Genomic DNA, 109461 nt, shown 5'->3' with positions numbered 1-109461 from the left:
TTATTTTCCTTGTCGGGGCATAACTTTTCTTTTTTAAACAAACTGGTGGAATTCAAACAACTTTATACAATTGTCAAACACAATAAGGGGGGAAAGTGCAGTGCACAAAAACCCATAGCTCTATCTAAAGTTTACAAGTTATTTGCCCTTTGTTACTTTTCCATTGATTTTTTTGCCGGACCATAATTAAAGACTAAATGGTTTGGAATTCAATATAACTACATACATATGGTCAAGCACATTGAGAGCAAAGTGCATGCATAAGAACCATAACTCTATCTTGAACTAATTAAGAGTTATGCCTTTGTTAACTTTTCCTTGTCCGGGGCATAACTTGAAAACACTACTGGTTGGAAATTCAAAAACAACTTATACAATTGTCAAACACAATAAGGGAAAGTTGCAGTGCACAAGAACCATAACTCTATCTAAAAGTAATTACAAGTTATTCCCTTTGTTACTTTTCCATTGCTTTTTTGTCCGGACCATAATTGAAATAATGGTTGGAATTTTCAATTAACTTCATACAATGGTAAAGCACATTGAGAGGAAGTGCAGTGCACAAGAACCATAACTCCATTTGACTAATTACTGAGGTTTTTTCCTTTGTTAACTTTTCCTTGTCCAAGCATAACTTGAAAAACTACTGTTTGGAATTCAATACCACTTCATACAGTTGCAAGGACATTAGAAGGAAGTGCATGTGCCAATAGCCATAACTCCATTTTGACAAAATACAGATTTACTGCCCTTTGATACTTTTCCTTGTCAGGATCATAACTTAACACGTACTGGTTGGAATTCAAAACAACTTCATACAATTGTCAAGCACAATAAGAGGAAATGCAGTGCACAAGAACTATAACTCTATCTTCAGTATTTATAGAGTTATTGCCCTTTGTTCCTTTTCTTTGTCTTTCTGGACTTATTACAGAGTAATTCAATTAAACTTCATCAATGGCCAACCACATTGAAAGGAAATGCAACATACAAGAACCACAACTATCTTTAATTGCCCACAACCATAACTCTATATTTCAATTCTTTTACAAGGTATTCTGTTACTAGTAACATCCTCATTTCTGAAGCAGTCTTGTGGGGGTATTAATCACATTTAGTGATAGTTTTAGTTCTACTTGGTGGAATTACATTTGTTCAGTCAGCTGGTAATGAATTATTTGTATGCAGGAAATGATAGATATCTGAGACAAATGTTAATACATTCAGAAATAAATAATTGAACAAAGCTGTCCCACCGGGAATGAATATCTTTCTAGCTGGTGTCATAATATATATTTGTTGTTAATATACTAACCTTTATCTACCAATTAAAATACACATGTATAGTTTTGTATTAAATGCAGAATGGAAATAAAGCCTCCACTTTCAGGAAATATTTGTGTATTGTTGTCTTCACATTATGTTAACTGTGTTTATTCAATCTGGTCGCTCATTGAAAGAAAAAACATAACAGTGAATAATGAATGAGTGTAGGTTCTGTATTGAATATATTGAATAATTTAAAATAATTTTATGCGTAAAAGTTCAAATAATTTAGTAAATAAGAAATTTCCTATTTATTTGAGGGAAGGTTAATATTGAAACGCTACCATTTAACGTGACGTTGAGCCACTTTGTCGCCAGATCTTTGCACGACCTATAGCCATACAGTTTTTTTTATACATTTTAAATGAAAGGAACGTCATAATTTGATCAAAACAATTACATGCAATTCATGAATTTGCCTTTCATACTCTGGCGTTTTTTTCCACAAATGCTCCGACAAAAACAATCAATTTCTTTAAAAAAAGTATTGTAGGTATCAGCAATAAAAGAGTGACATTGAAATTTGCTTATTAATTTCTAGTGGTTAACATTTTACCGACTATGAAATATAAAGTTTCAAATCGAAATTGGATTTCGATGTTTTTATTCATGCCGGAAAACCCGTCTGAAACCAGCTCATGCGCTCAGATGACGTCATTATCTTTATATAAAAACGGTTATAAAATTACTACGCTACTACGAAAATAGTATTAACAAAGCATATGCAAGTGTTCATCCGTGCTGTTCTATAGAAATTAGACACTTAGACTTTTTCCTACATTAGTAATAAAAATATATGAATTGACATTTTTTCTTAGTGTCCAGCTTTATTTGTCATCCAATGAAAACGCTGCATTTCTTCAAAATTCTGTGCGTTAATTTTCATAGAAGAACAAAAACCGATACTATATCGAATTTCGTTCATAGTCGACTTCTATTTTTCATAGTACTTCATAAAACCGCATAGTGACGTAATAAAGTAAATAATAATGAGGCCAAATAAAGCTTGACACTAAGTATGTTAGTATTCATCCTTAGCTGTTCTACAGAAATTAGAAACATTCTCCTGTCGCTATCGCTCCCGTCGAAGTTTCTAATTTCTGTAGAACAGCTCGGATGAACACTAACATATACTTAGTTTTTACTTTAACACGTGCAGTATCTTTTTCGCCAACACGTTTTGTCTTAGTTTTTACTTTAACACGTGCAGTATCTTTTTCGCCAACACGTAGATTTACATATATCCTTTATCCATAAATACAAAATTAATATAGGTTGGCCTTTTGACGTCATTTTTTACTTAATTAATATTCAAAAACGCCCACGAAAGCGCATTTGCAAATTTATGAAAATGACTATTATTACAAACGCGGTTCTATGAAGCACTATAACAAATAGAGGACAACTATAAACGGAATTTGATATAGTATCGACTTTTGTTCTTCTTAGTCCGTTCATAGTAGCCTTCTATTTTTCATAGTGCTTCATAGAGCCGCGCTCGTTAAAATAGGTATAGCGACGTCATAAAGTAAATATTTATGAAGCCAAATAAAGCTTGACACTAAGTATGTAAGTATTCATCCGTAGCTGTTCTACAGAAATTAGAAACATTCTCCGATCGCTATCGCTCCTGTCGAAGTTTCTAATTTCTGTAGAACAGCACGGATGAACACTAACACATACATAGATATTTGAAACTTGGTAATTTGACCACAAAAAGTGGGATGGCTGCTTTAAATCGAGTATGATATGCAAGAAAACATATCAATCGTGATGACGCATCGGATTTATTTAGATATTTCTATCCGGACAGATATTATTATGCAAACACTAAATAATATTCAGTTTCTTTTTTATGCCCCGACAAAGTGGGGGGCATGTAGCGTTGCACTTGTCCGTCCGTCCGTACGTCCGTCCGTCCGAGCAAACATTTTGGGTTTAGGGGCTATATAACAGAAAAGAGAACAAAAGAGAACAATAGGTTCATTCCGTGATCAAAGGGTTTAGGGGCTAGTAGCCCTTAAGAAAACAAAGAAAATAACAAAGAAAATAGCCCCTAAAGCCAAACTATTGGAACGTCCGTCCGTCCGTCCCGAAATCTTGTGAACGCAACGCCTCTTAAACCGGATGGCAGATTTTGCTTAAACTTCCAGGGATGAACAACCTTAATGTGTAGATGGTAGTAAAGGAAGGAATTTTTGCTGCGACCAAATTTAACAGAATTATGGCCCTTTGTTGATTTTTTCACTATATACCATATAGAAATTTTGTGAACGCAACTCCTCTTAAACCGGATGGCAGATTTTGCTTAAACTTCCAGGGATGAACAACCTTAATGTGTAGATGGTAGTTAAGGAAGGAATTTTCGCTGCGACCAAATTTAACAGAATTATGGCCCTTTGTTGATTTTTTCACTATATACCATATAGAAATTTTGTGAACGCAACTCCTCTTAAACCGGATGGCAGATTTTGCTTAAACTTCCAGGGATGAACAACCTTAATGTGTAGATGGTAGTTAAGGAAGGAATTTTTGCTGCGACCAAATTTAACAGAATTATGGCCCTTTGTTGATTTTTTCACTATATACCATTTAGAAATTTTGTGAACGCAACTCCTCTTAAACCGGATGGCAGATTTTGCTTAAACTTCCAGGGATGAACAACCTTAATGTGTGATGGTAGTAAAGGAAGGAATTTTCGCTGCGACCAAATTTAACAGAATTATGGCCCTTTGTTGATTTTTCACTTTATACCATATATATGTTGTCAGTGGGGGCATCCGTGTCCTTTGGACACATTTCTAGTTTGGTTCTACACATCCTCTTATGCCTGGAAAGACCCGAGCAAGAAACATTACTTTTTATTCAAAACTAACTGATATAACCGTTATCATTGATATTTGTGCGCAATACGTTATCATTTCCAGAATATTTCCAGTTAATCTAGTCAGAATGGGCATGAATGCTTAGATGACGACATATTACAACTTTTTAAAGTCAGTGGTTTCAGTTAATCTACACATATGTAAACAAAACAGTGAATTTTAGAGAAGAAGCCGTACGTTACCACGATCAAATCGGTGGAAAATTCTCTCGCTTCGAATCTAGTGACGCGCATTTCAGATGAAGTACGGGACGAACATTATGAAATAAAATCCTGTGTGCCCGGAAAATTGTGGAGAATTTGCTATTTGTACCTTTACACTAGAACATTACGAATTTCAGAGCAAAAAGGGAAAAACTTACTTTTCGGCTGCATCCGCCATCTTGTTTGTTTGGGTAACGAACGGCGTGATTCTCCACCGTGTGTGAGGCATTCTAGTGTAAAGATATACTATGATTAGAAAATATTTAGAATTGCTACACAGTCTATTTGTAAATCTAAAATAAACATGTTTTGACTTCACACAAAGAAGATATGTTTATGTATAAAATTATTCTTCACACTAAAGGTGGTTACAATATCAATATATGGTGTCATTAAAAAAAACTGGTAGTTTTGTTAAGAAAGGACCAACTTAACTTGTTCCCATACATTGTTTATTCATCCTTTTATTGGAATTGAGACATGATTATTTCATAAATTATAATGAGTTTAATTATTTATTTGTTTAAAATATTTTACTCAAGGATGAGCATGGTATATCTTTAAACTAGTTTATTTCAGTTGATTAAGTGATAGTTACGCAAAATATAGAATATTAATAGAATTATTATAAATATTAAAGCATAATATGTACATTGTACATATTAACTTTGATATTGTAAATATTTCGATTATATAATCGCTGATTGATCGAAAAGGGCTGTTCGATTATTTTCGATGATCGATTATGATTTTTGTTCGATTAAGAAACCCTATATGTATGTATCATATTTTGCACCAGATGTTACTTAAGAGTCAAATTTCAAACATATCCAGGTGAAAAGGAATGCTTTCTGCGTTATCTCTCAATTCATGTATTACTCGGTGATGCAATATTGTTACATTGTCACAGACATGCATCCGATTTCCATAAAGCTGAGAAATATTTGACTTGTCGAGAAATTAAAATGAAAAAAAAATCGTCATCACCTTTTCATTTACAGAAAAATCGATCCTAAAACTACTGACCAGAATTGTTTAAGAAATTGTGGACTGATCTAAATTAATTATCTGGTTACAAATCCAAGGTTCAAGCAACTTTTATTGATGATGATGATAGCTGTGGCAACCAAGCAGATACTGACACCTTTATCACTGCAAATTTATTCAACTCTTAATTGGCAAAAAGTACATGAATACCATCATGCCATTAATTAGAATGGTTATAAAACCTAAGCTTGTTGAATTACATGCATCTAAGCTTCAGTATGTACCCCCTTTCAAAATACATAACCAATTAAAATCGCTAGATATTACAAAGTCATGTGGCTCAGATGGCCTCAGTGCCAGGTTTCTAAGATATCAGCCCCACAGGTTTGCTCCCGTACTTACCAATATATTTAACAATAACATTCTTAACAATTCATTTTCAAATATTTTACATAAAAGGGATTCTTAAAGTGACCAAAAAGTTTATAGTCCGATTTCCATACTACCCATAATATCAATTATTATTGAACGTCTTAACATAAAATGCAATACCTTGAGAGAAATCAAACTCTATATCAACGCCAGTCATTCATGTCAAACTGCACTGATATAAATTGTTGATAATTAGATTACAGCTATTGACAAACATGAAATATTTGGTTCAATTTCCATCGATCTCTCTAAAGCTTTTGATTATGTGGATCACTTCATTATTATTGAAAGGCCAAGAGTGTATAATTTTGATCCTTCATGAAATCTCCTATTTAGATAGCAGAACCCAATAAAATTACATATTCTGTTTATATGAAGACTACTGGTGTTCGTCAGGGTTCAGTGCCAGATCCTATACTATTTTTAATCTATATCAATGACCTATTTTTGTCTTTTGAAAAAACACCAAAAAACAACAGACATTGGATTTTTTTGCTGATGATACACAATGTACCACCCTTTCAACTTCTGGTGTATCTCTTAAACAGAGTAGTTGAATCTCTCTCCCTGATCTTTTAAATGGTAACAATTGGTGTGATTTGAATCGCATGTCTATTAATACAACCGGTTATTATTCTTGGTTGGAGGCCTCATGGAAGATTAATTAATGTAATGTTCAAATGAGTTCTCTCGTTTAATAAAAGTCGTATTATTATTATAATTATTATTATTATTATTATTTTTATTATTATTATTATTATTATTATTATTATGAAAAGTATTTTAAGCCTGTTGCAAGACGGTAATTCGGTTAAATTTCTTTAGTTCAATTTAATTGATTGATAGAATAAGCCTTTTTATTTTTCGAAATTATTAGTTTTTCTAAAACTAAAATAAGCAATTATTGCACGTTATGTTTTAGATTAAATCTATATTTTGTATTTTCTGACGTGTTTGACAATGGAAAATTTACCGATACGGCTATAAGCACGCTGCCAGGTTGTCATGAATTCGTTACGAGAATCAAGAGAAGGATCGGAAAACAAATTGTAAAAATGTGAAGAAAAAAACATAAACATGAGGAAAAAGTGAATTATTTTCGGAAATGCATCCAAACGTAAAGTAGTAAAAATCTCCGATAACTTTGCTATATTAAAACAAGATGGCGGAATTCGATCAACAACAAGCGCCAATAAATCTCTCGCTAGAGGTGGGTCTGGACGGATTGTTTTCACTTTTCAGAGCTGCTTATACCTTTGTTACGTACTTTATCCCATTTCAGATAAAAGTGAAGGCAGTCGTAAAGTATGAAGTCGTCCAGTTGTCTTTTTGCAGCAATGCTGTTCAGCGTGGTCGGTAAGTAATGCGCCGGTTTTGTTTGTTTGTTTGTTTGTTTTTTGTTGTTTTTTTTGTTATATACGTATAATCATTAATGAGCTAAATCGTATTTTAATTATCAAATCATAGAACCGGAAGCAGTTCATAACCGTATATAGGCTAAATCCCATAATTTCCGTTGAGTGATATCACAGCATTTGTACATTCATCTGCAGTCTTTTAAAAGAAATGGGTCTTGTTGCATTACTGAATGCATTTCTTACAAAACCAATTAGTTCGGGGATGGGGAGGGGGACTGATAAAAGCATCTTGTATTTTTTAATCAAATTTTCTTGTACATTTTGTAATTGACGAAGCATTGGCACAGAATTTGACTTTGCAATACAATAACCCCTCGCATTTGCAACGAGAAGGTCCAAATTCAAATCCAGTTTAATTATGTAACATGGTAATGGTGATTCATTCGCTTTTTACATATGGACCTCGTGCAAACAGCAATACTTGAAATATGTTAACTTTCATATTACAGTATTTGGAAGATAAAAACAACCTATATTATGATTTTTTTATTTGCTTGGTCATTGTATGTCTTACTAAAATATTTTTTTTCTTACCTCATAGCGATATCAGTCACCAAAGCAGATTGCGGGGATCCACCAAGTATTCCGAATGCTACTAACAACGTTACTGGTACCTCGCCTTACCCACAAGATACCACTATACGCTATGATTGTGAACTCGGATATAATCCAGTGGGAACCAGTCGCTTTTACACTTGCACCGGAAAAACATGGACAGACGGAAACTTCCGGTGTGAACAAATTTATTGTTCGCATGTTGAAACACCGGAAAACGGACGAGTAGAGAACACCCCAACATACGAAGTTGGTACAATTATTCAATTTGCTTGCAACGAAGGCTATGCGATGTCCGGGCAAAACAAAATGTTATGTCGCATAGATGGCGAGTGGTTGCCTTCAACGCCTCCGATATGTACCGCAAAGGATTGTGGGGAATTCGGGTCAATACAAGACGCAGATTTATTCCAGGATAACTCTTATATTGAAAGAAATCACTATGGTAGTGTCGTAGAGGTCACGTGCCTTGATGGGACGACTCCCATTGGACCATCACAGGTTAAATGTCAAGCTAATGGTGAATGGGGATTGAGACCAACATGTGAAGACGTGCCGTGTCCACCATACCCAAATACAGACTCGCCGTGTATTTCAGAGTTACAAACTTTTGGTGTTTATCTCTTTATTAATTGTAAAGAAAATGTAGCTACACATTTTGGACCAAATGCTGCGGAGTGTATATCAGGTCAGTGGGATACCACGGAAATGGGATGCTTATGCGATTGTATATTACCAGAGTATAACTCTAGTAGCTTGACTCTAAATGGCCTCAACGGTCATGGTAATCTTCCACATGCAACGATGCTGGATTGGACTTGTCATGACACTAGCGACAAATCGTCTTTAAAGCTCGTCATGTGTTTGGATGGAAAATTTAACATACAAGATGATCAAGATAATGATATAATATATTCAAATCCATCTGATTTTACTCGCATTATTTTGCCTCAGTTATGTAATTTACCACCATTAGTGTCATTATCATCATTATCATCTCAACCATCAACAACGACATCAACAACATCAAACATCTGGTCAAAACCAGAAACAAAATCATCACAATCAAAAACACTACATTCTTCCATGTCGTCACAAGTAACAGTCTCACCACAATCGATAATGCTGTCATCTACCATGTCAACACCTGTTACAGCCTCATCACAATCAATAACGCCATCATCTACCATTTCTTCACCTGTAACAGCTTCATCACAATCAATAATGCCATTATCTACCATTTCATCACCTGTAACAGCCTCATCAAAATCAATAACGCCATCATCTACCATGTCAACAACCTTAACAGTCTCATCACAATCAATAACGCAATCATCTACCATGTCAACATCTGTAACGGCCTCGTCACAATCAATAACGCCATCACAATCAACAATGCCATCATCTACCATGTCAACACCTGTAACAGTCTCATCACAATCAATAACGCCATCATCTACCATGTCAACACCTGAAACGGCCTCGTCACAATCAATAACGCCATCACAATCAACAACACCATCATCTACCATGTCAACACCTGTAACAGTCTCATCACAATCAATAACGCCATCATCTACCATGTCAACACATGTAACGGCCTCGTCACAATCAATAACGCCATCACAATCAACAATGCCATCATCTACCATGTCAACACCTGTAACAGTCTCATCACAATCAATAACGCCATCATCTACCCTGTCAACATCTTGAAACGGCCTCGTCACAATCAATAACGCCATCATCTACCATGTCAACATCTGAAACGGCCTCGTCACAATCAATAACGCCATCATCTACCATGTCAACACCTGTAACGGCCTCGTCACGATCAATAACGCCACCAGCTACCATGCCAACACCTGTAACTGTCTCATCACAATCAATAACGACATCGTCAGCCATGTTCACATCAGTAACAGTAACATCAGTTACTATATCGACACAATCAACAACACTTCCATCTACCATGTCAACACAAGTAACAGTCTCGTCACTTTCAACCAACCCTTTTACAATATCATCTTTATTTACATTACCATCAAAATCAATTTCAACGATGCCATCATTAAAGGAAATATCGTCAGGGTCAATATCACCGTCATCGTCAATCTCAATACAAGACACAAAAATGTTAAAAGAAATTACATCCTCTTGTTCAATGCCATCGACAGTTACAGTATTGTCAAAATCAGTTACATTCTCGTCTATAATATCACCACAAGTTCCACTAGTATCAAAGATAATATCATCCTCTTCTACATCTCTTTTGAGCACGATGACGTCAAAGTTAACCACCGTTCCGGTATATTCTGCTTCTTCGTCAATGCCAACCCCGCTTACTGATGAAACAACAACAGGTACTTATGGTGTACAAAACAGTACGCTGTACAATGCGAAAGATACCGATTCTACGTCACGTGGCCAAATTTACGTAACTGCCTCAACAGACAATGTGTCAAAAGAAGATTCCATTAATTCAGGCACAATCCATTTTGACTTTTTCCTCGGCTCAAGTATCTGTTGCATTTTCCAGATGTTTCATATCCTTTGGCTGAAACTTTGAGTACCTCTAAGTATATGCTCGAATCTCCCATGGACAATTAAAGAGACTCCAAAATCTAGCTTGGGTCACATACAGACAAATCAAACAACTTGTCCCTAACCGCACTGTATTCAAATTCAGTTAATGACTTTGGATACTTTCTTTTAGCTTACGGAAGGTCAGATGTTATTCTCAGGTGCCTGCTCATGTCTGACTCATAAGTCACAATATGCCACCTGACGTCATCATCCACCAGATAAGCTAGAAGGTCGCCATATCAGACCATATGTCGGAATGACAACACCATACAAAAAATCATATAGCCCCGATACTTTCATGTACATGGCAACAAATGTATATTCTTTTAACATGATTTTAGCAGTACATGTATTGAGTCTGAAATACTCGACAAAACATATCACATATTTAGTTAATAACGCATTATCTTTGAGTTTACTATCATTACCATTTCTTTCTATCTTTCATTTGTTCTTTCTTTCTACTCGTCTATTTATTTTTATACTGTTAAACTAAGATTTCATTTTACATGATATATTTTTATACAAAGGGCGTTGCAGTTAATACATAAACAAATCATTTGTCCATCTTAAATTTCTACTTAAGTAAAGCATGCGGAGTTGTACTTATTCGCACAGCAAAAGGTAATTAAACTGTTGCTAAATAATGATCTTAATTTTCGATTTTGTTTTTAACTGTTACTATGATTAAGCAATAGCTCAAGCTAACTATGAAAACTGGTCAATGATATGCATGGCGTTTACATTTTGGGTTGTTAACACTTAAGGTGTCATGGTTTCACGGGGTTTTCATTAAACTTTGTCAGGATGTTCATACCAATTTTATAATTTATCTTTGATGAGAATTTTTAAATATGGATCAACTTGGGACCAGATCGAATAGAATAATAACATTTAATTTACACTCACCGAATTTTATCAGAATGTCTCAATGATATACCAGCATGTTTGAATAAGAATTATTTTAGCTCAAAAACTAAGTCACCAGATCATATAGAAACAAATACAAAAAACTTGCTAACATACTAAAAATCACAATTTTAATTTGATCTCCAAAAAATTTTGGCGAATTATTTATTTTGATTATATATCATGTGGTATTGAATATGAGTCATCTTGGATCATATTTGGTAAAAATGTATATCGCCAGGCCACAATGTTGATTGAGTTTCACGAAAACAAGTCCGATTGGAATCAAAAACATGATTGCCAGGTCAAAGTCGAGAAAACCTTGTTAACACAATAGAGGTCACGATTTTGTTACAATGTTTGTTTCAATGATATACAAGTTATGCTTAAAAAATGGGAATCTACGGTCAAAACAAGCTCTCAAGATTAAATCAAAAAAGAAAAATGTCCCTATTCTAAAGTTTGCAATTTTTACTAGGCCTGCATCGATTTTGGCAGAATGTTCCTCTCAGTGATATGCATAAGTGGGGTTTAAATTTGACATAATTTTGATCATCTTGGGTCAAAAAGTAGGTCATAAGATCAAATCAAAGGAAAGCCATGCAAAACCATGCTATCCCATCGAAAAATCATTGTTTTCTTAGGAATTGATCATACTTTTCTTCCAGGATGTCTATAGTAAACTTGAATTAGATTCACGTGAGCAAATGAGAGTCACCATAGCCCGGCCTCTTGTTTTGTAATGGTTTGCAGAACTGATAAGTATATCCATAATTAACTGATGATATGTTGATGATGTGTTCATTAAAAAATAAACGTTACATTATTTTCATTCTTATCCGATAATACATTTGTATAAACGGTATAAAGGTATAAAGCACGTTGAAATGGCATTCGTTTCGATGTCATTCTTTGCAACTTCGGATAATCATAAAGAAGAAGCGAGCGAAAATAAAATAAAAGTTTTTGTAAATATTACATATAACTTGAACTTTTGTCTTATAATAGTGCATTTATTTTTTCATTGTTTAAAAGAGTCATAAAAATGTACATATATCTCTTTAATAAAACGCATACACATGTACTCATGACAAATAAACCAGTATCTAATTAAAGATATCTTTACGTGTCTTCTTCATTCATTGGTCTTCAACGAATTGTTCTCCAACCAGAAAATGTTGATGTTGTAGAATCAGTACCAAAGGGTTATATTCTGATTCACTCTGGTTATTTCTCAGCATTTTCAGTTGGAAATATATTTTGGAAATAAACGGCGAGATAGAGAAGAAAATATTACAGAAATAAACTCATTTTCCCAATAGCTTCCATTCAAACATAAGATTCTAGTGTCGGAAGGTGTTTATCTCCAAGATACGATGATCAATATTGAAGGTTTATATTTGGATCACAATGGAATATAAAACGGGTAGTTTCCTACGCAAGAGGTTTCGCTAAACCAAAGAATGCTCTGAATAAATATTGGAAATTGATACTATCAGAAACAGATACATACTGTATGTATACTTGTCACACATTTACCATCAGAAGGAATTTTAGACTTATAGTGGAGCGGAAAATAAGGTATCTCCTGTCAAAATAGTGCAAATTGTGATACAAGCATGAAACTTTCAGGAAATCATCTTTAGACTAATATAAAGAGATTCCAAAAAATATATCTGCTCATCAAAGATAGACGCCATTTTCAAATTGGCTGCCTTATAAATTTGACGTACATAATAGCTCATTCAGTTAATTTTTGAACAGACCTGAAACTTTCACTAAATTATGTATTAAGTTTCTCCTTTACAAAAATTTTAATTTTGAACAAAATCTGCGTTCATACCTCTTCAGAATTCAAGATGGCGTCCAATATGGCCGTCGATTTTGTGCAAAACTGATATATATCTCTTTTGTCAAATAATTTGTATCACAAATTATGCATATTTCGATAAAAAGTATTTAAACATATCAAAAATAATCAAATTATATGTAAACCACAATGTAAGTCAAGCTTTTTAAGCTATTTATCCAAAAAGTATCTTTCAAAATATTAAAGAAAAAGAGCCAATACATGTATTTGCATATTTGTCTAACATGGGTTTCTAATAGGTCTTTGCACAAAACTCAAAAGAGTTACTTACTTTTTTTATAGTGTATTTGATGTTTAATTTTCTTAAAGTGTATTTGATATTTAATTACCACTATGTGTTTATTGTAAACATAAAATCTGTAGGTTTTATATTTTGTCAAAGTGGGTGGGGTAAATTTATCTGAAAATTGAAAAACAAAACAACGAAGTTTGTAAGTTAATTTTATTTCTTTGCTTTTTGTTAAACTTTCTATGAATTCTTAGGAAAATATTCACTGTTAAAAAGTTTTTTATGGATTTTTTTTTTCGTTCAGGTCTAGATGGTGTGCTAAAATATCAGTAAATGCACATACATTCATGGGTATACAGTCAGTAATAAAATGTGTTTGCAAAATATAACTTGTTTCAATATTCTTAGTATTGTCAGTTAATTGTAACGATAGAAGACTGAATATAAATCAACAAAACATGCGTTTCTTTACAAAAAGATAAAAATTGCTTTAAAGTCAACACAATGAGAAAAATGATTTTTGCATTAGATATCATAGTCTTACTGAAGGCTTGTTATCGTACGATTCAAAGTTATCTCTTTCATGTCATTGTAATTAAGTATAATTGAATTAGCACTGTTTATAGAATAACGTATCTACACATATGGTATTTACAAAAGATACAAAGTAAAATTAAGGTGACTGATACATCATTTAATCTATGTGGAGTGAAATAAGTATATCAATAGTATCGCTTGTCCCACATATACTTGCTGATGATTTGAATTATAAAGTATGAACTGTCTGTCAAAGATTATTCAAATTTCATGTTCCCCATTACACAACCCTAGACCACTCACCTAAGATCCACTGCAGAAAAATTGCCATAACTCTTTAATACAGAAGTAAGATAAGATCATGTTAGGAATATCAATTTTTTCACCACATACAGTTATGATTTATGAACTATTTGTAAAGGTTCGCTTCAAAGGAAACATGCCCAATGTCTAGGTACTCAGAACTGTTTCACACAAGAAGACTCATATTGTTATATTCCTATATGAGTCCATATAAACTAAGTGACTTGGTCTTATGCCAATAATTCATAATCTTTATAGAGTATCAAGTGATGTGTCATGATAATTTTTCTGTTCTGGGAACTTAAGTTCATCATCATCATCTTCAGTAATCGCCTCACTCTTCATAGAGCATAATCGCGATGAAACTAAAACTATGTACATGCGCACCAATTGCTTTCCTCTTTACAGTTAAAAATTGTCTATTTACATCTTTTTAAAATCTGGTAAAAACTGGTAATGTGTCTAGTTGGTGGTTGTGTGTTTTATCAGCGCCGACTTGAACCCCTCCAAGGTTGGTTTCTCAACAACTTGTATGGGTAGGCGATTCCAGAGGATGATGGTGGCCGGAAAGAAGCTGTTCTGGTACACAGATTTCTTACAAGTGAGCTGGCTGAGTTGTTGTTGTGGCTGTCAGCAGCAGGTGACCATACAGAGGAGGCATACTCAACGCTTGGCCGTATGTAGGTGTTGTAGGCTTTGGCTTTGGCATCTGGTGGGCTTGACCGGATGTTTCGGCGCAAGAAAGCTAGTGTTGAGTTGGCTTTTTTCGTTATGTTGTCGATGTGGCATTTCCAAGATAGGTCTGGTGTGATGGTAACTCCAAGATACTTGGCCTGGTTGGTTACGTTGAGGGTTGTCTGGTGTGTTTTGTATGGGAAGATATTGGGGTTCCTCTTGGTGGTAATTCGGATGACCTCACATTTGGCAGCATTGAACTCCATTTGCCATTCCTTCTCCCAGACTTGGAGGCTGTCAATGTCATCATGTAAGGCACGGGCATCATCCTGGCTCTTGATCGTCCTATCGAGGAGACAGTCATCAGCAAACAGTCCTCGACTTTACCCTAGATGGTAGGTCGTTGATGAAAGCGAGGAAGAGCAGAGGACCTAAGACGCTGCCCTGGGGCACTCCGGAGGTGACAGGGGATGTGTGAGAGTGTGATTTTTAAGACAGATTTAATTCAATGCAAACCTAAGTAACATACCAGGGAAAGCCATTTTTGACTGCACAAGCATGATTAAAAGGCCTGCCTGCCACGAGGGGCACTTAGTTTTGAAAGACTTATGAGGAAATCACATGTAAGTCCTCTTTTGGAGAACTACAATGCCTTGAACTTAGATATTCAACATTTTCAAGTAGAGAAGACCTCTTTAAAAGTTACATAAAACTCTCTTTTCATCACTTAGAGCAGATTTTACATAGTAAAAATGTTTAAAAAGTCTTCTCAAAAAGCAGAATGCACAGAGCAATGAGCATAAATACTAAGCATGTACCATCATCTTGTGTATTTAACATATTGAATGAATCTTGCTCATAGCGCCACCTGGGTTTATAGACTTGTATAGGAAAACACAATTAAAACACAAATATTTCACAATCATATATGGTATGACAAAATTGATACACCCAATTACCTACGTTTATAAAGAATTGTGACCTTTCGTGATCTACGGTCATCATTGCCCTGTTATTGAAATAAAAAATAGATATAAATTAATTATGACTTACAGTTATTTTATTTTGAATCATCAAAAACTGAATGTATGTCAGGTGATATAATTGATATACCTGTTTCACAACACATAGATGAGATGATGTGACAGTAGCCTTATATTTACTATATGCAAAAATTATTATCTCATTGAGTTAGCTTTAAAGCCAGTTTTATATTTTCAATATGAAATTGTGAAGGAGTTAATAATATGCGTTAATGGACAACCTTATTCATGTGCATGTTTGCTATTTAAAGAGTTTGTTGAATTAATAAATAATATCAAGATATTGAAACAAGTAATATCAACCGAATTTAATAACTGAGTGTATACTAACGAATGTATGTGCATTTATTGAAATTTTAGCTCACCTACTTGACCCAAAGAAAGACATATTTTTTATAGCTTCCTACACAATAAAACCAAAATAAATTCTGTATAAACCAAAGAAAGACAAAAATAACTTTGTCCAATAAAGAATATCATTTAATAGGAACATTTGCATAAGTTTTAACAGAAAAAACACAGAAATAGAAATAACTTGTGTAAATTTTGTTGGTTTTCTTTTAATTATCGGATAAATTTACCCCAACCACTTTGACAAAATCTAAAACCTACAGTTTTTATGGTTTTCTTACATGTTAACAGCAAACGCCTATTTTTAATTGAATGACAAATAAGGAATAAAGTAACTTTTTTAATTTTGCATGTAGATAAAGCCACATATCTCCAGTTGTTGTGTTAGTAATAACCAGTACTCGGTGGGGATATACATTCAACGAATTTGCGTGTTTTTTAGGTTGGAGTGGAACGGGGTTGGTGGAAAAAGGAATAAGAAAAAAAAAAGAAAAAAAATATTAAAAATTTTAAGTTTCTCTTTATATACTTTTAATAACCGTCTGGCAGCTTGCAACAGCATCCGGTTATAATGACAATACTTTTCAAGTAACGGATATACTAACTTATTTTTCCATGCAATCTTTGCATCAACGACACTTTATCATAAGTGCGTAGAATTCAAACATTAGTGACGAAATTGTCAAACTGCTACACATAGATAGCGTCCTCTTAACTTACTAACTTTGTTTACTGAATTTGCCCAGGTTTGAATTTTGTACAGTGCGCTCGAATTTTAAGCCTTACAGAGCTGGGAAAAAAGTAGTTAGCCTTTGGCACTAGTATAGAGGATATATATTTTAAAACACAACGTGCTGATTTTTTCAGTAAGTATATTTTTCTTAAATTATTTTCTCTGGAATTTTCACCCTTTACATACTTCTATTTCTTTAAACGGACTGATTATTTAATATCAGAAAGTTTTCCAGCTATAAATTACGGGAGATCGGTTTTCAACTCGTGTACTTGTTCTTGAAAAAAAATCGCCCCTGGGATTTAAGAAATACAACGGCGGGTCGCAGAGCGAAAACATGCTAATTAGCGGGGGCGCGGGGCGAAGTTTAATAAATAAATTTTATAAATAAGCGTGTTTTCGCTCCGCGCCCCGCCATTTTATCTGGTTAATTCTCGACTTTTTGCTTGGCGGGTGCGTTGCTAATTAGCGGGGAGCCGAAGATGTCGCCCCGCAAGTTTAATAAATAAAACGTCGCCCCGCACCCTCCGCTAATTAGCGTGATTTCGTCCCGCTACCCCGTCAAGCGAAAAGTTGAGAGTTAACTAGATGTTACTAAATAATAATAATAAACATTTTTGAGGAACAATCGAAAATGTTTGCTTATTTGTAAATGTTAATATACATGTATTTATTTTGTTCTCTGCTCTTACCAATAAACTAAAGTCAAAATAGTTATCATACATTCCTAGCTGAGATTTTCATACCCGAGGTTTGCAAATATCGCGTATATCAGATGGTATCTATTCGGCCAATGTCTATAAATTATTTACAGGTTAAGAAAGAACGTAAACAGACAGAAGACAAAAGAAGATGACATTGCTTGATGTTTGTAAAGTCATGCTGGCATCTTTGTTAGGTGAGAAATAAACTAAACTCATGTTAATATTATCAAAAGGATATTATACATGTGTTGAAAAAAAATGAAACTATATCATATCTCTCATCAGGAATTTCTTCTGACGTATCAATTGATTTCCAGTATAGCTCTGCGAAATGTGTATCAAATACACATACAAAAAATGTATAAAAACTAAAAGAGGCAGTACGGCCAGTTTTAGATCGTATATGTTTAATAATGTTAAAAGACAATAGCCATTTGGTTAAATAATTACAGACTCTTATTACGTTTCTATTAGGTATGTGTATATGTTGGATAAACGAAAGACTGGACAAAATATATTTCTTGACTTTCAACAGAATTAGAGAGAAAAAAACATGAAAAGTTCAAACGGAAACCGGTAACTCAGTTTGTATATTAATATAACATTTTCAGGAGCGGTCTGCATCAAAGGAGAGTGTGAAAGTCCACCAGTTATCCAAAATGCTTATAACAACTTAACAGATACACCGCCTTACACCCAAAACACGCCAACATACAATGTAGGTACAATTATTCAATTTGCTTGTAATGAAGGCTATGCGATGTCCGGTCAAAACACAATGCAATGTCGTATAGATGGTGAGTGGTTACCTTCAACGCCACCGACATGTACCGTGATGGACTGTGGGGAATTTGGGTCAATACAAAACGCAGATTTATTCCAGGATAGCGCTTCTACTGAAAGAAATCACTATAGTAGTGTCGTACAGGTCACGTGCCTTAATGGGACGGGACCTCTCAGTAGGACCATCACAAGTTAAATGTCAAGCTAATGCTGTGAATGGAGATTGAGACCAAACATGTGAAAGGCATGCAGTTGTCCGCCATACCCCAAACCAGGATCTCGCCGTGTATTTCAGAGTTTACCAAATTTAGTATGGTCATCTTGTTTATCTCTTTATTAATGTTTGTGTAAAAAATGTATCTACACATTTTGGACCAAATGCCTGCGGAGTTGTAAATCAGTGTCAGTGGGTGTGGATACCACGGAAAATGGGAATGCTTATGTGATTGAATTACCAGAGTAGTAACTCTAGTAGCTTGACTCTTAAATGGCCTCAACAGTCCATGGTAATCTTCCACATGCAACAGTGCCCTGGATCTGGAATTTTTTTCATTGACAGCTAGCGACAAATCGTCTTTAAAGCTCGTCATGTGTTTGGATGGAAAATTTAATATACAAGATAATCAAGATAATGATATGATATATTCAAATCCATCTGATTTTACTCGCATTATTTTGCCTCAGTTATGTAATTTACCAACATCTCCACCATCAACAACTACATCAACAACATTATCATCATCTTCTTCTTCTACTAAAACGTCTTTAATATCACTACTTACCACTGGCCTTAGAATGACACAAACTACTGCAATGACAATGGTTTCTGTGTCATTCCCAACAACACTATCGTCCTCTGAAATGTCACTCCGAACATCATTGTCAAATTCTACAACAGCATATTCCACAATGTCAACACGGGTAACTGTATCATCACAATCAGTAACACGATCTTCTTCCATATCAACATCAGTGACAGTTTCGCAGAAGCCAATAAGATCATCTTCAACCTTATCATCATTAGAAACAATATCTTTTCAATCAATGACATCATCATCAATAACGCCACCATCTACCATGTCAACACCTGTAACACTCTCGTCACAATTAATTACTCCATCATCTACCATGTCAACATCTTTAACAGTCTCGTCAAAATCAATAACGCCATTACAATCAATAACGCCATCATCTACCATGTCAACATCGAATACTCTAATACCAGTTACAATATCGACACAATCAACAACACTTCCATCTACCATGTCAACACAAGTAACAGTCTCGTCACTTTCCACCAAACCTTTTACAATATCATCTTCATTTACATTACCATCACAATCATTAACGCCACCATCTATCATGTCAACACCTGTAACGGCCTCATCACAATCAATAACGCCATCATCTACCATGTCAACACCTGTAATGGCCTCATCACAATCAATAACGCCATCATCTACCATGTCAACACCTGTAACGGCCTCATCATCAATCAATAACGCCACCATCTACCATGTCAACACCGTGTAACAGCCTCATTCCACAATCATTAACGCCACCATCTATCATGTCAACACCTGTAACGGTCTCATCACAATCAATAACGCCATCATCTACCATGTCAACACCTGTAACGGCCTCGTCACAATCAATAACGCCATCATCTACCATGTCAACACCTGTAACAGCCTCATCAACAATCATTAACACGCCACCATCTACCATGTCAACTACCTGTAACGGTTTTCATCACAATCAATAACGCCACCATCTACCATGTCAACACCTTTAACAGTCGCATCACAATCAATAACGCCATCATCTACCATGTCAACACCTGCAACGACCTCGTCACAATCAATAACGCCATCATCTACCATGTCAACATCGAATACTCTAATACCAGTTACAATATTGACACAATCAACAACACTTCCATCTACCATGTCAACACAAGAAACAGCATCATCACTTTCAACCACACCTTTTACAATATCATCTTCATTTACATTACCATCACAATCAATTTCATTGTCTTCAACGATGCAATCCTTAAATGAAATATCGTTACGATCAATAACACTGTCTTCGTCCATCTCAATACAAGACACAAAAATGTTAAAAGAAATTACATCCTCTTGTACAATGCCATCGTCAGTTACAGTATTGTCAAAATCAGTTACATCATCGTTTTTAATATCACCACAAGCTCCACTAATGTCAAAGATAATATCATCCTCTTCTAAAACTCTACCGAGCACGATGACGTCAAAGATAACCACCGTTCCGGTATATTCTGCTGCATCGTCAATATCAACACCGCTTACTGATACAGCAACAACAACAGGTACTTACGTTGAACAAAACAATACGCTGTTCAATGCGAAAGTTACCAATGCTATGTCACGTGGCCAAATTAATGTAACTGCCTCAACAGACAATGAGTCAAAAGATTACATCAATTCAGGCACGATCCATTTTGACATTTTCGTCGGCTCAAATATCTGTTGCATTTTCCTGATATTTAATATTCTCTGAATGAAACTTTGATTTTGGAAGCCATAATAACTGTTCATGGTTACATCTTGAGTCGCCACTCACCTCAAGTTTATGCTCCCGTGGACACTTTAAGAGACTCCAAAATTTAGCTTGAGTGACATACGGACAAATCAAACAACTGGCCCCTAATCGCTGTGTATTTGAATCCAGTTAGGGACCTGGATACTTTCTTCTAGCTTAGAGAAGGTCGGGTGTTCTACTCCTGAGCCCGCTCATGTCAGACTCACGATAGGCACCTGACGTCATCATCGACCAGTTAAGCTAGAAATTCGCCATATGCGACAATTTGTCGGAGTGGCTTGAATCACACACACGCGCGCGCACCAAAGCACGCACACATTAACACACACACGCACACACACGCAATCATATTACCCGGATACTTTCTTAACATGATTTTAGCAGTATTCAGTCTAAAATACACGAGAAGACGTAAATATCACATATATTTAGTTAATAATGCATTATCTTAGAGTTTGTTATTATGATGCATTTTTTCTTTCATGTGTTCTTCTTTCTCTATACTGTTAAACAAAGATTTCATTTTACATGATGTAGCTCAGATATTTTTATATAAAGGGCGTTGCGGTATTCTATCAGATCCTTGTATTAAGCACTTTATACGAACAAAATCATTTGTACATCTTAAATTTCTACTTATGTAAAGCATGTGGAGTTGTACATATTCGCACTGCAAAAAGTAATTAAACTGTTGCTAAATAACGATCTTAATATTCGTGTTTTTTTTCTTGTTTTTTTTGTGTTTTTTTTTTTTTTTTTTTTTTTTTTTTTTTTTTTTTTGCTTCTTTTTTTTAATGTTACTTTAATTTCACCTGTGCGTGAACAATTAACATTTGTTTTGTCAATGTATTGGCGTTTACATTTTGAGTTGTTAAAATTTTAGAGGTTTATGGTTTTCATGGGATTTTCATTAATTTGTCACAATGTTCATATTTATAATATATTTGATGAGTTTAAATATGGATAAAAGAAAAACATCAAATTTACACTCAAGAGGTCACAGTCATCGAACCCCGAATTATTGTGGGTCAAAAACTAGGTCACTAGATCAAATGAGCGGGGGAAAAACTTGCTAGTTAACTAGAAGTCACAATTTTGATTAACAATGTTTGTCAAAATATTTAAATTTATTATACATCAAGTGACATTGAATATAGGTCATTTTGGCAAAAATGTGTGTCACCAGGTCAAATCAAAGAAAATATTTGTTTACACATTACAGGCTACACTTTTGATTGAGTTTTATTTTGTCAGAATATCTATCTTAATGATACATAGGTCATATTTGAATAAAAAAATATGGTCGCCTGTTCAAATCAGAGAAAATCTTATTAACACAACAGAGAATGTTTGTTTCAATGATATACAGGTCATGTTTATTATTATAGGAAATATTTAGTCAAAACAAGTTCGCAAGATTAAATCAACAAGTTGAAGAAATGTCTCCATTCTAGAGTTTACAATTTTTACTAGGCCTACATCGATTTTGGCAGAATGTTTGTCTCAGCGAGGTTTAAATTTTGCTTTATTTGGGTCATCTTGGGTCGTAAAGTAGGTCATAATATCAAATCAAAGGAAAGCCATGCAAACCATGCATTCCTATCGAAAAGTCACTGTTTTGTTAGGAATTGATTTTTTTTCTCAGAATGTTAATAGTAAACTTGAATTACACTCAAGTGAGCGATTGAGCGTCACCATATCCCTTTTGTTTTATAATGGTTTGCAGAATTGATAAAAATATTCATAATATCAACTGATGATGCTAATGATGATAATGACGAAGAAGAAGATGATGACGGTGACGACGAGGACGACAACAAAGACGGAGATGATGATGATAATGATGATGACGACGACGACGACGAAGAGTTGTTGTTAAGCTTGTTATTTCGTTTTTTACCATCTGTATCATTGTTTCATCTGATAAAATCCCTGTTATCTTGGCAGTAATATCTGCTTTATATGGTAATATATATTCTATCATCAAGATTGTTTACCTCGTAAATTACCTCCTGAATGTCGCTTAATCCTTGCCATACTTAATATCTTAAATGGACTTGTCAACCCATTATTTTGGACACATACATAAGCCTACGTCATTGTTAGAGAAATTAACAAAATAAGTACTGACTGAATAGCGAACAGTTCAGACCATGATCAGTTTGTATGGAAGTGCCCACTGGTCTTGATCTGCACTGGTCGCACAGGACTGGTGGTAATAGATGTCGCCAGGAGACTAAAGGTTTGTATAAAGCTATGTAAATTATAATAACTGTAATGTTTATTTTGTATCAATGTAGATGTCAGTGAATATAAATGAAGTTTTATGTTCATTCTTTTATTTTCATTCAATAGACATTCAATTTCATCAGCCTTTGCAGCCTTTGTGACAAATCAGAATATGAAAATTCAATGGGAGAGTTTCGAGATGTTTTGTATTTACAATGTACTTTAAGTTGCGTTCTTTACGAGCCTTTACCTTAACATATATCAGGACTTTTGTTTCAGTAGATAGTATTTGTAATTGTATTACAGGAGTTAAAACTCATCATTTGATGCTAGGTTATAATATCAATCCTTAAATTTTTTATTCATTAAATTTGTCTTTGAGGTTGAACAACGTGCAGCACCCATCACTTGAAAATTGGTTTATCACTCTTGTATTATACGTGATTGACTGGCCTATTTCAGGAGTAATTTTTAAAGAAACACTAATTAAAACATGTGATAAGTGCATACAAATTAATCTAAAACTGTGAGGGTGTACGTTTATTTTATTTTATTGATTTTCTTTTTATTTCGCGATTGGATGGTCACTTTCCGTTTCAAAAAGGACTTAGTACTACCAAATATAATTACACGCCGTTCTTACGAAGCACCAAGCACGTTGTGAATGTAAATAAAGAAATGTCAAAATATTGATAAATTCACTGTCTCGTTTCTATCTATGTACATTTTACAACAGGTTCCTTTACTGAACAATTTTGTATGGCTTATGTTTGCGTGGTTATTTAAAATAATATTGATTTCTTCTGAAGATGAAGATGTACGCGACCGATCAAGCACAGTAGGCCTACATGTAGATCTACTTCCGTGTTTCATTTATAACGTCATAAGTCATAGTTATATTTATCAAAAATCGTTTTCGCTTTTCTATAAAAACTTGAAACTTATATTTGTAACTTTTAGTGTAATGTCAAGCTTTGCTCAGTATACATATTATATTACTCTTAAGTACATGTAGGTGTAATTTGTAAAAGGGAAGTTGGAATAATTAGAGAAATGAAAGTACATAAAGTTGGTAAAGTTGAATCAAATGATGGAAAAGTTTTGAGGATAGTTCATATATCAGATACACACATGAGACATGACCAGTATTTAGAATCAATACCAAAGGGTGATATACTGATTCACTCGGGTGACTTCTCAGCATTTTCAGTTGGAAGATATTTTGGAAATAAAAGTCGAGATAGGGAAGAAATGATTAGAGAGATAAACTCATTTTTCCAGAAGCTTCCATTCAAACATAGGATTCTAGTTGCTGGTAATCATGAAATGAGTTTTGATCGTGAACATAGACAATTTATAGAAGAACAATTGACTGAAGTTGTTTACCTCCAAGATAAGATGGTCACTATTGAAGGTTTAAACATATATGGAACACCATGGAATATAAAACGGGTGGTGTCCTACGCAAGAGGTTTTGCTAAACCAAAGAATGCTCTGGATAAATATTGGAAATTGATACCATCAGAAACAGATATACTCGTCACACATTTACCACCAGAGGGAATTTTAGACTTAGGCAAAAAAAGCTTTGCTGGAATCAGAAATTTGTTTTCATCCAATGACCCATGCAATGTATGTGGAGATGTACATGAAACGAAAGAACATTGGGGATGTAGGGGATTAAAAAGAACTGTCTTCAAAAGAGTAAGGTAAGTGATAGAGCACCTGGATAAGAAACAGAGAAGTATACTAACTACCTTCTTATAATTAATAATAAAAGCCTGCCTACTAGGTCAGCTCAAATACATGTAAACAGACTATTTTAGATTACCTGATATTTTTCCTTATATGTCTGGTTTATGTTTGATTTTGTGATTTTTTTATGTGGTGTTGATATCTCTTAAACACAAAAGTTTAGAATGAGTGATTTAAAACATTGCATTATGTTGAAAATAAACATGGAGCTTAGTTTGGAAAAAAAGTTTATGAAATAAGGAAGTAAGTTTGAATTTGTGATGCTTATAATTTCTTTGATATACATGTATATGCCAGGTAAAACTGTTGTCTGTCATATATAAAACCAGTAGTGCAGGGAGATTTTATGTATATGTATTTCTTAAGTTGTGAGACTTCTTATCTTTATTTCAAGCAAACTTATAAAAATACATTTTAAGACTTCTTATTTATATTTCCAGGCAACTTACACATTTAAAGACTTCTTATTTATATTTCAGGCCAACCTTACATCTATTTGGTCATGTACATGAAGAAAATGGTGTAACGACTGCTGACGGCATAACATTTTCAAATGCAGCAATGAAACTTATAGACAACATTAATGTTTTTGATTATTACTTGTGATAATGGCTTTATAATAGTTTAAGTTGATAAATGTTAGGAAATACTAGATGCAACCATGTTAAATTATCAAAGAAGATCATATATGTTTGTAATGATATATGCACTGAACATTTAACTACCTCACAAGACAGACTTATTTTACAGTGCTGTTAATCAACCCTCAACAAGTTCAGGAATTTATTTTACCATCTATTATCTATTGTGTTAGACATAGATACAGAAAATCTTTGTGAAATCTTTGTGACATGGGAAAGTTTAATAGTGTTAAAAAGAGAATTTTACACTCTTCTTAACCAACCTTGAACAAATTTAAGAACCCATATTTCCTCCTGGACCAAATCATTTTTAGGGAAAATTTATTATATGTACTGACTGAAAAGCGTTAAATGTAGACCATGATCTTGTGCAGCACTGGTCACATTTGTAGATTCAGTGAGACTAAAAAAAGGATTGAGTACCACACTAAATACCATATTCAGGTATATACCGACAACAGGGCTTGAATGATATAATGCTTAAATCATGCCTTTTTACCCAATGGAATAACTTTAAAAGGTCTAATTCATCTTTTCACACCAATTTTTGTATGTAAATTAATGCATGAAAAATGTAATAATTGGTGAAAAAACGATATTTGTCTATTTTGTTATCATGATTGTTTGCAAGCCTCTAGAGGTACCGCTCCAATCCTGTATTGAGTTAAATCCTTGTAGATTCAGTTGCCACAAGCAAGCATATTGTTATAAAATGGATGAAAGAACATTGATATGGGTATATGAGATTAAAGATACATGTACAAGAGAAAAATATATTTTCACATTTATAGAATTATATGGGCAAAAAGTATGTATTCAATAAAAACTCCTACATACATTCTACCATTCATAATGAGTCAGACAAAAAGATGGATTTTTTTCCGACCATATATTTACAATATATTTTTGGAAACAGGTTTGGCATTCAGGGACTTGGGTTTTAAGTTACGTCAATGTAAAGGTACATTATATTTATATTGTGACCCTCCAACTTCACTGTCAAAGGAAGATTCTAGGTGCATTCTCCATGCATTATGAAATCAGAGTGAATTGCCAAATTGATACATATATTTATAATATCTTTATTTTCTAGTAATGACGACTGTAGCAGGAACATTGATATATTCGAATTATTAATCCATAGTTTATGCAGGTTTTATGTCATTCATTAGTTTACATTTTTAGATTTTCTTTTTGAACAACAGATCCTCAGTATAAACTATTTGCTATTTTAGACATGCATGTATGTATTATCTCCCTTTTTCCAACTTTTTTAATGAAACACATTTTTATAATGATAAATTCAGCTCTTACTTACCATATAATTTTACTGATAAATAAAAATTTTCTAATATAAAATGTAAAAAAAAATTGAGTACATTGTTAATTTGTTGGTGTTCTACATAATTTGTTACCAATCATTTTTTAGCTCACCAGAGCCAAAGGCTCAGGGTGAGCTATTAATTAGTATCAAAGGGGGATGCTCCGTCGTCCGTCGTCATGTGTCAACAATCGTCTTCTTCTCTGAAACTACTGGACAGATTTACTTCAAATTTGGTCTGTAGCATCCTTGTGACAGTCACACTTGAATTTGCTCATGTCATTCCAATTGGCCCCTTTTAGGGGTCAGGAGAGCTAAAAATAGAAAAACCTTTAAACATCTTCTTCTACAGAACTAATGAATGGATGATCACCAAACTTTGTCTGTAGCATTCTTAAGTAGTCTTTTATCAAGTTTGCTCATATTAATTTGATTGGCCCCTTTTAGGGGCCGCAAAAGCTAAAAATAGAAATACCTTTAAATCCTTTAAATGTCTATTTCTAGAGAATATTTGATGGAAGATCACCAAACTTTGTCTGTAGCATTCTTGGATAGTCTTTTATCAAGTTTGCTCATATTCATTTGATTAGCCCCTTTTAGGGGTCTCTATAGCTAAAAATAGAAATACCGTTAAATGTCTATTTCTAGAGAACTAATTGATGGATGATCACCAATCTTTGTCTGCAGCATTCTTGGGTAGTCTTTTATCAAGTTTGCTCATATGAATTTGGTTGGCCCCTTTTAGGGGCCGCTTAAACTAAAAATAGAAATACCTTTAAATGTCTATTTCTACAGAACTTATTGATGGATGAGCATCAAACTTTGTCTGAAGCATTGTTTGGTAGTCTTTTTATTATTTTGATTGGCCCCTTTTAGGGGCCGCTATAATTAAAAATAGAAATACGTTTAAACATCTTTTCCTACAGAACTTATTAATAGATGATCACCAAATTTTGTCTGTAGCATTTTTGGGTAATCTTTTATCAAATTTGCTCATATTAATTTGATTGGCCCCTTTTAGGGGCCGCTAAAACTAAAAATAGAAAAACCTTTAAACATCTTCTACTTCAGAACCAATTGATGGATGATCACCAAACTTTGTCTGTAGCATTCTTGGGTACCCTTTTATCAAGTTTGCTCATATTAATTTGATTAGCCCATTTTAGGGGCCACTTAAGCTAAAAATAGAAAAAAACTTTGAATATCATTTCCTACTGAAATAATTGATAAATGATCACCAAACTTTGAAGCATTCTTAAGTAGTCTTTTATGAAGTTTGCTCATATTAATTTGATTAGCCCCGTTTAAGCTAAAGCTTAAATACCCCAGGTCATGGCAATTCTTCAAATTATTGTTTAAACATATTCTATGCTCAAATTTAATATAGAATGTATTGACATTTCAACACTGAAAAGCAGTTGTTTCTGGTGAGCGACTCAGGGCCATCATGGCCCTCTTGTTTAGGTATTTATTTTTTGTTTGTTTTTTTATTACTCCTCCTGACCAGAATGCTCACTGATATGTTGATACAATAAATAATTAACCCAAAGTTTTCTTCTTGCCTTTAGTTACCAGTATAGAACCAGGCTAGCCTGTACATCTGTGCAGGTCTGACCAGGCTCTTAAAGGTCAATTTTAAATTTGTGTTTTGTTATTGAAATCCTTTAAAGATAGAATGGACTGTTCCTAATTCAAAGGAAATCAAGTTCATTGAATTTATTGACATGCCCTGTGTGATATTGGGTAAGTAAAAAAGCGTGGCTAAGTACATTTCGCTTTGATGTCCAAACTTGGCAAAGTTCAGAAACTTTGACTAAGTCGCCCAAATCGCCCAGTTGCAAGAGAGCCCTTAGACCTTAGGTGCCCTGCTGTGCATTATTTCAGAACCACCGACATTCTGTACTCTACCTGGATAGCTTACTCATATGAAAGAATATAAAGTCTTCGTCGAGATTCGAACCTACATCGATGAGAGGCAAGTGGTTTGAAGTCAACAACTTCAACCACAGCATTTCAACAAGATCAAACACCAGTATACTTTCAAAATTGTTTGATGTTACCAGACATAAGTAGTATATCTTGTCCTTGGCATATGATCATAAATATATGAAGTTGCGCGAGAATTGAAAAACGCTGCAGACCAAATCATTGTTTTGACAATAGGAATAAAATTTAAGTAACTACATGTATTTTGTATTATAGTTTATAAATATCTGAGAAAAACTACATGATGTGCTACAAACTTAGTCATCTGAGCAGTTTGATTGAACTACAAGTTTGTTTTATTTAGTGTTATTTTTTTATTATTCATAGACGTGTGTGGCAGCTATCTAGCCTAAGTTTAATACGGAAGTGGATGGTGCTGCTCGGGTGCCGGCTTGTGCCTGAAATAATGCACAAGAGGTGTTCCTCCACCATAAAATTTGAAAGAAGCCGTATGACCTTAATGGACTATACATGTACTGTATGTGTGATTTATAATCCAACAATTTAATCAAACAGGACAATTAACATCATATTGCCACTTTCTATCAATACTCAACAGATGCATGCATTATAATAATATAAGCCTTGGGGAGCAAGGCACCTTGAGGTAGAATAACTGACCTCCTGACGGCAAAGTAGCTAGATTATGATTTTATGAAACTGAATTAAACGCCATGTGTGCAATGCTGTCAACTTGATAAGGTTAATTGCAATACATGGCAACTCGGGTAATGTTCTTGTCGACACTCAGTATCTCAGTTCTGGATATTTCAACATAATGCCACCCGTCTCATGGTCATACCCTTTTCACTATCTCAACAACATGATTCTCTTTTTACAATATGGCTAGCATGAGCTATGGCCTGTTTAAGGCCATTAAATTAACCTCAATGTTCATTGTCTTGATACATTGGCATGACAGAAACCGGACATTTTTTAATGGCTTGTGAAGATAGAATGTTTACCTTCAGAATCCTTCAATGTTCTTGGCAATATCTGGATATTTTATCATCTATAACCTTGACCTTGCAAATATTAATCAAAATTACATGTGTCACACTTTTAGTCATGATAGTTATTATTTGTGTTACAATCCATTAATAAATGATGACTAAATGGTCCCTGTACACATCTGTTTTTATCTTAACTTTGACCTCTCTATGTGGCCTTGACTTTGGTAGCAGTGACCTTGATAATACATGCAATACTTAACCTCACAATGGTGAACATTTGTGCCAAGTTACATTAAAATTCCCTGAATGTCGAAGTTTTGCTCCGAACAAGCATTTTTCAATGACCTCAGTGTGACCTTAACCTTTAACCTAGGTAAACTTGCTCCTCACTGCTGTGGGTTCGAACCCCGTCAATGTAGACCAGACTCTATAATGCTGGCTGACCAACTTTAAATTTTCAACTTGATATCCCTAAAGTTGATAACGAACAGTTCCAAAACAGGGAAGACAGACATGTCCATTTTGTTAATTGACCTTTAGACAAAACAATAACACAAACTGTTTCTTATCATTTTAATATTTGAAGTAAAAGAGACTACAATGTAATTTATACATCATTTACAGATAAATGTTTGATTTTTATTTTATGCATGGTTTCTCATACAATACACATGAAATACATGTAGATACAAAATAATACAGAGAAAAAATATAAGCAGTGAAAAATGAAATAAAACTTGTTATTATTTGTTACAAAGAAGGCACTATATATCTAAAGTTGATGATATACTTGAACCTGATTTTTGCCTGCTAATTTCAAATCACATTTTACGTAAAATATACAAATAAATGGCATCTGGAAATTAGCAGCTGGGGTAAAATTGAAGTTCTAAATTCTTGAATGTCTGAATAATTTTTTCTTAAAAATAAATCTTGAGAAATGGAAGACAACAACAAGATGGCACAGTCCAGAAAAAAGAAAGTTTCAAAAAAAACTTTTCATAAATATTATTAATATTATTTATGTGAAAAAAGACAAACATTGTGAAAATGTAAAAAAATAAAAAGCAGTCTACTTGAAAACTGATATCTAATGTTTCTATTTCAGGTTTTGGAAACCGGTCTAAAAGCTAGCATTTCATTGGTTTATTAATATTCAATACTGACCAATGATAGTAAACCTTCATCGAGAGGTTTTAAAAGATTGGATACAATTTATAGCAATATCACTCGCAAATTGATAATTATACAACTGATAATTATATAAATTTATTTAACGCATTTTTTTATCTATTAGTTTAATATACAGTCCGTTGCTCAAAGTTTAACAACATTTCATCAGTTATGCCCCTTGTATTGACAATGGGTTATTCCAATTCCAAAGGGCAAGTCCATTCTAAAAATTCAGGAAGGGGACAAGGAAAATAATTACTATACACTGATTAATTATAACATACAAAGTTAGAAGTTGAAAGAATTCATAACAGATAATATTGCACAAACTTTATATGCCTCATTTACCAAGTTGATCCTTAAGAAACTGTACATATAAACATAAAAAAAACATCACACCATATGAAATATGAGAATCAGTTACATTTACTATAAAAAAATCCTACATATACACATAATGACCTAAAAATAGTATCAAATTTTCCAACTTAACAGCCCTTATTGCTTAGGTTTTTCTACTATTTTTGGGTTTTTTTCTTGGAAAAACTATCTACAATTACTTGCTAAGTACAAACTTGTCGAATTGCTCTAAAAATAACTGCCTACAGCTAGTCAAACACGATACACCATCATTGTCCTAAAATTTCATTTTATGGCCATGAGGGGAGGTAACTCATGTCCCATTTTATGAGCATTCACTGAGCCTATTCTGAGCATAATGGAAGAAGCAAACAAGAAACTTCAATCTTTTTTTTATAAAATAATGGAAAAAACGGAGATCAGCAAATTTCTACCTTAAAATAATGTAACTTTTTTGGCTTTTTTTTTGAGAAAAATACAAAAATCTAGGGAAAGGTAACAAAATTATACATGTATATAATCTAATTTCTGATACACAATGCAAAATGTAAATAAAATACTTTTGAACAGTCAGATTTAGGATTGGATATGTTTGTAAATAATACAAGAGAGCTTAATTCTGGCTTTAAAATAATACAGGGTAACCAACCAAAGGTTTTAACATTTTGCACTATTCTTTTAACGCAAAAAAATATTTTTGCGTTCAAACTTGAGAAAAGTTATTTGAATTTTCAGATTTTTTAATAAAAATTTACCAACAATTTTTCAAAGTTGGCCTTTATACAACATAAACATAACGCCCTCAAAGCAATGACTAATATATGTAAACGGTGGGACCAATACCAATTATGAATACATGGCACATGTACAGTTACTAGGCAACATACATGTTTGTTTTTGGGTTTTACGTCACATCAACACAGTATAGGTCATATCGCGACGTTCCAGCTTTACTGGTGAAGGAAGACCTCAGGTGCCATTCTGTGCATTAATCTAGCACGAACAGCCACCTGAGTAGGACCACCAACGTTCCGTAAGCTAGCTAGATAGCTTCCTCACTTGAAAGAATCCAAAGTCCCTGTCGGGATTCGAACCCACAGCGGTGAGGGGCAAGTGGTTTGAAGTCAACGACCTTAACCACTCGGCCACGGACGCCTCTAACATACATGTACATGGTTGTAGAAAACAAACAATATAAATGAAAACATAGTAAGAGATTCAAACTTATTTCTAAGACAAAATATCTTGTCATCAATCTATTTTACAGAGATCTGGCTTTGATATTATGAAAACATTTTTCTGAGCTCTGTCTCAGATCTTAGGATTTTCATTGGTCAGTGCAAGTTCTGTGGCAGTTTTCGACCAATCAAATATCCGAGTTACCAGTCTGAGCTGAGAAAAATTCTTTATAACCTCGGACCAAGGCTTAGTATACAATTTATTACATGCTTTTTGGTGGTTTATAGAAATATATCAGTGAAATACATAATATTTTACTGTTTGAAACAGTGAAATTATCAATTTGATATTTTTCACTGTTTTGAGGTTATTTCAGTGAAATACCAGCCTGCACATTACTGGAAAACAACTTAATGATGTGACATAGTAAATGACATCACATAACTATTATTTGGCGCACTTTTTATTTAGTATTAGGTTAAATGTTTTTTTTACACATTTCTTTGCATATAATAAAAAGAAAATTTGTTTAGTGTAAGATCTGGATATATTTCACCTCGTGAACACCAAAAGTTAATATTTCACTCGTGGCTGTGCCACTCGTGAAATATACCTTTTGGTGCTCATTCGGTGAAATATATCCAGATCTTACACTGACCTAAACAAATATCCTCTATATAATATAATCTTCTAAACAAGAACAATCTATCCATCTCTAAGTCATTCAAGAACAAAATAAAAATGGTGCCCAAATACTAGTATTTGGCAATGAGATGGAATAATAACCAGAACATGGCAAGAAACAAAAATCTATATGTTCAAACACATTTCCAAAGCAACACTGTTGAATTATAATATACATGAAAAACATAAACAGTGGACCCTGTAAAGGCAACGGACATGTAATACCTTGTAAAAATGTTAAAGAACCTGATGTTTGGACCACTTATCTCTATGACATTGTCTTTAACATAAAGTATGATGAATAAAAAAAAAATTCTAAAAAAATGGCATGTCACATCAACATATAAAATACAGTATAATATTATTATTCCAAATTAACGCATCAAAAACTTCAGGCCAACACCTTCCAAACTTTTACCAATGTCCTTCAAAAAAGAAAAAATTATAAAATCATTCACTAAAATTTATTATTTTTCGCCTGACACCCCTAAAACTTAATAATGAACTATTCTGAATTAAAAGCTGGACCAAGTCCATTACATTATGTAGTAACAGGTGTACGAGTTAAACTTTGAAAATCTTGCAAAATAAGAAAATCCGTCAAAAATTAAACACAATAATTGAAAAATTCATTTAAATGAAAAAAAAAATTCTGCAAACTTTACAATCTATTAATTCAAAACATCTTTTCCAAACATCTGTGAATAGCCGAATATTTTCTTCTTGTTTTCCCTTTTTTTTTGACCAGTAAAATGGCTGAACAACTATGGTAGCACTATCATTTACGAATGTCATATACATGTACATGTAAACTAGAAAGCAAATGGCATATTTGTTTTAATCTATCAGCAGTCCATTTGTTCATTATGCGGTAGTTGAAAAACATCGACAATCTGAAATATACAACAAACAGATTTGCACGTTTTGATTTTTATTCACATTAACAATGTCAAGGTCAAGACTCGTTAGCGATACAATGAGGTTAGCGTTATCAAACAGCGTGGTTAAACAGAGAAGAATGCTAATAAAATTTTGAAAATTTGTAAAATTACAGTAAAAGCCACTTATAAAGATATAGCTTTCAACGATATACCACTTTTAAAGATGCAGTTGTCGCGGTCCCAACTCTTGTTTTCATATTGGCTGCCTCTAGGATATTTAATGATATAAATTCGCCGGTCCCCTGAATATCATTGTAAGCTGGGTTTACTGTATATTTGTTCATTTACCAATATACTTGTGAAATGTTGTGATTTGTACAATTGTGTGATTGTATAAAGCGATGTTGTACCATAAATTTGTTTGACACCCAGCATTGTCACACATAATGTTCTTTGTTTGAGACAAAATGTAAACATCCTTTAATCAATGTTTTAGTTTTGTTATAGAAAATAGGCAACAGTTTTCATCTTTCATTACATACAGTGCAACCTCTTCAAGAGAGACCCTCCATAGAGTAATAACTTTAGTACAAAAGAACTTTCGATTCTTCTCAAAATGATACTTTAGGGATAAATTAAACTTCTGTAGAGCAACATCTCGTCAGTAACAACCAAAGTCTTTGTCTCCCAAATGTGTTGCTATGTAGAGGTTGAACAAAACTGAGCGTACCTTCTATACATTGTGAGACCTGACACCATTTTGTGTGCCCCCTTTCTGAGCATCCATCTCTGCTTGCATTTTGGCCAGCATTTCCTGCATTTTTCTCAACTGAAAAAAGAATAGCATACAGTATACGACACGAAAACAATGCATCTCTGATAAAGTAGGTCCTTTTTGAAATTATTTTTATCTCTTCCTTGTATGATAATAATAATTCACAGTAGGCTGGATTTGAATATATTAATTTTACTTTAATATTCAAATATTAATTTGATATTTTTTTCCTTACAGAATACATCATTCAGTCTTTTTTTGTTTTGTAAGTTTTTACATCGCATCAACACAATAGAAGTCAATTGTAAACTTTCCAGCTTTACTGGTGGATGAAGACTTCTGGTTCCCCTTTCTGCATTATATTAGGCACGAGAAGGGATTCAAACCCAAAGCAGTGAGGGGAAGTGGTTGGAAGTCAACAATCTAAACCAATCGGTCACTGACCCCCCTCCCCCTCTCTTTTTGACAGAGACAACAACAAGCCATCCTATTATGTAATGGTGGAGATTCTATAAATAGAATATCTGATACTTTTGGAATTCAATAATATTCTTACCTCCTTTTCCTTTTCCTGAAGAGCTTGTTCCCTCTGGTCAACTTGATTGTCATTTCTATTTTGAGTGCGACTGTAATATTAAAACAAAATTCAAATAAATTAAAATGTCTGCAATTACAATGGTTTAATCTGTATACAACATACAAACGTAAAGTTGATGCATGTACTTATGCCTTCTTTACCAAATATGTTATACAATGTCAAAACTATAGGTAGTGCATGTATCAATGTCTTATTTACAAATTTTCTTTGATGTAAGCGGCAAAACTGTTATGAATGTATTTATACTTAACTACCGACATATTTATACATAAAGTAAAGTTGGTGCATGTTTAAATGTCTAAATTACAATCAGAAAACATGTTAAATAACTAAAGCAATAATGCATATATTGATATTTTATGTACTGAAGATTCTTTTTCAGAGGTCTTTTGCACTGACTGGTTTCTTTGAAAAGAAAATTCTGAAATGTAAAAAATTTGTTTTACAACTCCCACTGCAAAGCAACCAAAATAATGTCTTTCACAACTTCTTGGTAATTCTGAGCATGGAAACATCTGTGTTTACGCCATTACACAAGTTAGTTTACATAAAATAGATTAAAAGAATTTACTAGTATAAAAGTCCAAGAAGTATAACCTGTCAACACAGCAAATTCAACACATTCAAACACCTTTATACTTTCACACTAACTTTTATGTTTTTTATATGCATTTATCCAATGGAAAAGCAATATGCACACACATATGCATCAACAATTTTGCATATTTATATATAATGCAATTGGATTGAATGTATGAAAGAATTACAGAATTTCAATATGGAAGGTCAGTATAATTATATAGTAAAAGTGCTTGGAGTCACCATTTTGAGGGTCATTCCAATATATTATATGCATAAGATAAAATAAAAATCTCTCATAATTTTATCTATATCTTCTTCATGAAAGCTGATAAAAATCTGTTACATATTTGTGCTATAATAATATTTTCTTTCATATGTATAAAACAATTTGATAATTCATTTAAATAAGCTGTTTATATTGTTGATTTTTTCATATTTGGTCAATTTTATTATATTATTAATTCTATATGTTATGAAAATTGTTGTCTGGTTATAATAACGGCTGTTTGTATATAACGACTTGGGTTTTATTGGAATTAACTTTTCAGATATGGCCATTTAACCTGTTTAGAATCTTTATAACAAATTCATATATATTGCAAACTTTCTTTATAAGGGAAAAAAAATGAAAATAATTCATAAATCGACTGCATCCATGTAAAATGACCTTACAAGCATGCAATATTTATGATAAAGAATATTGACCCCCAAAATGGTGTCCAACTTTTTGAAAGGGAGGTAAATATTGTAAAACTCTGGAACTATCTGTACAATACTGATTTGTCTAAAAAATGCTGTTACTCAGAAAGAAATATGAAGTGCAGAAAATGTTCTATTTGAGAAAATTACTAAGTACTGTTATAACTGGATTATAAAGCTGTACAGTGATATCATATATATCAATGTACCAGAACAGAATGTAACAATAAAGATACATCATGGGTGTGTCCATTAAAATAAGCTCTATGAAGTGCTTAACTTGTATTCTGGGTTTACAATATTTCAGTTAAGATCTGGGTGTAACTATGTATGTGCACAAATTAAAGGAGTTATTTCATAGAAGAATACATTCATAAAATATCCATCTAAGTATCTTTCAAAACAACATAGTTTCTCATCCATATGTCATCAGATTCATGTCTAACTTTAACCCTGCTATTGGTACGGGTAACTGAATCTATCCATGAGTCAAGTGCAGACGAAGATCAATCTGCAGGTCTTTGCCATCTGATCATGGTCTGCACTATTGGCTAGTCAGTCATTTGTTATATTTTGTAAAAATGATCAATGGTTTTGTCCAGATTAAAAGTTCTGGTGTATTCAATTTCTGCATTTTTTTACCCAATGTATTAACCCTTTGCTGCAGACGACCTCTAATTCTTCCCCATGAAAACAGTGCAGAGAAAAATCAATCTGCAGGTGTATGCAGTCTGACCATGGTCTGCACTGTTGTCCAGGTTAAAAGATGGACAAGTCCATTTTAAGGTATTTAGCAAGATATGGGTCAACTACAGTGGTAAACGGTAGCAAGTACTGGTGTATTCAATTTCTATATTTTACTTTTTTTCCATTTTCCAGCTGGCTGCAGCTAATTATTCCCCCCATGCAACCAGTGCAGACCAAGATCTGCAAGCACATTTTTGCAGTCTTTTCATAGTCTGCACTGTTCAGTCAATACATATTTTAAAATTTTCCCCAAAAAAGATGAATGGTTTTTGTCCAGATTGAAAGAGGGACATGTCCACTTAAAATATTTACAGTGGAAAGGGTTGACCTTACATCACTTAGACATATGGATGAGAAAATATGATTTCACTACAAAACTCATGCATATACAATACAATGCTCCACACAATTAGTGCCTTACCATTCAAATATGTCCACAACACAATTTGTGTAAACACAAGTTGGCATATGGAAAAAATGCAAAAAATACAAATATGTTAGCAAAGACCTTTGTTTCTACAAATTATGCACAGAAGTTTTAGTCAGTATCAATTTTCAAAGCTAATTATACTCTTATATTACATAAAAATAAAATAATATATATATGAGCCGCGTCACGACAAAACCAACATAGTGCGTTTGCGACCAGCATGGATCCAGACCAGCCTGCGCATCTGCGCAGTCTGATTAGGATCTATACTGTTCGCTATCAGTTTCTCTACTTGTAATAGAGTTGGTAAGCGAACAGCATGGATCCTGATCAGACTGCGCGGATGCGCAGGCTGGTCTGGATCCATGCTGGTCGCAAACCCATTATGTTGGTTTTGTCATGACGCGGCTCATATATACACCTTATCATGAAAAAGTACTATATAATTTACATAATGCTTGACGACCACATCATCATCTCAGTGCAGTTATGGGTTAACTTCTATCAAATTTAAAAGGAGTTTACTATCTACAGCACTAAGGTGGCCATATATTGCCATTAAAGAATTCAATATTAGTGTAATATATACATGTAAATAATAATTAGACATTGCTTTCAGAATAATCAAACATTGCTGTTTATATGATGTAGAATTGCATATTGCCTTGTATATAATTAGATATTACCCAATCAAATTGTCCTAAAGAAAAATAAATATTGCCCTAAATGAAAGAAAATATTGACCTTAAAAATTCAATATTGCACTAAAAAAAGAAATATTGCCTTCAAAAGAATTTAAAACAGCCATAAAAAAAATTAATATGGCCCTAAAAAAATTGAATACGGCCTTAAAAATAGTTAAATATTTCCCTTATGTTCAAATTACTAAACATAGCTCTAAAAAAAATTCAAACACTGCAACATCTCCCATATGTAACATTCAAGAGGTTTTATATGTTAGTTTATTTTATTCAAAATGGCATCAGCTGAAAATGGTTCCAAAATCTACACTCAACAATAGCAACATTCCATGTTTATGGGACATTCCATGTTTATGGGACAATCCATGTTAACGGGACAATCCACATATTGTTGCATTAAAATAATATCAAACATATATTTCACATAACATGCAATGCTCATGCCATAAATCTTAGTATAGGTCTTGAATTGTCACTTATAATAACGAAGTGACGTTTTCTTTGCAAAATTTGACAATAACATGAACTACCATACTATATTTTAAGAGGGAGCAACCATATATTATGAAACAAACCTCATAAAGTTTAAATTTATACCTAATACTAAAATGTTAACACTTCTATACGAGTCATGACAATCAATTTTGAAAAATTTGCTTCTTTTTTCAAACATTCTACTATGTATATTTGCATTGCAAAGTCTACATTCTGTATGTTACCCATGTTATGCATGCCAATACTACAAATCAAATTTATTACAGGAGTAATACACATTCAATCCATTTTGAAATAATTCTAATTCAAGTATCTCATTCTTTATTACCAATAACACATGCCAGTATGTTCCATACACATAAATGAAACAAAACCATTCTACATAAATCTCCCCCTACACCCCTCCCTCCGATTCTACATAAATCTCCCCCTACACCCCTCCCTCCCTCTGAAAATTCGTCCCACACATGACACATGCCAGCAGTGTGCTGCCTATCTTCAACCTTGCTTCTAACCTAACTATATGCATAAATTATCTTCATTAACCAATCAAAATGCATAAAATTAAATCTATTTATAGACATACTCGACTGGTTCCTCAACAATGCGACGACGGGAATGCAAAAAAAGTTTACTACCCCGGTAAAACCCCCAAAATTTTTTAAAAGATCAAAAATTATAAAAACTTGTAGAAAAAAAAAACTTCATTTAAAAGGGAAAAAAAACCTAATAATTTTTAGTATTCTTATAATTTTTTTTAAATTCATTAAAAAGTTTTAAAGAGAACTTTTTTTTTAACTTAACAATAAAAGACTGTCTGTAGCAAATGCCCCCTTTTTTACAACTGTGTCAAAAGTCAGAATTAAGTTCTTCCAGCTTATCCACACTTGCACCATTACATTTTTTTCATTTAAAAAATTTCCAAGTTTAGTGACGTCCTCCATGACCCCAAAAAGTAGGAGAAAAACATTTTCTTCATTTTGATTTTTTATAAAAATTCCTACCCTTTAATAATGCATATACAAATTTTTAAAAGCTAAAGTAATGCAAAAGAAGCTGCATTGATAATTTTGTCCAAAAAAAATTTTATTAACAGCTATCAAAAACAATATTATTAATGTAATTTAAGCATCCATGCTTTATTTGACTGAAAGCCAAAAGCATTAAACATCAAACGTAGCCTTCTCTTAAATCTGCCATGAATTATCATTTCAAATTCTGTAACACAATTTCAAAGCAAGAAATAGTTAGATATAAACAAATTCAAGCATAAAAAGTTAAATATCAAGATGGAAAGAAAATGTACAAACAACAACAACCTTGCAACTGTTGAAAAGAAATATAAACAAAAATTTATGCTTGCACAGAAAAGTAACTCTGTTGACTTGACATAAATATGCTCTGATCGCATATTAATAGGAAAGCAATCATAAAAGTATAACAATTTCCCCATCCCAAAATCAAAAGAAATGAAATTTTATAAAGATATAACAAAATTTCCTGCAGACATTCCTTAGACCAAATAAGAACAAAAAAAGTTAAATGAAATCAATTGAATTGGTCAAACTCTAGGTTCAGGATAGAAAAAAAGCTGGCACACTGACAAAATTCGGTACCATACTAACCTAGGTTTTTTAGCTGGCATAGGGGCACCGGAGGCAAGTCTTTCTGCACGGAAGTTCTCATAATGTACTTCCTGCGTTACTTCTTGTAAATCTTGCATATGCGTTCTGAAAATAAAACGACAAATAAAGTTAATTCTTCTATCATCCAACAGATCATTGTATTTTTCTTAGGTCATCATGCACTTTTAGTTGAGCTTTAAGTATTGTTGAAAATATTATAGAAACTCCATTGAGGTCCAAAAACATCAAAAATATAAAATTTGAAATGAGAAAAAATTACAGAAGATACTGAAGAAATAAATTATTCTGAATTATATTGTGTACACCATATTTGTGTGGGATTAGCCGGATTACTAGCCCTAGTTGAGCTAAAAAATATTAAAATGCTTTTCATTTTAAGGCCATTTTTCACCATTTAAATAATTCTTCATAATTCTAGAAAACTGGACTGAGCAAATGATCTGTAGTTTTGCACACAAGTAATCTTAAACAAATATTACCAGTCTCATCATGTGAAAACAAACCTCAGTGTAGACTTTTTAAAACCATGACAACTTTTCAATTTTTTTAAAGGAAAGACCACATTGACAAACAAGTGGCAGCATGGCTTAGGGGTTAACACTTCAGGATTGCTAACCGCGTGGGTTCAAACGCTGTCAGGGGCAAGTCGTTGTTTCCTTGAGCAAGAAACTTTACATTCATTGCTTAGTACTGGCTGGTTCCATGAACGGATTCGAGAGTATTTCAATAAGCTATTAGCTTCCAACACAATCAAAACTAAAATAAATTTGTATAAACTAACTAAATGTATAGTCTGAGATAAGGGCAGGCACATGGGTTGAGTATGAGTTGGATAGCTCAGTACTTATTAAATAAGATGTAATAAATTAAATCTACTGAACTTCCATTTTTCACAATCTAATATATCAAAACATTTTGGAGTTGTTCCCCTTTATTAAGAAATACACTGCTTGCCTCTCTAATGAATGATTTTCTGTAATGTAATCTAATGCTGAATATTATGAAAATGACATAAGCATTATTTTGACCCTGTAACTTGTTGGAACAGACAGTAATTAGCCTTTGACACTAGAACAGTGCCAGGCTCTAAACTGCTGGTACATGTAGGCCAATATTTTGATGCTGAAATCCCTAAAACTGTGAACTGACTGTTCCAGATTCAAAACTGGGCAAGTCTAGTACACAAATTCAGCAGGTTACGTGTCAAGCATTCTTCAAGTCCTAAACTGAAAATCTGACCTTTTTACATATTAAATAGCAGTTAAAGTAAAAAATATTTGTACATCTTGGATTGTTACATTCTTTATCTTTATTTTGTTATTTGTTTGTTTTGAAATAAAAACCTACATGAGCATAGTTCTAAGTTTGATGAAATCACAGTGATCTGGGTTCTCCACTTCAACAACGCCCCATGGGTACATTCGACCTCTGACCTTCTTACCCTTCACCTCTATGATAGTGTTTGAACCTACAACAGCGAACGGAACTGCCGCCTGTAAAAAGAATGGAACTTTTATATCCTCTACCACTGTGTGCAGTTTAAACAAATTATCTCCAAAGGCTTTCAGGTTATGCTCAGGACAAGATTGTTTTAAAAGAGGAGATGATTCATAAACAGAGCAAAATAATTATGTCCAAGGGTTTTCAAGTTATGCTTCGGACAAACAACTTACAAACAGATGGACAAGGCAGCAACTATATGCTCTCCCTTTTTTGAGGAGCATAATAAATGCGGTATTACATTTTGACTTGACAACATTTTTGTTATAAATGTATACAAATGTAGCATTTAAGCACACATGTTGGCATTACACTATAGGTGTGTCATCGAAAAATGACTCATTTAACTGTAAACCATTATTATTTTAGATATGCTATAAATAGAACTTTGTATTTTTATGTATATTCAATACTAAATTTATAAAACTCAGTGAATTAAACAATATTATGCTCCAATTCACACACAATATGATTTCATTCAACTTGTTCAATAAATTTAATATTAAATCTCTCTATATCCTCTATATAAGTGTAAAAAAGTACTATATTTACCTTGAGTTGTCGGCACTGTTCTTTATAATCCTCATCTTCATCATCATCACAGTCTGGGAGTGGGTATAGACTGATACCTTGTTGTTCTATTTGTTGCATAACCTGAAATGTAGAAAATAATGGTCACAGTCTAGAAGTGGATATAGACTGATATCTATATTTTCTATTTGTTCCATAACCTGTAATAAAGAAAATATTGTACACAGTCTGAGAGAAGGTATAGCATAGTAGACTGAAGTGATGTCCTTTATTCAACTTGATTGACCTAAGTTAGCCATCAAAATTCAGAAAAACCAAGACAATAAGTAAGTACTAGTTTCATGGATCTACCTGATAAATTTTAATCTCAGGCAATTAATTAAAAAATTTCTAAGCATTCGAAAGGACCCTTACAGATTTCCCAGTCAGGAATTACAGGGATGCCTCCAGATCTTGTTTTCAACCTTGTAGTCTTGAGATCCCATTAATAAAAATTCTTTAAAAGTAGTAAAACACTGCTCATGGTGTGCATTTTGGAATTCAATAAATATTTTCCATCATGAATGCTATTAATAAGTATTTTGTACCTTTTTCTTGAGATTTAGCACTTCTTTTTTAGTTAACAGGTCTGCTTTGGCAAGAACTGGAACTATATTGACTTTATGGTGAACTGCTTTCATAAATGCTATATCTAATGGACGTAAACTGAAATGAAAGTAACAATTGCATGTGTTGAAATTTTCCTACAGTCAACATGTTTTAATGCATTATGTATATACAAAATTTTAACAATAGACACAAGAAAGCTTCTTCTTTTTTTAAATCTATTTTAAAAGTTGATTAAAGATACAAGAAACTTGCTAAAAATATATATGAAGCCATTGGTATAGATATATTGATTTCTTGTATTGTATTGTATCTACTGTATATTAACTTTGTTTTCCTTTACAACCAAAAAATATCTATACAAGAGATGTTTTTCAAATAGCAATTTTTACCACCTCTGGCTGCCATTTTTTGGAGTCATTCCCAATATATCATATGCGTTAAATAGATAAGATAAAAATCTCTCATAATTCTTTGATCTCCATAAAAACTGATAAAAATCTTTTACATATTGGTGCTATAAAGATACCTTGCTGCATGTGTATTAAAGAATTCAATAATTCACGTAAATTGGCTGATAATATGGATTTTTTTCATACTTTGTCAATCATATGATATCATATAGAATATTCATTTTATTGGTCTCCAAACAGGCTACCACTTTTGGCAAGGGAAGTAAATATTGAAAAGAATTGGAAACCTTATACACAACAAGAGCTGTCGGTAGGACAGCAACGCTTGACTATTCTAGTGCTTGATAGTAAAAAATAATGCTTGATACATTTACCTACTCCTGTTTACAGGTTGGGGTCATGATGGTGAACAAGTGTGCAAAGTTTCAAAGCCATATGTCAATGGACTTTGAAAATATTTGAACTATTACAAAAACTTTAACGTAAATTCTAAGTCGAAAAAGGGGCATAATTCTGTCAAAATGCTTGATAGAGTTACCTCCTCCTGTCTACAGGTTGGTGTCATGATGGTGAACAAGTGTGCAAAGTTTCAAAGCCATATGTCAATGGACTTTGAAAATATTTGAACTATTACAAAAACTTTAACGTAAATTCTAAGTCGAAAAAGGGGCATTATTCTGTCAAAATGCTTGATACAGTTACCTCCTCCTGTCTATAGGTTGGGGTCATGATGGTAAACAAGTGTGCAAAGTTTCAAAGCCATAATGGACTTTGAAAATATTTGAGGTATTACAAAAACTTTAACATAAATTCTAAGTTGAACAAGAGCTGCTGGTAGGACAGCAACGCTCAACTATTCTAGTGCTTGATAGTAAAAAAAATGCTTGATACAGTTACCTCCTCCTGTTTACAGGTTGGGTCATGATGGTGAACAAGTGTGCAAAGTTTCAAAGCCATATGTCAATGGACTTTGAAAATATTTGAACTATTACAAAAACTTTAACGTAAATTCTAAGTCAAAAAAGGGGCATAATTATGTCAAAATGCTTGATAGAGTTACCTCCTACTGTTTACAGATTGGGGTCATGATGGTGAACAAATGTGCAAAGTTTCAAAGCCATATGTCAATGGACTTTGAAAATATTTGAACTATTACAAAAACTTTAACGTAAATTCTGAGTAGAAAAAGGGGCATAATTCTGTCAAAATGCTTGATAGAGTTACCTCCTCCTGTCTACAGGTTGGGGTCATGATGGTGAACAAGTGTGCAAAGTTTCAAAGCCATATGTCAATGGACTTTGAAAATATTTGAACTATTACAAAAACTTTAACATAAGTGGTTACGCCGACGCCGACGCCGACGCTCGGGTGACTGCAATAGCTCTACTTATTCTTATCGAATAGTCGAGCTAAAAAGGGGCATAATTCTGTCAAAATGCTTGATACAGTTACCTCCTCCTGTTTACAGGTTGGGGTCATGATGGTGAACAAGTGTGCAAAGTTTCAAAGCCATATGTCAATGGACTTTGAAAATATTTGAGGTATTACAAAAACTTTAACATAAATTCTAAGTTGAACAAGAGGGCCATGATGGCCCTGAGGTCGCTCACCTGTATATAGGCCCCCAACCCCCACCCCCCCCCAACGTTGCAGGGCCAATTTAACCCAAGGGCTTTTATTTGCACAAACTTGGTAGACATCCATAAGATGTTTCACGCTAAACATCTAAGCTCTAGCTCATTGGGCTTTATTGAAAGAAGATTTTTCTAAAGTTTACTATACACATATAGTTAAAAACAATGACACCCCTGGGGCCCGGCCAGTTTTGACCCCAGGGCTTTTATTTGAACAAACTTTGTAGACACTTACTAGAAGATGTTTCATGCTTAATATCTAAACTCTAGCTATTTGGGTTTTTTCAAAGAAGATTTTTAAGTTTTTGCTATACACATATAAAGAAAATCAATGACCCCCAGGGCGGGGCCAATTTTGACCCCAGGTCTTTTATTTGAACAAACTTTGTAGACACTCACTAAAAGATGTTTCATGCTTAATATCTTAACTCTAGCTATTTGGGTTTTTTCAAAGAAGATTTTTTAAGTTTTTGCTATACACATATAAGGAAAATCAATGACCCCCGGGGCGGTGCCAATTTTGACCCCAGGGCTTTTATTTGAACAAACTTGGTAGACACCTATTAGAACATGTTTGATGCTAAATATCTTAGCCATAGCTCTTTGAGTTCTTTAAAAGAAGATTTTTTAAGTTTTTACTATATGCATATAGGGAAAATCAATGATCCCCCGGGGCGGGGCCAATTTTGACCCCAGGGCTTTTATTTGAACAAACTTGGTAGACACTTATTAGAACATGTTTCATGCTAAATATCTTAGCTTTAACTCTTTTGGTTCTTTAAAAGAAGATTTTTAAGTTTTTACTATATGCATATAGGGAAAATCAATGACCCCCCGGGGCGGGGCCAATTTTGACCCCAGGGCTTTTATTTGAACAAACTTGGTAGACACCCATTAGAACATGTTTCATGCTAAATATCTTAGCTCTAGCTCTTTTGGTTCTTTAAAAGAAGATTTCTTAAGTTTTAACTATATGCATATAGGGAAAATCAATGACCCACCGGGGCGGGGCCAATTTTGACCCCAGGGCTTTTATTTGAACAAACTTGGTAGACACCTATTAGAACATGTTTCATGCTGAAAATCTTAGCTCTAGCTCTTTTGGTTCTTTAAAAGAAGATTTTTTAAGTTTTTACTATATGCATATAGGGAAAACAATGACCCCCCCCCCCCCCCTGGGCGGGGCCAATTTTGACCCCAGGACTTTTATTTGAACAAACTTGGTAAACACTTATTAGAACATGTTTCATGATAAATATCTTACCTTTAACTCTTTTTGTTCTTTAAAAGAAGATTTTTTAAGTTTTTACTATATGCATATAGGGAAAATCAATGACCCCCCTGGGGCGGGGCCAATTTTGACCCCAGGGCTTTTATTTGAACAAACTTGGTAGACACCTATTAGAACATGTTTGATGCTCAATATCTTAGCCATAGCTCTTTGAGTTCTTTAAAAGAAGATTTTTTTAAGTTTTTACTATATGCATATAGGGAAAATCAATGACCCCCCGGGGCGGGGCCAATTTTGACCCCAGGGCTTTTATTTGAACAAACTTGGTAGACACCCATTAGAACATGTTTCATGCTAAATATCTTAGCTGTAGCTCTTTTGGTTCTTTAAAAGAAGATTTTTTAAGTTTTTACTATATGTATATAGGGAAAATCAATGACCCCCCCGGGGCGGGGCCAATTTTGACCCCAGGGCTTTTATGTGAACAAACTTGGTTGACACTCACTAGAAGATGTTTCATGCCAAATATTTAAGCTCTAGCTCTTATGGTTTTTTAAAAGAAGATATTTAAAGTTTTTTCTTTCGGTTGCCATGGCAACCAGAGTTCTGCATGGAATTAAATTCTTTGAACAATTTTTAAAGGTGACCACCAAAGGAACATTCCTGTGAAGTTTGGATGAAATTGGCTTAGTGGTTTATGAGGAGATGTCATTTATAGTAAAAGTTTACGGATGGACGGACGGACGCCGGACGAAAAGCGATCACAAAAGCTCACCCTGTCACTTTGTGACAGGTGAGCTAAAAAGGGGCATAATTCTGTCAAAATGCTTGTTAGAGTTACCTCCTCCTGTCTACAGGTTGGAGTCATGATGGTGAACAAGTGTGCAAAGTTTCAAAGCCATATGTCAATGGACTTTGAAAATATTTGAACTATTACAAAAACTTTAACATAAGTGGTTACGCCGACGCCGACGCTCGGGTGACTACAATAGCTCTACTTATTCTTATCGAATAGTCGAGCTAAAAATTAGAAATGAGAGATACTTACCCATGCCCTGATGGATTTATGAAATAGAAGCAACAGTGAACACGATTGTCTATAATATGTCGTCTATTTAGACCACTCTCGTCGTTAAGGTAACGTTCAAACTGATCATCTACATACTGTATAATTGGTTTAAAACTGAAATTGAAAACAAAAATATACACAAGTGTTACACTTTGGTTTGGGTTTAACATCATCAACACAGTGTAGATCATATGGCAACTTTCTAGTCTTACTGGTGAAGAAAGACCTCAGGTGCTCCTCTGTACATTATTTCAGGCACCTGAGTAGAACCACCAATGTTCTGTAAGCTAGCTAGAAAGCTTTCTCACATGAAGAATCCGAAGACGCTAGCATGGCTCGACCTACAGCAGTGTGAGGCAAGTGGTTTGAAGTCAAAGACCTTAACCACTCGGCCATGGAGGCCCATAGGCCTTACACAATCAAGCTAATAAACTACAGCGTTTAATGAACAGTTTTTCTTAAGTGGTAAGACATAAAAGGATGAAGGGATTGGTGGCCTAGTGGTTAAGGAGTCTGCATGCCACTTAAACCAGGGATCATTGGTTTGAGCCCAACAATAGTCTGCCGCATTTGACACAAGAAGAGGTGTCAAGGTTATAAAACTTTTTTTCAGAGTTCTGTCCAGTTTCTGTCTACAACCTCAGGTTTTTCATTGGTCAGGGTACACTCAATCAAATACCTATTAGTTAATTTCTTAATAACCTTGGACCCTTATTATAGAAAATGGTCCAAATAAGCTACTGGTCATTACAGATACATTTGTACTAGGTGACAGGTTCAGTATATACAATAATCTACTCATAAGTAAATAAACTTTCTATGTATTTGAAACAGTACATGGCAGATGATCTTTAAGATATACAAATAAAGAACTTCACATGTACAGGAGAACTTGGGAGGCTTCAGTCTTATTCAAAAAATGTTTCTAAATAATAATTTCTCAACATAATATTCATGATAATATTCATAAATATCAAAAAGAATTACATTTTGCATAACAATTATTATGTATAATTGCTAAATATGGACAATTTACTGCAGTATCATAGACATGCTTTTTAACTATTTATTTTTAGCATAACTGAAATCACCAGACTGTGACCAAATTTTGTTCTTTTATCACATTTCATACAAAAATTTCTGGTCCAGTCTAGTAAATTTGAAATTTTACTCTTACCAGTCTACAGAATTTAATGAGTCGCCGAATCCAGGTGTGTCCACAACAGTCAATCGTAACTTGACCCCTCGTTCTTCTATTTCAACAGTTGAGGCATCTATTTTTACAGTTTGTTGAATCTTCTCTGAAATATAGAAAAATTTAAACTTATTTTATGTCACAAAATATGCTGACAAAATTGAGATATATATTCTAAGGTCATCTACATCAGATAAATATTGGTGTACCATAATGATACTGATATTGCACCTGTAATTTGTGGTCCTGGCCCCAACCTCACCCTCCAGGATAAACTTTGAAGTGTCAGCAAAATTTATTTTTGACTTAACTTTTTTATCTGAAGCATTTCTTAAATAGCCTGTATGATATTTATATATATTTAATACTTTAAAATTAAATTTCCATTTGACTCTACAGGCTGTGGGCAATACCTGGGCAATACAGACAATTGATTTTGCCGACCTTGAAAAAAAAGGCAATTTCTTGCAAACTGTCACTATTTATTTCCCTAACATTCCCAGATGTCATATTTAATGAATCAGTGGCGGGCCTTTCATTGCTTGGTCTCTGTGACAGTTTCATTTTGGCACCTAAATAGTCACGCTTATACATATTTCATAGAACTCAAGCATATCACAGCTATGGGTGAAATATAAATCTGTATTTTCACTGATTTATGGTATTTTTAACACACTCAACCATATCTGTAGCTAACCTTACACAATATTCTTCACTATATTTCCTTAATCAAATATGACAGTATATAAATCTTGTTCCTGTTTTCACTAACAATCTTGATATAGATAAATCTGTATGCATAAACCTTGGCAACCACTCGAGAAATACATCAAGTAAAACTGAACAACATTTTATACACATCAAATCACACTCAGGTTGTAAAACAGTGTCACTGTAAGGAAATATGAGTCATAGTTCAAAACAGAAGATAATAGCAAGTATCTTGATGGGGGTATAGGTAGCAAAGTGTCACAATAATGAAACATTTTAACTCCTCACTCATGTGATAAAGCTGTTGATAATATATTTTAAAAAAATAAACAACTTTTTTTTTTTTCTCTCCGCCCAGACCAGACCAGACCGGCAACAGAACTATTTACTTGTTCTTCCTGATATTTATAACCATTTACATTGCCAAATTATGGAAATCAGCGGCTTGTTTAAAGTATCCAATATAAGTTTGAAGGAATTAAGTCAATAACCAAACGCACAAGTTGAATGGCGACATGGCTGAATGGTTAATGCATCTGACTAGTAATCTAAGGATTTACGTGGGTTCAAACTCCTTCAGGGCCCAACCACCGTTGCTTCTGTGAGCAGGAAACTTCACACTCAATTCCTTAGTACTAATTGGTTCCAGGAACTGATACGAGAGTGTTCATACTAAAATAAATTCGTATAAGCTAATCTAAAAGTTGCAATTATGTTCAGAATAGCTGTAGTTGTGACTATACATGCATTTTGATGAGACTGGCAATTCAAAATTGTCACAATTATTTGACATTAGGTTTGACATTTGTAACGATTAAAACATCTATGCATTTCACTAAACTGCAATTAAACCAACAATATGAAGGGTGTATGATGAATTTCCAGCTTCATTGATGCAAGCTGACCTGAAAAAATCCTCTGTACATTATAATTATGTGGATAAGAAATTACTTTTTATAGGAGCACTGGCTTTCAAAAAGCTCTTTTATAGCTGTCTCACAAGAATAAACATGTTTTCCTATTAAAGAATAAACATGTTTTCCTTTTAAACCGGTGATAATCCCTTAACCTTCTGAATTCATGTAATAGACCTGTCCAGTTTCCATTCTTAGAACTGATCATTATATATTTTGGAGATATCAAGATGAAAATTCGAAGTAGGTCAGCCAACAGCACAGCCTGGTCAGACTGCACAAAATAGCAAGCTGGCATGGTTCTAAGCTGGTGTGGCAAAGGCTTATCACTTTTGGTTAGGATAATATCTCACACACAGGCTGGTTTCTAAACTTAAAGATTCAAAGCCTTGGTACCCAGCTCAATAACTTTATATAAATGTACCTACCACTAGCTGTAGGTACCAGTCTCTCTGGGTAGAGATCTGTCAGGAACAAACTGTTAACTAATGTTGATTTACCCAGCCCAGACTCTCCTGAAAATACATATTAATGCATTGTTAAAATAAACATTCATAATATCCAGTAAATGTTAAAAGTAGCTCTCTTGAAGCCAAAAAGTCTTAAAATATAAAATTTGAATTTTTTACATATATCAAGTGATCCACTTAAAATGGAAATATCTGCATAGTCTAGATAATAACAAAATATACTCTGGGAGAATTAAATTAAAAATCAATAGGTCAATTTTAAAGTCACATCTGAAAGATTGATAAGTAATTTTGGTTAGGCAGCTCGGGAATCAAACTCACAATGTCGAGATTACAAGTCTCGCACTGTAATCGATTGAGGTAAACGTCTGGTTTAAAAAATCTATGTGAGGTGTATTTACTAATTTATATGCATATGTCCATTAACTATTGGCACAGTAGATGAACATTGAAAAGAAAACTGCTCTGCATTAACACTGCTGAATCACCATTAGCTACCTGTGATGGGCAGAATGGGGGGGTTGTGTTGTTTTGTTTTTGTTTGTTTTGTTTTTTTAAAAAACAAACATTTTCATTCAGTAAACCAACAGGATGCCAAAACTCCATTCAAATCATCATTAGTGAACAACAATATTTACATTGTACTCCAACAACCAAATCAAAAACAGATCTTCTGAAATCTCATTAGTTTCTTAAATCTCATTCATTATTGTAAAAAACATATGTAAAGAAAAATAATGTAATTTGTGTAATTTGTCTACAACAAATTTAGACATCAAATTTAGGTTATCAAAATAATGTAAATATTACTTAGATATTACTTAGATATTACTTAGATATCATACACAATAAATCAATGCAGATAAAAGTTATCTGACTTGAGCATCTACATTCAATTATTGCGTGAATTCAAGCAGTTCTTGATACACATCTCCTCCACTACTGAGTGTCTTATCAAGATTTTCCCATCAATTAATGGATGCATTTTTTGACTGCAACAGACAGGGAATTACGTTGATCTTGTTCTTTGTCTATTTCTGTTTTGACTTTTAAGTTGTTGGTGGTATTGGAGGTTTTTAAGTGGGGAAGGGGGATGTGGGAGAGGGTTGAGGGGAGGGGTGCTTTTTTGGTTAATTTTTTAAAGACATTATTACCAAGGGAACAATATAATACAGGGGTGGCAAAATCAAATTTCTGTCTTGCCCAGGTATTGCCCACAGCCTGTTCGGACAAGTGATTTTGTTTCCAGAATCTTCTTTATAAATACCATTCCGAAAAGTAAAGATTATTCTTTAGGTAAAATGAACAAGTATAAAGTCAAAATCATATATTGCCAGCCCTGTAAAAATTATTGGTCTTATGGCCAAATTACTGTTTTTCTGTTGGAGGCAGAGCTTGAAGATGACCCTCTATGCATTATTTTGTTTGTTTGTTTGTTTCATTTTACGCCTTTTTCAACAGTATTTCAGTCATATAGGCGGGTAGTTTCCTAACCATCGTTCCTGGAGAGTTACACCAGTACTAGACTACCTTCCTCCACGCTAAACTACCAAAGCATCTCCCGGGGATCGAAACCACTCCAGAGAGGTAACTGGATTAGAAGTCATCAACTTTACCCCTCGACCACGGAGGTGGTTATGCATTATTTTAGTCTTAAGCATAATGCATGACAAGAACTGGCATTGTCCTACTTTCTGTGGACTATCTGGATAACTTTCCCACTTGAAAAAATACAATGCATGAGTTGGGAATTTGAACCCCAAAAGGTTAGGTGCAAGTCACAAGATGCCTGTGAAATCCGCCACTTTTCAACAATTTTAGGGGCCCCATTCTCTAACAAAGATTATAGCTTCATATTTTAATGAAGCCATTTGACTAGATAATGACTGAGCATGAAAGGCTTAATGATGATTTACACAAGTTGGATGATGACTAATGATTGATAGTAATCAATAGCAGACAGATTGGAAAGTTGACAGACAATTGATTGTGATAGGAAAGTCTCATCTAAATGAACTGAAGTTGACAAAACAGAAATGAGGCATGAAATTAGCGTATAATAGCATATTGCCAGACATATTCCTAAATTCTTATAGAAAAGTACATGGCATATCTTATCCATTTAAAGTTTTTTGAATAAGTCACAAATTGCTTCATAAAACCACATACGAATTATAATTGACAAATGATGGCTTAGACAAATTCATCGAAATCTTAGAAAGCCATACTGTTCTAATTCTAGATAACATTATCAAATGTTTTAATAAAACAGAAACTTAAAAAAAAATTGTAAACAATATTAATCAAGCAAAAAAATGCTGACTTGCAAAATATAAAGTAGGGCAACATAATGCCATGTTGCTGCTTTTTCATTGCCTCAATAAAGTACCTTATTGCTATAATAAAATGTATTTATGGAACAATATAAATCACAACATATTGTTGAAAACAGAAAACAGCACCCTCTACTTGCAACATGCATGAGTGTCTGAGACCTTGCATTTCATGCTCTGTTTGCATAAACTTGTGCTACTTCTTGTGAAACTTGTTAGATCATGTATACCAGGAAATTATGTAAACAAGAGGCTGAAGTGGTAAATGAAAGTGGCTACGCAGAAGCTGAGTAATGTAAAAATGAAACGGTTTTAAAAAAAACAAAATAACTGCATCTCCCCATCTCATTGCACATGACTTATCATGTTTTAGCATCATCAACAAACATTCAATTATACTGTTGAAACAATTTTATCATTGTTCATATATAAATGATACAATCATAATTTTGAAGTTATTTACTTAGTGTGCATTTTTGAATGTGCATTTTTTTGGTCACATTGCAATTAAACAACAAAACAACAAAAGTTCAAACTAAAAGGGCAATTTTGAAGCTTTCACAATACATAGAATAAAATTGAAGCTGCCAGTCTTTGGATTATTTCAAGACAGTAATAGGCCTTCACAATGATCATTTGTCTACTAAATGTCCAGGAAAGCACAAGTCATGTTTCGCCAAAATGTCACAGTTTCAGGTTGGCAATAACATGAAACACTTCTCTTAAGTTCCTAGATCAGCTATTTTTATAGTGGCATCATTCTGTGGAGGGGCTCATTTTGAGATTTAGACCATTATGGCTTCATCACCACTGTGTGTTCAATCCTGTATAGGACTTTATTCTTTATGTGAGGAAGTTTTCCAGCAAGCTTACGGAAAGTAGGTGGTCCTACTTAGGTGCCAGTTTGTTCCTAAAATAATATGCCAAGGGGCACTGAGGTCTTCTTCCGCCAATAATACAGAAAACTAATTAAGTCGCCAATGCCATTTACAGTGATTGTGACTTACAAAATTATATAAGAAGCGAAAATGTTGTGAAATATAAAAGATAGCTTACCAACAACCATGAGTGTGAACTCGAATCCTTTCTTCACAGACTTTCTGTGAACCTGGTTCGGGAGATTGGCAAAACCAACATACCCTGACTGTTCCGGATTCACAAACTGAAAATATAAATAATATTAACGATAAAATTGTGTCAAAATCCTCAATCCATCGCTAGATAAGTTCATTGTATTATGGTGATTTGTGTAGTATTAATCTGACAGTAGCAAGTGCAAATTTCACCTTACCCTTTTGAAGATTTGTTATAGTGGTGCTACCAAGCTACCATACCTGTCTTGCAATCTGCTGGAAACTGGAAAGCTACCCTACTTTTCATAAAATCATGCAGTAAACTTTTCATTAAGATTTTGTATAAAACAATCATTCACAAATTTATTTTTATTGAAAAAAAAAAACAAAAAACTACTACAACATGGCAACACATAAAGATGGCAAAATCCTGAAAACCAAGGAACACTTTTTCATGTATTAAAAGACTTTCTTCAGATGTAAAAATCTCAAACTTGGAATCATTTTGATGTAAGCCTCCTGTTCAATGATTATTTCTAGATAAGATAGGTTTTTTTCTAGAAACTGACTACATATTTTGCAGACTTGAGCCAGTATTTATATTGTAGCCCTCCAAATCTGTCCGCTCAAGATAAACATATTTTCCCCAACTCCACAGTAAACATGGAAGAAAAATTTTCTAGGAATGTTTATCAGTTTTTAACATCTGTCTGCCTATATATTGAATATATGGTGGATTTAATGTATATATTTTATAAACATAATTCTATGATCTGGTGGAGCTGAACATAATGTTCAATGAATATGAACATGGTGCTAAAAGCGTTTTTAAAATTGTCTGTCATCAAAAGATAAAATCACAGGTTCGTTCATTTTCATGGAACATATCTGTGATCCAATGTTTACACATTTCCAATAAACACACTTATACTCTTTCCAATGAGACCTTAAGAACCAAAGTCTCTGTGTATGGATGCTCTGCAATCTGTATATACATAATTGTAAAATAGTCCGACAGGGTCATCCCCGCTGAAACTTGGCAACTTACTGTTACAGTGTAAACCTCATAAATAACAAATAATTCTGCAAGGTTTATGGACAACCACATTCAAAAGTAAACAAATACATTAATATAGATTATTGAATCAAAATATTTGAGCCGCGTCACGACAAAACCAACATAGTGCGTTTGCGACCAGCATGGATCCAGACAAGCCTGATCATCCGCGCAGTCTGATTAGGATCCATGCTGTTCGCTTACAAACCCTATTACAAGTAGAGAAACTGATAGCGAACAGCATGGATCCTGATCAGACTGCGCGGATACGCTGACTTGTCTAGATCCCTCCTGTTCGCAAACCGATTATGTTGGTTTTGTCGTAACGCGGCAAATATATGGTGGCTTTCCTCAGATGTCAGCACGTAAGTGTCAATCCTTGCTTCATTTCTGGTAAATTTGCAAGCCCTAACCATTTTCATGGTAATTGGTGTTTTAATTATGCACAACATACATCCAGGGCACTTATATTGCAGATTATTGTCTGGTTGTCTGTTTTTCTCATTATATAACAAACCAATTAAGAAGTTTTCTGTTAAAACAAATTATGTCCCATCAATCAAAATATTAGCAATAACACTATATTATGGTCTTCATGCTTTTTACACATTATAGTTTCTTTAAGGGCATGTTACAATTGTTATGCATAAAACAAGAATATCATCATACTGAAAGAGTAGCTACATCAATAATCGTGCCTTACCGATACTGTATCAGGCATTACCAAGATAATAATTTTCAAAAACTAGTTAACAAATGTCAGTTATTTTTAAAAATCTTTTAAAGGAGTTTATCATCTACACAAATGATGCCACAGTCCCCAAGTGAAAAATCACAATTTTTGACCCTTGCTTACAGAAGCTTAGTAGAATAATCTACACTGATCAATACACTTGTATATCTTGACCTTTTTCAAGAAATCAACTGTATCAATCATATAACCAAAATATCTCCATGTTTACAAGACAAGATATATCTCGCTACACCTGTACAAATAGTTGGCTCATGTCAGATTCATGCATCATCAGTAACAGATGGTAAATCACATAAATAATAAGACATACAGATATTAATTGTTTATACAAGCATTCCTCAATGTAGCTACAAGTTCCCAGAGTTCCTATACTCTGGTCATTAAATTACACAAACTTGTACCCCCCCCCCCCCCCCGAGTTCTAAAAGAACGTAATTTACTGGTATACCCAAAGTTTAACCAGTAGCATTATGTGACAAGATCATGACTGTATTATATGTCACATTATTGAATAAACCCCATGCCTTAATAGTACGTGTAAGCAGTCAAACAAGATTGTCAAAGACAAAAATATAGTTCTAACAGAGTTCAAATAATCGTCAATAAAAGTGGTGTCATGGTGGTGTTGGGTAAGTTTAGTAAATTACACTCCAGATCATGACAAGGAGCCACATTGAATTTACCAGAGCACAGTTCAACCAGGCTGTCAAACTGTTTACCTGGAGTACTAGTTATTTTCACTCTCACATAAGGAACTGTTAACTCCAGTACATGCCAGCTAGAGCAGAAGTACAGTTCGAATAATAATAGAAGGGATACCATGATTAATCACAATGAAAATGAACTGCATCGTCAGTGAATCAAACCCAGGTCGTCTGATTCACAGTCCAATGCTCTACCTATTTCGTTTACCGGACATCATACAGTCAATAGTTGGTAAGGTCATAAATATATACAGACAGTCTGACATTCAAATTTCCATACAAGCATTTCAAATTCAGTTCTCAATTTCTCATAAAACAATCATAAATTATAAGACTGGTACCAGAGTTTAAGTTCAAGGACACTAAAAGAGCCCGGCTTAAAATCACAACTGTGCAAACATCAATGACACTTCATTCCAAATGCTAACAGTGGCACTGGACCAGCATGCATGCAGATATTCCAGTCCATAAGGCTCAAGTAAAGCATTGCATGTTTAATTTTAATCTAACATACCCCAGTCCAAAAAAAAACTCTGTTTTCTGTGAATCTAAAAATTCATCAATTACTTTCCTCAATGACAGTTCTCTCTTAGCTTCTAGAGATTTTTTCTCACTTAATACTTCTCATTGACGTTAATTATCATCATGAAGAAATAATGGGAGAAAACAATTGGCTGAAAAAAAAATCAGGAGGAAAAATACAGAAACAGGTTCTATCACTCACTATAGCTAATGTCATGTGCACTTGAGTTGCTACACAAGGAGTCATTTTCACTTGTAATTAGATAAGAGATTGAGTTTCAACATGTCAATACTCTGACACTCCATACAGATACACTGAATATTTTGTTTATACAAGAGTTTAGGAAGGAAGTTCACATCCTGTGCAAGAAGACAATTCCACTAATTGGGATCTAATGCTGCCTGAAAGTGGTCAAATTTTGAGAATAATCTTTTTTCATAGATTCTTTGGTTTTTGTTTAACTTTTTTTATTTACCATTTATTGTGCCTTTGTTCAATTACTTAATTACAATTTGCTAGCATAAATTCCCACCTTGGATCAGTTGTTTATGTCAGGATGAAGATTAATCTGTTGCACACCTCATTGCCACTCATGCTACATTGGACAAGACATAATAACACACAACTCAATTGTAACCAGGACTCAGGCATCCTCCAACCATAAAAGGGGAATTAAGCCAGGAGTTGGATCTTCAAATTCCTAGTAATTAAAGATTCATGCAGTGCACGGCAGGAACAGTCCAAAACTTAAAGTTCTTTAAAATACCCCCACCCCCTCCCTACATATTTTTCACTTTTTCTCTAATGCACAGATAAAAAATTGCACATTTTTTATCTCGGCTCACTATGTAGAAAAAATAGAATGGAAAAACTGTCAGAGTACAGTCGGCATCGTACTTGCGTCCACCTTTATTTAGCGACTTTTTTATTAAGCGGCCGCATAAAATCCCTCCCGATGATTTTTACTATATAAGTTAATTCCATTAAACGACGATTTTATATCGCGGCCAGCGGCCACTAAATGTCGGCCCAAATGTACAAAATTCAGTGTTCAAGTATCTATTAAACGGCCGTGACAAACAATTGCCCCTACGGACATTCTCACCTGTGTAATTAGCGAGTAGGTTTGATGTGTACAAACAAACAAACAAACATTTTTCATGGTCATTGGCCGTCAATTAGACCATCACAAGTAATTGCCGTTTAAAAACGAATTGAATAACAATTGCAATCGTTCCAAAAACAGTTTTATTGTGACATATTTTGTCAGAGCAATAACGTTTCACAACACCGCATTGGCACAGTTTTGTCATGTGCTCATAGTGACCTCCCTTCCAGAAAATTAAATCGAAAATGACGTCGGAACGAGCGAAAAAAATGACAGACAACTAATAATACCGGATAAATTGAATGAGGAAATCGTGAATGGAATTGAGTCTGAGTAAATAGCAAATGTCATCGTTTGTAGAGTCGAAATAAAATCATGAAACGTAGTGGACTAAACATTACAGAACCGAGCTTGCTGATGGTGTAGGTGCTCATCGATCTGATGCTTTATAAAATACATGTAGTACCCCATTAAATATGACCCTTCGACAAAAAAATCTAAGATCTCTAAAACCTAAATGTTTTGAAAAAACTAATTGCTGAAAATGCTATTATCTATGACTTGTAAAATAAAAAAGTATCGAATCTTCCAGAATTCTATTGAGAGGCCACTTTATTAAGAGACCACTTTTTGTCAGTCCCTTAAGTGGTCTCTTAATACAATGTCGACTGTATCAAGAATTGTGACTTATAAGGAGAATAACAAACTTTCAAATCTGTTTCAGCTTCTTTCATTTCTTTCTATTTTTTTGTCTCCTTAAATTAAATAAAATCATTACCATAGTTGCTCAAGGGGATTTATCCCTTGACAAACATCTCAACATTCAGGGACCCTGGTGAGAAAATATTGATTCTGCGGTCTGATAACTCAGTAGTGTTTTTATTCACTTAACTTTGATAAAGGATAAGGCAGGTTTAGAGTTTCCGTCTGCAGATGTTTGTATCTGTTGACATTATCTCAACGAAATCTGTTATGATTCATTTTCCTGAGTCGCAAATTCTGCATCTTAAACACATCAAACGTTAGCAAAATACAAAATCATTACACAGCTCATGAATCCCAACTTTTCTCCTTGCACTTTTTTTCAAAGAAAATTAAACGTGTGAAGTTGAAAATGAGCCCACTAGTACTGTACCTGTATGTTACACGTTTCATTGCATAAAATAAACGGAGCAAATGTAATTGAAAATCATTCACTTTGAAGTCATGTAATTTATATAGAAAAGTTGAAAGTTAAAATTTTAAAATTTTGCATAATCATTATATTTTACTATACGCTATATAATCAGGTCAAACATCACAAAAGCAACAACAGACGGCTACCAACAGTTAAATTTGATGTTTTTATTGGAAGTTAATTGACTTAAACAATACCAACCATCGAACATGTTAAGTCATCAACCACTATTTGATCGCTGTGCAAAATATCACCTTATATGAAAACCTGTCATGTTTAAATACCATACAATGATATACAAAATGTACATGTATTAAGGAAAATTATACCTTACATGTTTTATGACACACATTAACTTTCTAAGTCATAAACTTTAACAATCGAAGTATAACATAAAACAATAGAGATGATAAATCATAAAATAATTTCTCACCGGTTCTTCGGACCCTGTGGGAAGCATTATAAATCGCTATTTACAGATAACCGATATAAATATCCAGAAGAAAACACCCTCAGAATCTTTTTATAAAACCTGTCCCACTCTGACACAATCTGTATAAACTACAATAATAGCTGAACAAATATTTTTGGTGTTATCCGATCTGGACAATGAAAGTAAATCAACTAGAAATGTTTAGTATCCATGAATTATGGTTTTTTCTTCAGTAATATCTCGGACAACTTTAACCACCGACACTTCCTCTCAACTGTTTCACGAGTTGAGAAATAATTTCCTATTTCCTATCAGACACTGGGTGCTTTTTCTTGTGTGAGTCATGTGATCAGATTCAGTAGCATTTGCAGAGGGACTTACTCAAAAGCTATTTGTGTTTGTTTTTGTAGTAAGATAAGGGGCCATCTCAAATTGGTTATAAACTCTTACAAAAAGAATGCAAAGTAATTACTTTTTAAACATTTAATGTTTTAAAATGTAATTATAATATGCAAGGTCATGAGTTATGTATTTACTTATAAATAATGTTTCTTTCTCTTTTAGCAACAAAAAACTACAACAACCATAATCTTGCAGAAAAACAATAAGAACACAGCCATCAAAATACCTATCAGCCCCAAACACATTACATGATGTAAAGTGAAGAGGTGCACACTTTTTGTATTGCAGTGCACCAACACAATTTAGGCCATAATTGGCACAAAAACAGGAAAGATGATTTTGGCTAACTTGAGCTAAGATATGCAAAGACTGCAGTATTTCGAAACCATTTAGTCCCCGCATATGATCATGAAGGAATAAACAGTCGCTGCATTTCTTTTAATCACAAAGACGTTTTCCAATCTCAAAAGAATCAGGCCTCTCTACAGATTTTTATATCCAATTAGCTATAATAGGCAAAGTTTTGAAGTTAACTTAATAAATCAGATGAAAACAGAATTTATATGCATATTATTACATTACATCACAGGACTTCCATTGTTTCTCCCCTGTCAGCATAATTATGTATTACTTATAACAGCAAACAATTAATTTAAATCTATATTTCTGCATGAAACATGATATAAACTAACAACAATCAAAAATTGCAAGGGTTTTTTTGTTGTTGCTGTCATTGATAGGGTTTCAAGAGACATAGTCCGATAGTCAACTTTATAGGTGAACTCCAGCTTTACTGTTGAAAGTACACTGTATAGGTCCCCTGCCAAGAAGTACTTCAGGCATAGAAAATAAATTAGCAACCAGTATTAACAAGAGCTGCCTGCAGCACACTCGGCTATTCTCAGTGACTGACAATAAGAAAAGGGGTATAACTCAGTAAAAGGTTACTGAGAGTTATGGGACCTGGGCCCATTATCTAAGATAATTACAAAGAACATGTGTGTGGTGTGTCAACTCATTCGCTTCATTAGTATTAGAAATACAAACTTGCAAACAAAAACATAACAAAAGTGCCACACACCGTCACTGACTCTAACATAAGTATGGTGAGTGTTAAGTTTATACCTTAATTTTCCTAATTGTGAAGCTAATAAAAAAGAAGCTGGACACAATTTCACATAATTATATGGGTTACTATATTTGAAAGATTTTTTTCTATAATATATAAAAAACTATTAAATATCACTTTTATCAATTAATTTTGAATTAAAATTATAATTGGTAGAAAAGTTAAATCAAGTGAATTATTGTGGCTCCTTTCTGTTTAATATGAATGTGGTTATGTACAGACTCAATGCAATTTTCATGTAATTTTGTAGTGATAAATGCTTCAAAGGGATCACATTGTTTCCAGATTTTTCACCTTATTTAAAAAGATCTTGTCAGAATGCTAATTAAATCATAAATATATATGGAATCTGGACATTTCACAAACATCTCAGTACATGTTGATCTTACACAGTATGTGTATGTAAAAATACCAGTGTTTCAAACTTAATGTTTCTTTTTAGAAACAATACCTTTGATAAAATTTTCAATGTCAAGCCCAATTAGAATCGGTATAATAACATTTGACCTTCAAAATTTTAAATGCAACAACTCCACAATTTGTAATGTTTAAGAATACATTACCTTTGGTGATGAAATTTTTCCAGTGTCATTGTTATTTGTCACATTAAGAGTGGGACCAGTCTGAAAGACTGGACTAGCTGGTTCCCCATCTTGACTGCTCACAGAACTTGCAGCGCTTGTGCGTCTGCTTGAAGCTGATGATTGTTCAGAACGGGAACCAGTAGATCCATTTTGATTAGCATGATCACGTGTTTTTGAACTATAAGAATTTCCAATGTCCTTATTCCGATTAACAAGATCTTTCGGTACAGCTGGTCCACGCGGGAGTTTCGATGGAATGTTTTCTTTTGCAGATTCCCTGGACTTGCGCGTAAAACTTGACACCACTGATGACACAGAGGACCCTGAAGTGATGCGGTCCCTTCGATTCATGGTTTCTTATTAGTCCGTTGTTAAAACTATTAAAATATTCCCTACAGAGTATACAAACCTAGCTTATAATACTATGCATAACTTATCTGTCCTAAGTCAGCAGATAATTAGTCCTCCTGAAAAAATGTTTTCTGTATCAGTTATGCAAAGAAAGTTTACCGCAGTGGAACAGTTTTCGGTGGTGATCCAGTCAAAAAAGCACAAGTTATAGTTACAACACTGATATTGGAGTGATTCCAAAAATCTTCCAAGTCCATTAGTTAATCTAATTCATTCATCCCTATACAAAACAAGGCATACAATTACATATATTTTTTAAACTCGAATCCAAATCCGCCAGGTGTATTTCAATTTTCTCCAAAAATCAAAAATCATTAAAAGCACACATTAAAACACTATGAACTGAAAACAATCACTTAAATACCATGGAAACAAAATTTGAAGAAAAAGCATATCCAGATTTTTTGCACAAAATTTTGTTCACCAAATGCGATCACTTCAAATTGAAATCCAATATGAATGTTTATACTGAAATTCAAATCTTAGGACAAGATATTAATGAAAAGTGCAACAAAATCGCATTTTAACCGAAAAGAGCCGTATTACAGCCTCTGATGACATTTTTAGTGCTTACAAGGCTGTTGTATTCATTTACAAAAAGTTTAAAATTTCACCGATGCGAAATACAAGCTGGCCTTGCAAGTGTTTTGTTCATCTTTTATCATGGTAATTTTATGGCCGACTTATCCACGCACACTATAAAATATAATCCCCTTATCTAATTATGCATAAACACAAAACACAGCCCACTGAAATGAGGATGAAGCACTGCCATAAAACAATTTCTAACTCCTAAACATTATATAAGTTCACAATTCATTACTACCTTATCATCTTTTGAAAATCTTGAAAACAAAGGCGATAAAAAACCATCTTCAAAGAATACACCCTAATAAATTTATGGGGAAAAAATATGAAAATTAATCCAACAAGAAAGTTACATTTAATCCATGTTCAACAGACTTAAATAGGTTAGTTTTTGCTCAGATTTGCATGAAGAATATCTTATTATCCAATTTTTAGGTGGTTGGATGAGGGTATCTCAAAGGAGGTAGTTTGACAACTTTCTAACATAAGGGAAGTTTGACAACTTTTTCAAAGAGGATTAGGGTAGTTTGACATTTTCCTCAAGGGATTAGGGTAGTCTGACAACTTTCTCAAAGGATAAGGGTAGCTTGACAACTTTCTCAAAGGATAAGGGTAGTTTGACAACTTTCTCAAAGGGGATTAGGGAAGTTTGACAACTTTCTCAAAGAGGATTAGGGAAGTCTGACAACTTTCTCAAAGAGGATTAGGGTAGTCTGACAACTTTCTCAAAGAGGATTAGGGAAGTCTGACAACTTTCTCAAAGAGCATTAGGGAAGTCTGACAACTTTCTCAAAGAGGATTAGGGAAGTCTGACAACTTTCTCAAAGAGGATTAGGGAAGTCTGACAACTTTCTCAAAGAGCATTAGGGAAGTCTGACAACTTTCTCAAAGAGGATTAGGGAAGTCTGACAACTTTCTCAAAGAGGATTAGGGAAGTCTGACAACTTTCTCAAAGAAAAAAAGGGTAGTCTGACAACTTTCTCAAAGGGGATTAGGGTAGTTTGACAACTTTCTTAAAGAGGATTAGGGTAGTCTGACAACTTTCTTAAAGGGGATTAGGGTAGTTTGGCATTTTCCTAAAGGGATTAGGGTAGTCTGACAACTTTCTCAAAGAGCATTAGGGTTAATATGACAACTTTCTGGCAAAGGGGATTAGGGTAGTCTGATAACTTTTTCAATGAGCATTATAAGCATGATTAGGGAAGTCTGACAACTTTCTAAAAACTACAAAAGGTAGCTTTCAACTCCCTTAATATTTAGCTAGACTTATAAACAAGAGCTGTCCGTAAGACAGCTCGCTCGACTTTTTTATTGCTTGCCAATAAAAAAAAGTTTTGCAGTAATACAAAACATTGACAGTTAAGGGCCATAATTCAAATAAAATCTTTGACAGAATTACCTTCTCCTGGACATGTTTGGGAATCATGATTGTAAACAAGTATTCCAACTTTCAAATTAATATCTCAAACAGTTCAGTCAAAAAGTGGACTGGTACTAAAAACTTAACCAAGATTCTAAGTCGATAAAAGGCCTTAATTTTTAAAACAAATCCTTGACAGAGTTACCTTCTCTTGCGTACAGATGGGGGTAATGATGTGAAATAGCATTAAAAGTTTCAAAGCAATATCTCAAAGGGTTAAGGCAATAAGTGGATTTTACCCATATTCAATGTATTTTCTAAGTCAAAAAGGGGCATAATTCTGTCAAAAACCTTGACAGAGTTATGTCCTCTTGTCTGTTGATGAAGGTCGTGATGGTAAACAAGTATGGTCAGTTTCAAAGCAATACCTCCAATGGTTTTGAAATAAAGTGAGGTGGTACAAAAAACTTAACCAAAGCTCAATACACTTTCTAAGTCAAAAAAGGGCCATAATTCTGTCAAAAACCTTGACAGAGTTATGTACTCTTGTCTGTAGATGGAGGTTATGATGGTGAACAAGTATGGTAAGTTTCAAAGCCATACTTGTAATACTTCTGAAATAAAGTGGGGTGGTACGAAAAACTTAACCAAGGTGTGACGCCAACGCCGACGCCGACGCCGGGGCGAGTAGGATAGCTCCCCTTTTCATAGAAAAGTCGAGCTAAAAAGAAACTGAAAGTAATCATAGCTTTTGATTTGGTAAAAAAAAAACATCAGAGAATTAATAAAATACCAGCATCCAGGAGACTGTATCATTTAAACCTGACCTTTTGTGACCTTGACCCAAAAAGGTCACTTTGTAATTGACTATATCCTGTCTCAACAAAAAAACCTGGCCATAAGCAATTAATCATACACTTAATTCTTATTCAAATGTCTTCAGATCATGTTTCTACTCTACAAGTGCAAGCTGAATATATAGTTTCACAGAAAACAAGTTAACACTAATTAAAAAGACACATTATTCATTGAGGCTACCAGCTTCAAATTTAAAACGTCTGTTTAATTGTTTAAATGCACTTTTCAAAATCTCTGATTTCCATTTCGTTGACATATAAAATACATCTTTATAAGAATGATTTATAACATTTCATTTTTTTTTTGTCTGCTATTTTTGTAAGGTAGTACATCAAAATTCATCATCAACATTTCAAGATTGAAATACACTAAAAACATTTAATAAAATTTATTAAATAACTTAACTTTTAAAAAAATAAACTTCACTTAATTAAAACAAAATATACATCACAATTGTCCAATGCACACTAAAAATCCCGTTCTATTTAAATAAAATCCAATCATATGCCCTTAAGAAGTAAAAGTAACGAAATTTCGATAAATTAAATTAAAATATCTGGAGTGCTTTGGGGATGAACACTTATCACAGAAAATCTAACGAGGTATCCGCCCCACTATAGTGATCGTGGTATTTTAATAAATTTACCATAACTTGACCATTTAAACTTCCCATAAATGTACGATAAAGCAGTCACCCTTTCAGAAATATAACTGTAGCCATTCACTTCACCTTTAAACAAGAGAACCACTGTTTCTGAATTATAAACCAAAAATAATTTTCACATTTTTGGAAAATTCTTTACATCCAAGCAGTTACTGTCTTGATCCCCATTGATACTCTCAAAAATTATTTGTTTACATTATAATTTTGGATCACGAAAAAAAACTTTGCTTGTAAAATAAGAAATGGTTCACAAATAGCAAACACCTTAGATCAGATAGCAATTTTTTTTAGATGGACTGAGATTATACCCTAGTTATTCATGTGTCAACCACGTTGAATACACCATGTCAATACGGAAGGTCCCGCTGCGGTTCACCTCCTGTTTAACGAGTCATTGATGAAGGTAAAAGATAATAGATATTTAATACACTACAACATGGAAAAATAAAAAATATTAACAAACGTTTGCTAAAACTTTTAACCTTAAAGAAACTCTCTTTTTAATATCTTGTATACGAAGATAAAAAAATATTTTTTTGGAAAGAAAGTCACAATATAACAGGAAACATAGATTTGATGAAACAATTTCGATAGCACTCAGATGACAATCTGACGCTGATGTATATATGTTTGTAACGTGTTAAAATAGATAATTTTAATAAAATTCATAGATTATGAAGATACAAAGTATCAACTGTCTACTCTGCTTTTTAAAAATCCCTACAGTATTATATTGATACAAAATAATCTCAAAAACGTGTTCTGAGGGCCCAAAAACAACTTTCTCACAACCCGAGCATCAAAAGGTCAATGCACAATTTTCCACAGATCTTTATGTAACTTTATGAACAAATCACTATAGTGTTGCGCAACCCAGACAGACAGACGCAAAATTGATTTTAACCATGCATCACATATTGTATTACGACCCACGACTGCAATGCGCAATTCAATTTCATCCAAAAAAGTAACACATATAAATTTCACTCTGTCTAAACATTATAAAATATACCACACAAAATGTCACTGTTTTCAAATGGCATGCTGTAAAACATTTAATTTAAACCAAAAAAATTAATGCACAGTCACTAAAAAAGAGTCGTATTTGTCCATGCACAACACTTAAAAAGAGCCTTTTTGTTTGTATTTGTTTTCAAGTCATTCTATTCAACATGCCTACCATATGATGAATCATTCCAAAGAAATTTCATTTTAATTAGTATTTTACACGATGACAGCTCATTCTTTCATTTGTCAGTTATTTATACTGTTTTATAATTTCACTTAGCAAGTTGAAAAAAATCTTACTCATGTACACAATATAAATGCAACTACTGGAATAATTCTTAATGCCTGCAGTGTATAACATGCATATATTTAACATTTATCAAAATCAGCCATTTTAAAAGTATAAATCTCTTACTACTAGAGTAAGACAATAAATTAGATTAAGCTTGCTTAATAAGAGAAACCATTTAGATAACAATGTAGAATTCATTAAATCTTTACAATCAACAACTTCTCCACAATACTTTTTTATATACTGAAACATGTTTCATAATGTTTCAGATTCAATTCAACTAAAATGTCATGAAATTTCAATTCTTTCAGAGATAAATAAAAGATATCTATTATAAAATCACTTAACACCAAAACTTTCCATTAACTTCTGGGATATTTGCTGCATAAATGTCAGTTCACAACTTCTTCTCCAAAACACTTTTATAGAAAAACACAAAACACAATACCTTAACACACCTGCCATGTAAAAAAACAACAACAAAATCCAGAACAATACAGCAGTCACTCTGATCCATTAAGTCACCATCAAGATTAATTAGTACTCATTAAGATCAATAAAAAATCCATTAAGATCAGTACAATCAATTAATATCTCATTAATGGGTCCAACTAATACAAGACAACAGTCCTTCTAAAAGCAATATTAATACCATGAAATATTTAAACAACAGAATGCAACAATACACCATACATATAAATTTTATTGCTTGGTGCTTTATTATCACAAGACTAGGAGTTACATACTTGTCCTCCAATGAAAACAGCTTTATTTTTATATGTATCCAAAAATATATATCACATTAAAATTAAATTAGTATTTAATTATTTCCATCCATTTTTATAAGAGCCTCTTTAGCAAATCTCATCACAATGTTGTTAAAGAAATATATATATAAATAATGATTTAACACCATCACACTTTTACTGCTTTTCCAAAATCATTTAATCAACTTTTTCTCCCCAGTTAAACACATATCCATTTTAAAATTAAAACACACGATGATTTAGGACCAGTATATCATTCGTCGACTGCCAAAAATCACAGCGAGTCCAAAGCGTTTCGTTAGCTTTACGATAAAGGCCAAATTACATTGACATCATTCACGGGGTCGCACCTTTCACGACAAAAACCCGCTTACGCTTGATGTAAAACATATTTATTTGCCAATGTTTACATTTCAATACTAGGGAAGAAAAAACAGCTCTATGCATGAACAATAAGAGCCATTCATTATTCTGAAATAAAAAAAAATCAACAATACAACAATACTTTATATACAAACTGCTGGAAACAACATCATATATATGATTAATATTCATTATTTATTTCCCCTGTTAGTTCCTGTTTATAGATTGCATCGGTATAAAGTTTCATGAAAATCTGCAAAATTTGATTTAAGAACAATACAATCATTCTCAGACCCTGTCTGTAATTATACTAAAAGCCAATGAAAACAAGACTACCCTATCCCCTCCCTATATGTCACATGAGTTATTTTGATTTTGCATCATGTCTGTTTTTATATAAATAAACATTTTGGCAATTATACAAGGGACATAATTATGATTTACAAGCATATTCAGTTTCTAACCTACAAGCTGCTGGAACTGGAACAATGTCATTTGGAAATGAAACAATGACATTTGGAAATGGAACAATGTATTTGGAAATGGAACAATGTCATTTGGAACCGGAACAATGTCATTTGGAAATGGAACAATGTCATTTGGAAATGGAACAATGTATTTGGAAATGGAACAATGTCATTTGGAACCGGAACAATGTCATTTGGAACTGGAACAATGTCATTTGGAACTGGAACAATGTCATTTGGAACCGGAACAATGTCATTTGGAAATAGAACATTTGGAACAAACAATGTCATTTGGAAACAGAACAATGTCATTTGGAACCAGAACAAAGACATTTGGAAATGGAACAATGTCATTTGGAACCAGAACAAAGACATTTGGCACAGGAACAATGTCCTTTGGAACTGCAGGAACAATGTCATTTGGAAACAGAACAATATCATTAGGTCCAGACCATCCTGCAAGACCATGCAGTCTGACCTGAGGCTAGTTCAATTTTTGTATTTCAATTCTGAAATCCCTAAATTTTCAAATGGACTGTTCCAAATTATAAACAGGGCAAAACTATATCAAAATACTTGGCCCTTATCTTTGGAGCAATTACCACCTCTAGATCCAAACAATAAGTTGTAAATCACAATTTAAACAGAAATCTTTCAGGCCGTACACTACAAACACTTCAAGTCTGACTTAATAGTTTGTCAGGTCAACATCCTGCGATTCTTTTCACATAAATTATCCTTCCTTTACAGATCAAACATTAAAATATAAAGACATATTGTGCCTTAAATGTTTTGTTCGAGAATTTTGTAATAAAAAATACTATATTATTCATTTATAACAGGATTGTAAAGCTAACTTCAAGTATGGAAAGTCCAAAGTACCAAAATGCATGGTAGTAACAGCCACTTATAGCAGAATGTTTTAGCAACATAAAATATAGTATTTACATTATTACAACAATTATAAATAAAAGTTATAATGTCAGTTTTAAAATCAAATTTCTGAAATATTCATTTTTTCCCTTTTTCGATAACAGACTTGCCCTGTATGGACTATGGGACTGCCCATTATTGATGGGGGATTTTCATCTAAAAATATTAATAATATAATGAATCTTTTGAAAGTGTAGACTGGTCTATTAAGATTGAAATATTCAGTATATTAGCAGTACCTACATATTACCGACCATGTTGACTGCTCATACAGCTACAATGAACCCCCACTGCATGGCACTAGAATCCATAGAGTCCAACATGATCCAATGGTTGTGTCTGAATTATGATTATCTCTGACACTGTCAATGGTCAGTCCTAAATCTTAAAATAGGACACTTAAAATGCCCTTCACCTATTGACTAACAGCTGATCATACTTTGTACTAATATTCTTAATACATGTTTTACACACATTACTGAATTTGCAATATTGGAATACAAAACATATACCCCAAGGGATGTCACTCTACAAAATTTCAATAGCTTCAGGAGTATTCTCCCATGAGCCCAATTTTATTTGCAACATTTATTGAATGAATGAATGTAAACCATAATTGAAAAGCAATCTGAATCAATTGCAGCATGAGTTTGAGCAGTAAATTTCATACTGATATATGATTGCATTGTTAGAAAATAAAACATGTGCATTTAAGGTTTGGATTCTGGATTATCCATCAAACTTGTCTGTCCTACTAAATACAAAATGTACTCTGAAAATAAATTATATTACCAGTGATTTTCATCTTTATATAACAAAGGCCTATAATACTGGAGACATCTTCCCAATTGAAATTTCTTTAAAGAACCCAAAGTGTTAACTTAGTAGTTACACCTCCCAAATCAACAATTGTAGGAAAGTCAAGAGGTTTTTAGGGCCTCCTCCTGCAATTAAGTGAGAAAAACACTAATTACAGGCAAAATATTAATAAAGGTAGATATAGAGAAAACATTTTCTCCGTATTTCGTATTTCTATCAGAGTAAATTTTACACAGTCAAAACTGAGTCTGAGGTCTTGATCAAAGGTTAAGGGCAGTCTAAGGTAAGAGTTTAACAGACCTTGACCTTAGGTTTATAAGTCACAATGACACATACAAGAGGTTATGGTACAAAATGTAAGAATGGGCAACAAATATGAAACATAGCTCAAACTGATGATCTGTCAGTGCAACATTTTTTTCATTTTTTTCTTTCTTTATACCTACCACATTTATATATCTCAACAGAGTCAAGCACAAGGGGTATGACCCTCGGTGTTACGTTGCAAATTATTATGTCATCCTATATCAGAATGCACTGACGGGGTAAAAAGTGGTAATAAATCATTTAATTAATGCTTGACAAGGGGGCAAAGGTCGAAATTTGCATGAAATATATGCATTAGTCAAAAATAGTTTAAGAGTGGTGAACTGGAAGTAAGAAAAATGATATTAAAAAATGAAATTTTATCATTATAATACTGTTTTACAAAGGACATTTTTTAAATCCATTCCTCTTATTTTAAAAGCCTTCTTGGGAGAAAAAACAAAAGGCCCTTTAGCAAAAAATTTTGTTGTAATGCTTAATTCATTCTCTGGCAGCTGCTTTTTGACAAACCCAGCTCAGAAAAAAATATGGGACTTCAACTCTCCATGAGGGCACCTGCGTAGAACCATCAACATTCCATCAGCTAGCTGGATAGCTTCCTCACATGAAAGAATCCAAAGTTCCCATTGAGATTCAAACCTATAGCTGCAGTGGCGGCAAGAGGTTTGAAGTCATGACCTTAACCACTCCCCCAAAAATGCACCAATACTTCATTAAGTCAAGATTAAAATCTTTTCATTCAAAATTTTAAGACACATTCTTTTATTTCTGAAATCATTTTATCGACACTCATAGTGACCTCTGTTAAAAATTCAATTTAAAGTCAAGCTCTTTAAATGCAACTTTAAATGACCAGAAAGTTAAAAGGTACAGTCAATTTACCCTTTAAAGTACCATTTTACTGTCTCTTACCAATGAAAGATAACTATTTACTAACACATCAATGGCAAAAGTGTTTATTGACAGTTGTTAAGGAGACACAATAAAAGATTTGGTTAACCTGTAATTGTCCATATCAACACATTTCAAATTTCTAAACAACTAATGCAGCCCACCTGTTAATGAAAGGTTCTTTATGTTAAAGAATACATCTCTCCCTTCAAATGAGCACAGAAAAAAAGATGTTTCAGTAAATACTTTGATAGTAAGGCAAGGGAGACAATTCTTCACTATACTTTGAGTGCACAGCAAGGGAGCCAATTCTTCACTATACTTTGAATGCACAGCAAGGGAGACAATTTTTCACTATACTTTGAATGCACAGCAAGGGACACAGGAGCCAATTCTTTGCACAGCAAGGGAGCCAATTCTTTAATATACTTTGAATGCACAACAAGGGAGCCAATTCTTTGCACAGCAATAGAGCCAATTCTTCATTATACTTTGAATGCACAGCAAGGGAGACAATTCTTCAATATACTTTAGGTGCACAGCAAGGTAGGCAACTTTTTACTGTTTATCAATGCTATACTTTTGTTTTTCAAGTTTACAAGTGACCTATTTGACTGAGGCCAATGATTCCAAACAGATTCTTAGAAGGCGCTGATAGTTTGAAAACAGTACATTAAATTAATTTTTTTCAAATAAAAAAGCCATCTTGTAAGTTGGTGATTCTGTCTTTGAATGCAAACTCCACGAGGCAAAGGAACATGGGGACGCAATCTGTTTATTCCGGGCGCCGTTTACATCTGGGTAAAACTTGCCATATGTCAAAATCTGGGACAAAAGCCAAGTTTCAAATGAAAAAAAACGATATACAGGACATTGTATTAAGGTCGACTAAATTCTAAGTGGCTCTTTTATTCCGTTTTATAAACTGTAAAATTGGAAAGATAACTTCTTATTCAATATAGACCTATAAAATTACTTTTTTTTAAAAAGCAAAGAATTATACAAATTAATTTAGGGGTAATTTGCGTTTTAAATAATTACATTTTTTTTGCCCTTTTTTAAAAAAAGTAAATCCATATATTGGTTGTTTTTAAAATTTTATTTTATAGAAAATTGTGTACATGCTGTGACTTTCACGCCCTAATACTGTAAACAAGGTCATTTTGACCATGAATACAAAAGCAATTGTTTTTAACTTTCAAAAAATTGTTCACTACACAATATTACAATGTAATCATACTTTAGAAAGAAAAATTCACAAAAGAATCCAGTTTTTAAAATTTTATTAATGCAAATAGTTTTAATTAAAACCTTGATTATTTAACAATTAGTTTTTCAACTAAACGATTTTCAAAAATTCCAAAAAGGGATTTTTTAAAGAAAAAATCTATTATTTTTTTTTTGCCTTTTTTTGTCAAGGTCATATTTAATGGGACACTACAGGGTTTTTAGTAAAGCAACAGATACACCTTACACAATAAAAGCCAAATGAAAGGCCCGCTCTTTTTAATTAGTCAAACTGGTTTTCATCATTTTATTATTCAATCATGACTTTGCCTATTCTAAAAGACCAAATCCCATGGAAAAATTTCCCTGAAAAAACAATTTACGGTTTCTTATTAAAGTTGCACTTTCATATTTTTGGCTCGATCCGATATATATAATTTGATAACGACGTTAAACTCTCAGGACATGTACCAAAACTATGCAAACTTCGGTGTTTAAAAACGATTGCTATCTAGACAAAAATATGTTAAAACAATTTAAATATTACGATCGGAAAAATCCATTTTTCGAAACATTGCTAATTTGTTTTCTTCCTTTTTCAAACAACAAATTTTCTTTGACACATGACCATTGAAAATTAAATTTAATTTGGTTTGCTATAGTACAAACATATTTTACCTACTGCCTAATTATACACAGTGACAAGCCTGGCAGACATTGCTTAGTAGGCTTTAATAGATTCCCTTTAACACTTAATTTTGTACATTTGGGCCGACATTCAGTGGCCGCTGGCCGCGATATATAAAATAGTCGTTTTAATGGAATTAAATTAAAATAGTAACAAGATACTGTTCCGTAAGACAGCGCGCTCGACTTTTTTATTGCTTGCCAATAAAAAAGTTTTTTGCCAGTAAAAGGCAATACAAGAATCTCTGTATTTTTTAAAGTGAACTAGTTGTTTTGATACCCTTGAATATTACAGCAATGTTTATATGACATAATTTTATGGTAAAGTGAACAAGTGGATAGGAATGAATTTTTTTAGATTTTTTAAGTTTTTTAGTGTGCTTGCCTATAATACAAAACATTGACAGTTAAGGGCCATAATTCAAATAAAATCTTTGACAGAATTACCTTCTCCTGAACATGTTTGGGAATCATGATTGTAAACAAGTATTCCAACTTTTCAAATTAATATCTCAAACAGTTCAGTCAAAAAGTGGACTGGTTACTAAAAACTTAACCAAGATTCTAAGTCGATAAAAGGCCTTAATTTTTTAAAAACAAATCCTTGACAGAGTTACCTTCTCTTGCGTACAGATGGGGGTAATGATGTGAAATAGCATTAAAAGTTTCAAAGCAATATCTCAAAGGGTTAAGGCAATAAGTGGATTTTACCCATATTCAATGTATTTTCTAAGTCAAAAAGGGGGCATAATTCTGTCAAAAACCTTGACAGAGTTTATGTCCCTCTTGTCTGTTGATGAAGGTCGTGATGGTAAACAAGTATGGTCAGTTTCAAAGCAATACCTCCAATGGTTTTTGGAAATAAAGTGAGGTGGTACAAAAAACTTAACCAAGCTCAATACACTTTCTAAGTCAAAAAAGGGCCATAATTCTGTCAAAAACCTTGACAGAGTTATGTACTCTTGTCTGTAGATGGAGGTTATGATGGTGAACAAGTATGGTAAGTTTCAAAGCCATACTTGTAATACTTCTGAAATAAAGTGGGGTGGTACGAAAAACTTAACCAAGGTGTGACGCCAACGCTAACGCCGACGCCGACGCCGGGGCGAGTAGGATAGCTCCCCTTTTCATAGAAAAGTCGAGCTAAAAATCATCGGGAGGGATTTTATGCGACCGCTTAATAAAAAAGTCGCTTAATAAAGGTGGCCGCAAGTACGATGCCGACTGTATTAAAAATCTCAGAACAATATTATTAACTCAAAAAATATTGTTTTGTCTTACAATATAAATGCTACAAACATTGGTGGTATCTTCCAGGAATAAGTTTCTAAATATCATAATTTAGAGAGATACTTGGAAGATCAGTTGCTTTAATATCAATGTAAGGGAGGCAACTGAGATCATTTTCCTTAAAGTGTATTCTAAAATAATATTTTATATATTGCTTTTGATGAAAGGGACACCACTGTGTTAGCAAAATTTATTCATCAGGAGTTAAGAATTAATTGCTATGCAGAGTATAGTCAAAAGTTATCTCCCTTGCATTGGACGAAAGAAGTATAATATACAAATGTATACTCTTTCTCTTGCATTTATTCAAGACCTTAAAACATCATTTTAAGACACATATATTATGTAGGTAATAACTAAATCCAAGAAATAAATATAAAACTCGAACTCAGAAAAAAATGCAGGATGAGAAACAATATAAATATATATTTAATACACCACTTAAGTCAATCAGAAAAATGGCCAAAAAACACAAGTTTTACTATAGATCTATTTTACACAGGGTTAAATAACAGATGCTAAATCCCAACCTACAGCATCATATACTTTAGTATGTTGCAATAACAAACATTATAAATTCATGTTTTATCATGAAAACCAGTCAGAGCACTCCTGGCTACGCAAAAATTCTCACTTTCCGTTTTTTCCTCCTCTTCAACCTTAATCAACAACTCAATATACATTTATGACACGTGTTACCACAGTAAGATGCAAAATGCTCAAAATTTAATTCTGAGGTTTGTATAATGGCAAAAATCATACTTTGATTTGCCTGCATGCCATCAAAATATATCTGCTGACAAGCCTGCACAACATCTGCACAGTTTGACCAGACTCGGTAATCTGCTAAGCTTGATTACAAATAATAAATCACCTCTAATATTCACAATGAACAGTACGATCCTAAATTCAAAGCTGGACAAATCCATTTTAAAATTTCAGTATGTAATATCAAAAGCTACCTATATTCATCCTTCTTGAGTGGAAGTGTATTTTCTATTTCCTAAATGAAAGTTTCCTAACTTCTTGGTCTTTAATGATGAAAAGTTATCAGTAAACAGCCTTAATTGGTGTTCTTAGGGTCCCTTAAGTTCAAGTCCCTTTCAGGCTGCACATTTTTCTCACCATGTGACATACCCTTAAATTGCTTTTTTTGTATAAAGACGTAATACGGTAGGCCAACCATAAGTTATGAATTTTTGACCACTTTTCCAAGTTTTTTCTCACGCCTAATAAACACTTACATAATAGCTTTGCACTAGGCACTTACGCAAAAAAATAATAATAACAAATAAATGCTCAGAAAAATTGTATGTGAACATTTTCACACTGTCACATGCAGTATCATTTTGTTACTAAAAATAGATTGTCAAGATATCATCGCACATTATTGCGGTCTCAAGTTTCTCATCGTAACAGTTAGATTTATTGTCCCCTTTGTATCATAACAACAACTTCTTCACATAAACCACTTACAACAGTACAATATGGATATTATTTGTCATGTAAAGAACCTGCTATATGATTAAATCAAATTTGTGACATATGCAGAGTTAATTTATCAAATCATCTCTTCAACAGCTAAATCATAGAAGAAAAAATAAATATTTTGCAACGCCCTAGCAGTGTAAGAAATTCGGATTTGAATCCACTAGGCCGGTCGGACTACCAGATTGGAATATACACTTCAGGGGCTAACGGACTATTGCTAATATCCAACATAAATTTCAAAAATAAATCAGACCCTACCTTCATTTTTTTAATTAAGAGAATATAATAATATAGACTTTGAGAAAACAAAGCATAATCTCTCATAAATAACCAACCCTACCACTCTCATGGACAATCAAAAATAAATAAAATCCTATCAAAGGAAGCAACTCCTCCTGGTACACCCTCTAACAAAAGATCAGAGTGCCTGACAACTTAAAATATTTCAATTTTTACCAAATAATATAGAATCTTTAGCGCTCTGTCAAGCATTATAGATTCATGAAAGTGGTCAGTAGATGAAGTATCTGAGATATGACATATTGCAATAGTTGCATGAGAGTCCGCAGTTCAATGTCAGCCTCTGTTCAGGTATACATTACTGTAAGGCATCTCCTTGCTTTCATTTTCAAAATACATGCAGTCATGTACTTAATATATATTAAATATGTTTACCAACAAAAAAATATACATTGACTTAAATTTTTGAAACTTACCTTTAGATATCGAGATAGCAATATTTCACCTCCGGTTTTACGAAGTTTCAAGTCTTTAAAAGCTTCTCCCGGAGAGGAAGGTTCAGACGACACATTACTTCCAGCAGACGACACTCGGCTACAGTTCGAGTCCGAACGTTTCACCTCGTTCAAAACTATATCACTCATAATAAATCGCTAGTTTTTATCACAAAAACAACAAACAAAATCTATAAAAAAATATTTTTAGAATCGAACAAACGAAAAATAAAATCCATGTAGTCTTTAGGTAATTATTACTGATAAAATTTAAAATCCTTATCTAAATTACCTCCCCTTTTCATATCGTATTAAATCACTTGTGCACATACTGTAATTGTTCCAAGAATTAAGAGATCATTCCTGTCATTTTTGTAACAGTAAATATATTTATCTTCCTGATCCTGGTCTAATATTCACAACATATCTGTACCATTACGAATGTTTTTCATATATATACGTTCACAGCACAATCCCTGTGACTAATCACATCTTACAAGTCTCAAAGCAACAGTGTATGTGCAGTCACCATCTTTCTTTAGTAATTCACTTAACTACAAGGCCAATAAAATAATTTGTCTTACATGCTGCCTGCCCAACTGGTAATAAAAAATACCCCTCAATTTTCAAGAAGATTTTATTTTTGGACATACAGCATGATAATCTTCACATTTGAGATATCTTTAACGAGCAAATTTGCATGTTCACAACTTTTCTTTTTTTTAAATTTACTTAAATTATTATTAACTATCATAATTAAACTAAGGAGATCTAAGTGATTAAACAATTTTATTAAGAACTTCCTTAAATACTCTATAAAAAAAAAATTAAAAAATTCGAAAGCCTTAAAATTAATTCTCTCTTACTTTTCTTCTCAAATTGCAAGCATTAATTTAACAATCCAATATCTAATTGTGTAACAATTTAAACTCAATTCCAATCCACTTAACTTATCACCTTCTCTGACTAAGCATGCAGTCGGCCAATTAAAGCAGAAATTGAATTGCTAAAAAATAATGCAAGTTGGCTGAATGAAGAAATTTACGTATTGCAGAACAAAAGTTAAGTTATAAAACTTTTTTTTTCTGATATACAGAAACTATCAATTAAAGCATCAATATTATAAGTTAATTCCAAATTTCTAAATTATTTAAATAAATCAGTACATGCACCAAACTGGATGCTGCCCTATGTTCCTTTGACAAATTATAAACCCCCTTTAACCACAAATGAACTTTTTTGTTTCAATCTGGACTAAACCATTGATTGTTTTTAGGGAAAACTTTAAAATAAGTACTGACAAAAAAGCAATCAGTGCGAATCATGATCAGACAACATGGATGAATTTCCGCTGGTTGGCACTGGTCACATGGGTAGATTCGCCACCAGCAGTGACGCAAAAAGGCTGGATGGATTAAGTACCGAAAAAAATACTGGTACCACCAACATAAAAATTAAATATAAGATCATCTTCATAGCAGGATGATAATAAATCCATAAAAATGTTAGACATCCACTTACTTCAATAACATTTTGTCGCGCGTGGCCTGTATGTGGTCTAACATTTCAAATTTCAATTGTAACTAAATACAAAATGGTTGACACTTAAAGTTTAAAGTGCAGCAAAAATGACAAACATTATAAACGTATTATGATGACTACAAAGCAAACTTTAACTTTTACACTTTTTTGAGTTTTAACTCTTAAATATTATAAAATTCTGCTTTAAACAAAATTGATTCATGTTTAAGTAAAAATTTTACAATGCTCCAATCTAAACTTCCACAAAAGTACTGTAATCCCAGGGAAAGGCCTGCATTATTCAAGAAAATAAAAATAATGTTACAAAATAATACACATGTATTTAAATATAAGTCTTCCAAAATTTAAGAAAATTCCTGTACAATCAATGATTTTATCTTAAATTCAATTACTTAAAAATTTAGCTTTACAAATTACCAAACAAGCAGACTTCCCGAAATACGTCGGTCCGACGGACATGTCCGATAAATTTTGATCTGGTCCGACAATTTTTTATTCCGGATCGGTCCGATTGTCCGGCTTTTATCCAAGCCGCATGTATACAAAATGGCGTCGCTAAAGGTGCCAAACCTGGGAAAAACCAAAAATCTACGTCAGAAGAGTGCGCAGAACAGCAATAAAAGGATGAAAAGAAAAGACCTGAGACAAAATTTAATGAAAAATGGAAGCAGAACCATGAATCATTGGTGTATGACAGGGAGGAGATGAAAATGCACTGTACGGATTGTGCCGATTTTTACGGTGAAAAAATAAAAAACAAAAAATGTCTTAGAAATACAAACACAAGTTTTTCTTTGATTTTGATCATTTTTATTTGGTCCGACAGATTTTGTTTCGGTCCGACAGATTTTCATGGTTTGTCAGACCAAATGTCTGACGATTTTTTTTAACTTTCGGGAAGTCTGAACAAGATAACCAATCTGATTGCCTCTTTAAACACACACACATATAATATAAAATATCCCAATAAATTCCTAGCAAAACTTTCTTGTCATCTACAAATCAATCACCTTACATTAAATATCAAATTACAGCAAATAGATGCCTTAGTAACTTAATATAAATCCAGTTTTGATCACTCTTTGAATTGTACTTCAAATAAAACCCACTTTCTTTGCTGAAAAGTTTATAAAAGTCCTTTGACAATGATCATGAAAATAACGGCCCTCTTCACATATTTTTTTTTACATCCTACTGTAGACAGAGTGAAATTCGCAAGCAATAAATTTTGTGCATCATTTGGGACATTAATAATCATTTTTGATACAATTTCCATGTTAGGTTTCTATTTTTAGAATATAAGAAGGGAAATAAATAGTTTTTTTTTTGTTTTTTTTTTTTTTGATGATGAAACATTTAATTTGACCCTGCTGGAATGCCTTTATGCCACCAGTACTGACTACTGACACAAAATCATGCTGTTTGAACAGATGTCTCAAATACTGTAGGTGGCTTAATTTTTGTATTTTGATATTGAAATTCATTAAACTTCCTTTGGACTGTTTTAAATTCTAAGCAGGAGAAATCCAGTACACAAATTTAGTAGTTTATTTAGGAGTGCAAAACACAACAACATTCAGGAAAGACAGTAGTTATATTAAATTTGCTCTTGAAACATATCAGACTGCCTCCGTGGTCTAGGGGTTAGAGTCGATGATTTCTAATACAGTTTCCTCTCTGGCGTGGGTTCAATCCACGGGAGATGCTTTGGTAGTTTAGCACGTAGGAAGGCAGTCTAGTACTGGTGTAACTCTCCAGGAACGATGGTTAGGAAACTACCCGCCTATATGACTGAAATACTGTTGGGAAAAGGCGTAAAATGAAACAAAGAAAGAAACAAACAAACATACAACAACTTGAAAAATATCAACAGCTGTTGTGGTTTATATAATTGGTAAGACTGAATTGGTCTAACTACGGGTCAAGGGTTTGATCCTGTCATTTGATATCCAAATGGAAAACAACAACCTTTAGACACCTTTTTAAAGTCTGAAGTTGTCAAAAAAAAGTGTTTATTTTTCAGATTTTTCAAGACAAATAATTATCACAATATAATCATTAATTATCACCGATTTTCTTCCTCACGAATTGTTACTAACTCTTAGCTTCTTGGAAGTTTATAATACAAATATACGGAAGTTTGCAAAGCGATTGCACTTACACACTTAGGATTAAATCGTGAACATCTTTATGTACAAGTTAAATATTCATGTATAGTAGTCAAGTCCCGGCCAAACTTATATATAATTCGGCCAGTCACAATACTTCAAATTGTAAACAGTATGATTTTCACACTTGTCTTAAGTGCCTCCTAAGTGAGAGATTTCTCTCTTTAACAAAACAAATAGAAAAATGCCTTATCTGCATGTTTTAACTAAAAGTATACAATGTACCTAAAGTACAAATTATCTTCCCTGTGACATCCCTATGAAAGACAATGGATTGTTTCCAATAATTAAAACAGGCAAAGTCCACTTTATAAAGCGATACACATGTATAAACTTACTGATTGCTTATTGTTTTTAAAATAGTTGCAAAGCTCTTAATATATCTTAATGGTTAACATAAATAAATAAAACCTTTGGAAAACTATCAAGTGGTCCAAGACATGACTTTTCTACGTGGAATTGGATATGCCAGCATTTATCTTGCACTTGAGTGCAAACTTGTCTGTTTTTGTTGAAAACACCTGTTTTTAAATGTATGGAAAACGTGTTGTAAACTTATCAGGATTCCTGAGTTCTAAACAAATACAAATGTACAAGACAAATGACTTTATATGTTGAAAGACATTGAAAAGATGCAATAAAACTTATATTATTTTCAAGTGAGGAACAAATAAATGACTGCAGACAGTAAAGAACAAATAATAACAGACAGTTAAAAACAAATAAATCCAGAAATTGACAGTGAAGTACAAATGACACCAGACTGTGAAGAACAAATGACACCAGACTGTGAGGAACAAATGACACCAGACTGTGAGGAACAAACGACGCCAGCCAGTGAAGAACAAATGACACTAGACTGTGAAGAACAAATGACACCAGACTGTGGGGAACAAATGACACCAGACTGTGGGGAACAAACGACACCAGACAGTGATAAAATGACACCCGACAGTGAAGAACAAATGACACCAGACAGTGAAGAACAAATGACACTAGAAAACTTCAGACACTGATAAACAAATGACTTTAGACAGTGAACTTGAACCTGACTCCAGACAATGAAATGAAAATGACTGCACTTAAGACGTTAAGTGAGGAAAAAATAACTCTAGACAGTAAAAAAATAACACCAGACAGTTAAGAACACAATCATACAGTATAGAACAAATGACTCAAGACAGTAACAAGCAAATGACTCCAGATATGTGCAGTTATATAAAAAAAAAACAATTGAGTCAAAATTCCAAAGTGCCAACCATTTCAGAGGGAATCAATAATTGCATCAATATTTGTTCAATAATGTCACATAAGGGTTTTCATTTTTTTTGAGGAAACAGATGTGCCAATGAAAACAACCCATTTGACCAAGGGTCAAGGGGGATATTTTAATCTACAGGCTAAAAATTACAACCTATTTTTCAACCAATGATATGGATCGCAAATCTGTTAACAATGAAAATCCTGCACATATTTTTTGAAAGGGCTCCCAAACTTCTATAGATGGAAGTCAAATATGACAGTAGCCAAGTAGAAACCAGTCAAACTGAATTTGGAAAGGAGAAGAATTTGGTTACTGGCTCAAAGATCTATTTTACAGTATTTACATGCCCAATCCTAAACATCCTTGAAACACAATTATATACATTCTGGCAATAAGATCTGTGGGTAGATCGATGAATTTAATATGGCGAAATGTATCCCCACATCAAATAAATACATCAAAAACCCGTTTTCAAGTGAGCCACAAAACTGAAGTACATGCCATGTTACACAACTAAAATATTGCCAGTCAATTTTTATTGCATTCGCATAACAAAACGGCATAAATTACATTATTCATAAATTAAATCAATATGAATATCAAATTTGTATCAAATTTAATGAATATATTGTACACAACTTTCGCACAGTACCAAAAATGTATATTTTACATGTATTTAGTAGGTCTCTTCAAATTTAAATTAAAAACTTCATAATTAAAATATTTCTGACACTATTACTGCATGCAATAATTTACGAGTATTTTCACCCTATGGTTGTTTGACGCCTGGATTTGCAGTGAGAGGTAACGTTCGAGATTTTAAATTGAGATTATCAGGTTTTCTAATCTCATTTCGCTATCTGAAAATATATGTAAATGTGAAACTAACCATTAAAACTTTTACATTAAATGTAAATCTGCCTCTATTACAGACCAAGTTTTATTTCAATGTATATATCAATTTTTTTTAATGAAATTTTTTTAACTTATCTGATTGAACAACTGCGAGAATGTACGACTGTCAATCGCAACTTAATATGTACATCTGTCTAGAAATTTACTGTAGACAAGAAAGTTAAAAGTGATTAGTCATCAAATTTTATTGAGACTGCAAAGTTGCAAAATCTTACATGGAATTCAATGTTCTAGATTTCAGTCAAGGATAATTAAAATGGGAGAAAATTCCAGTATTAATTAAGTTACATGTACTATATGGGGAGAGATTGATTTTATTGAATAAAGAAATAACAAGAGGTCCATGATGGCCCAACATCTCTCACCTGAACTCCACTGGTGTAAAAGTTACATTCTTCTATGCAATGGTCACATTGTAAGGTCCAGCCATTTTTATCTCTAGTCATTTCTATTGCCATGACTTATATAAATTTTGTCAGGGTCCACTCAGCAATGCTGCATATCAATTATCTAAGCTATAGGCCATGCAGTTTCACAGAAGATGATTTAATGTTGTTTTACTATTTTAGATTGTATCAAGTGAACTCTAAAACCAGGACTCTGTGATGTCATTATACGCAAAACTATTACTGAATCCATTTACACAACTTTGTAGAAACCTACCTACAGATTATTCCGGTGAAGTTTGAACAAAATCTACTATATGGTTCAAGAGATCTTGTTTCAAGAAATTTTGGTAAAGACGCAAGAAAGACTGCACAAGACATGCAAGATGTACATTACAGAAGAGTAGTCACACAGACAGACATCATGTTTTAACCTTACAAAAGCTGACAATAAAGCACTAATCGTCAGTGCTAAAACTAATTAAATAACAAGCCAAGCAGGAATATTTCTAATTCATCTTATAATATTATGGTAAAATGCATGGAAAATGCTCAGGCATGATTATATCTACAACTTTAATGACATGTACATTGTATGTACCATCAGTGAAGTATATAATTATGTTCAAGTGAATATAGAGAAAGCAAACAAAAATTTTTTTTTGCTATGCAAATGCCAAGGTGAGAAGAACAGTTTTTTTTTTAGGTTGGTTTTTATGTTGCACCAACACAGTATAGGTCATATGCCCACAGTCAAGCGAAGACCTCGGGTGCCACTCTGTACATTATTTCAGGCACAAACAGGCACCTGAGAAGAACTATCGACGATCTGTAAGCTAAGCTGGATAGCTTTCTCACATGTAGAAACTGATGACGCTTGTGCAGCTTGAACCTTCAGCTGTGTGAGGCAAGTGGTTTGAAGTCAACAACCTTAACCACTCAGTGATAGACACCCCATAGTATACAATATGATTACATAGCAATATGGTTAGGAAACTACCCGTCTATATGACTGAAATACTGTTGAGAAATGGCGTAAAATCAAACAAACAAACAAAACATAGCAATATGAAAGCAGTTCAGTCTGGGTGCATGCAGTTTGAAATGGGTATGACTATGATTTTTCATCCATATTTGTACATGTATATTTTTCAATTCTTTCAACAGCAGGTTCAATAAGGCAAAATTTATTAACTTTTCTAATTTTTATAGCATACACTTCTTGTTCTATCATAATATTATGATAATGTATTGAATTTCAAATATAATATTCATCATCAAAATAAATTAGAAATCATCAAAAGAGTTAGAGATAGGAAATATTTATGAAAATATTTTATATTTCAGTCAGGAATTTCAAGAGGTGCTAATAAAACAAGACAGGGTATATATATTTACATAAGGGTGGTAATATGATACTGAATATTGTAGTAGGTGTGCCATTGAATATACACTTGATAAAGTTGAATGTGTATTTTCTTCAAAGTTAGAAAAAACAAATTATTCTACAGTATTGAATCCTTTCCCCTTAAAGAATATTGAATCCTTTAATAGAAATTCAACAAAAGGTTTTTCAATTTAACATGTAAAAATACAATTTCTTCAAATTACATTTATTTCAGAAGCCAAAACATTTTTATTTCTAATTAAGGGGAAGTAATCCAGTCAAATTTATCATCAGTTTTCTACGTAAGTAGCCTCCCTTTACAAGATTTTATAAATCTAGTAGTCCAGTAGGATTTACCTCCCTTTTCAATCCATCATGTTAAAGAATGCAGCTGTCTTACTGGGTTTGCTATAATTGACAACTATCCATGTTTCAAATGTCATGTGATACTGAAGAATTAAATAGACCCTAATCAATCTCAGACAATGACATTGTATTTCCTTAAATCTTACAATATGATACATATAGTTTACATGTAAGTTCCTCCATCAATTATAATATGTCCATTTACATTTGGTAAACTCTGCCAACTTCTGTACCCTGCATTATTATATTGCTAAAACATGTTTCTTGTCTTTATGAAAAGTTTGATGCACAGTTGCATCTAATGGTAATATTTTCTAAGATTTCAACAGATTATGAAAGACGTCTTACTGAAGAGGTATTTCTGTTGATTTTTACCTCAAATTTGTACTTAGAATCCATCAATACTCTGTTTCTCAGGATTTTTACCACAAATTTATCTGACATTGACCTTAACTGTACTTTTGTTTGTTTTTACCTCAAATTTGCAATTGACATAATCTTAACTTAATTCTGCTGGACTTTTACCACAAAATATGCACCTGGCATCCATCTTAACTGCCAACTTAACTATATTTCAGTTGATTTTTACCTCAAATTTGTTTGCGGCATCTACCCTTAATGTACTTTTTGTTGCTTTTTCACTTTTACTTCAAATTTGTACCTGACAAAACACGTTAAACAGTCAATAAACATATCTCCTATATAAACGCCTTTATACTAGCATCTTAAAACACAGCGTCTCAAAATTGTTAAAATTTGGTTAAGCATAATTTGTTCATTATCCTCCCCCCTAAATATTGACACTGCTATAATATAATAAGTCAGAGATCTGCCAAGAATTTGAAAGTACTGGGCCCTGGGCCCACTTGGTCTGAAAATGATGGGCCATTTTTACCAAAGTATGGGCCTTGGGAAAACATTGACCAAAATAACTGTTAAAAAGTTTGTAGATAATTGAATTGCCCCGGTAATAAAACTTAAATCATATTTTATAACAAGTGGTTCACTTATAATTCAGTACTTTACCAATAATTAAAAATTATGCCTACATGGTAACTTTCTAACTAATATTAATTGCAGGCAAAAATGAAATTTTTTTTTAAATGGCTGCTCAAAAATTTGATATGCAAATTTATTCACATAATTGCTGGTTCTTACTTGTAATGTCTTATATTGTGCATTATCCATTTAATTGTTCCTACTTTGCACCAAATGTCCCTTACCACTGTATATTGACGAATTTTATTGCCCCTTGTATGCCTCTGTGTAGACAGCATACATCAAAGACATTTGCCGACAGACCTTTTGATCATGAAAAAAGTCATGCATAATGTTTCTCTGATTGGTTAATCACCCTGTCAAACATTCTGATGACGAAATATACATCTTTTTTTACACTTCATCAGCCAAAACTCACGTGAACTTGAGTGACCTTAGGGTTGATCAAGTTGAACACCTGTCAGATTATACTGTAACTTACAGCATTTCTTAACATAGCAACACTTTTTTTTCAGTTACCGATAATCATTTTAAATATTAAGTAGTTGTATAATTTGTTTGTTTGTTTTATTGGATTAAATTTACGGTAGTAGAAATGAGTATCTGTGTGGGAAAGGGATTATGAGAAGAAATGCGGTAAGTAGATGACATGCATGGACAAAAGCTATAGGGGAATTGATAAACTCAAGAATATGCGTTATTACAGGAGCATGGGTAACATGTTGCTGTTAGTACCAGTTTTGACTGGATGACTAAATAACCCAGCAGACAGTTTTGTTTTCTTATAAGTCTGGCACAGATTTAAGATGCGCCCATGGCCCTTTGCTGCCGATTTTCCTGCGCCATTCTCATTTTTTTAGCGCCAATGGCGCAAAATCGCGTCCTCGGCAGATCTCTGAATAAGTATGGGAAAAAATATACTAATAGCATTTTACTAAATATACATCATTATTGAAGTTCATCAAATCTGTGGAAAACTACAGTCAATGTTCATAATATATAATTTAATGGACTTGAAGAGGATTATAACATTATAAAGAACACTTGACATCTGTTTACATATAAAAGAAGAATACATCTTCCTGAATTTATAATATTTATACATTTTGCAAATCTGTTTCTTAGCCAGACCTTTAACAAAAGCAATTCATAGAGAAAACGCATCCTCTTGGGATTTTAAATACATTGATTCAACAACAACTTAAACTCCCACAGTTCATAGGGTTAAAATAATGTAAGAGTTCAAACAAGACCCCCATCCCCCCACCCCACCACCACCACCTCTTAGTTCAGCAGTGCCCTTTGATGCCAGAACAAATATTTATCATTTTCATTTTCAAATAAATATTCCATATAAACTAAACAAGACTTTATTAGATAAACTTTGAAACAATTTAAGCACTTACCGGAGGGGGCCTCACTGGTGAACTATCTGCAGGTATTGGTGGGGGCCTCACCGGCAGATTTTCATCCATCCTCATTTATGTAACTTTGTCTTCACTAACTTTTAATATCCAAGAATCACTTACACTCGAAAGTCCAAACTAAAAACCTTATATCACAAATATTAGATTTTTTCCGCAACACTTATTATTTTTTTATCAAGTAAATTTTCTTTAGGAGTTAATATTCTTAATGCACCTGTTTTTCTGCTTTTCTATCACAACACTTTGCCGTAATTTTATTTAAGAACTGCTTATATCCCGATATTTTTACAACACAATATAAATATATATAAATTCCTGCCAATTAGTTCGCCACAAAAAAAGGCATAGCACAATAAAATGTCAAAATCTCCTATAAAAATATCTAATTTATCCCGACCTGGCAGCCAACTGTGAATACAATAAAAAACTTTCTCCAATTTTTTGCTGAATTAATGATCTATATTTGCTAAATACCAAATGCCTAACCGTACTATATGTACCACATGCTTTACAATAGTTTATAAATACACTTTAATTTACCACCATAATCCTATGATATTTATTCGCTCCTCTCACAAAAATAATAATACAATTATTCATACAAAAGAACCTGGACAAGAAAAGAATTATGGTCCTTTCTGTTAATAAACTATCTTTGGCTTAATAGCATTTAATAATCCTGACCTAAATCCTAGTACAGTCTATTATTTAGACTGGTGGGGAGAAAATATAATATATACACAAATGCAGATATATTAATACTGGACTTAATGCTCGCAATAAAATATATCAATCCCCCATTGTTAGGCTCGAAAGATGACACGGTTAATTCTATACGTACATGACACTTTGTAATGTAAATTATCCTCGGGCAGCAATAGCCGTAATTTGTCATAATTTTATCTAATTTGATCATCAGCACTGATAACCAAACTTCAAAAACAATAATGTCCTTAAATGGGCGATCTTAAAGACTTCACATTTCAAGATCTGTAAAAAAAGATAAGATATTCGATGTACTATAAGTTCTTATTTCCTGTCACTTAAAGAAAATTAAGTACATAAGCTCTAGCTCCTGAGTCAAAGTTGCATTTTTCCTCAATTAACAGTTTATATCAAAGTTGAAAGTCACTTGGAATATCTAAAACCCTTTTTTTTTATAATATTGATCATTCTGTAAGAAAGTTAAAATCGTGAATGTAAGAAAATTCAAAAGCTGTTTCAGTTCATTTTGCATATTATTATTTTCTGTTTTCTTCATAAATAATAAGATAGTCTACTGATTCCTTAAAATAATTGCTTCTGCTGCCAATAATTGCTTCTTTTATCGCTTAAAAGCCAATTATTTGTCAAACATATCTTTTAAAAGATCATTGATAACATTTACATTTTAAAAACAAATGCAAGAAAATTCTTCAAAGAATCATAAATAAAATTTCTGGCCAAATCAGGAAAAAGCCGATTTTCGCTTAACATTTATTGATATTCTGCCAATTCAGGTTAAGTTGCATAACCACTAAAAAAGAATCTTAATATGATTTTAATTTATAATTAATAAGAATAAATTCTGTAACAACTTTGAAACTAAATTCAAACCTGAATTGTCATTTCAATCTTACCCTACATGTTATTCCGATCTTTAAATTATTCAAAACTTTAATAGTCAAATACTTTTATGACAAATGCATCTAAATACATTTAAATGAATATATTCAGCGAGACAGCAACAACTTGCAAACCAATTTGCAAGACATTTGATTTTAAAAATACATGAACAGTGATTATAATAACCCTATGAAAAACAGATTTGTCCTGACTTATATTAGGGGAGATGTTTTTTTATTTACTTATAAAAATTACACAATTCTACTATCCTGTGGACCATATTGATGTTTTGATGTTAAAATTTTTCATTTCCCTTCACAAAGAAACATATCAAAATATGATTTACCACCCTATATGGATGATTGGGAAGTAACATGACATGGTAATCACATCTCATCAAATGAACTAAAATATAGCCTTTTAACATCCACAATAAAATGAAAACTTGAACACATTTTTCTTTTTAACTACATAAATTATCATACAGTACTGAAAAATGTCTAACTGATCAATTTTTTAGTTAAATTTTGCAAACTGATGGGATAATTATTTAAAATGCCATTTAATATTAATCCCTAACAATAATTGCAATGTAGAATTATAAATTTTAAAACTAAATACACAGGTATCAGTTTACAAAATTACAATTTAACTTCAATGAATCAGACTTAATTACTACAGTCATACAATTTCATACATGAATTATAGCTTAATTTCTTCAGATTTACGATCACAATTAAATAGCAGTTAACTCAGGGGGAATAATTCTGACCAAGAAAACTTCAATTGAAGGGGCAGTAATATTTGATTATAAGTGGGGAGAATTTTCAGGCAATATTTGCTGCAGAAACAAAATTAAAAATAGGACCAATCCAAATGTTGTAAACAATTAAATACTTTATTTTGCAAAAAGCAAATTTCCAAAGGGTGAGGGGATTTTTACCCTTTTTAAGCGAGGGGTAGCAATTTGACTTGAGGCCCCTATAAACTAGGTCAGAGGCAGATTGGTCATAAAAATCTTATCTAAAGCTCATAACAATGATGAACAAGCAATTATCATAGTATTGCAAGCAATCCATAAGTCCCCTACTGGTTAGAACCCCAGCAACATTCTGGAGGGGCCATTCACTTATGTTTCTAATTGGTTGAATATAAGTGATCACAGGAAACAGTTTTTTAGTTTTCAGACGGACTGAAGGACACTCTAAAGTTATTTCTTTAAGCATCCCTGTTATCAAAATATAACATTTTTAAAAGCATAATCTCAATACTGCCATCTATCCATATATCAAGTTTCATAAAAATATTTTCAGTACTTTTTGTGTTATCGCGGGATCCAGTTTTGTGGACGGACGGACAGACGGTAAGGCCTCCACGGTTACACGTTTAAAAAGATTTGTTTTGATTTTCATTCGTAAACGTTTACGATATTTTTTACCGTTTAATCGAAATGACCATATTGTCTTACAAATATATTGATCATTCATTGCCTGTTATCATGGATTTTATCAATTCTAATTGGTTTATTCCAAGGTCAAAAACGGAAAATGTGTGTTTACAACCTTCCACACAGAATTGCTGTGCAATAATCGCTCGTGACAATACATTTTTTTGGAAATTTTATTTTCCTTTGATCTTTCAAAATAGAGAAAAGTAGATTCAATGCAGAAAATGTGTGCCGACACAATCGTGATGAGCCCTGAACATTATTTATTTGTTTGTTTTGTAATAATTAATTGAAAGTTAGTCATCGTCTGGCGTTTCAAATACATGATGTAGTATTGTACATAGATCGAAGTACCACCGTTTAAACGCCTTTAACGGTATCGTTTCGGTTCTTAACAATCGTGTAAACGTTTACGTAAAATTGTAAACGTGGGAGCCTTAACAGACGGACTGACAGACGGACGGAGGAGGGTAACCTAAAGTCCTCTCCGGTAAACCGTTAGGGGACTAATAATCATGTTTTTAAAAAAATATATAAGAAATTTGAATTCGAAATATTAACATTAATTACATTAGTAAGCAAAACAATTACAATTTCCATGTATCAGTACAAAGTAACAAGACTGCCCTGAGTTTACAAGATTTGAGAAGGTTTATCTATATGCATTACATTTATAGGAAAACACAAACCACTTTAAGCCCCTAAAGCCATTTGTTTTGTTTTGTACGAATCAAACTTACATGAATAAAGTTTGGTAGACTGTGAGTCAATTAAAAATCATTTATATCTTTAATCATATCAAAATTTGATAAATTGATTTAACCATTATGACCAAGAAAAATTTCAATGATTTCTCTACATATTTAACTTAAATAATACCAAAATCTAGTTACAGCTTAAAGCCTTTTCAAACTTTCATTTTTAATGCTATATGAATCTGACAACCTGGACCTCTACCTTTCTGTAAGCTTATTATTAATTATTTTATGTCTATTCAATGGCTGTCTATAATCATCACAGATAAAAATCAAAGCTTTGGTGCACTGGAGCATCATTCTACAGCCTTCCTGTTTATACACTACAACATTCCATGATACAACCCTGGTTATTATAGATTTGCAAAGAATTGTTAAGCATGAAACCACTTCTTTTTTTTCATCTTTTATGGAGGGAAAAGTTTAGAAGTCCACATCTAAGGAACAGTCCAATTGTGATACAACAACACTAAAATTCCAAGCTACAAAGAAATAAGGAATATTGAATAGATCTAAAAAAGCACAACATTCTTTTTTTCTTAAAAAAAATTAAAGGAGGGAAAAATCTATTGCAGGTTTCATGCTAATTTTTTCAAAGGTCAAGCACATTTTCACAAATTGCATGAAAATCACACATCTAAAATTGATGAATTCTCTTAAATAGTGTAAAATTTCAGAGACAGCGATTCTTTTTTTATTTCCACTTTGGCTAGTCTTAACATTTAACAATTGTTAATAGATAAATTGTATTTCGAATGGAAATATATAATGATTTTGCTGCCTACTGATCAATAACAAAATGTCACAAGTATTTTAATAACTGACAAGAACGGGAAATTTTTTGTCAACATAAACAAAATTCTTTTACAGTAGGCGGATTGATTGGCTAACATTATGTCATAGAGATGCTGATTGGCAATTGAAATATATACCAAATCTCAACTTGAAACAGACAAACAGCAATAGCTTGGGAATTAGCAATTTTGGCAACAACTTATTTTGCCCAAATTAAAGGTTTACTTGTCATGTGCCTTGCATCTATAAATGATGGAGATTATAATGATAAAGCCAATTTTGACCTCTTTAAAGCGAATAATTAAGTTGTAACGCGAAAAATGCATGCTTCTAATTTTGTTGTGTCCTGTGTATTGAAATAAAGTGCGCCAGAAACACACTCTTGTGGGAACACTGAGTGATACAGGTTATTTTACTCATTTAAAAATCAATTTGTATAATATGGCAATGTAGACAGGTGGTATTATCTAAAATTAAACCCTTTTGCATGCCTCATATCGCAGTATTTCTAAGCATGTGCACAATGAATGGATGCCCCATAGTTTGCACAGTCATGTTTTGACAACACACAGCTGAAAGTGATTAAAAATTAATTCTTTTTGTTCCCAGTGATTTTTTTCCCTGAAAAAGGCTGTTTCCCCTAGCTCAAAATAGGTATATTTTCCATTTTCCCCTAAAAAAGCTAATATTTTCCCCTGTAATGCCCTGTGCACTTCTTCACCAGAATTACTTAACTGTTTTTAAGTTAACAGCATCTGACTTATTACATCAGCTGGAAGACAGAAAGCCGTCCCTATAACCTCTGCTATGTACCATGCATGTTAAATTGAATTGAAATTAAAATTTTTATAAAATGTGTGGGTAAATTCCATCCTCAGTTGTTGGAATTTGATTTTCCCCTTTTCTGATTTAAAGCACTATATTTTCCCCTTCAGAAAGCCACAGGTTGTTTTGAAAATTTGAAAAAAAAATCACTGGTTCCAACTACCGAACTGAATCTTAAATATTGTCTAGTTCACGCATTTGTTTGATTTGATACCTGTATTTAAAAAAACTTGGAAAGCAAATAAAATGTGCATTTATACGGAAATTATGATACTGCTTTTGTCTAGTTCACACATCTGTGTGATTTGAAACCACTGTTTAAAGAAAGCAAGTAAAAATCAAGTGTTTATATCTATCTCTGAATACTGCCATCCCCTCTAATGAGTGTTATATGAAAATTACTATACTGCTATTGCACTGGACATACTCACACGCCAGTAAATAATTTAAGGTGAAATTATATGGCTCTGGGCAATATGCAACTGCAAGAAGTCAAGATTAGATCAGAAACTGAAGATGACAAAATACAAACAAATAAGAACTGCCCTGGTTTGCCTCTGTATCATGTTTAAGTACCGTCAGTACAGGCATGTAAACAGAATGGTCAAAACACACGTTAATTGAGTTTCAATACTGTAATTAAACAACCGGAAGTGACTTAGTGAGTAATTTTAAGACAAAGTTTATACATAAAACAAGATTTACAAACCTGTCTGCCGTCTGTTCAACACCATGTATGAAAATAAAGAAAAGAAAATAATAAATAAACAATGAAGACGGATAGCTTCGATACGAAATGCAGGAAAACAAACAACAAAGTCTATTTTAATAATAATTAATTGACCAAAACATACCGGCCGCCATTTTCTTTTGAGAGGAATACCCGCCAAATGACGTCATTACATAATCTAAACACGGAAAAATCTCTATTCTGCGAAAGGGTATCATTATTTAGACAAAGACACCTACCAGTTTCCATAGTCAATCTCAAAAAATGAATGAAATTATTTTCGTTTCGAACAATACGCAGTTTATGGTATCTGTTATATCTATAGCAAATATTTATGATTTTACGTTAATTCGATTTACTCTGTTGCACATTCCTTTATAATTTTTGAACGATTTTCACGTGCGTGTACTGTATATAAGGGAGTATATGTGTAAAAGCGTCACTCGAGGTCTGTATTTGACAGAATACAATTCGTAAAATGACAGAAGAAAGCATACATATTCCCGTCCCACCCACCCTTTTTATGTTTCTGTTTTATTTTACAGTCTTTCTAAGTTTCAGATATTTGCAGTTGATTTCATCATGACTCCGCCGAAATTCGAGACAGCCCTCTTTCCAGCAGATGTTTTTTGCAATAGACTAAGGAAATTATTGATCTTGAAATGTGATAATTCTGTCAAATACAGCGACCTAAACCTATAATGTTTGTTGTTGTTGTTGTTTAGAAGTATTTGAGAATAGAAAATAATTGATTTACTCACGGTTTAGTGAGTAACTAAATTTATTTTCAATTTTACTTGTTCCCCATAATTATAGAGGTAGTAGACCTATATATACAGTATATTTGCTGTATATCTATATATTATCACGGTCCGGATTTATATTACAATATAAATCCGTGATAAATTATGTACACTGCAATAAAATCAAGTTATCTTTCTTTAATAATCATACAATATTGCGTGAACATTTTCTTGAGAAAATACATTGAATATGTAACACTGATTATAAAAAAAAGACATTTCGCACATCTTTTTAAACAACGACATTGCAACACCATAAGCATCAAAATTAGCGGTACTGTAAAGATGACAATTAAAATGTTTTACATTTCAATAATGCCATAGATTCAGAGTATGTGCAGCCTAATCTGATCAACGAAAACTTTGTTTGATAGTAACTAAACCTGCACAACAACTCAACTCTTGCTACATGGACTTTCAAAGATTTGTCTCCCTTCGATCAGGAATAATAAAAAGAGGGTTCAATTTGCGGTTTTCATCTTTGAATATTTTACCACTCATTTCAAGTGTTTAAGTTTATATTACCTAAAAGAAGAATCAATCAAGAAAATTAATGCATGAGAATTCAAGAAAAAGTAAACATGCTTTAATATCAACAAGTTTTATTCCACGTTTTCTGCGAAATATACCTTCATTATTTATTAAGATTCATCCAAATCTCTTACACAACTTACGTTCTGTTCAAAATACAATGAGCGATAGATTGTAATAGTATTTCAGAATAAGATACGGAAGTAAGTAAATAAGATAATAGTAACAGAAAAATTTTCCATTTTAGTACGTTAAGAAAAAGTATTTATTTCTCTTCCTTTTAAAATAAAAAAAAGGAGCCCTTTGAAAGACCAGAATACACCTTTAGAATCGGATAACTGGAACCGGAAACGCCAGAACAAAAAATAAACAAACAATAAAATCATCGCCTAGCCAGTTTCAATTACAATGTTCGAAATACAGTGATGATAATTAATTCAAAATAGTAATATCAAAGTTTAGAAACAGTGATTTATTTGTTTCGAACTTTTCAGTAGATAAGTACATTCAGAATTAGAAAAAATGACTTGTTTTGATTTAAAACTTTCCAAATGGCACCTATAATATGTTCCCAAGAATAAAGTTCATTTTTTTTTCATTAATTATTTATTCATATCCATTTATCTTGATAAGTTATTAAATTATATCAACTTTAAAATTATGAACACCGCACTAGAACTATTTTTATATTATGTCATTCGTTAAAAATGTCCATCCAGAGCTTCAGTACAATCGTATTTCTCAGGTACATAAAAACCAGGACATTAAGATATTTAGCATGTTGGTATAAAATCATGTCACTCCAGAGCTTCCGTACATTCGCAAAAACATATACACGTAAACGACTATACTACTTCACTCGTGTATTTATATTATCATATAATAATAGTGTATAAACAACCCTTTTTTGTATTTGGACAGAATACGGATTAAAACGTTTTAATTAAAAATCTTTTGATGGATTTAAAAACTGGAGTGTACTATTTAAACAACTTACAAGTTTGGTTCTAATAAAAAAAATATTTGTGAAATCATCTTCGATAAACAATACAACGGTTCACATTCAAAATATGGCGATCGAACATTGGACATTCTGTTTGTTTACACTGTGCTTGTATATAGGTTTTGTTACATGTAGTCCCGTTGCAATTTCATCCTAGAAAAATCAGTAACGGGAAAGAAAGTTGAACAATCCATTTTGAATCTGAATGGAGCGATAATGTTTCAATGTGGAGTGGACCTCAGGACAATTGCTACATTGATTTAGATTTTGTGTTTGGGTTGATTCATAATAACACACAAGAGACTGCAGTGAAGCATAAAAATAAAACAAAAGTAGTCCTCCTGAAAGAATGCGGCTTTTTCTGTTCTAGTAGCATATCAGTACATTTTTTCACGAAAAATTCAACATTTGATACAACTTCCGGACATGCAATCCTGTATGTCGCACTTTTGTTTAGCGGATGCTCAGTTTATTTGGAGGAATTATCTTTGATTGCAAAATATGGAACTATTTTGGCGAGTCCGTTTCAAAAGGAGCCTCTGGTACATGTTCCGTCACAGAAACACAAGGTTGTACATTTGCTAAGCAAATACGAGAAATTAATTCGAAAAAATTATAACTGCGTGTTCTGAGACTAAAGTTTGTTCTGGGATTTTGCGATTGAAGGTTTTTGGAAAATGTAAGTATCTACAGCTAGAAGCATGTGCGACAAAGCATGTAAGTATAGAAGCAGAAACTTTGATCCAAAGGTTTCCGGAGGTTCAAGCGTTACAGCTTTATAACATTGACTTGTCTACAAAAATGACGTTTCCTTGGACTCACCTGTTTGCTGATTCCCCAAATATAAGAATATTTGCATCAAAAGAGGCCGATATGAATAGCATGGGAAGAGAGTTTCGAATATACAACTCGAACATTGTTAATATGGTTTGTCTGAATGGAATTATTTCAAATATTGTCATAAACAATGCAAATTTTAACTCAAATCAAAGTGAGATATTTAAGAAATGTGACGGACTGCTAAGCGAAGGGTGGAAATTTTCTAAACAAACAGACCAATTGACGAAATCACTGCATTTTGTTAGAACCAAAAGATCAGACATTAGAAAGCACAATTTACAAAGGCATCAACTAAATTACTATCCCAGCAACATTTTTGAAGGATCAATCACTATTTGCTGTTTCTCGGACCTGTCTTATAATAATTTGTCTTCGCTAGAGTCGAGAATAGTGAAAAAATCCAACAATGTTCTACAAACTTCCAAATCTAGACAACTCGACTTACCAGCACTGCCGCGCATGATTTTCTGAAAGATGACAAATGAGGTGTGCTCTGTGAGTTTTTATGTAACTGTGTATTCGAACGATTAAGAACAACCAGTTAGTGCCTTTGTACGGAGCACGTATAGAGATAATTGATGTACACGGCAGCGAAATTACGGGAGAAAGCCTGTTAAATCTGGCAAAGAATATCAACATCTATGATTTTCGTTACAGGATAGAGTCAAAGTCTAATACAAACGACAGAGGAGAGTCCCTACAACGACCACTTCTTGATTTGTCATTTTGCAAAATAAGAGATATTAACTTGAACTTAAGTGTAAAAAAACAGACTTCTATGGGCATTTTGCAGTTATTTAAAACATTTAGCATTAAAGGTAATGGAAACCCGTTTAAATGTAACTGTGGACTGTATGCTTTAATACGTCTTTTTACAGTTAAAGAAATACAAACATTAAAGTTGGATTGGGTTTGTGAATATCCAGAGGAACTTAAAGGAAGGAAAGTAACTAGTCTTACGGACAGAGATATATACTACCCCATCAATGTTACCGACTGTCCGAGATTGTGTATCTGCTATGTTAGGTACGATACAAGTTCATTGATTGTCGACTGCCGGAATATCAATATGTCAATATTACCGCCTGTAATGCCAAAAGTACCCTTGGAATTATGGTTCAAGAACACGGGTCTTCTGAAACTAGATCAAAGAGACTATTTGGTAAACGTATTTGTTTTGGACATTTCTGAAAATAAACTAACTCATATTCAACCGCTTACTGCGTCAAAGTTACAAAATGTCACCGTTTTGAATATAGAAAACAATCACTTTACATCACTTCCGGTACAAATACGATACACAAACATTAAAAGTATATATTTAGACGGGAATCCATTAAAGTGTGACTGTCACACAAAGTGGATGAAAGCCTGGCTACAAAACAGATCGTGCCCAGTCATGGATTGGAACGCTATACAATGTATAGACAACGCCAAGAGGGTCAATACATTTGTTACCACTCCAGATTTCTGTATTCGTATGCGCCGGGAGATTGAAACACCAAGTATTGCAGAGCACGTGGTAAATTCCCCTCAACCATTATTGGGGATCTTTTTGTGTTTCATAATCCTTATTCTGTCCCTAACTATCTACTTCCAACGGTTTACAGTTAGAGTCTTACTATATATGATATTTGGAGTCAGATTATGCTATAGACTTGATAATGACCATGGCGATGTGAAATATGACAGTGTTGTTATTTACGACAAAGGTGATCAAAACTTTGTCAACAGAAACGTTAAAAGTCATCTTAGAGTACTGAACTACGACGTAGCCGATATTTACGACGACTCTGTTATTGGATTTACATTTATTGATGGAATTAAAAAGTTGATTTGTAATTCAAAAGTTACAATATTTTTTCTGACAAAAAATAGTTTAGATAACGACTTGATTATAACTTTATGGAACATTACCTCTGAACGAGTTCTCGAAAGAAATTTAGGCTCTATTATACTAGTACTAGACAAAGAGTTTCGGGAAAACTATATGGAAGAAAATATGCGTTTGTACGTCAAAACTGGTAGATACATCAAAAAGGATTCGTCACTATTGCTTAAAAGTATACAATATCTAATGCCACCTCAAAAGCCCCCTAACCAGAACCCGGAATCCAATGATAATGAATTAGACTTTGAGGATATTGGAGCAGGCGATGTGTATTTAACAGAACAAACTCATCGAATCGCTACGAACACCTTTGATGAAAACTTTTATGATAGGCAACCAGACATTTTTATAGTTTTTCCTGATGGAATTGACGAATTACACCAACTTGTTAGGTATACCATAATACCATTTCTTCTTGAGAGAAACCAAAGAGCTGGTGTTCTTCAAGATGATTTTGTCTTTGGTGAAGATATCAGGGTAGGCATAGAAAGTAGACTTAATCAAGCAAAACATGTGATCTTTATTTTATCGGAGGAAATTTTGGAGGATGAAGTCTTGCAGTACATCCTGTGCACCATTCTTACCAAAGCAGTTCTCTGTAGCGGTAATTATTTGCTGCTTTTTACATACGGCCAGATTGATGAAAATAAAATGCCGGAGAACTTGAAGAAATTTGTAAATAGCCATATAACAGCCAGCGTTAGTGATACCAACTTTAAAGACCGAATGTTAGAAGCTGTAACATTCGAAGAAAACCAAGATATTGACAATGAGGATACAGAAAGTGTAGCAATAGAGAACAATGCAGATGATGAAAATTTAATTTAAAATGTATTTGTATAACCTTCAGAAATGATATGCTGATAACGAAGTCTTATGTTGGTTTGTTAATTGATTAAGAAATATTCTATACATCAGATACATCGTCTTGCTAATCAACCAAAAATGTTTTAAATTATAGCTTTGTTATTCTATTCACCTTAAACCTTAAGATTGGAAAATACTGTTGTAGGCCCGTCTGTCTCGACTTAGATATGACCTTGACGTTTCGATTTGCAAGGTTACGATTCCAATAAAAATTATATGAAGGCAGCATGTGTTAGCACATGATTTAAGAAAGAGATCAAATATTTTTACTATTCTTTTCATATTTAATTATTTACTATGTTTTATTACAAGCAATTGTTAATGTAGCTTTAGTTGAGGATTTTCATGGTCGAACTATGGTAACTGGTTGACGCCATTTCATATTTTGCGCTTGCACCATAAAATGTAAATAAAACTGCGAAAACAGAAAATGATGAAAAAGTAAAAGTTTGTTGTGTTTTCGTGCTTTTTCATTTTCGATTGCCAATTCTGACGTGGTTTTGCGACATTCAAAGCTGTTAGCTTTCGAATTTTCGTGGCGATGAAATCTAAAATACAACATGGCGTACATCAGTCATCATACCACCATACCTTTTATGAATGGATATATAATAACTCTGAGCACAATTTTTAAACTAGGAAGTTCAACTTGATATTAGATACAAGATTTAATTTTTTTGCTATGGAAAATGTAAAGAAGCCACACTTTCTCTTTCAGGATGGAGATTAAAATAGTTTTACTTTATTTCATTTTATTAATTTATTCATAAATCTAAGTATAAAACATAGCTTGAAACGAACCTTTTCATCAATGTCTTGAATATGACATACATTTGTGTATAGACCCCTTGTTTATTTCTCGATTAAAGGCCAGTATGCTTTCATTTTCATTTCTCGACAGCTGTTTTTTTTTTTGGTGTTACAAAAATATTTAAAAAAAAAACAACAACAACAACCTCTTACATTGAGTCATAGTCTGAACCATCTTTTGCATTTTTTTTTTTTGTAATTAGTACACTTACAGGTATAATGATTTAATATTTTGTATAGAAATCAAAATATTACTTTTTTATTTACATTTTTCTACTTTCTTGATACATATTTTCAAATTCGTCATTATACTATCTTCAGATAAAGAGCATCTAATATTCTCTAAAACCATTAGTTTAACATTTTAAAATTCATGTTTACTTTTCAAAAGAAGGAAGAGAAAATATTTGTTTCTGAGGCATAATTGTGCATAATTGTGGTTTAAACATACATGTTTTACATCACTTATATGTACCACATTAATAAAAAAAAAAACGAAATAGAATATTCGACTGTTGATATTACGTTTCAGACGACTGAATAACCGTCTATAGACATAACAGACATAAACTATGAAAACTGGTTATTTTATCCATTCCTATCCTGCGGATGATCTGATCACGTTTACTTTTAAGTAAAGGCGGTTGTCGCATAACTCTTCCCGAGTGTGTCACGTACACAAGCTAGTTGGTATACAGTTCATCTCATAGATTGCGGTACTAGAAAAAATTAACTTCTTTGCTTAAGTGCTTCCCTTTCCGCAAGTCTTTGGATAAGGACATTATGAACAATAGCCCTGGACGTTTCCGACTGGCTCATTGTTATTATACCCACCCAAATACGCTGGTAGTCCTCCGTCCGTCACGTAACAAGAGAAACTTAAATTGGTTCAGAAACGATAGTAACTGTAATTTTCTTTGATGTCATTCATTCCAATAAAGCTTTTATGGCTAAAAAGAACAATAAAATAAACAACGGAGTAGCCACATAAGAATTGTCTCGCTAGAATGTCCGGCCGTCCTTCCATCCCACATTTTTGTCCTGAACGTAACTCAAAAAGTATATGAGATATCAACGCAGACATATTAATTATCTTATTGAGGATGAGTGCAACGCACAAGAATGATTCTTCTACCTTTTACGTTTCCGGCCGAATACCGGTCTGGCTAGTAAAATTTGCAGGGAAGAACTGAATATAAAAAGAGTTTTCATTGGTCGTTTTAAAATTAAAAAATGAAATCTGGAAATCTCATTGGTCATTCTAAAATAAAATGTAAAAGATAGTTCTCAACTAATATGTAAAGGATAGTTCTTGCCATTTTGAAATAAAATGTTAAGGATAGTTCTAAAATTAAATGTACAGGACAGTTCTTTTTAACTTTCTAGTTAAATCGCTCAGATATTTAAGTTCTCTTTTACAATACTTCTTGCATTCACATCTCATTACATTTTCTATTGAACAGTTTATTTTTCTTAAGAACGTACTGAGTTTATTTTACATCATAGAATCTTAGTTTTATAATTCTGTCCAAAAATGAGAATAATATCAGAACTTACAGGTACCGCTTAGTTTAGGAAGTCAACTGAAAACAGACCATGTACGCCTAGCCAGTTTTATTACAATGTCCGAAGAAAGATGTAATTAGAAAAGTAAATTAAAGCATAGTAAAGGTTACTTGTTTTAATTTAAAACTTTTCAACTGGCACATATGAAATGTTATCTTATTAAATTTACAAATTTGTCAAAGAGGCCCTTCCTGCGCATATGAGTATAATTCAGGCCAATATATTTTAATTCTTATCTAAAGACTGACGGTTCCAAATGAATGGTGTTCGTGGTCCTCATTCGCAGCTTCACAGTACTTCCCATAATACATACACTGAACAACATTTATTTTCATTACACAATGCGTGTCCATAGGAAAACCAACTTATTCGTATGGTAGGATAACATTATTGCTTAAAAAAGATGATTATTTTCTTTGCCAAAGGTGTGTTAACATTCAATGCGCACGTCGTTTTTATGGGGATATCTTATCTTTTTTTTTTGCATTAAATTTTTCTTTATTCATATCTATTCATCTTATCAAATTATTTGAAACAGGCAATAAAGCTTTGGCTATAATGTCATCTGTTAAAAGTGTCTCTCCGGCGCTTCAGTGTGCTATATAAAATCAGGGCATTTAGATTTTTAACTTATTGGTCATGTCCCTGCAGAGTTTCCGTACATGCGCAAAACATATACACGTAGACGACATACTGTATACATTCGTGTATTTATATTATCATATTATTATAGTGCATAAACTACCCAGTTCGAATGTGGACAGAACATGTTCAATCAAAAACGTTTAAATCTTGTGATGGATTTAAAAACTGGAGTGTACTATTTTTAGTTTAGAACCTTGGGTTCTAATAAAAAATATTTGTGAAATCATCTTCGATTAACAATACAACGGTTCACATTCATTGCTTTTCGTGAATTGAAACTTACAAAATATGGCGACCGAACATTGGACATTTTGTTTGTTTACATTGTGTTTGTATATAGGTTTATTAGCATGTAGTCCGTGCAATTTCACTTCAGAATTGAACACTGAGAAGAAATTGAACGAATCCATTTATGGATCTGATGGAGCGATAATGTTTATGTTGGAAGGACCTCAGGACAATTGCTACATTGATTTAGATTTTGTGTTTGAGTTTATTCATAACAACACGCAAGAGACTGCAATGAAGCATGAAAATACTACAAAAGAAGTCCTCCTGAAAGAATACGAGTTTGTCTGTTCGAGTAGCATATCCGTACATTTTTTCACGAAAAATTCAACATTTGATACAACTTCCCGTCATGCAAACCTGTTTGTGGCACTTTTGTTAGGCGTATGCTCAGTTTATTTGGAGGAATTATCTTTGATTGCAAAATATGGAACTATTTGGTCGATCGTTCAAAGTGACGCTCTGATACATGTTCCGTCACAGAAAACAAGTTGTACATTTGCTAAGCAATTACGAATAATTCATTCAAAAATAGACTGCGTATCTGAGACTAAGTTTTTCTGGGAATTTTGCGATGAGGTTTTTGAAAAGGTAAATATCTTACAGCTAGAAGCATGTGCGACAAAGCATGTAAATATAGAAGCAGAAACTTTGATCCAAAGGTTTCCGGAGGTTCAAGCGTTACAGCTTAATAACATTGACTTGTCTACAAAAATGACGTTTCCTTGGACTGACATGTATGCTGATTCCGCAAATATCAGAACATTTATATCGAGCGATGCTGATATGAATAAATCAGTATCTAGCATGGGACGAGATTTTCGAATATACAACTCGGACATTGTTAACATGGTTTGTCTGAATGGAATTATTTCAAACATTGTGATAAACAATGCAAATTTTAACTCAAATCAAAGTGAGATATTTAGAAATGTTACTGGACTCTACAAGGTGGAAATTTCTAACAACACAATGACAGAAATCAACGCATTCTTGTTTAGAAACCAGACAGACATTAAAAGCATCAATTTACAACAGAATCAACTAAATACTATCCCAGCAAACATTTTTGAAGACCAACATCATTTGCTGTTTCTCGACCTGTCTTTTAATAATTTGTCTTCGCTAGATCGAAACCTGTTGAAAAATCAACAATTTCTACAAGAGCTTCATCTAGAAAACAACCGACTACCAGCATTGCCGCATGATTTTCTGAAAGAACAAATAGGTTCTCTTAAGTTTTTGTACTTGTATTCGAACCCGATTAAGACAATCCCAGTTATGCCTTTGTACGGAGCACGTATAGAGATAATTGATGTACACGGCAGCGAAATTACGGGAGAAAGCCTGATAAATCTGGCCAACAATATCAATATCTATGATTTTCTCAAAGGAATAGCTGACCACAGAGAGTCAAAGTCAAGTACAAAAGATAGAGGAGAGTCTCTCCAACGACCTCTTCTTGATTTGTCATTTTGCAATATAAGAGATATTCACTTGAACTTAAAAGTAAAAAACAAGATGTCGATGGGTATATTGGTGTTATTTAAAACATTTAGCATTAAAGGTAATGGAAACCCGTTTAAATGTAACTGTGGACTGTATGCCATAAGACTTCTATTTACAATTAAAGAAACACAAACATTAAAATTGGACTGGGTTTGTGAATATCCAGAGGAACTTAAAGGAAGGAAAGTAACTAGTCTAACGGACAGAGATATATACTGCCCCATCAATGTTACCGACTGTCCGAGATTGTGTATCTGCTATATGAGGTACGATTTTAGTTCATTGATTGTTGACTGCCGAAATATCAATATGTCAATATTACCGCCTGTAATGCCAAAAGTACCCTTGGAATTATGGTTCAAGAACACAAGTCTTCTGAAACTAGATCAAAGGGACTATTTGGTAAACGTATCTGTTTTGGACATTTCTGAAAACAAACTAACTCGTTTTCAACCACTAACTGCGTCAAAGTTACAAAATGTCACCATTTTGAATATAGAAAACAATCACTTTACATCACTTCCGGTACAAATACGATACACAAACATTAAAAGTATATATTTAGACGGGAATCCATTAAAGTGTGACTGTCACACAAAGTGGATGAAAGCCTGGCTACACAACAGATCGTGCCCAGTCATGGATTGGAACGCTATACAATGTACAGACAACGCTAAGAGGGTCAATACATTTGTTACCACTCCAGATTCTGTATTCGTATGCCCGGAGATTGAAACACCAAGTATTGCAGAGCACGTGGTAATCCCGTCAACCATTATTGGATCTTTTGTGTTTATAATCCTTATTCTGTCCCTAACTATCTACTTCCAACGGTTTACAGTTAGAGTCTTACTTTATATGATATTTGGAGTGAGATTATGCTATAGACTTGATAATGATCATGGCGATGTGAAATATGACAGTGTTGTTATTTACGACAAATGTGATCAAAACTTTGTCAACAGAAACGTTAAAAGTCATCTCAAAGTACTGAACTACGGCGTAGCCGATATTTACGACCACTCTGTTATTGGATTAACATTTATTGATGGAATTAAAAAGTTGATTTGTAATTCAAAAGTTACAATATTCTTTCTGACAAAAAATAGTTTAGATAACGACTTGATTATAACTTTATGGAACATTACCTCTGAACGAGTTTTCAAAAGAAATTTAGACTCTATTATACTAGTACTAGACAAAGAGTTTCGGGAAAAATATACGGAGGAAAATATGCGTTTGTACGTCAAAGCTGGTAGATACATCAAAAAGGATTCATCACTATTGCTTAAAAGTATACAATATCTAATGCCACCTCAAAAACCTCTTAACCAGAACCTGGAATCTAATGATAATGAATTAGACTTTGAGGATATTGGAGCAGGCGATGTGTATTTAACAGAACAAAATCATCGAATCACTGCGAACACTTTTGATGAATTCTCTGACGAGAGGCAACCTGACATTTTTATAGTTTTTCCTGATGTAATCGACGAATTACACCAACTTGTTAGGTATACCATAATACCATATCTTCTTGAGAGAAACCAAAGAGTTAGTGTTCTTCAAGATGATTTTGTCTTTGGTGAAGATATCAGGATAGGCATAGAAAGTAGACTTAATAAAATGAAACATGTGGTCTTTATTTTATCGGAGGAAATTTTGGAGGATGAAGTCTTGCAGTACATCCTGTGCGCAATTCTTACCAAAGCATTTCTGCGTAGCGGTAATTATTTGCTGCTTTTTACATATGGTCTGATTGATGAAAATAAAATGCCGGAGAACTTGAAGAAATTTATAAATAGCCATATAACAGCCAGTATTAGTGATACCAACTTTAAAGACCGAATGCTAGAAGCTATAACGTTCGAGGAAAACCAAGACATTGACAATGAGGATACAGAAAGTGTAGCAATAGAGAACTGTGAAGATGATGAAAAATTAATCTAAAATTTTTAGAATGATATGCTTAAAACAAGGTGTTGTTGTCTTGGATTGGTAATAGATTAAGAAATATTCTATACATCAGATACATACATCTTGCTAAGCAAATAAGTAGTTTTCTTTTCACCTTTAACATATAGATTGGAAAATATTGTTGTAGGACGTTTGTGAAGTTGGCAGCCTAGCAGCCTAAAGAAAATTTAGAATCGTACAAACAAGAAAACTGCCGGAAATGTATTATTAGCACTTCCTTAGATCATTCCACGCATCTTTTCAATATCGTGATCTTTATTTTTTAAGATGTTGAACTTTATTTTTTATTGTAACCATTCCACGCTTTTTTCCGTCCGTCTGTCTCGTCTGTATTTTTCCGCTCAAATACCTTGAACCTTTGATATTCAATCGTACATTTCCTATAAAAATTATATGGTGACAGCATGTGTTAGCACATGATTTAAGAAAGAGTCACTTTAAGATAAAAAAGTTTTACTATTCTTTTCATATTTAATTATTTACTATGTTTAATTACAAGCAATTGTTAATGTAGCTTTAGTTGAGGATTTTCATGTTCGAACTATGGTAACTGGTTGACGCCATTTCGTATTTTTGCGCTTGCACAACAAAATGTAAATAAAAATGCTAAAACACGAAAGGACGACGAAGTGACGATGAAGTAAAACTTTGTCGTGTTTTCGTGCTTTCTATTTTCGAGTAGTTTTGCGACATTCAAAGGGGCGACAATTTCACAATTAGTTTCCGAATTTTTGCGGCGAAAAAATCTAAGATACAACATGTCGTACATCACTCACCATACCATCATACCTTTTATGAATGGATACAATTTTAGGATGGTCTAATGACACCGTGTACACATTTTGAAATAGGAAGTTCATCTTGATATTTGATACAGGGTTTAATTTTTGTTGCTATGGAAAATGTGAAGAAACTGTAATTTCTCATTGAGATAAGATATCAAAATATTTATACTTTATGTTAGTGTTGCACGGTGTTTTTTTATTATTTTCTTCATACAGCTAAATATAAATCATGCCTTGAAACAGACCTTCTTTGATCATAAAATACATGCACAATTGTGTATTAAGACTTTGTTTATTTCTACTTTTTTTATCCAAAATTAGTTGTTTTTTTTAAACTCTTACATTGAGCAATAGTCTGAACCATATAAGTACAATTATAGTGACTTACTATTTTGTATGGAAGTAAAATACTATATTTTGTCTACATTTTGCTACTTTTACGATACATACTCGTAATTTCTCATTCGGCACTACTAACTTTAGGTTATCATCATCTAATATTCTCTTAAAATTTAAAAGTCCTGTTTGCTGTTTTTTATTAACACAGCTATGTACCACATTTATAATAAAAGAATTTGGAATATTTACGTACGTTTCAGACGACTGAGTAGCGGGGCAAATTGTAAAAACTGATTATTTTCTCATTCCTTTCACGCGGATGATCACGTTTACTTTTGTGTAGAGGCAATTGTCACATAACTCTACCCGAGTAGAGTCACGTACACTAACTAGTTGGTATACAGTTCATGTTGTGGTAGGGCAAAACGAATTGCACAAATTAACTTTCTTGCTCAACTATGAGTTGGAGCATCTCTGAAATCGAGTCCGAGAACATTTTCCATTATTATAAAATAATTCAAGAAAAACTGACTTTTGAATAAAAATATTTTAAACCAATCTAGAAAAAATATGTAAATATGCCTCGGTTTATGCTTCGGTACGTTAAAAATAATTTTCAAGAAGGTTTTCATCCTGATTTCTTATAGGTTGTGGGAAAAGTCGAGTGGGAGCATTTAGAGAAAAACACTTATCGCGTTTAGGCAATGAATTTATAAACTTTTTTTTACAATTATCTCAAGGACTATAGCCATTCTTTGGTGCGCTACATTATTTTTTTACTAATCTTACTATTTCTGATAAAAAAAATCGTATTTTACCCTTGAGTCGACGGATTTTCGGCAAAAATATGGTCAGAGTGGAGGGCATTCAGCATGTGCGCAATGACGTAGTATCCTACCATTGCAACTGTTTATAATCCCCCATCCAAAAGGCAGCAGATGAAATGATAATGCATGTAGTCTCCGTCCATCTTTACGCACAAGTTTACGAGCGAATACTTTTCCGGTTTCAGCCTTCAGGAACAATAGGTAACTGTACTTGTTCTTTGATGTCATTCATTCCGTCAGCTCTTATGTGGCTATTTTTCACTCTGAAAAGAACAATACAATAAACAATGGAGTAGCCGCATTAGAATTGTCTCGCTAGAATGTCCGTCCGTCCTTCCATCCGTCTGTTCTTCCGTCCCACAATTTTTTTTGTCCGTAAGGTAACTCGAAAAGTATTTAGGATTTCAACTTGAAACATAATTGGCAGACACATCTTATTGAGGATGAGTGCTATGCGCAAGAATGATTCTTGTACCTTTTATGTTTTAAGTTAT

At 33.2% G+C, this 109461-nt stretch overlaps 7 protein-coding genes across 15 annotated transcripts; 5 read left to right on the top strand and 2 right to left on the bottom strand.

Moving 5' to 3' along the window:
- Nucleotides 1-7074: 7074 nt before the first annotated feature.
- Nucleotides 7075-9522, top strand: LOC132722975 (uncharacterized). Its single transcript, XM_060707604.1, has 2 exons — nt 7075-7189; nt 7793-9522. Exons 1-2 carry the CDS (start codon nt 7141-7143, stop codon nt 9520-9522), a joined length of 1779 nt encoding a protein of 592 aa, XP_060563587.1. The 5' UTR covers nt 7075-7140.
- A 37-nt stretch (nt 9523-9559) lies between these two features.
- Nucleotides 9560-12945, top strand: LOC132722976 (mucin-2-like). Its single transcript, XM_060707605.1, has one exon. The coding sequence runs from the start codon at nt 9560-9562 to the stop codon at nt 10373-10375; it is 816 nt and encodes a 271-aa protein (XP_060563588.1). The 3' UTR covers nt 10376-12945.
- A 3604-nt stretch (nt 12946-16549) lies between these two features.
- LOC132722970 (complement receptor type 2-like) lies at nt 16550-18725 on the top strand. Its single transcript, XM_060707591.1, has 2 exons — nt 16550-17940; nt 18358-18725. Exons 1-2 carry the CDS (start codon nt 17895-17897, stop codon nt 18723-18725), a joined length of 414 nt encoding a protein of 137 aa, XP_060563574.1. The 5' UTR covers nt 16550-17894.
- A 1295-nt stretch (nt 18726-20020) lies between these two features.
- Nucleotides 20021-20889, bottom strand: LOC132722969 (uncharacterized). Its single transcript, XM_060707590.1, has 2 exons — nt 20380-20889; nt 20021-20221 (listed from the first exon to the last, which is right to left on the bottom strand). Exons 1-2 carry the CDS (start codon nt 20626-20628, stop codon nt 20021-20023), a joined length of 450 nt encoding a protein of 149 aa, XP_060563573.1. The 5' UTR covers nt 20629-20889.
- Nucleotides 20890-22635: 1746 nt separating this feature from the next.
- LOC132722974 (UPF0046 protein K07C11.7-like) lies at nt 22636-28615 on the top strand. Its single transcript, XM_060707603.1, has 2 exons — nt 22636-25050; nt 25576-28615. Exons 1-2 carry the CDS (start codon nt 24395-24397, stop codon nt 25700-25702), a joined length of 783 nt encoding a protein of 260 aa, XP_060563586.1. The 5' UTR covers nt 22636-24394; the 3' UTR covers nt 25703-28615.
- A 1941-nt stretch (nt 28616-30556) lies between these two features.
- LOC132722972 (septin-2B-like) lies at nt 30557-88263 on the bottom strand. Of its 9 annotated transcripts, none has more exons than XM_060707597.1 (14): nt 80233-80386; nt 77658-78229; nt 54611-54716; nt 51180-51266; nt 49109-49232; nt 47911-48045; nt 43566-43683; nt 43000-43101; nt 42295-42440; nt 40927-41031; nt 39888-39920; nt 35606-35675; nt 35005-35103; nt 30557-34286 (listed from the first exon to the last, which is right to left on the bottom strand). In XM_060707597.1, the coding sequence occupies exons 2-13, from the start codon at nt 77823-77825 to the stop codon at nt 35008-35010; spliced, it is 1290 nt and encodes a 429-aa protein (XP_060563580.1). In that variant the 5' UTR covers nt 77826-78229; nt 80233-80386; the 3' UTR covers nt 30557-34286; nt 35005-35007. The 9 variants fall into 9 exon arrangements, with proteins under 9 accessions (XP_060563580.1, XP_060563581.1, XP_060563583.1 ...); XM_060707598.1 differs by having other exon boundaries at nt 80228-80343; XM_060707600.1 differs by having other exon boundaries at nt 80250-80268.
- Nucleotides 88264-103312: 15049 nt separating this feature from the next.
- On the top strand, nt 103313-108100 carry LOC132722971 (protein toll-like). Its single transcript, XM_060707592.1, has one exon. The coding sequence runs from the start codon at nt 103531-103533 to the stop codon at nt 106987-106989; it is 3459 nt and encodes a 1152-aa protein (XP_060563575.1). The 5' UTR covers nt 103313-103530; the 3' UTR covers nt 106990-108100.
- Nucleotides 108101-109461: the final 1361 nt, after the last annotated feature.

Source organism: Ruditapes philippinarum, unplaced genomic scaffold (assembly GCF_026571515.1).
Source record: "Ruditapes philippinarum isolate M1 unplaced genomic scaffold, ASM2657151v2 ctg3842_1_1_1_1, whole genome shotgun sequence".
NCBI lineage: Eukaryota > Metazoa > Mollusca > Bivalvia > Venerida > Veneridae > Ruditapes > Ruditapes philippinarum.
The sequence above is the reverse complement of the archived record's forward strand: the minus strand, read 5'-3'. Positions and strand labels throughout refer to the sequence as shown.

Excerpts from the sequence above, each read along its gene's own strand:
- LOC132722969 (XM_060707590.1), bottom strand. The coding sequence starts at position 20,628 with ATGGACGAAGACAGTGTTATTGATCGTAACGATATTTCATTTAAGGAT. Across the intron at positions 20,222-20,379 it reads GCGTTATTGATTGTGACGAG|GCTGTTACAGGTGTTGACAT; the intron begins GTCGTTGCAGGT and ends ATTGTTGATGAG.
- LOC132722976 (XM_060707605.1), top strand. The coding sequence starts at position 9,560 with ATGTCAACATCTGAAACGGCCTCGTCACAATCAATAACGCCATCATCT.
- LOC132722971 (XM_060707592.1), top strand. The coding sequence starts at position 103,531 with ATGGCGACCGAACATTGGACATTTTGTTTGTTTACATTGTGTTTGTAT.
- LOC132722975 (XM_060707604.1), top strand. The coding sequence starts at position 7,141 with ATGAAGTCGTCCAGTTGTCTTTTTGCAGCAATGCTGTTCAGCGTGGTC. Across the intron at positions 7,190-7,792 it reads AATGCTGTTCAGCGTGGTCG|CGATATCAGTCACCAAAGCA; the intron begins GTAAGTAATGCG and ends CTTACCTCATAG.
- LOC132722974 (XM_060707603.1), top strand. The coding sequence starts at position 24,395 with ATGAAAGTACATAAAGTTGGTAAAGTTGAATCAAATGATGGAAAAGTT. Across the intron at positions 25,051-25,575 it reads ACTGTCTTCAAAAGAGTAAG|GCCAACCTTACATCTATTTG; the intron begins GTAAGTGATAGA and ends TTTATATTTCAG.
- LOC132722972 (XM_060707593.1), bottom strand. The coding sequence starts at position 62,849 with ATGAATCGAAGGGACCGCATCACTTCAGGGTCCTCTGTGTCATCAGTG. Across the intron at positions 43,684-47,910 it reads ATAAATCCATCAGGGCATGG|TTTACGTCCATTAGATATAG; the intron begins GTAAGTATCTCT and ends CTTTCATTTCAG. Across the intron at positions 35,104-35,605 it reads TTCAGGAAAAGGAAAAGGAG|TTGAGAAAAATGCAGGAAAT; the intron begins GTAAGAATATTA and ends TTCTTTTTTCAG.
- LOC132722970 (XM_060707591.1), top strand. The coding sequence starts at position 17,895 with ATGACATTGCTTGATGTTTGTAAAGTCATGCTGGCATCTTTGTTAG. Across the intron at positions 17,941-18,357 it reads CATGCTGGCATCTTTGTTAG|GAGCGGTCTGCATCAAAGGA; the intron begins GTGAGAAATAAA and ends TAACATTTTCAG.